Raw genomic sequence first — 114,859 nt, 5'->3', positions numbered from 1 at the left:
CAATAAATGTAATGATTCCACAGTAAATGGACTTTGCACAGTCGAAATGTAAAAATATGTTAACCCATTCATTAAGGGATTCCCATCTATCTAACAGCAAGTTATGAACATGCAGGTTGGTCAAGTCACCTTTAAATATTGAGAATTATCTTACATATTGTAAAAACAAAGCTCATAGGTCACATTTCTCAAAACTGCGTTTAAGTAATCACAAACTAAACGTTGAAACTGGTAGATATACAAAAACACGAACCCCATTGGAACAACGTCTCTGTGAAACATGTGCACAGCAAAAAAAATGCAGTTTCCGGTATCCGGATACCTGCCGGATACCACCGGACACTTACCCAAAACGCGTCCGGGTATCTGGTGGCAGAAACCTTGCCGGATACCCGATCCGTGGTATCCGGCATGGACACCTCACCTGAAAGTATGTCACCTGGAATCCGGGTATCCGGCACCGGATACCTCACCGGATACCTCAATCTGGGTGTCCAGGGATCCGGCACCGGATACCTCCTTCTGAGTTTCCAAAAACATGTCACAATTTGGGGGGTGCATTTTGTTCAATTAAGTGTGAAACACCTAAAAATATATTGGAAACTAACCATGAAAATTGAACATTGCTGAAGGTATCCGGCGGGTATCCGGTAGGTATCCGGATGCAATTTTTCGAGATGTCTTTCTCCTAGTAAATAATGTTATCCTGGGCATAGCAGATAGCTTTAGTAATATTCTGTGTTATTTATGTTGTAAATATCCCCTTAAAGTTGAGATCTATGGGCAGGTACTTCTTGTGAAAACATTTTTCAAATTCATATATATTTCATTTTAGATGTTCAGCATATTAAATGAAAAGCATTCAGTCCTGGTATGATGGTATCCTTACATTTCATCTTCATATTCCCAGTTTGTTCTAGCTTCTCGTGGTTGAAGCGCTATATACACCACATCGGTACATTGCTTGGTGTCACCCATCATGATATTGTTGGAATTTTGCTCATAAAGTGACATAACACCATATTCACTCTGACAAAACAAATGAAAGTCATTGGCTATGTGCTCACTTGGGCCTTTGTTCCTGGTGAGATCAAAAGATTATTTTGGAACTGTATCAGTACTTGTTACATCTTGACAGACGAGTTTCATTGAAGTTTGAAACAGAATATCATTAACCAAAATGGGTGCATCCACAGAAAACACCTAATAAAGTACCGGTACATAAAAATATCAATGTAATTTTTCTACTGACATGGAACTAAAAACTTCATTCAGTGAGCTGTATTAATTGTAGGAAAACATTCAGGGCATTAGTATATTTGATATATGTTAGCACCTATGTTATGAATGATCAATATCATATTTCTTTAAAGAAGCAAAACAAAAAAAAATTGTTAAGATAACAAATCATATTTATTGATTTTATGACATTTCATTGGTTCAGTAACCAAAGGTGTTTGCAAGAACATTCAAAAACAGAAACAGATGCTTCAATGCCATTTTCTAAATAAACAAATCGGTCAAATCTCAGAAGAATTTCAAGGGAGAAGAATATCTAAAGTCAATTATGTTTGTGCAGTAAACCACAAAAGTCATTCAGATTTGTATAGTCAGCGTCAGTGTACACCACATAAACATAGTCTCACTGCTGTAGTATTAATTCCTTTAGACTTGATTAATGTCGTAATAAAACAACCTACAGAATCTCACTGATGTGGCATTATTCATTCAGAATCATCACTTTCTGAGGTGAACCTGCTAGTTGTTCTGGGGAGGATTATTCATCACCCTGAGAGTCCTTTGTATGACTTGTCTGATCTGGTGTCATTGTGAAATCCAGGTGCCTGAAACAATTTATAACATCTTTAAAATCTTGTTATTAAAAATATAAGAAACACACATATATTGACAAAGGGAAAAAAGTTGGTTGCTCTCTCAATGAATAAGGTAATGACAGTTTATCAAGCAAGTGTTAACCAAACCATGTTAACCAATGTAAAAAAGCCATAGCAAACAGTAAATTTTACAGAAAATACAAAATTGTAATTGATCTTCTGAAAACAATTCCTGTAGTGCCATAAGGCAGGCTCACCTGAATTTTTCTCAAATGTTTGCATTACATCAAAACATAAGGAAGGGTAAACAAGGCAATGCAAATTGCATAAAATAGGTTCTTATACATAAAAACAGAACTACCGTATTTGATGTAATAAGCGCCTCGCTCTAATAAGCGCCCACGGGAATATTTGCTAATATATTGGCTAGTTAACAATCCCAATTTGCACCCTTTCCAATTGATCAATGTATACAAGACTTATTTATTTGCATATAATACACATTCGTGTGTGATATGCACCCTTAATTATGGGGAATTTCATTCTGGAAAAATATATTTGTCGTACATTAACATTTCAGGCTGCCAGCATAAAGCACGAAATTCTGAGAGCGCCCTGGGCGCTTATTCTGTCGAATACGGTATTCATAATTATCAAAACTTTCAATCACACAAGTCATGTAAGTGATCTCAAAATATTATATAATGAGTGTGCAAGTTAGTATAGTTCCACACAGCTTTTAGCAATATTCCAGCAATATATATGCGGGGACACCAGAAATGGGCTTTTCACACAGTACCCATGTGGGGAACAGAACCCAGTGCTTCGGAGAACGCATTACCCACTAGGCTACAAAATACAAATATCATCTCAAATACAAAAGTAAGTAACATTAGGATTTCATACAACAGATATTTTCACCAAATATCAAGTCACTATACAACTGATTGAATTACTGATTAGAGAAGCAAGTACATATAAATGTAGCAACAGAATCAGGCTTAATTTGAATCGTTCCTTGCTTCAGTTGCAATGGGAGCCACATTGAAAATAATTATCTCACTTATTATTGATAATTAATATCTACCATTAATTGGTAGGCCAAAATAGACACTGATACAAAAAATCAACTGAAAAGAACCACCTGAACAATCGACTAAAAACTATGTATATTACATTAAGGGGACCTTATTTCGGCTGCTGGCAATAGCATGAGTGGAGAGGGGGGGTGCTGTAGTGCGCACCCCCCTTTTTATTTCGAAAATAAATCTTTATTTCTATATAAATTACTACCAAGACAATAAATAGCTGTAAAAAAAGCTGTATCCGCCCATGATTAGTCATGAGTAAAATCATTATCATATTTTTATCATTTATCCTATCTTTAATTAAAATTAACAATAACGGGAAAAACTACCAAATATATTGGTCAAGTGTAATCATAATTTAAGTAGTTCTATTTGGTTTTGGAACTTTTCAAGGGTCATTGTAAATATATGTGTATTCCTATTTGAATACTCGTTTGATTGTTATAAAGTTACACAGTATTGCATCTATCGTCTGTTTCTAAATACAGTGGAACCCATCTTTGACTTGTGTGACATAATTGAATCATACCCCAATTGAATCATACCCCAAGTGCATTGTTATGCATCTGCACAGAGTGGTCAAAGTCCTTGTTACTTACTTTCTTACTTTGTAGATTTAACGTGCGCTTTCCGACTGATGCGTATTTCGCACACGGACATAGTTTGCTACAAGGCAGGATCCAATAAGTACAGTTGAGACATCAGGTTGTATCCAGACAAACTGTCTGATAATCTCAAGTATGGTCTTGGTAGGATCAAGGGATGTAGCTAATCCTAAATAAACATTAAACAAATGACATAATCTCTTCTACAGAACACTTGATCAAAGCCTGCCCCACCTTTGATGTTTATCATCTTGTTACGCTCACAACAGCTCATTAGCAAGATGAACTCCATGTCAACTCATGGTGGATTAGGGATTAACAGGGCAATTAGTGTCAGGTGGGTATTATCACTTGCAATTATCTGTTAATTACTTAATTGAGTAGTGACGGCTTAGTTAGTTTCCAACCACACTGACAAGTCAGTTTACAGTTTACTAGTAACATGTTTCTGTGGACCAAGGAAATGTATCTTGCCAGATACTTAAAAAGTTCTACTCATAAGTAATAAAATAATGACAGTTTTGATATGCAATTCTCCCTACAAAGACATTTAACATTTGATATACATAAACTGTCTGTTGAAACCATGATGATGCTAATATACAAGTCGCATAAAACAACTAATTCATATACTGGTACCTAGCCAAACATACATAATTTTTATACGCGTATGCACATGCTTGTACATATATACCTCTACTGCCACATCACACATACAAACAATCATTAGATGGATGTAATCGTTCAAAAATATTTTACATACACAAACAAGTGAACAGATTCTGTAATAGCATGGTTAATATTGGGAGATGTTTAAGCATTTCCATTTTCACAGAATCGAAGGTATATCCTTTCAGGACTCAGATCAGCTTGTAGTGATTTAAATTCACCTAAAAATGATTCATGTGAAATGACCTATCCCGCATGTGTGGCACCTGTTATTAAAATACCATTCATTACTTATTTGTGTGTCCAAATTATGCTATTATTAGAAATAATAGGTATTATTATTCTGCATGGATATAAGAAAGCTTTATATGGAATTGTTGAAAATTATGTACAGGAAAACATTGAAATAAATCAATCAATACGTGCATTTATCTCAGAATCTGGTAGATTTAATCAATATGGACTTCTGCTTCATTATCTAATTATAATCAGATGATTACATTATTGCTCAACTGATAGTTTGCAATAGTATAGAATTAGTATTTTATTAATAATTATTTTGTATTTGAGCATCATTTAGATAAGCCAATGAAAAAAATATATGTTTAAAACACATGTAGTAGAACATATTGCAATAGTTAAGACCCGAAAAGAAGTTATGTGTAGGATCCTCAAAATGGTATCCACAAGAGCAGGTTGTAGAATCATGTTGGTATTTGTTGTTTAACTCTGCACTCAGCCATATTCCAGCTAAATGACGGCGGTCTGTAAATAATCAAGTCTGGACCAGACTATCCAGTGATTGACATCATGAGTATCCATCCACACAATTGGGATACAATGACATGGATCAACCAAGTCAGCGAGCCTGATCAGCCGATCCATTAAGTTATCTCTTACAACTAGCATAGGTTGATCATGTTGATGGGGACTAACTTCAACCTGGAATCCCCATGTGAGTATGTATGCGGCTGTTAGCTTTGTTTGATGTTTAACGCCACACTCAGCAATATCGCAGCTATGTGGCAGGAATCAAACCTGCATGGGTCTTCAGCACGAAGAGTGAACGCTTCAACCACTAGGCTACCCCACCACCCAAAATTCCCCCATGATAAAGTTGTCATCATGGTTATTGTTCAGCTACTTCAAGTGAAAATGTTCATACCCTTAAAATGTCTTATCTTCCACTTCACGATGATCTCTGATGCAAAACTTCCCTGTCATTAAAGCTGTTCTTGATTCTTCACATCTGGAAAAATATGTTGAGGCTATTAATCATCTCACAGAGTAAAGGGAGTATATGAAATAAGACAGTGAGTCACATTAGCATACAAATTATCCAGTTAAAGTTAACATATTTCTTCATTATATACTAACATATGATAGACAGGCTACTTGTTATATAAAAATATAATTATATCCTGATACATTTACTTACATGTTGGCTATGAAAGTTAATGTGTCACATGTGACAGGCTTACATGTGGTAAATTACTTTAATACGTGATCATTGTAATATTCACATATTCCTTACCTTAATGTGTCACTTCAGCTGCCAGGATTACCTCAGCTGCAATTTCAATATTTGGCCAATTTTGACGAAATGACCGATCGTGTTCAGTGTATAAGCTGGGCCTCGTCTCTAATATAACTTGGCGCAAGTTGACGACGCGCATAGAGAGCCGGGAACCAGCTTATGTCATGTTAAACTGGTTCCCGGCTCCCTATGCGCGTCGTCAACTTGCACCAAACAATATTGTGATATTAGAGACGGGGGCCCAGCTTTGTGTTAACCCGGAACAAGCCAATTTACCCATATTCCCCTGCGGTCCAGGGCGCCATTTTAGAACATGGATGTAAACAAATCTCGTGTATCGATATACACTGTGATGCTTGATTACGATAAGCTTACCTCGTGTATCGATACATTGTTCTCATTCACCTCCACCACGGAAATACCGGCCGAAGTTCCTCTGAGCCATCCACAACGCGGAAGTCAACAGTTTTTGGAAAGGCGATTGGCAGCAAATGCGGATGCCAGGTACGTAGCAGGGCTTCGTGACCTTATGATTTCCGTGCAGAGATCTTATGGAACGGATTGATTTAGATATTTACCTGCTCTACATACTTTACCGTAAACGCCAAGGGTCCTTTTTTTTTTAGTATTATGGTCAACTGTTTGTTATGACGACAAGGATTTGCATAAGGGGCGTAATAGATTTGTGGTCAAAACAAGATGATCCAAATTAGATCCGCTTTTTATAGATAATGAAGAAATGTACAAAGATCTAGGAACGATTATTAACTCTAAACTTTTGTGGGATGCTAATACAGACTATAATTTACAATAATGGCCACCAAAGACTTTACTTTTTTGACGCTTAACATATTTTTATAATTACACTGTTATGTCCTTGTTTTGTATAAGCTTCATAACTAAATAATTCAATATTTCATGGAATGACTCTGACCTTGGCGAGGATCGTTTTTGCAACAAGTGATTCCCTATGTAAAGTGTATGTTGAATGACCCTGGCTTTATTGTCAAATAATTGTTTGACAGTTGTTAAATATGGGATTATGTTTTATCTCTGAATGTTTGGGATGAAATATTTTATTAAGGACAGTTCTAAGTTGGAAACTCAACTGGGGCCTTTTCAATTGAATTCAATGTACAGCATGTACAGTTTGGATATTTCTGTAATGTGAATGCTACTTATTTTTGCAGAATGTCTGGATGAATGAATGAGTCAGTCATCTGCACAGCATCATTGGAAAAAGGGAAGCAATGAGGAACAAGAGAAGAGTAGCAGTGAGTGGTAAATATTTGAAATTATTCTGTTTGGTTCATCATGTTCATGTAGCTATTCTGCAAATATTTCTTCAGTTTGCTTGTTCTTTATCACCCGTTGGCATGGATGGCCTAATTATCAAAAGCACCACAACTTGCTGTGCATAGTTGCATCTCTTGGGCTTGACAGAAACCGATGGTCGTGGGTTTGAATCGAGGGTAGCATCATACACTTGCTTGTGGGTTTCATCAAAGTGGTAAACATGTAAGACCTGCATCACTTCGGGCTTTCTTCCCATTTCACTCATTTAACACCACATCCAACAATAGTTCAGCTAAATGACAAGGATTATAAATAATCAAATCTCAAATCTCAACTAGGCAAACCAGTGATTAATGTTATGAGCTCGATCCAGACGCATCGATGATGACTGTTATGGACAACACCCCACGTTATTGGGTACGATTACGAGCGATCAATGAGCCCACTTGCTACCTCATCTATTACTTTGGCTTGTATGGCAAGCATTTTTAAGAGATGTCAGTTAATGATTGTTTCAACTCATCAGCATGGAACAATATATATCTCAAATGTTTGGTATATAACAAAACTCAAAGATGATAAATTAAGTGAATTTGCTGCCTTTTATCTGTAAGTACATGTTGCAACAATTCTTTTCTATTGCTACAATCTTTATACATAATTTTGCAGAAACTGAAGTCCAGCTTGAGATACCCGGATGACTGGTTGACAGTCTGGAAGGACCCTTCCAGATATCAGAAGTGATAGGCAGACAGTGATGAGGAGAATCCTGTTATTTCAATGGGGGCCTACCAAGAAGTTATATCCCAATTGACACTGGGACACACTCACAAAGGCTGGTCTGGCTAATGTGAGAAGACCAACCAATGCCAAGTCGGAGTGGGACCCTTCAAGGACGTTGAAGAAATTATTGTCTTTGGCCATGTGGTAATCACTTGAAAGGAATGATGTTTGCGACTACTTGTCTATAAATGTGGACCCAAACACCAAATAGAATGTTCACAATTCTACTAACACAATGCAACAGGGATAGAGCCGATCTGGCCTCCCCTCATCCTGGTTCCTGTTTTTCCATGGCAATATAGAAGGGAAAGGATATTTGAGGGCAAATAACTCTGAACTGGTGAGCATGGTCTGCTTATGCTTTCAAGCGAACAGTTATCCCACTCTGTTATGAGTATTGAAGAATAGGAGGAAATTGCATACTGCATCAGGAACCATCATGTGAACAATGTCCAGTGTGTGATATAGGCATATAAATAAAAGAAATTGATAATTTGTTTGTTGTTTATGTTTCTTTAGCCAGGTGTGTAAATGGGGATTTTCCAATATTTTGCCTCAGTTTGATAGCCACAGTTATCGGATGAAACCATGCATTGCTTGGACATCTTTGGAATAACACATTGATCTGCTATGTCAAAGGTCAATGTCATAGCCAGACAAAAAAATTGTTAATGGCCAAACTCTTCCTCAGGGCAGGGATAGAAGTTGGCAACAGGTCATACACTTACTTTTTATCTCCCCCCCCCCCCCCCCCCCCCCCCCCCCCCCCGGCATATAATACGGGGTGATATAGCGATCAGCCAGTCTGTCTGTCCGTCCGTCCATCCGTAATCATTTCCTTTTCCAGGGGAAGGATTCCCAAACCATTCAGTGTATTTGATCGAAACTTGGCAAAGCTATTAGGCACATACTGAAGTGGTGCCTTTTGATATTTTGGGATTTTTCTAAAAAAAAATTAATTTTTTTTTTATGGAATGACGTTGGACATAGACTCAATTGGGGATGGGGTTCGTTTCCGGGGCAGAATTCAAAAAACATTCAGTGTATTTGATGGAAACTTGGCAAAGCTATCAGGCACTTACTGAAGTGTTGCCTTTTGATATTTGGGGATTTTTCTAATTTTTATTTTTTTTAATTTTTATGGAATGAAGTTGGACATAGACTCAATTGGGGATGAGGTTCGTTTCTGGGGCAGAATTCGAAAAACATTCAATGTATTTGATCGAAACTTGGCATTCATATGGATGCGACCATGGTGGATCTTTTGTGGATAAACAATGTATGCTTCTTAAAGAACTTTTAACTGTTGACTCATTACATACAGAATTGCACATTTACTAGTGGTTACTTTACAGACAGCTGCCGGGGGGTTATGTCATCTTTCTGATGACTCTTGTTCTCTAATGTGCCTATTCCTGCAGAAGTCTAAATAACTCTTATACATATAGTTGTATATCATTGTCATATGTTTGTCAATGTTATACTGAATGAAGCAATTTACAATTGTTTTTGAAATAGTCGCAACTGATATTGAAGGTCAAATTAGCTTTCAATGTCTTTCAGTAAAAATGTTCACAGTAACTGAGGAACAGCTCTCTGTAGTGTGATGAAATCTGGTACATGTCACCCTCAGAGTGAGGCACATTGTGTTTCAAACTTAAATGAAGCTGGTATGCTCGTAACAAGTACTTGTACCTTTACAAATAATCATATTATCATCTCACTAGGACCAAAGGCCCAAGTGAGCACACAGTCGATGAGTTTATACTTTCACTCAGAACAATCTGGAAGTCTGAACATGAAATTTAAGGATATCATCATACATGTATTAGAACTGATGTTTGTTCATTAAACAGCTTAACATCTAAAAAGATTGAAACAATTGTCTTCTCCAAAATACATGCCCATAGATCTCAACTTTAAGGGGATATTTACAACTAAAATGACACAGAATGTTACTACAGCTATCTGATATGCCCAGGCTAACATCATTTACCAGGATTAAGACATCTCGAAAAATTGCATCCGGATACCTGTCGGATACCTGCCAGATTCCTTCAGCAATGTTCAATTTTCATGGTTAGTTTCCAATATATATTTAGGTGTTTCACACTTAATTGAACAAAATGCACCCCCAAATTGTGACATGTTTTTGGAAACTCAGAATGAGGTATCCGGTGCTGGATCCTTGGTATCCGGTGCCGGATCCTTGGACACCCAGATTGAGGTATCCTGTGCCGGATACCCAGATTCCAGGTGGCATACTTTCAAGTGAGGTGTCCATGCCAGATACCACGGATCTGGTATCTGGCCTGGTATCTGCCACCGGATAGCCGGACGCGTTTTGGGTAAGTGTCAGGTGGTATCCGGCAGGTATCCGGATACCGGAAACTGCATTTTTTTTGCTGTGGTGATGTCTCAGAAGATGAGCAACAATGTGCACCGTCTTTTATAATATACAACCAAGAAAGAGAATCACAAATAATCCTCAATCTTGATAAAGAATTTGGTACACCCTGTTAAAAGGAACAGTTCTAAATAATTTTACCAACAGTTATTCAGAAACAACTTCCAAGATCTGTTATCATATCAACAATTACAAACAAATTCCTTGTACGTACAACATTACTATAGTTTTATAGTTACTATAGTGTAATATTGCCACTGGGTCTTCATGGAATGTTCCGCAATACATATCTCATCTAAAGCATCTTTGTTGTATGATAGTTCCTTACAGTAGTGTACGGGGGCACGATTGGCCCAATCGCCTCAGGCGCTGCAATTCGCTATGGAGAGTTGTGTCCCCTTGGTACGCCGATTTTGTTGTCAGCACAAACCCGTGCTCGTGGGTTTCACCAAAGTGATGAAAGTCTAAGAGCTGCATCACTTCGGGCTTTTCGCCATCAAGCTGACACGCCGCAATATAAGAATACTATTCAAAACCTCACTCTTGTGTACGGTTCCGTTTGGTTAACTGGGTTTGTGTTGTGATTACTTCCGGTTTAGATTTGAAATATGTTTAGAAGAATGTTACTATGTTCAATCCAAACACCGTGCATACATCATGCAACCGTATTATCTTTTAGGAAAATAATTGCTATACTACAGACAAGGCTGTTGATTTGCTATTTATCCAGAAGCAAAGAACATAGAAGGGTGTATAATCCCTGCCAGAAGTTAAAAAAGGCAATAAACTATACAGAACCGTAAACCCACGCATGAAACGGTAAAGCATCATACATTACATACAGTGAACTACTTGAAACAATACTGTGCTCACCTCTGCACAGGAAGCGCCATACATGTGATTATGAAGACAACTAATTACAACATTCTCATATCAAACCCGTTGTTTTACATGTGTTGTTTATTTAACAAAGTCATACTTTATAGAACCTGGTATTTAAATCAATAAGTTGTGAAGTGAGAAAGAGTGCGCGTTTAAGGCTTGACCTAAATTCCTCCCTGGAACCTTTCTCGATTGCTTCCTGGACAACATATGATACATTGCAAAGGTAGTGCGCAATAGAGCTGTTCTGGTAAGGGGGATAATCAATGCGCAATAGATTATTCTTTCAAAATATAGACCGGTTAACTTTAGTGAAGTGAGATATATAATTCCTCTAAACCTGTTTAGCTCTTTTAAAAACAAACTGAACAAATTGCATGAGTTACCTGCATTACGAAATTTGACTAAGTCTAAGAATGTGACAGGCGATTTATTAAAACATGTCCAGATTTAGCCACTCTCATTTCATTTTAAAAGCTCAAAATTTTTCAGAGAAACAAAATGTTGCTCTCCTTCAGTCAAAATATGCTTATCGTAATACTTTCCCGCCTTCATATACACAGGAATTACGCCCTGGTGTTTTCAGTAGTTTTAAAGGATGAAAATGCAAATGCTGAATAAAAACGAAAGTAATGCATTACTGCCATGGTTTCCTGACGAACTCAAGTTGATTTTGATGAAACGATTCCATTCCTAAGACGATGGTGAAGCAAACCGTATGAAGTTGCAACAACGTTTCAGAAACGTCGTAACAAAAAAGTTGAGTGATGTGTGAAACGTTGTTATTACGCTGTGAAATAACATTCCACAGCGACGTTATAATAACGTTATGGAAACGTTATATATCACAACGCTACCAGTCCAAAACTTTACCACAACATCGTGAAAACGCAGTATGTTAGCTGGTATGCTACGTGCTAAAAACAAACTACAATTTCCGTATTGATTAGATAGTGGTTTCCAGATGTGTGGTGGTTATCAAGCATGGCTGCAAACCATTTGACATTGTACCATAAATTAGGCGGTTACCTCAGATTTACTATTTATTCGCAGTGTCTGAAGTGACTATGGTGAATAGCAATATTACTTTAGCTTCTTTGAGGAGCATTGAGACTTAAGCTTGATTAGTTTGAGAATGTGTATCGTTAATAGCGTATATTGGAATTTAAGAAAAGGTATGTGACAACCAAAGGTTCCATAATACAACTAATATTCCGACTATATGATATTGACGCTCGAGGTAAAATGTTCTATGTCCAATTACAACCGCTCCTCGTGCCAAAAGAATTAAAAACACATGATGCAGCTAACATCAAATGTTCATAATCAACATGGTCTTCGCGAAAGGGAGAATGTCGTGTTTCCATGCACCTGTACCTGACTTCAGTACCTCACATAACTTTGCAGAAGTTTCGTTTATCAGGTCCGTCATAACATCCTATCTTTAGCTATCTTTATCTTGTTCAGTTCACGACACGCAATGTATCTGAGACAATATCCTGTCAAAAGTAACTCAAGAAACAAAGACATTAAACATTAGCAATATAGAAATATATAATAATTTCCTTTACTGTTATAAATTTGTAAATTACTGAAGATCGTTTTGTTTGGTTGTTTATTTGATGTTAAACACCGCACTCAGCAATATTCCAGCTATACGACGGCTGTCTGTAATCGAGTCTGGACCAGACCATCCAGTGATTGACATCATGAGCATCGATCCACGCAATTGGGATACGATGACATGCATCAAATAAGTCAGACAGCCAGACCACCCGACCCCTCTAGTCGCCTCTTACGACAAACATAATTTTGAAAAGATTAAATAACGCCTCCATCCACAGTTCACTGGCCAAACAAGGCCTAGCGATTGGACTTGACTTCTGTTGCAACTTTATTAGCACCCAGTGCTAAATCGGAAAAGTTGCACTGTCTGTTCCAGTGTTATCTTCAAGGAGAATTGTTCACGAGTATGCGAGACATTTGGCATACTTTGGACGCAGGGGAGCTACGACAATGAATAAAAACGACAAAACCCTTTCCATATTCAAAAGAAATATCTTCTAAAAGCGGAGTCGATTGTATCATGAGCATGTGTTTCTGAGTCTCTGAGCAAATGCAAGTCAATTGTTCACCTGAAAGTAAACCATGGGAACATATCGTACAAGTCAAATAAGAAGTCATTTGGAAATATCCTCCACATGTCTACCATAAAAATTAAAGTGTGACACTCTTTGAAATCTGCTTAGAAGGAGCATGCTCCAATGTATCTCGAAAGTTGTGAATTATTTCAGCTATATGACGGCGGTCTGTAAATAACAGATCTGGTGGGGAGGTTAGCTGTCTTGGTTGATGCATATCATCGTATCCCAAATGCGTGGATCGATGCATATGATGTCAATCACTGGATGGTAGTACGACAAGCATGGGTTGCTGGGTTGCTTGAATACCGTATGTATGTTATAGTGGGGAAAGCCTGCATAACGTACGTGGAAGAGGCTTGAATACCGTATGTGTGTTATAGTGGGAGAGGCTTGCATGACGTATGTATGTTATAGTGGGGAAAGAATGCATAACGTACGTGTGTTATAGTGGGAGAGGCTTGAATACCGTATGTTTGTTATAGTGGGAGATGCTTGCATAACGTATGTGTGTTATGGTTGGAGAGGCTTGAATACCGTACACATGTTACAGTTGGGAAAGCCTGCATAACGTACGTGTGTTATAGTGGAAGAGGCTTGAATACCGTATGTGTCTTATAGTGGGGGAGGCTTGCATAACGTACGTGTGTTATGGTGAGAGAGGCTTGAATAACGTATGTGTGTTATGGTGAGAGAGGCTTGAATACCGTATATGTCTTATAGTGGGGGAGGCTTGCATAACGTATTTGTGTGATGGTGAGAGAGGCTTGCATAACGTACGTGTGTTATAGTGGGAGAGGCTTGAATACCGTATGTATGTTATAGTGGGAGAGGCTTGCATAACGTACGTGTGTTATACTGGGGGAGGCTTGCATAACGCATGTGTGTGATGGTGAGAGAGGCTTGAATAACGTATGTGTGTTATAGTGGGAGAGGCTTGCATAAGGTACATGCATGTGTGTTATAGTGGGAAAGGCTTGCATATCGTGTGTGTTATAGTGGGGAAGGTCTGCACAATGTACGTGTGTTATGTGGGAGAGGCTTAAATACCGTATGTGCGTTTTAGTGGGAGAGGCTTGCATAACGTATGTGTGTTATAGTAGGAGAAGCTTGCATAACATATGTGTGTTAAAATGGGATAAACTTGAATACCGTATGTGGGTTATAGTGGAGGAGACGTGCAAAACGTACCTGTGTTATAGTGGTGAAGGCTTGACGTGGGTGTGGTGCAAGACAGTATACACCTTCGACGTTTCAACGACATGCCTTTAACTTGGTGTGTTGTGTAATATCCAGTAGCATAATAAGATGAGGGAACTTTGGTAGGGTGTTGATGATTGTTAGAAGATTAGCATCAACTGTTAAAAACATTCTGTACCAGATCTTGTAAGAGCGACCTGCAGTGTACAGAATTTTACCGATACTGATGAATCAATGTTCTTGTAATGTTTAGATAGATAAACCATTTTAAAATTGTATGTTACATATTGTATATGACATGGTTCTGAGATGACATAGCTTGAAACAACTCGATACAAGTGTTTGGGACCGCTGCTAGGGCTACCACTTAGATGTGGGATTTCACTAATAATTGTAAACATATTCATTCACTTTGTTGAGACTGAACGTTCAATGTCGGGGTAGTCTGTGACGAGATAAGAGGCTAGTGTTGAGTCAGTACTGAATACACCTAGCGAAGGGATTGCTTTAAAGCTCGACCGGGTCAGGCCAAGACGGAAAAATGCTATTATTGGCTAAATTACTCCATTATTGACGATCATACCTCCATATCATTGATGCAAGATGCACACATGGCATTAATGAACAATCACAAACCACAAACGTGCAACATAACTTTAACAACTGAACAACAATTGTATTATAAAATTAACTAGGTTTACAAATTAATACAAATTACTTCAAAACAATTACAATGGCAGTACACAATAGAATGGCAGCACAAAACTCAAAAGCAGTACAAAATCAAATGGCAGTATAAATACAATAGCAATAAAGATAACAATATTCACCTACCAGCAACAGTGTTCAAGCTATAGGCTTAGGCTTGATATCCAGGGTGAAAACCGCTGGTCTTGATATAATGTGAAATGTAATGTGAGATGCGAGATTCACGCTCTTGTCCCCTTTAATAGCCTAAATCCCTTCTTGAAAACTCTACACAGTGATGGATTGGCCTAGCTGCTGACCTAGAACATTCTAGATAACTCTTGATCACATATTCATCTAAATACTGTATCTTCCACAACACTGCTGACATTAGATGGTACGGCATTCCTGACAACTAACCATTGTCAATATACAATGCTTTGAGTTTCTACTGAAACTCTACAGAAATAATGCACTACAATTACAACATTGTTTAAAATGAAGCCATCACGCTTGTCGCTATGCGGCAGGACCATGACCATTGGAGAGTGTTTAGAGAGATTACTGACACTCCTACAAGTCCCGTCAGTAAAGGGCCTATTTACCTAAGGAATTTTTGTGTAGTTGAAGATGACGTCAGGAGAAGATTAGTTGGATACAGGTGATGTCCGTAGGAGTGTAGTCAACACAAAGGATGTGTTTAGTAGTGTATTAACTTGAGCAGGAATGCACTCTTTATAGAGCACAAAAAGACCGACTGTGATCGACAAACTATGATGGGCCTATACCTTGTTGTGCTACACATTAAACCTGGTCAGATGTTTGTTTCACTCTTACGTTGCTTAGAAACATCTACATGTTGATGCAGAATGATGCACTTCCAGGTGTGGTTGCTGCTGACCATAATCTGTAGTGCACGGGGTCAGGACCATGGCCGTCTACACTACGAGACCCTATTCTCAGAAAGAGGGAAGCTCACGGCATTCGATGAATCCTGGACCCACACGTTTGCCTCAGAATTACCAGAACCCTACCTCTCCAACAGATCATAGGAAATGCCATTATTCCTTCATAAGGAAAACACAACATGCAAAAACACACTCTTCTATGTAAGCTTCATCCTAACTTTTGTGCATAAATTACATTCACAATCAAACACAGACCACATTCACATTCACAACTAACCAACACACTCATTCCTGGCAAACCAGAAATTAAAACTAAAACCCGCCAAACACGCAGTTTGCTTCCTCGATGTGGTCAGTTAGCCAGGGCAACATTCAGTCTCGCCACAGAATAGGACCTCAAATTCATTAAACAGACAGACCACATTTAACTCCTCGCATCCTAAGTTCACATACGCAACGTCTGCTTCAACACATCACAACACCAAATGGCATCTTACATGACACAACAAATATCCCCTTTGACAATATAGTCAAAGCCATCAAACATAACCACAACCACATCATTCAGACAGGCGAATTAACCTTTAAAGAGGTTAAATAGAATGAGAAATTATTTTCCACTACTCCTTATGATAGGCAGAGAAAATCAATTAGCCACCCTAGTGCACGCACATATACCAAACACTGATAGCAGGCATATTCCAGTTATTACGAGGTCGACCGTCCCCAAATATTGTCCATTACTGACCCTAGTATCAATAATTACATCTACGACAGCTCAGTTACATGCCAATCACCCTAACTTCCAACTGTGATATACAGAGGCTACAATGTTCTACCTCGATGTATTACACCATTGTCGATGTACATCTACCTTGTGACATTACCAGAACCTGAAGTATCGGTCTGCAAGCTGGCACAGTCGTACTGGAAAATGTTTAAAAATATCCCCTTCAACAGGTGTGTACATCGCCTATGTATTGCACCTACTCAATTCACGCAAACAATAAAACTTTCCCTACCCACTTGAACAATTGCCAAATCTGTTGCCGTTCACATACCTTAATATCGCAGTGTTGGGTATATTGATTTTGATTTGGCTGCCTGCCATTCGCCATGAATCGCACAATCGTTATGCTACGAGCACAGCTACTAGCCCGGGGTAAACTAGAGTCACCCCATCAGTCATATTATGCCTTTCGTCAGGGAACGACTCAATTTGTTTAAAAATAGCCAACACTAACGTCCCATCCCTTGTTCTGTCTCTCTCCAATTCTCACTATTCCCCGACGTCAGTAGCCATCCACCGTGCACCCACGTTGGTCTCCGGGCACCAGGCCGGACAACAACGTGTCAATAGTGAATATAACCTCTAGAACTCGCCTTCCCCTACCCTCAGATGTGGCTCATCATATGATATGTCACCGATATGTTCTCAAGTTACATATGCTACATGCTGCATGCCAAAGTCCGTTACCCACTCAGGCAGTTGATGGGACCGACCCGGCAAGACATCCCCCCCCCCCTTACCTCTCTCATATCCCTCACCTGCTCACCCCACCTCACACAAACATACACACACACACGCACACACACACGGATACACGCACACACGCACACACACGTTACCTGCTCAACCCACTACACACAAATATTGTACCCGTCCATTGGCAACAGGTTTAAAGGTCAACCAACCCCGAACCATCCCACACCACGCCTCACCCAACGCCCCGCCCCTGGCCCCATCCCTTTTAACCACAATGGCCGTCTCGATCTCGCACACAACATACACACAAATATGGTGTAATTGTATCAACATTATCAAGCACACCATTCGTATCAATGATTGCACTCCATACACATTTTACACACTACCTTTAGATGTACCATTATGTCTTAGAAAGAATGTCTGCGAAGTTATTTGTAAATATGTTATAAGGTTATGATTTGATAATTACGGGTCCACATAATCTTGATCACATAAAGAAAATTTAAATAACCAACTATATAATGTACATTCAACCACTGATATGCTGTGCAATGTATACAATGTATGATATTCACAGAACTCAGGGTTGTTATGGTCACAGGTTCTCGAATAGAAGTATCTGTGTATGCACCAGACGAAGACATAGGACCTTGGGTTGTAGACGAAATTCTAGAGTTGGTATCCCCCAAAGAAGAACCACTATTTCTCGAACAACCACCAGAAAACCAATGTAGAAACTTAGCAAAAAAATTGGTTAGATGTTGTATAGTCGCCTCTAGACTTCTCGGGAAGATATTTGCAGCATGGTGTGCACACACAAAAACAAGGAGAATAGCAGGGATACATATACATCCGAAAAAAGAGACAGTAGAAGATCCGAAGAAATGGGAAAGAGCAGTAGAATTTGCAATTGGAGACTTTGGGTTTCGCACTTGTCCAATATTTCGCATAGACATCGGATCTTCCACAAACGAAGGTGTAGAGTTTGGACCACTTTGATGCTATACAAAAGCAAAGGATTCGAAAACTATTCTTGCGCCATCCAAACAACCAACAAAAATATCCGAGGCAGATACAAACCCTTCCATGCTTCTCCCAAGCACAGAACACATAGAATGGATATTCCGGAAAAACAAATCCCAGAGAATAGGAAAAGAAGTTTCCCAATTTCAAGCAATAGAAATGGAACCCAAAAGACAAATATCAACTCTTTCCAGATCCAATAGAGAACAAAGATTGCAAGACATAGAAGACTGGTTGGATAACAATCTATGGAAACAAAATATTGCAAAAATACAAGAACAAAGTATACAAAAAGAAAAGGAGGAAATGAAAAAGAGAGAACAAGAAATAGAAGAAATACAAAAAACATACAAGAATATAGAAGAATATAGAATTGCATCTACAGATACCAAAAATATTGTAGAACAAAATTTCGGAAGCTGGTGTAGAAAGATGTCCGAATTTTCTGGAAAAACTATTTCTATACTCGGATGGAAAGGAGAACATTTTGTAGCTATATGTATCGAAAATATCGAAAATGTAGATGTGTATTGTTTTCCCGCTATTTGGCAAACAAAAAGACTGCGAGAGATGCTCGAATTGCTAGAAACAGCTGCACAACACATAAAACTGGATAGATATGGAAAGTCTATGTATTGGATCCCAATGGTAGAAGGAGACGAATTGTCTTTGAGCGTGGAAGAAACAAAAACATTCTACAACAACGAGAACAAAAAAATAGAATACAATCCACTAGTTGTAGAAAAAAACACCAAACCAAGAACTACTAGCAGCAAATACAAAGGTAGACAAATTCGAAGAAGAAGTGGAAGATTCTTCCATGCAATATATAGAAAAAGCGCCAACATGGAAAGAATGCACAAAAGCATTGGATATGGAAGGAGAACATGTAGAAAATTTGCCAAAAATATATTTCGAGGATTGGAAAGGACTATTCTGTTTCTACAAACAACAGATGGATCGAAAATTCTAGCATAGGGAACATTTTTGCAAGAAGAAGTTGCAAAATTGGATCCCTTGGATACATATGCAGCACCAATACTATGCAAAATAGGAAGAGAAAAGAGAACAATACATAGGAAGAAAGATAGATTGGTATCTATATCTGCAAAACACTAGTACGCAAACATACCACAAGGCAAAACAAGTCTAGAGTGCCCTCTTCTATTTGTAGCAATATACAACTTTCTTCCATATTTTCCCTACCCCAAACTTTCTCTTCCTCTCCTTCTCCAAGGTATCCATCTATTTCCCATCCCCCTTCTCCACAAGGATGCTTTCTGTTTTTCTCTATGTATTCTTTTGCAGTATATACACGTTTGGCATTTCCAAAATCGTATTTCTTCAAATCTTCTACACGAAATCTTCTCGGCATACCATTTTTTTGGACATATTCCATCGTTGTTTCTATTCTATACTATATATAGCAAATATCCAAATGGAAAATCTATAGCATTCGAAAAGCATCTGGTTTTGTGGGAGGGTCCCGCGGTGGAACAATGGGAGCTTCCTTTTTCCTCCGTAGTTTCCATAGTACAACAATTGGAAGGAGAATATATCCCGCTATATTTGTGTATTTGGCAAACCATCGCGCTTTCTCTACATTCTTTTCCAAGGACTCTTCTTCTTCTTCTGTATCCTCCATATCCTTCCCCAAGGACTCTAATTCTTCTTCTACATCTTCTTTCTCCCTCGCAATATTGTTTCGTATATCCAACAATACACTGTATATATCTCCCAATATATCTACGCGAGACACAGGCTCTATAGGGTTGTATGGTTCCACCTGTGTCGTGCTTTCTACTGGGTTCACCGAGTTTTTCCATATTCTATACAACCTCCCAGCCCCAATACCATATTTTCTTTTTGCATCCTCCACGGATATGTTTCCACGAAGGGCACGAATTTCTTCCAACTCTTCTTCAGATAGATTTTTCTTTCGCGGCATCGTATACATATTCTACAATATCTTGTCTCCAATAGGAATCCTATACACAGAAATTCCACACACCAAGAATCTTGTTTCCTAGGAAAAGCAAGCAAATGCTTGTAGCAAAATATAGCAAAATATAGGATTTTGCTATATATACACAGATACTTCTATTCGAGAACAACCTCTTTTCAGTACGTCTGGATGCAAAAATGATTTTCGTAGGCGTCTATTTGGGCAATCTACGTATTTGCAAGGATGTGCTCCTATTGGATTCCGAACGTCCCCCGCTTCGAAATTGGAAACAACTTTGTTGTATATCTTCGAGGAAAATGTTCTATTGTTCCTACTGTATACCCAAGTACCTACATGTTCTCCTACAGACGCTGTATTGTCTAGAATTGTTCCTTCTCTTTCTCCACAATCGTATTGTATACCTTGTAGAAAGTATCCCTTGCTTTGTAGGTATACCACTAGTTTTTTCCTATCTAGTACACCAGAAAAGTCTCTAGTATAGTCTATGGAATATATCTCGTATCCGAAGGAATATAGTTGCGTGTGTAGTGTATCCAACCCCTTTTGTGTTTCCTCTAGGGGCAACTCGGAGACATCTATTTTGCAAGCAAATATACCTTTGGGTTCTTTGTTGGAAAATCTTTCCATCAGTTTTTTCTTTGCTTTGCATTCTGTTTGTTTTTGTATTCGTTGTATTGTGTCTCGTATTTTGCTCCCAGGGCCTCCTATATAGGAAATTGTATTTGCCATAGTAGCATGCACGCGACATCCGTATACTTTCTGCATTGCTATTTGTATTTCTTGTAGTATACGTTTTGCAGATCCTTTTTCTCCAGTTGTGCAAGACACAGATCCTCGTAGAGATACTATATCGTTTTCTTCTAGATAGCCAAATACATACATATCGTCTACAAATGTTTGCAGGCCCTCCAAAGGTTCTAGATGTGTTCTACCCAGATTTCCATCCAAATAGTCTACCTTGGATATATCTGGTAGCAAGTTGTCTTCGTATGCATTCCCCACTAGTATATGTTGGAACAAAGACATTTCTGCACGTATGCCCATGCTCTCCATAGTTGTATATTTCACTTCTTCCATTTTTGTTCTAAACTGTAGTTGGGCACAAATGTTCAATTGGAAATTCTTTGGACACAGTTGTATGCTTTGGACACATATGACTATCGTTGAATCGCATCATAATTTTTGCATTAGAAATTCCATCTGTAGTAGCAGTATAGGTTTATAAATCTGGTTCCAGTTGAAGTGAGCCAGAACCCCCATTACCTATACTACTCAGGTCAACACTCATATGAACTCTCCAGGTCTGTTGCCTGGTCACTCATATAACCAGAGTCGTCAGCTGATTGTCTTTGTTTCCAAACATCATATCTGGAAAGTGGTCTCTCAAAATATCATGATGCTCAACTAATTTCACTAATTGCATATTGCCAATTTGGACATCCTCCGTCTAATGTCGATCTTAGCTGAAGGTATAACTGGTCAATCCCTCTTGGAAAAAGCTCCTAATAATCCCGTAACTAGGTTCTATTGACGAGGATATAAACGAGTTCATATCCCTGAATCGACAATGTCCCCTAGGTTCACAGGTTATTGTTAAAACCCCTCTTTGTACCCTTATTTCAACTATTGTCTTGGCGTGGCGAGTGTCCACCACCCGACTACGCAGGTGACTCAGCTGCAGGTATGAGTAGGGGACAAAGGTTTTCCATTGACCAGTGCATCATTAAAAGGGGGAGCAATCAGCGCAATTAGTGGGTCGATATGGTATCCCTTACCTCTGATACATTGCCCCACTTTGACGTGAGGATGTAATCATACACGCTAAGAGGGGGTTGTGACCACCTGATCATAACGACCCTGAGTTCTGTGAATATCATACATTGTATACATTGCACAGCATATCAGTGGTTGAATGTACATGATATAGTTGGTTATTTAAATTTTCTTTATGTGATCAAGATCATGTGGACCCGTAATTGTCAAATCATAACCTTATAACATATTTACAAATAACTTCGCAGACATTCTTTCTAAGACATAATGGTACATCTAAAGGTAGTGTGTAAAATGTGTATGGAGTCTAAAGATATATATGTGCAATCATTGATACGAATGGTGTGCTTGATAATGTTGATACAATTATACCATATGTGTGTGTATGTTGTGTGCGGGATCGAGACGGCCATTGTGGTTAATAGGGATGGGGCGTTGGGTGAGGTGTGATGTGGGATGGCTCGGGGTTGGTTGATCTTTAAACCGTGTTGCCAATGGACGGGTACAATCTTTGTGTGTAGTGGGTTGAGCGGTTAACGTGTGTGTGTGTGTGTGTGTGTGTGTGTGTGTGTGTGTGTGTGTGTGTGTGTGTGTGTGTGTGTGTGTGTGTGTGTGTGTGTGTGTGTGTGTGTGTGTGTGTGTGCGCGCGTGTGTGCGTGTATCCGTGTGTGTGTGCGTGTGTGTGTATGTATGTGTGAGGTGGGGTGAGCAGGTGAGGGAGGTGAGAGAGGTAAGAGGGGGGATGTCTTGCCGGGTCGGTCCCATCAACTGCCTGAGTGGGCAACAGATCCCCAAAGGTGTACTCTTCTAGACGAATTGTGCATTTCTTCCTGGTGTAAATAAAAAAAACGATAAGTGTATGAGATATGTACAGTAAATTTGAATGGTTTGACAGATATTCATCACGGTTACACCGGAGATCTTATCATTTCCTTGTGGTAACTTGTTTTAGATTAACGCAGGTTTTCAACATGCCACTTGGACAATTATAAATGTCAATTTGACACAGCAAAGAGCGTTGTCATAATAAATAACCCTATGCCTATTTACGCCCTATATCGACTGTGCTTTGTAAACAGTAGACAATCAGGTTTGTTAGACAGAGACTGCGACGCAGTATTTACGTAAGTATTAATAACGTCTTCGTTCCTATCACATGTTTGGAAACAAACTGAAATAATAATAAAATCCTTCATGATATTCAATAAGTTTTGTACCAGATGTACTTCTGTGAGCATTTAGTGCGTCATTAGATCTAGTGATACTTGCCAGCATTATTTTCAAGGTGACAGACAGATGTAGAAAAGGATTGCATGGACTGGTCACAGGGGTCTACACACAGTAACTGTTGTACAGTAAGATAACAAGGACTGGTCACAGGGGTCCACACACAGTAACTGTTGTAAAGTAAGTTAACAAGGACTGGTCAGAGGGGTCTACACACAGTAACTGCTGTAGAGTAAGATAACAAGGACTGGTCACAGGGGTCTACACACAGTAACTGTTGTAAAGTAAGTTAATAAGGACTGGTCAGAGGGGTCTACACACAGTAACTGTTGTAGAGTAAGATAACAAGGACTGGTCACAGGGGTCTACACACAGTAACTGTTGTACAGTAAGATAACAAGGACTGGTCACAGGGGTCCACACACAGTAACTGTTGTAAAGTAAGTTAACAAGGACTGGTCAGAGGGGTCTACACACAGTAACTGTTGTAGAGTAAGATAACAAGGACTGGTCACAGGGGTCCACACACAGTAACTGTTGTAAAGTAAGTTAACAAGGACTGGTCAGAGGGGTCTACACACAGTAACTGTTGTAGAGTAAGATAACAAGGACTGGTCACAGGGGTCTACACAAAGTAACTGTTGTAGAGTAAGATAACAAGGACTGGTCAGAGGGGTCTACACACAGTAACTGTTGTAGAGTAAGATAACAAGGACTGGTCACAGGGGTCTACACACAGTAACTGTTGTAGAGTAAGATAACAAGGACTGGTCACAGGGGTCTACACACAGTAACTGTTGTAGAGTAAGATAACAAGGACTGGTCACAGGGGTCCACACACAGTAACTGTTGTAAAGTAAGATAACAAGGACTGGTCAGAGGGGTCTACACACAGTAACTGTTGTAGAGTAAGATAACAAGGACTGGTCACAGGGGTCTACACAAAGTAACTGTTGTAGAGTAAGATAACAAGGACTGGTCACAGGGGTCTACACACAGTAACTGTTGTAGAGTAAGATAACAAGGACTGGTCACAGGGGTCTACACACAGTAACTGTTGTAGAGTAAGATAACAAGGACTGGTCACAGGGGTCTACACACAGTAACTGTTGTAGAGTAAGATAACAAGGACTGGTCACAGGGGTCTACACACAGTAACTGTGGTAGAGTAAGATAACAAGGACTGGTCACAGGGGTCTACACACAGTAACTGTTGTAGAGTAAGATAACAAGGACTGGTCAGAGGGGTCTACACACAGTAACTGTTGTAGAGTAAGATAACAAGGATTGGTCACAGGTTTCTACACACAGTAACTGTTGTAGAGTAAGTTAATGAGGACTGGTCACAGGGGTCTACACACATTATCTGTTGTAGCGTAAGATAACAAGGATTGGTCAGAGGGGTCTACACACAGTAACTGTTGTAGAGTAAGATAACAAGGACTGGTCACAGGGGTCTACACACAGTAACTGTTGTAGAGTAAGATAACAAGGACTGGTCACAGGGGTCTACACACAGTAACTGTTGTAGAGTAAGATAACAAGGACTGGTCACAGGGGTCCACACACAGTAACTGTTGTAAAGTAAGTTAACAAGGACTGGTCAGAGGGGTCTACACACAGTAACTGTTGTAGAGTAAGATAACAAGGACTGGTCACAGGGGTCTACACAAAGTAACTGTTGTAGAGTAAGATAACAAGGACTGGTCAGAGGGGTCTACACACAGTAACTGTTGTAGAGTAAGATAACAAGGACTGGTCACAGGGGTCTACACACAGTAACTGTTGTAGAGTAAGATAACAAGGACTGGTCAGAGGGGTCTACACACAGTAACTGTTGTAGAGTAAGATAACAAGGACTGGTCAGAGGGGTCTACACACAGTAACTGTTGTAGAGTAAGATAACAAGGACTGGTCACAGGGGTCTACACACAGTAACTGTTGTAGAGTAAGATAACAAGGACTGGTCACATGGGTCTACACACAGTAACTGTTGTAGAGTAAGATAACAAGGATTGGTCACAGGTTTCTACACACAGTAACTGTTGTAGAGTAAGTTAATGAGGACTGGTCACAGGGGTCTACACACATTATCTGTTGTAGCGTAAGATAACAAGGATTGGTCACAGGGGTCTACACACAGTAACTGTTGTAGAGTAAGATAACAAGGATTGGTCACAGGGGTCTACACACAGTAACTGTTGTAGAGTAAGATAACAAGGACTGGTCACAGGGGTCTACACACAGTAACTGTTGTAGAGTAAGATAACAAGGACTGGTCACAGGGGTCTACACATAGTAACTCGTGTAGAGTAAGATAACAAGGACTGGTCACAGGGGTCCACACACAGTAACTGTTGTAGAGTAAGATAACAAGGACTGGTCACAGGGTTCTACACACAGTAACTGTTGTAGAGTAAGATAACAAGGACTGGTCACAGGGGTCTACACACAGTAACTGTTGTAGAGTAAGATAACAAGGACTGGACACATGGGTCTACACACAGTAACTGTTGTAGAGTAAGATAACAAGGACTGGTCACAGGGGTCTACACACAGTAACTGTTGTAGAGTAAGATAACAAGGACTGGTCACATGGGTCTACACACAGTAACTGTTGTAGAGTAAGATAACAAGGACTGGTCACAGGGGTCTGCACATGGATGTAAGAAATACAGTGATTAGATATTTAATAATTGAGTTTGAAGAGAAAAGGTTGCTGCACGTGCAGAATGCCAGCACACAAAGATAAGGGTATGACAGGAATGATGTACTGTTGATTTATACCCAAACTTTTGGACAGTAATAAATGTCAATATTAATTCTACAACAGAGTGAACAAGGCGTTAGTATGATAGGTCAAAAAGCTTGTCCACATTGCAAGGAGTTATGGTTGCAGCAAAACGCTAGTCACCCATCTCATGGCCCATTAGAGCAGACTAGGCGGACGGGAGACAGACCTGGGAGTGGCAGACCGCCTGGTCACAATCACAAAGGAAGACCGATACTTGGGTATCCTCCTTCGGTGGAATCGGTTTCTCACGGTGATATCAGCAGCAGCTATTGACACTGGCCATTCTGTCAGTGACTGGACAGTGTCCACAAGAATGCAGTGGTACTTCACTGTTAAAATTATCGTGTGGATACATTATTCCGCCTTGGTTGTGCAAAGGTCAAACAATACTACTCCAAAAGAAAGGGGATTTGACTGACCTTAAAATCTTCCATCCTATTACTTGTCTGAATAGTACAAAATATTAACAGGGTGTCTTACAGATCTTGTTTCATCATACTGCACTTCCAATGACATTATTAACATGGGGCAGAAAGGAGCCAGAAAGGGGTGCTTGGGTTGTACGGATCAATTGCCATTTCAGAAAATGATCCTTGAGGAGGCTAAATCTTACCACCTTAACTCCGAATGTGTTGGATAGACTACAGAAAATCTTATGTTTTTGTGCCTCACGAATGAATTTTGAAGCCATTGGAATGTATTGACCTCCCAAGTTTTTAATGAACTGCTGGTCAACTCAACTTGAGATGTATTCGCAGGGGCAGGTGGTGACTTCGGAACCCATTTCTATCAGAAGAGGAATATTTCAGGGCGATTCTTTTGGCCCTCTGCTTTTCTGTTTGTCACTAAATCCATTTAACTTTTTGCTCAGCAAAGAGGAAGGTTATCATCCTTGACCACCTCAGCATGGATGGCCTCGAACGATTTGCCAAAGGAGAATCAACACCAAAAAAACAGATTCTCCTTGTCGAGTCCTTTTCTAATGATATTGCCATGTCCCTTGGGCTCGACATATGCAACATTCTCAATCCTTTTTTATCTATAATTTAATCAGAGGGAACGTGGAAAGTTTGAAGAGATTTGCTTCAAATTCGGAAATGTCCCCCACATGTGCACCATAAAACTGTTTGGAAGCCCAAAGACATTTGATAGTGACAAATTCTAGTCATTTGTGAGTGCACTGACATTTATTACATGGCCTGTTATTTATTGTTGCTGTTGATTATAGGACCAATCGTAATCCTCATTATGATTGTAAGCCTATAACTGTTTCATTATTTCTTTGATTCGCACATTCAGCCAAAGTCTTACCACCTGAACCCAGTTAGTTGTACCTTACAAAATGAGGTTCTAGGGCCCTGTTCTGACCAAGAATCCCCACTGGCTGTTTGGTTGGTTATTTACAGACTCCACTTTACAAAATGTCTCCGCCACGACAAGGACGCTTCTTTCTTATACATACACAATGTTTCATGGCTACTTCTTGACATTAATCATGTGTAGGTCCAGTTTTTTAAGACACTCATCCGTCGCTTAACATGTTTATGGTTGTGTTTACATCTAAAAGTGTGTTTAGCGCCTGAGCGTGTGAAACTTGCATTCCAGTATTGTCAGGGGTATGTATTTTATCAAATTTGTGGCAAAACAAGACTTTTCACCAGCTTTAGCTTTGTTTCTGACTGTGCTGAGACTATCCAACAGAACATTGGGAATACAATGACAATATTCTGGATTAGAAAGTTTGGTGGGAACAGCGAACACAACCAGCACAATGTCCTAAAATCTACATTGAAATTAAATAGGTGTACACACATTTTTTTTTACTATTGAGACTTCTCTAAAGTAACTGAATATTAAATAGTTGTAAAATAGACCCTGTACATATATTTATTTCTGATGTAATGTAACTATTTGTATGCATAAGAATAACTGCTTGCAATGTGGACAAGCATTGCTTCTTGACCTATCATACTAACGTCTTGTCCACTTATTATTTCTTATAATGCCCGTGTGGCTGCGAAAAACCTTCAGCTAAAGTCAAGCCATATAATACCTTCCGTATTCATAATCAAAACAGCCAATACAACACTAACCTCCCTTTATGTTTTTTAACAATAGCTTTGTCCAATAATTATGAATTTGATATTTTGATGTGATTTGTTGTAAAATTTAATTTCAGTATGTATTATACATCTTATCGATATTTGACATAATGCCTGAAGATACGCTTGTTGTCGTAAACATTTTTAATAGTGTAGATAATACCTATATCGCAGACGGAGTCTTGCGCAGTAGTAAAACGTGATCAAAAACACAGGACACTTACTCAATATAAAGACACCCGACAGCTCAGAATAGATATTTATGGCCTGAGATAAGCTGATCGCACGTACCCCGACTCAAGTGACTCCAGAGTATAACCTCAGGTTTCCCAGGAAAACGCACTTCAAGCGATCACACCACTGGGAACATACAGGCAGCCTAGGCGTGACATAGAGACGGAAATCGATAAGCACGTTACTGCAATTATTTAATCAGTCCTCGTCTTTGGGTATTTCAGTTGTCCTGTGATCTACCCTACACAGCCTGTTGAGTGGGTGTATTTGCACCTGTGCCACAGGAAGCAGTGTGTCACCATGTCTTCCCGCCATGTGCTGGAATTCACTACCATATGGTGCCTCTCACTTCACTTGATATCGCTTCCTGGTTTCGTGGCACCCTCGCAGACGTGTGTCTGTCTCAAGAATGAAACCTCGGGGTTATATAATCCGATCCATATTGAATTCCGGGGCGAGAGATACTATATCGCTGAACAACGCGGGATTGTGCGATATTTTGAAACACGTGACAAGAAAGGAGGTGTTTTGTTGAATATTTCGGACAGGGTTGTTTTAACAGACACTCTAGCTGATCAAAGAGGTTTACTTGGTTTTACCCTGCATCATAATTATAACGAAAATGGTAAACTGTACGTGTATTATATTGGAATCAGTTCGGGAGTTCAGTTCTCCCATGTCAGCGAGTTTACCGTCGTTAACGATATCGCAGAACCCGCCACAGAGCAGATTCTGCTGAGGATGGAACAATTAACAAATGCTGGGAATGGCGGACAGGTAAGTTTTCCAAAACTAAAACAACGATTCAATCTGGTACAGTGATATTTTGTATATCGGGATAATTTTTGACAGTGATCGACATTACCTTTATGATAAAGACTATGGAACGAAAAGCTGTAACCAATCTGGAATATTGTCACCTTTAATGCAACCTTATCGAAAAGTTCAAGGTTAAGGTCAAAAGTAAAGGACAAGGTCATGTTCTTTTTCTATTCCAGTTGCTGTTCGGCCATGATGGTTACCTGTACATCTCGGTGGGAGCCGGTATTAGTGATGATGGCGTGCCACGTGACCATGCACAAGACCCGTATGTTGACTATTGCATGTTTACATTTTTTAAAACACAGGTAATAACTTCCGTTTCAGTTAAACAGGAGAACTTGGCGTTTCTAAAATATCATATTGTCTTTCAAACTTCTACTACATCTATCTGCGTGAAGGACCTTGTCTGGACGTCAGTATTGACTGGTGCAAACTGAGACACTTTCTCTGTGTAATTAGAGGAAACCCTTACTGCAAATTTGATACATATGATAATAGAATAATACATATTTTGCGTGACTTTGCAAGTAATGACAAAAGCACGAGTTCCCATTAGGTTCTTTCTGGTTAGGGCCCCTGTTTACAAATCATTTCAATCTCTTGTACTTTGTAAGTCGATGGGAAAGTGCTTCTTTATAACTTGCTGAACAAGGGTCGAAAACCGCTTCCACAAAGATAATTGTATGCTCGTTTTGTTGAACATGGAGATACGACAGTCGTAGTGCTAAGACGGTAATAACTCGTATTCTTTTGCACAGACTTATGACAATCACAGCGATAAGATAATCTAAACTCGTATTTTTTGCAATCGTAGCGTGTAGTCTTTAACATAGACTTATAACAGTCTTAGTGCTGAGATGGGAACGAGGCCCTGAAAGTCGTTGTACAGAGTTGAGTTCCTTGGGCGTACAAGAAGCCTCTGCTCTCTAGTTCGAATCGCGGTTCGCCCTGTTTATGTTTCTATCTGTGTCAGCACCATACATGTGCATAGGTTTTACTAAACTGGTAATAACGTATACTTTTAACATAGACATACCACAGTTAAACCACTAAGCCAATCGGAACAAGTATTCTTTAACATAGACTCACAACAGCCGTACAAGACCTACAACTACATTCTGTGAGATGTAAGGGAAATGTTGTTGAAAGGCACTAAACCCAGCTCACTCTCCCACACAGAACCAGCCTTCTCGGGAAGATATTGAGAGTTGATGTGGATGAACCGGGTTTTGTGGGCGGCTCAGCGCTCCGGTAAGGCATTCCCGCAAGCAATCCGTTTTTGGACAAGAAACCATGGAGACAGGAGGTGTTTGCATACGGATGTCGTAATATGTGGCGATGTAGCCAAGACACAGTTGCTAACAGAAATGGTGAGTGTTGTGTGGGGTGAGTGAGTGAGTTGGGTTTAAAGCCGCTTTTAACAGTATTACAGTTATATCGCGCTGTGACAGCTTAATGTGGGAGGAAAGCATGAAGTGATGCAGGCCTCAGACGTTTACCACCTCGGTAAAACCCACGAGCATGGGTATGGTCCTGACAAACCTAGAAACATAATCGTGGCGAACCGGGACTCGAACTCACAATCATAGGTTTCTGGCGTGCCCAAGGGACGCAACTCTGCTCAGCGAATTGCGGCGCCTTAGACGACTTGGCCAACCGTGCCCCCTGTCGTGTGAAGGGTCACTTAGTAGGAACCCATGTGAATAAAATGAATCTGCATTATCAAGTTTTAGGAATGCCCTTTAAAAAATACCCTTTTTTTCTACAAAAGTGAGCAATACTTACACAATACACACTGAATATACCAGGCAGAATAGATGCCACAGGATTGAACCGCCTAAATACCCACGTGGAGCAAATGGTTGCAATGTGTCACCTGGATGCGAGGCTATCAATAATGAAAAGGCACAATTATGTACAGGCACCGTTATATAGCTGGAGACCGACTCCGTGGTCTAGTGGTAGAGCGTCCGCCCGGAGAGCGGAAGGTCCGGGGTTCGATCCCCGACCGCGTCATACCAAAATACGTTAAAAGATGATACTTGTTGTTACCCTGTCTGGCGCTCGGCTAAAACAAGGACTGGTCGGCTCGGAAGTCAGTATACTGTGTCTGAGTGGGGTATTCATGTTAAACTGCGGCATGGTATCTCAGTGAGCTAGCACTTTAAATTGGCATCAGTCCGGACTAGTACAAGCAGCGACACAAACACACACACGTACATGCACGTCGCTATATAAGTGCAATAATCTTGAACGCGACGTTAAACCCCATTTCACCTCACCTCACAGAGCTGGAATATTGCTGACCAAACACAACATTTGCTCACACAATGATACGTCATGGGTTGTTATCATCCTATTATGCCTCTGTTGTACAGAAAATGGGGATTCTGGAATAGAATGCAGAAAATAAGCAGCCTGCTCAACAATGTATGAAGTACCTATGATGAAGATATAATTAGCAGCATATCTGTCCAGAAACCCATTCCTCATACTCATTTATCGAGGTGCCTAAAGATCCACGCATGATCACATGGTTATAATGTGTCACCTAGTAAAAGCAGTCTAAAGCCCAAATCACTGACTGGTCGATGGCATAGAATGTTACTAATGCTCAGTCAATTACTGGATTGTCAGACCCAGACTTTATTGCTGGAATAGTACTATCACATCGCATACTTCCTTATTCACGTTATGGTGATGACTCAGAGAACACAATCATGACACTTTTCAACACAGTGACTGATGTTACATAGAAAATGCATGTACACGCAAATATGTGGATATCATCAACTGACAGGGTGTCATTGGCAACAACATGTTATCTGAGCACTGCCACTGCCGGAGAAGTAGCCATGGTGATAGTTGTCATAATAGAATCAAATTATCACTTCTATTCAGCGCTGAATACATGGATACGTGGATTAAGCATAAATACTATAACTTACGGCTGTTCCACATATGACCATATCCATTCAACAGAACTACAAAGCTCCATAGAGCCCCCTGGTACCCTGTCCTGCACCAACACATTGCTACAGCAGTGTTATGACATGTGTCACAATGTCATCTGCCAGATCTGTGGCATGTATCATGATATATAAGCTATGCCAGAGTCATCACATGTGCCATGATATCGCTGTACTCAAATAAATATAAGCGACAAAACCCTTTCCAAATTCAAAGCGTAAAGCAGAGTCGATTGTATGATTCTGACTATATCATGAGCATGTGTCTTTGAATCACTATCAAATAGTGATGATACACGATATTCGCGAAAAAGGTGAGCGTATCTTATCCCACCGGTGATATCCATAAGAACATATGCAAGGGCAAGTCAATTGTTCACCTGAAAATTATGTATGGTACAAGTCAAAATAGGGAGTGTCATCGGACATCACTTTTGTCACTGATGTGTCAAATTTGGAAATGTTCTCCACTTATCTACCATAAAACGTTTTGAAAGGGGCCTTGATTGTTGTAACACTGATCAAACAACTTTTGAGCAAGAGTCGTATGATGCTGTCGATTGTACTTCCAAAGATGTGAAATGTGTACATCAAAAGCTGGAGCTGCGAGAATATTGCTCGACATGAAGGAGAAGTTTACCATTGGAAAGTTGAAGTAATACCCTTGTCATAAAGGCTTTTGTCAATCTTTTGAATCTCTGAAGCACAAACAGGGAACGTGGACCTGTAACCGAGCTTTCCCCAGGGATGTCAGTGATAAGCAGGACGTTGATCTGCACCCTCGCTTTCCCTGATGTGTCAGTGTTATATGGTCATGTGGACCTGCACCTTCGCTTTCCCCGATGTGTCAGTGTTATACGGTCATGTGGATCTGCACCCTCGCTTTCCCCGATGTGTCAGTGTTATACGGTCATGTGGATCTGCACCCTCGCTTTCCCCGATGTGTCAGTGTTATACGGTCATGTGGACCTGTACCCTCGCTTTCCCCGATGTGTCAGTGTTATACGGTCATGTGGACCTATACCCTCGCTTTCCCCGATTTGACAGTGTTATACGGTCATGTGGACCTATACCCTCGCTTTCCCCGATGTGTCAGTGTTATACGGTCATGTGGACCTATACCCTCGCTTTCCCGGGTAGTGCCAGTGATGTAGAAGGGAGCGGACTTGTGCCCAATGTTTCCTCCGGTGTGTCAGTGATATCATTGATTATGGACCTGTACCCCAGCTTTTTTCTCGGGGATGCAGGTGATAAAGAGGATATGGACCCTAGCTTGCCCCATGTGTGTCAGTGTTGTAGGGGGGAGTGGACTTGTACCCTAGGTTTTAGCGTGTGTGTCAGTGATATATAGGGACGTGGACCTGTGCCCTAGCATTCCGTGGAGGTGTTAGTCTTTTGGGGGGAGTGGACTTGTGCCCTAGATTTCCCCGGGTGTGTCAGTTATACACAGGGGAGTGGCCCTACACCCAGTCTGCCCCGGGGGTGTCAGTGATGTACAGGTGATCTAGTGGTTCTCTTTCTTAATTAACTTTATGTCACTTCCTTTCTCGCAGGTGAGCGGCGTATATTCTGTGGCGATCCAGGAGAGCGAGCTTATGAAGAGATCAATCTTATTCGCAGCGGGAGGAACTACGGCTGGAACATCAAGGAGGGGAACGAGTGCTTGGACAGCTCAAAGTGCAGCAATGGAACAGTAGGTAGGTAGCCTTCGTCTCTCACCCTTCACGAGGCTGCCTCCTTGGTCTAGTGTACACAGTCTGCCTGGGGAGCAGAGGTTCGGTTGTCCCAGGCCACGTCATAGATAATATCTGAATAGTTTGAGACAAACTGTGTTTCAGTCAGCTGATGGCCCACATTGTTTGTACACTGCATACAACTGATTGCCATGCTTAACTATGGCATAGACTGAAAATATAGACATTCCTTGTTCAGGTGATGTATGAAATTATTGGCAATTTCATATATTAATACACCTTTATTCTTCTTGGCTATATACTATGCAAACAAGTAGGGGATGTTTTGTTTGAGGTGAAACTACAGGAAAATACATCAATGTCTGGCAATGCAAGCGACTGATTTATGTGGCAAGACCAAAGCTCCCAAACAACATTGTGACATGTCATGAAGCACGAGATCTCAGACAGCACATGCTAGGGGTGACATGCCAGATTTACCATTGTCACTCAGGCTTGGTTGTTAGCAGACCCATATTGTTTTCATGGAACCAAACGCTCAAAGATTCTTTATTAAGCACATTTAATCATTAAAGAAGCAACAGCATTGATCATGTGACGTTAGCAACGTGCTGAACGTCTCCGTGTCACATGGCATGTTGCAGGTGGTCATATGTCAGAATATTGTTGCCGAAACACTGCATATTTCTCAATCTGTAATCATAATACAACAAACACAGAACGTCAATGATAGACACCGCTCTTGATGCCCAAGGGCAACAACTCAAGCTCAGGACAGATTAGTGAGAACGATGTGATTACGAAACGAGTACATGCACAGACGGTGCAAAATCGCCTGCACAGATGACATTTCGTGCACGGCGTAAATGTGTCATCCCAATCAGAGGCGTCAGTGGTGTAGGGAACATCAGCAATGGGATAATCGATGTTGGGCTAATGTCATTTTTCCTAACGGGTTTTTTGGGGGGTGGGTATGGTATAGGGTGGTATCACAATGACTGTCCGAACTGCGCTCAATATTGCTAATGGCAGAGTCACAGGTCAATACTATCGGGACATCATTGCGCCACTCGTGTTGGGCAACGTTTCATCTTTTAAGATGACAGTGAACGTGTTCATCGTGCCAGGATTGTGACCCAATTCCTCCAACAGGAATCATTCCATGGCAAGCACTCTGTCAAAAAAAATGCCTCCAAGGAATCGTGCATGTCTGCCAAACAGAGGTGGTTTTACCCGATATTAGTGACGTTGGCTGCAAAATTTCGAATATGCCCCCTGACCTAATTAACGTCCTACTGCCACCATCACATCACACCAACCATGAAAACCCACTAGATCTGATCGTCTACTCCCAGCAGATATGATCATATCCCCCTTTCCGTGTTCCTCCGGCTTGGTACGTTCCACCACCACCTGCTAATACAATCACAATGTAACCCTGTAATATGTGCCATTGCCTTGCGGTCATCTACTCTAAGCATTGCTTCAAAATCAGGCAATATGTACAGGAGGGGATATGACAGGTTTGATCATTTACTAATTCCTTATTTAGCATGAAGAAAGGTAAAGGCATAAAGAAATAATTCATTCCATTGTGTTACTTCTGATGCGTTCGTAACGCCTCTTTATATCCGCACATGTGGTCACGGACTTGTGGTAAAATACAAAGCCACAGTCAAGTCCGGCAGGAAAAGATATATAAGAGGGAGGGTAGGGGTGTTTCCTCCAAATATGGCACCAACATGTCTCGAAAAATCTTTTGCATTTCATGAGAATCATTTGTCTGGACCATCCACAAGGGTGATAGGAATACCTACTATCAAAAACGTTCTTATATTTGTAATCAAAATTTTAATTTCCCTCACGTCAGTCAGATAGCCAGAAAGCGATGAGTTTTCATAGCAATTTTTCGAGAGGATGGAAGGGAGATTACTTCTTTGGAATTTTCTTTTAAATGATATGGATGACACAAATGTCATAACTCCTTTCTGTGTGATGTTGGGGTGAGGTGTCGGGTAGACTGGTGTGGGGTCGGGTAGGTTGGTTTCTATGTTTCCTTCGGGGTTGGTGAGTGATCCCACACCTGTTTGGAAACAAAGAGTGCCTTCTGTAAACTTCATCCTGAATGTGGTCACAGAGAACGAAGCGCTGCCGATCTACATGTACATGCACACCAACCTCTTCCATGCTGTCGTCGGGGGATATGTGTACAGAGGCAGGAATCTTCTTGACTTGTACGGGCGCTATCTGTACGGAGACGCCATGACCGGGTGAGTACATGCAGATGTGTACAGTGTGTAGTGATTGAGTTTGTGATTGAGTTATACAACTGTGTGTCAGCTTAATGTCGGAGTTATGCCGTAAGTGAATCTTGTCTTAGACATTTACCTCTTTGGCTACTCATGAGCACCGGTATGGTGCTGACATCCGAAGAAACATCAGATGTTTCAGCCAAAGTTGTCAAAGGAATGCACCTCTGCCCAGCGAATTACAGTGCCTTAGATAACTGGGTCATCCATGCCCCCACAGAGGCAGGAAGTTAATCTATTAATTTAAAAATTAACGTTAATGGGCAATAAAATCAAACTGCCGAAGATGTTGTTGGGTTTTCAGACTGATACCACAAGACTTGAGGTTAATGATTGGCTGAGTGAGTTAACGCCGTTCGGAACAATATTTAGTTATGTGAACTTATTCAAACAGGATAAAATGAATATTTACTCATGTCTTTGACATTTACCACTTCAGTGCCAAAAGACCAAATATTATAGTTTGGGCGACTCCTAGATCTAAACCCAAGACCAGAGGATACTAGAGACAGATAACAGATGAAAATCAGCACACATGAATTCCGATGCATTATGCCTCCAGACCACCCGTGCCACTTGAAAATCACATTAGTCACCTGAAAGGGTATATGCCAGTGACACTAGGATGAGATAATCTGTGACAATTGACAGAGGTCATAAAGAGGATGTTATAATGCATCGTGGAGTGTATCTACTTGATTACCAATGATTCCTCCAATTATATATGTATATGTGTCTATATGTGCCTGAATCTGCATCTGTGTTTGTACCTGTAGCTCTCTCTGTGCCCACACCTGACTGAGTCTACGTCTGCGTCTGCGTCTGCGTCTGCGCCTGCGACTGTGTTTGTATCTGAGTCTGTTTTTTCAGCCAAATGTCAGTGTTAACCGAGGACAGCTACGGTTGGACATCGTCCCCGCTTCCGGTTTGTGATGGAAATCAGTGTCCGTGTGACGCCAGGGAGCGACCCAGGGACTTCCTACTGACCTTTGGTCAAGATGAACAAGGTGACATTGCGAGGGTTAAGTCTATCCTTAAATCAAACGATCACGTATATTGCTATAACCGTGTTTATCTGTTTTCGTCCAGATTGATCATAGCATATGCATTCTGTGTTTCTTCAGGAGAGGTATACCTTCTGACGACGTCTTCAATAACGGCTTCCAAAGACGATGGCGTTGCTTTGAAAATAGTGTCATCACTTGGGTAGGTACTCTCTTATCTCACGCCAGGATATCAACATTTTGTGAGGCTGTGTCAGACGTTTCGGAGGTAAGCTAATGTATTAACCTTAGATTTAAGCAAAGGTATGCCTGCACCAGGACCGAACACACATTACAGGTAACAGTTGATCAAGGCATTGCCTACAATGGCTAAAGGTCCGATAATCTTGTTAGGAACCACAAAACATTTGTTTCAGGACATCCCTCGTGTCTGGTGAACAGTTATAATTTAAATGTAAACTCTGCGGTCAAAATAGTGCCTCCAGTATTTGTTAAACAATGAAACAAGCCTGTGTCCCCGACCCCTCTTCCTCCACCTCCAAAACATCAAAGGCCTTTCCCTTAAAAATACTTTAAATTCACATTGGTTCCAGCAGTAGATATTTTGTGATGTTCTGTTTCAGGGAGAAGGCGGTAACTTGTGGGTGTGGTGACAGGAGAGAGTTTACAGGAGTCGTGGTGGTCTCTCTGATGATGTTGGTGCTGAAGTGGTTCCGTTCATAGGGTGTTGAGGACGTTGACTGAAGACGTTATATATTTGCTAGATATGAATATAAACTTATATTATGCTTATAAGTGGAGATTTTTGCTGATGGGAATAGTATGTCATAATCGGACTTTGAGGGTTCTCCATTTTAATCTTGGAATATGTTTGGTCAGGAATGCGGCACAAAGTGCAAAGTTCGAGTGTTGTTTTGGAGGATGGGTTTGTGAATACACCTATATGACTTGTGTAATGTCTACAACAGTTTTATGCAATTCCTTCTGTGTGAGGCTCAGAACATCAACCAACGCTCGTGCATGTTATGTTAACTTCAAGTAGACATACATGTGAATCATTTTCAGGGTGCTTAATAAGCACACATAAACTAAATGTAAGACTGTGTACGTTTGCAGTGTTTTTGTACCACTATTTTTATATCACTATTTTTTTACCTTGAAGGATGTAGATCTATGCAAACAATGATTTAGTATGGATCCATCAAACCCATCGCACTCCATGAATTATATTGTCCAGCGGCCGCAGTGCATAGTCGAACAAATTATTATTATGGTCAGCATTGGTCAGTACACAACACTGCTGATGGTGACCTGCTTGATTGATCGTTCCTCTTCTTATTAAGGCAAGAAACATTTTGTTATCTGATGCATTATGTCTTATGTATATATATTCTAGATGGTCTATGTTTTTACATGTGGTGTCGTACTATTCATGACAATGGTGCTTGTACATACAGCAATCCACAATGATCATATGTTTCTAAGGTATAGCTTCATATAGAATAAACGCCCAAAATTAGTTCATATTGGGAATTATACGCAATTCCTGTCATCGCATGCATTTCCTACTTATTTGAGCTTGTTTCAATTATGTCAAATCTGGCTTTTGGTCCTCTGATTGATTCGTTTGCGTGTTTATTACAAAAAAATCAAAACTGCTCTAGTCTGCACTTCATGAATTTCGTTTCATATATTGAAGCATTCGAAATAATTAGACTTATTTACCTGTTACACACACATGATATCACCAAAATTCAAATAAAATCGCTTTTTTATTTCCTTAAACATGTTAAACACGCTGGAGGTTGGAACTGCTCATGCTTTGGTCGAACAAACCCTGGAACTCGAATTATGTTTGGAGCCTGAAGGAATGAGAGATGTAATTACAATTTGCCGCAGTTTTTATTACAATTTACCACAGTATTACATTTTACCACAGTGTTATAACATTTTCCGCAGTTTATTACAATTTACGTTGTAGCAGACGGGTGCCACCTGTGGGGCAGGATACGTTCACCTTCTCGAGAACACCTGGTATAATTACTATTTGAAAGTGATTCATAAACACATACTCATGATATACACATTTCAAAAACAGAAACACACAGGTCGTATGTAGTTCATTGAACCTGACTTCACAGACATCCGGTATATAAATTGGATATATGTTATTGGAAAATGTTGGTGGCCTCATTTTCGACAAACGATTCGTCAAAACGCAGCCATTGTCGATTTGCAATGTCTTAAACGGCATTGTTTTCACACTTGTTCAAAAATGGCATGGATTAAAACAGTAAAGCAAAATCAACGTGCAGGTTATGGCTTTCGTAATTCGTGGTAGTAGCTATAAAAAGGCAAGCATTAGAGTTAATACAGGGTATTAGAGGTAATACAGGGCTTTAGAGGTAATACAGGGCATTAGATGTAATACAGGGCATGATAGGTAATACAGGGCATTGGAGATAATACAGGGCATGATAGGTAATACAGGGCATGATAGGAAATACAGGGCATCGGAGGAAATACAGGGCATTAGAGGTAATACAGGGCATGATAGGTAATACAGGGCATTAGAGATAATACAGGGCATGATAGGAAATACAGGGCATTGGAGGTAATACAGGGCATTAGAGGTAATACAGGGCATGATAGGTAATACGGGGCATAATAGGAAATACAGGACATTAGAGGTAATACAGGGCATTAGAGGTAATACAGGGCATGATAGGTAATACAGGGCATGATAGGTTACACAGGGCATTAGAGGTAATACAGGGCATTAGAGGTAATACAGGGCATGATAGGTAACACAGGGCATTAGAGGTAATACAGGGCATTAGAGGTAATACAGGGCAAGATAGGTAATACAGGGCATTAGAAATTATACAGGGCATGATAGGAAATGCAGGGCATTAGAGATAACACAGGGCATTAGAGGTAATACAGGGCATGATAGGTTACACAGAGGAATTAGAGGTAATACAGGGCATTAGAGGTAATACAGGTCAAGGTAGGTAATACAGGGCATTAGAGATAATACAGGGCATGATAGGAAATACAGGGCATTGGAGGTAATACAGGGCATGATAGGAAATACAGGGCATTGGAGGTAATACAGGGCATTAGAGGTAATACAGGGCATGATAGGTAATACGGGGCATAATAGGAAATACAGGACATTAGAGGTAATACAGGGCATTAGAGGTAATACAGGGCATGATAGGTAATACAGGGCATGATAGGTTACACAGGGCATTAGAGGTAATACAGGGCATTAGAGGTAATACAGGGCATGATAGGTTACACAGGGCATTAGAGGTAATACAGGGCAAGATAGGTAATACAGGGCATGGTAGGTTACACAGGGCATTAGAGGTAATACAGGGCATTAGAGGTAATACAGGGCATGATAGGTAATATAGGGCATGATAGGTTACACAGGGCATTAGAGGTAATACAGGGCAAGATAGGTAATACAGGGCATTAGAGATAATACAGGGCATGATAGGAAATACAGGGCATTGGAGGTAATACAGGGCATTAGAGGTAATACAGGGCATGATAGGTAATACAGGGCATGATAGGTAATACAGTGAGTGAGTGAGTTGGGTTTTGGGTGAGTATGTGAGTGAGTATTAGTGAGTGAGTTATATCAGGGCGTGTCAGCTTAATGTGGGAGGAAAGCCCGAAGTGATGCAGGTGTTAGACGTTAAACACCTCGGTGAAACTCACGAGCACGGGTATGGTGCTGACAAACCTGGAGAACCGTGATTCGACCCCATAATCATAGGTTTCTGGCGTGCCTAAGGGACGCAATCTGCACAGCGAATCGCGGCGCCTTAGACTGGGCTACCCGTACCTGCAGATGTAATACAGGGCAACTACTTTGTTGTACAGCTACTTACGATTATCTTTCTTACAAGGAGGAACAGCCAGACAGATATAAGATTCAACAAGGCGTTAGCCAAGGTAGTGAAATCTCTGCTTGTTTTTTCTTGTTTTATCAATGATCTAATTACAGCCCTCGGACAAACACAATGTGGCCTTCGTGTATAAGTATGGGTATTCCTACAGTCGTGCATGGTGACGTTTCTACTCTTGTGGGCGCATCACCGAGAGGCTTACAAAGGTCCCTTTGATATTGTACATACATATGCCTAAGGGTGGCACCTAACGTGTAATTCATCAACAAGCTCAATATCTGTGTTCACCAAAGCAAAACGCAAGGAGCATAGCTTCGTGATACAAATATTACTACCACTGATTCTACAGTATATGGTGGGATACTCATTAAATATAATCTTACCTGTAAAACCAGAATTTAGACGTGCCGTCAGAACGCAAGACAAAATATTACATATCATTATAATCGCAACATGGCCGCAATATTGCAGATGCGATGTAAAATCTTTACTCACTCCCTCACATATCATTATACCATCAAATAATAAGAGGCTGGAATTCGGTGTTTTCAGACATCGGCACAAGTCGAAAATGCCACGAACCGCCCTTCTTTCGCTCTGTTTAGGTACACTCTGTCTTCCAGAAGCGTTCCCATCCAAGAACCTCTCGAACGATCAAGCATGTCCTGGCATTTTACTAGCCCTTCAATCATTTACTGCCACTGACAACACTCTCTACTGCCACATAACATGACAGACAGCTTTCCATGACCACACGATATATATATTAGTCGCGCAACGTATTACTTAGGCTACATTTGTAAGTATGGTCCCTATTCATGGTTCATTGCTGCATACAATGCCACGCAGGTCTCGACTGTACATCACCAGATCATGTGCCCCTCTTGTCTGTATATATATATCAGAACTCTTTAGAAACTTGGATGGAGAATAATTTATCTTGGCACCAATATCCAGCAGGATAACCTGAGTGTCCTCACCAGTACTGATGACGCGTGTTATCATCTGCGCCATGACAAGGACTGCGACCTTCTTGGCTTCAGGTCTTCCTCCGCGGGCAAACAAGGAGTCCACATCCTGCAGGACTGTTGCGAGATCAGCAGGCCCTCTCAGAGGCTGGAGACTGTGGATGGAACTGAACAGCTCCATCTTGTTGGTGTAGCTGTTGAACCGGACCTGGGACACCGTCTGCTGACCGAATGTGACCAAGCTGACGGGGAAAGTGTCGGAGGCGCCAATGAGGAAGTTGAGGACGTCGTTCCATAGAGAGGTCTGAGTGCTGGCCTCCACGAGTACACCAGGTCGATGGCGGGGTTGAAGCCACATGCTGGAACAGCATATAGCGGTACATAGTAACTCCCTCACCCCAGTGAGAGAGAGGGGGGGGGGAGGGATTGGAACAGTAGATAGCGTGGTTCAGAGAAACACCAAGGACACAAACTCGGATCTCTTTCAGTGTAGTAGCTTGTCTTAGTCATATCAGTCAGCTGAATTGGTTAACAACAGAACATAATTTTGGTTTTCGAATAATGAAATAGTTTGAGCTTAAAGGACAATCCATGATGAAAATGCAAAATATCCCAAATATCACCTGATCACTCATCAACAGGTAAGTATTCTTTGATATTTAGAAAATTATAATTCTTCCTTGTATAGTTTTCTACTCGACCATTTTAACATGGTACGAGCGTCAGCAGATAATGTGTTAAACAACTTAGGTAAAAGTTTGATAAATTTATGCAGTATATTAAATATACATATCATGAATGGAAGATGTGGGTCAGACTCAGAAGTTGGAGACTATACGTTTATTGACAATCAAGGTGCTAGCGTCATAGCGTCACAATCTGTTCATCTGGGTTGTTTGACGTATGCTGTAATTTCAACATTGTATCACGCACGGAATCCTGTTATCTTCCTGTCATGGCTAGCTTACATACTTCTGTGCAGACTGAACCCGTGCAAGCTCATGGTAATAAGAAGGCTTCCAAATTCGTTTGGGTCAATGATAAAGCTGACCAATATATGTTTAACTTGTTGAGCAGTGAATGCTACTCTTTATTAGAAAAGGCTGTTGACGAGGTGTTACACAATATAGACGAAAGTGTAAGATACATGTCACAGGCCTTCTGCACGGCAGCAAGCGACATGAAAAGAGTGTGTACTTCTAACACATCTAGTTAACAGTGGTTTCACCGTGAATGTGAGCTACTCAATAAAGAAAGATGTAAATATTTAAACAATTTTAGGAGAAAAAAGGATTATAACTCATTATATGAGTATGATTATATTAGAAATAAATATAATAGTGTATGCAGAGAAAAGAAAGCGAAAGTTTTCAAAGAGAAGCAGGAAACACTTGAACATTGCATACGCGATTCTAAACAATTTTGGGCCACTCTTAAAGGGCTTAATACTAATCGTTATACACAAAACAATATTCCAATTGATGATTGGTTTAACCAGTTCAGGGGTCTGTTTTCAACTTCTACAGAGAACGAGGAAAAATGATTTGATATCGATGAATCGAATGCATTTGATAACTCTTTTTGTCAGTTAGCCTCAGATTCACCTAAAACAAGAAATGAAATTTCAGAAAGCATCGCAAACTTAAAAAGCAATAAAGCAGCTGGTGAAGATAATTTGATTCCTGATTTTTTTAAATATTCGTCCGAAATTCTCCTCCCCTACCTGGAAATGCTTTTTAACGTTATGCTTGAAAAGACTTATTTTCCAGAACAGTGGACTTTCGGGATTGTAATTCCTCGGGCCTCGAGCCTTGATTGTGGGTCAGACAATCCAGTGATTAGCATCATGAACATCGATCCACGCAATTGGGATACGATGACATGCACCAACCAGTCACCGAACCTGACCACCCTATCCCGTTAGTCGCGCATGGTAGGAAGATCAACCTTTTCCATCATGTTTTAGGAATGCTCTTTGAAAATGTAGTGCCACAGAGTGGACCCACAATCAAGACACAATCATGACACAATCATGACACTATTCTGGATTACAACTTTGTAGCACAGTGAACTGTGGGGAACATCAGGTAGCGGTGAATACTGACTCACTATTATTTTATAGACAATGTATGTACGCTGTATATATATGCAGATAAATGCATATCATAAACTCATAAGGTGTCACCGGCATTATCTGATCTCCGTCTGTGAAGTTGCCATGGTGATAGTAATGTATGAATAAAAGGACATGTCTATTCAACAATGAATACAGGGAGATGTGAATATACCATACATATTATAACAGACTGTCTATATCTGTGTATATCCTCCACGATTATAACTTTCATCTGCTCCACATACACACGTCTCCATGCAACAAAGTAACATGATTACCTCTCTTGTCTACCGACCCGTGAAGATCAGCGTTAGAATAGGTCTTCGTAAGAGGCGACCAACGGGATTGGGTGGTCAGGCTCGCTGAATTGGTTGATGTATGTCATCGTATTCCAATTGCGTAGATAGATGCTTATGATATCAATCACTGAACGGTTAGGTTTGGACTCGATTATTTACAGACCGCCGTCATATAGCGAGAATATTGCTGAGCTCGGCGTTAAACTACAAACAAGCAAACAAACAGGTTATTTACTGATTCTGTGATTTAGTAGACGCCCATAGTGTCCGGTCCAGTTACAACACACCAGAGCCATGTCGTGTGTCTCTGTTTCCGCGATCACAAGTGTTCTCCACGACTCTCCATCACACGGTGTGAAGTCTCCGATGTGAGAACCGCAGCTGGCGAGGACCAGGAAGGTGATTATTGCTGTCGGGTCATTGAAGAATGGCTGCCACTTCGATAGTCATGTATCAAAGCCGTCGTAATCAGTGCTACCGGTCTGGTCTGTTTTCCTTAAGCGAGAAATTCTACTTATTGAACATCAATTAGACTGCAGTACGAGCGTGATAACATTTCAGGATATTCTAGCATGGATATTGTTTACAGCTTTTAGTAGGTCAATGTCAAGGTCACCTGTTTCCAAAACTTACCTTAAAGTTGCAGTGTTCGAAATATCTGCCTGCCCGACCGTCCGAGACGGGTTGATTTCAACTCGGGCTGACAGATTTTCAAATCCCCCTGCCCGACGGTCGGGTTATATTTCATATGTGAAAATATTCAAAATATTTCCCGATGATAAGCATTAATTCACATGTAAAGATGAATGATAAAATGTAACCAAAAAGAAACCCCGTTAGCTTATCCTGAGAAACATATGATTATAGTGGGCAGGCAGGTTTTGGTCAGGGCTGGCAAGTATTTCAGATAGCCAGTCCTGTGGTCTGGCTGAAATTTTTGGGAGTTTCATACCCTGAAAGTTGTTACGATTTTAGAGAACGATAAATTCTATTATTTTTGCGAAACATTTCCTGTACAGAGGCCATACTTTAAACCTATCGGTCTTGCACATAAAAGGTCAAGGTTACCTTTATCGTTATTGTCATGTGTTATCCCGATGTATGGCCTTGAACTCACGGATACGATTGAGGTCACTGTGAAGGTCGTTGGTTAAGTGGAGGTGTCTCTTTGATTGCTTCATCATGTTCTGGGTAGTGTGTAAAGACGTTTTCCTTAAATAGTTATATAATTATATTAACATCTGCAGAACATTCCCCAATTAAGACATCACGTTAAAAGAACGTACATAAAGGTTACTTCACCTTTGGATTAACGTTTACAGAAATGAAACTGTAGATGGCATATTCCAGCACCAGACCTAGAATAGAACCCTGTCCACGTATTACCGGATCTGATGATCCCGTTAGGAGGGGTGGTCAAGCTTGCTTTACGAGGGGGCACGGGGAAATAACTGGAATAATGTTAAAAGCGGCGTTAAACCCACTCACTCACTCACCCAAACACTCACTCACTCACTCACTCACCCACTCACTCACTCACTCACTTACTCACTCACTCACGAACCCCACTCACTCACGAACCCCACTCACTCACTCACTCACTCACTCACTCACTCACTCACTTACTCACTCACGAAACCCACTCACTCACGAAACCCACTCACTCACGAAACGCACTCACTCACGAAACCCACTCACTCACTCACTCACTCACTCAATCACTCACTCACTCACTCACTCACTCACTCACTCACTCAAGGAGTGTGTACAGGCTGCCTTCATATTGGTGAAACACCATTCACCCATTCACCGTGACTATCACAGTCCACACGTGCAGCACGAAACGTGACACCGCCACTCTGCCCCATAGCTTAGCCCGGGGGTCTAAGTGATGTACAGGGACGTAGACCTGTACCCTAGTTTCCCCGGGGGTGTCAGTGATGTACAGGGACGCACACCTGTGACCTAGTTAGCCCGGGGATCTCAGTGATGTACAGGGATGTAGACCTGTGCCCTAGTTTGCCCGGGGGTGTCATTGATGTACAGGTACGTAGACCTGTTCTCTACTTTGCCCGGGGGCGTTAGTGATGTACAGGGACGTAGACCTGTACCCTAGTTTGCCCGGGGGTCTCAGTGATGTACATGGACGCACACCTGGGCTCTAGTTAGCCCGGGGGTCTCAGTGATGTACAGGGACGTAGACCTGTGCCCTAGTTTGCACGGGGGTGTCAGTGATGTACTGGGACGTAGACCTGTGCCCTAGTTTGTCCGGGGGTGTCAGTGATGTACAGGGACGTACACCTGTGCCCTAGTTTGCCCGGGGTTGTCAGTGAGGCACAGGGACGTAGACCTGTACCCTAGTTTGCCCGAGGTGTCAGTGATCTACACGGACGTAGACCTGTACCCTAGTTTGTCCCGGGGTGTCAGTGATGTAAAGGGACGCAGACCTGTGCTCTAGTTTGTCCGAGGGTGGCAGTGATGTATAGGGACGCACACCTGTGACCTAGCTTGTCTGGGGGTGTCAGTGATGTACAGGGACGCAGACCTGTACCCTAGTTTGTCCGGGGGTGTCAGTGATGTACAGGGACGTAGACCTGTACCCTAGTTTGTCTGGGGGTGTCAGTGATGTACAGGGACGTAGACCTGTACCCTAGTTTGTCCGGGGGTGTCAGTGATGTACAGGGACGCAGACCTGTACCCTAGTTTGTCCGGGGGTGGCAGTGATATTGGGACGCAGACCAGTACCTTAGTTTGTCTGGGGGTGTCAGTGATGTATAGGGACGCACACCTGTGACCTAGCTTGTCCGGGGGTGTCGGTGAGGTACATTGACGTAGACCTGTGCCCTAGTTTGCCCGGGGGTGTCAGTGATGTAAAGGGACGCAGACCTGTGCTCTAGTTTGCCAGGGCGTGGCAGTGATGTAAAGGACACAGCCCTGTACCCTTGTTTGTCAGGGGTGTCAGTGATGTACTGGGACGTAGACCTATACCCTAGTTTGTCCGGGGGTGTCAGTGATGTACAGGGACGTAGACCTGTACCCTAGTTTGCCCGGGCGTGGCAGTGATGTACAAGGACACAGCCCTGTACCCTTGTTTGTCAGGGGTGTCAGTGATGTGCTGGGACGTAGAACTGTACCCTAGTTTGTCCGGGGGTGTTAGTGATGTGCTGGGACGTAGACCTGTACCCAAGTTTGCCCGGGGGTGTCAGTGATGTACATGGACGCAGACCTGTACCCTAGTTTGCCCGGGGTGTCGGTGAGGTACAGGGACGCACACTTGGGGTCTAGTTTGTCCGGGGCTAGCATTGATGTACAGGGACGCACACCTGTACCCTAGTTTGCCCGGGGGTGTCAGTGATGTACAGGGACGCAGACCTCTACCCTAGTTTGCCCGGGGGTGTCAGTGATGTACAGGGACGTAGACCTGTGCCCTAGTTTGTCCGGGGGTGGCAGTGATATTGGGACGCAGACCAGTAACTTAGTTTGTCCGGGGGTATCAGTGATGTACAGGGACGCACACCTGTGACCTAGCTTGTCCGGGGGTGTCGGTGAGGTACATTGACGTAGACCTGTACCTTAGTTTGCCGGGGGTGTCAGTGATGTACAGGGACGAAGACCTGTACCCTAGTTTGCCCGGGGGTGTCAGTGATGTACAGGGACGAAGACCTGTACCCTAGTTTGTCCGGGGGTCTCAGTGATGTACAGGGACGCAGACCTGTACCCTAGTTTGCCCGGGGGTGGCAGTGATGTACAGGGACGCAGCCCTGTACCCTAGTTTGTCCGGGGTGTCAGTGATGTGCTGGGACGTAGACCTGTGCCCAAGTTTGCTCGGGGGTGTCAGTGATGTACAGGGACGCAGACCTGTACCCTAGTTTGTCCGGGGGTGTCAGTGATGTACAGGGACGTAGACCTGTACCCTAGTTTGTCCGGGGGTGTCAATGATGTACAGGGACGCAGACCTGTACCCTAGTTTGTCCGGGGGTGTCAGTGATGTACAGGGACGTAGACCTGTACCCTAGTTTGCCCGGGGGTGTCGATGAGGTACAGGGACGCACACCTGGGGTCTAGTTTGTCCGGGGCTGGCATTGATGTACAGGGACGCACACCTGTACCCTAGTTTGCCCGTGGGTGTCAGTGATGTACAGGGACGTAGACTTGTACCCTAGTTTGCCCGTGGGTGTCAGTGATGTACAGGGACGCAGACCTGTACCCTAGTTTGCCCGGGGTGTCAGCGAGGTACAGGGACGCACACCTGTACCCTAGTTTGCCCGTGGGTGTCAGTGATGTACAGGGACGCACACCTGTGCTCTAGTATGTATGTTGTAGACATTCTCTCTCGTTGTCTGGTCCAGAGGCGACTACCGGAATCGGAGGCCGCGCTCTCTGATTTGGTTGATGCATGTAATCGTATTCCAATTGCGTTGATCGATGCGTATGATGTCAATCACTGGATTGTCTGATCCAGACTCGATTATTTACAGTCGGCGATCATAAAGGTGGAATATACAAACAAACAAACAAACAAATATAAATGCTGGATCCGCCCTTGATGATGTCGCGAGTCACTTCCTGAATCAACATGTCACGTCACTTTCCCTTCTCGCAGGTGAGCGGCGAATATTCTGTGGCGATCCAGGGGCACGAGCTTATGAAGAGATCGACGTCATCTGCAGCGGCAGGAACTACGGCTGGAACATCAAGGAGGGGAACGAGTGCTTCGACAGCTCCAAGTGCAGCAAAGGAACAATAGGTAGGTAGCCTTCGTCTCTCTCACCGTCAACATTTCACGAGGCTGCCTCCTTGGTCTGACTAGAGTCTGCCCGGAGAGCGGAAGGTCGGTGGTTCGCTTCCCTCCGCGTCATACCGAAAGACGTTTAAGATGATACTTGATGTTTTCCTGCCTGGCATTAGGGATATAACACAATTACTGTTCGACTCGGTGTATACGTACCTTCCCGAGTCAAGAGCGTCTACCAGCTTTTTTATCAATGTCTTATTTCCACTCTTGCCACATCAAGCCCACTTCCTGTGCTAAATATTATAGGATCATCGCACAAATCGACAGTCCAATCAGAGAACGTTTTACAAAATCAACTTCCACGACTGGTACACATTCGTATGTAGTGATTTGCCGCTGCCTGTCTTTGTTGACACGTCTTTATCATATGTTAAACCCCCCAGCGATTGCCTATGGGTTTTTTTGTGTCAGGGACGAAATCACGAATGTTTTCGTTATCTGATCGACTAGCCATCTTTGTGATGCTCTACTAGATAAGAACAGCGATCTGATTGGATATCGAGTTTTCATTACAAGGGGCACAGCTCGTGATCTTCGCGAGGTGGCGCCAGGGTGGAGCTAAGAAAAGTGGCGTTGATGTGGCAAGGGTAGAACCTAGGCTTTGCTGTTGCTAGTGGACACGCTTGCCTCGGGAAGATGGTGTATACGGTGTTGGAATGGGTATCCATGTAAAGCTGCGGTATGGTATATCAGTATGTCCGTAAAGGCCGACAGTATGGCACAAACTGCAACGGGGCTAAGAGCAGATCAACATTCAATTACAATTAGTAAAATATCTCGAAAACTTAACAGTAGTTCATGATACTAATTGTGCGGACCATGCACACAAGTGAAAGGTATACATACTGTGAATAACGATGGAACAGATACAAGAATAAGTCTCCATTTGGAAAACAATGCCAAAAATTTGAATTTCCTACCTGTCAGTCAGATATCCACAATTATGATCACAATATTTAGTCTTTGGAGAATATTTTGTATGTTTTGCTTGCCAGTTTTTAAGGTAAAGACTCGATCATGTTTTATTCAGGGTGAGGTGGGGTGGAGTGGGTGGTCTGTGTGCTTCGGGTAAAGACTCGATCATATTTTGTTCGGGTAGATTTGGGGTGGAGTGGAGTGGGTGGTTTGTGTGCTTCGGGTAAAGACTCGATCATATTTTGTTCGGGGTGAGGTGGGGTGGAGTGGGTGGTTTGTGTGTTTAGGGTAAAGACTCGATCATATTTTGTTTCGGGTGGGGTGGGGTGGGGTTGAGTGGGTGATTTGTTTGCTTCCGGTAAAGATGGGGGCCATTCCAATTCTGTTTGGAAAAAGACAACATTCTGTAAACTTGTGGTTACAGAGAACGAAGTGCTGCTGATCTACGTGTACAATCACACCAACCTCTTTAATGCCGTCGTCGGGGGATATGTGTACAGAGGCAAGAAGCTTCCTGATCTGTACGGGCGCTATCTGTACGGAGACGCCATGACAGGGTGAGTACATGCAGGTGTGTGGCCAGAAAGCTCATCTTACATAGAGGCACCACGGGAAACTTGGATCAGTCACTCGGATTATGTGAAGGAGGTCATCCGTATCACTTGTAGGAGGTCCCCCCTACCACTTGAAGGAGATCACCCGTACCACTTGAAGGAAGTCACCCGTACCACTTGAAGGAAGTCACCCGTACCACTTGAAGGAAGTCATACGTACCACTTGAAGGAGGTCACCCGTACCACTTGAAGGAGGTCACCTGTACCACTTGAAGGAGGTCACCCGTACCACTTGAAGGAAGTCACCCATACCACTTGAAGGAGGTCACCCGTATCACTTCAAGGAGGTCACCCGTATCACTTCAAGGAGGTCACCCGTATCACTTGAAGGAGATCACCCGTATCACTTGAATGAGGTCACCCGTATCACTTGAAGGAGGTCACCTGTATCACTTGAAGGAGATCACCCGCATCACTTGAAGGAGGTCACCCGTATCACTTGAAGGAAGTCACCCGTACCACTTGAAGGAGGTCACCGTATCGCTTGAAGGACGTCACCAGTATCACTTGAAGGAGGTCACTCGTATCACTTGAAGGAAGTCACCCGTATCACTTGAAGGAGGTCACCCGTATCACTTGAAGGAGGTCACCCGTACCACTCGATGGAGGTCACCCATACCACTTGAAGGAGGTCACCCATATCACTTGAAGGAGGTCACCGTATCGCTTGAAGGACGTCACCCGTATCACTTGCAGGAGGTCACCCGTATCACTTGTAGGAGGTCACCCGTATCACTTGAAGGAGGTCACCCGTATCACTTGAAGGAGGTCACCCGTACCACTTGAAGGAGGTCACCCGTACCACTTGAAGGAGGTCACCCTTACCACTTGAAGGAGGTCACCCGTACCACTTGAAAGAGGTCACCCGTACCACTTGAAGGAGGTCACCCGTACCACTTGTAGGAAGTCACCCGTACCACTTGAAGGAGGTCACCCGTACCACTTGTAGGAGGTCACCCGTACCACTTGAAGGTGGCTGTGATATTTGCATTGTGATCACCCATCAGTCTGTACTTCCTTGTAATCCATGATTCCAACCATTTAGGAAGAGATATATACCCTTATGCGTGTCTGTGTCTGTGTCCGTGTCTGAATCTATGTTCGCGTATTTTTGCATCTGTGTCTGAATCTATATCTGTATCTGCGACCTTTCCTGCATCTCTGTCTGTTTTCAGCGTCATGTCGGCATTGACCGAGGACAGTGACGGCTTGACATCGTCCCCGCTTCCGGTGTGTGACCGAAAAAATTGTCCGTGCGGTGCCAGGGCGCGACCTAGAAACTTCATACTGACCTTTGGTCAAGATGAACAAGGTGAGATCCCGAGGGTTAAGTCTTTATTCATCACCAAATGCCGAGTATACTGAAATAAACGTGTTTGTCTGTTTCCAGACTGACAGATTGACATTCTGTGTTTCTTCAGGGGAGATGTACCTTTTGACGACGTCTTCAATAACGGCGTTCAAAGACGACGGCGTTGCTTTGAAAATAGTGTCATCACTTGGGTGGGTCCTTCTTATATCTCGCCAGGACAACATTCTGTGCGGCTTAGTCTGTGTGGTGCGGCAATGTTTTAATCTACCCGTGTCACCCTCGACTTATATATATATGAGTATCTGATCTCCATAATGACGTATAGTACTTGGATGATGACGTATCGGACGTCGTTCAGCAAGTACAGGCGATATAAGATATCTCTTATATTAAATACAGATGCGCGTAATCATAACACTCCGACCACTTCATGAACATAGGCCGTCGGATGACTGTCATGGCTACAGGTAACAGTTGATCAAGCATTGCTTACAATCGCTGAAGGTCCGATAACTCTTTTAGGAACCACACCATGTTTGTTTCAGGATCCAGTGAACAGTTTGTCTGTCTTTTGTGTAACCCTGAGGTCAAAGTATTGTTTCAAGTATTTGCAGAACAATATAACAAGCCTCTCCCCCTCCCCGTCCCCATCCCTCCGCACCCAACCCTCCCCGTCCCCCTCTACATCCATCGCTCCACCACTCCCATCCCCCACCCCCACCCACCCTCCATTCTCTCCATCCCTTCAACTCCATCCACGGAGCATCAATGGCCTGTCCCTATATGTAGTATTATATCACATAGTTACCAGCAGTAGATATTTTCTGATGTTCTGTTTCAGGGAGAAGGCGGTAACTTGTGGGTGTGGTGGCAGGGGAGAGTCTACAGTCATGGTGGTCATGCTGATGATGTCGGTGCTGACGTGGTTCGGTTCTTGGAGTGTTGAAGACGTCGACTGAAGACTTTATGTATTTGCTAGATCGTAATCCGAACCTATGTAATTCTTATAAACGAAGATGTTTGGTAACGGGAACTGTACGTCATATGCAGACCTCCACACACAAGGGTTCTGCATTCTTATATTGGAATATGTTTGGTCAGGAATGTGTCACAAAGTGCAATGTTCGAGGGTTGTTCTGGGTAACCATGAGGAACTGGTATATTCACAGAACGTAGACACGGATGTTTACAAGTGGTTGATATTGGCATGTATCAGGTAGTGTGGCTCAAGACGCGGGCAGACTTTGAGATGCATGACTCGGTGGAGACATTTCTGAATGTTGTAATACACTTCATGATACGTGAACGGAAAAGTGAGGTGAAGCACCGTGACAAAAAACTTTAAGTTTTTATTTAGATAGTTCGAAGCCTTGTATGTGTTTGTTACGAGAGGTGAAAGAAATGACCCAAGGACAATGAAATTATGTTTTCCTTAAAATGACCCCCCTTCAATATTGGCACAGTTTTGCCAGTGATGTTGGCGCTGTGTTATCACATTTGCGTCCGACTCCTCATTCGCCGGTGGTATCACCTCAACGTGGATCAACCTTTTGGATATCCACTCCTGGTGTGTTGCATTAGCGTCGTTTCGGTGTCGATGCTCACACCGTTATCAAGCTGATGCTTAACACACATGCAGCGACGAGGCACAACACATTCTTCGCATTTTTTAATATTATGAAGAATCATTCATTTATTATTTAATGAGGAACAGTTTCAAGTCAAAAGCACTATGCGTTATTATCTGACAACTCTATTTTACAATTACCTGCTTTGTTCTTCATTAAGATTATAACTTCTTACATTTTTGTAATACATTTCTTGATGACACTTGATATCAGCAATTGCATACCCATGATATGTCAGGCATTGTATGTGTTGTGAGTAGGGCAGTAATGTATCTAGTAGGCTATTGGATGTGTTGTGAGCAGGGCTGTAATGTATCTATATTGGATGTGTTGTGAGCAGGGCTGTAATGTACCTAGTAGGCTATTGGATGTGTTGTGAGTAGGTCTGTAATGTATCTATATTGGATGTGTTGTGAGCAGGGCTGTCATGTATCTAGTAGGCTATTGGATGTGTTGTGAGCAGGGCTGTAATGTATCTTGTAGGCTATTGGATATGTTGTGAGTAGGTCAGTAATGTATCTATATTGGATGTGATGTGAGCAGGGCAGTAATGTGCCTAGTAGGCTATTGGATGTGTTGTGAGTAGGTCAGTAATGTATCTAGTAGGCTATTGGATGTGTTGTGAGTAGGTCAGTAATGTATCTAGTAGGCTATTGGATGTGTTGTGAGCAGGGCTGTAATGTGTCTAGTAGGTTATTGGATGTGTTGTGAGCAGGGCTGTTATGTATCTAGTAGGCTATTGGATGTGCTCTGAGAAGGGCGGTAATGCGTCTAGTAGGCTATTGGGTGTGTTGTGAGCATCACAATAATGGGTCTAGTAGGCTATTGGATGTGATGTAAGTAGGTCAGTAATGTATCTAGTAGGCTATTGGATGTGTTGTGAGAAGGGCAGTAATGTATCTATATTGGATGTGTTGTGAGCAGGACAGTAATATATCTAGTTGGCTATTGGATGTGTTGTGAGCAGGGCAGTAATGTATCTAGCGGCCATTGATATGTCTGTTTTACCACAAACAACAATACTTAACACCATATCATTGTCCGTACCTGTAGTGTATGGTCATCAAACGGGGACTACAGAGAAGCATGCGGGAACATGGAGATACATGGGCGTCCCCCAGTCAGCAACATTTCAGTGATATCAGCCTGTATACAAACAGTCGAATACGGGACATGCAGACCACAGGCTGACAGCAATTACACGGGTCCACATGTGTCATGGGCTCTATTAACAGCAATCCTTGCACTCGACTTTCGATGACGGCAACAATGACACACAATCAGTGTCACACGTTGTAACACTCAGTCACCATTATAACCAAGCATGACTGACACCCTCCCTCACCACAAACTAGAGTTTTGTTTGTTGTTTAACGCCCAACTCAGCAATATTCCAGCTGTATGACAGCAGTCTGTAAATAATAGGGTCTGGAACAGACAATCCAGGGATGGACATCATGAGCATCGATCCACACCATTGGGATACGATGACATGCATCAACCAAGTCAGTGAGCCTGACCACCCGATCCCGTTAGTCGCCTCCCAGGACAAGCATAGATGCCTTTTGTTTTGTCAAAACTGTCACGATTGAATGTCATTAAGAATTGAAGCATCGGGTTCACAGGATCAATATCAGGTAGCCTGTTAACTAATGTATAACATAATTCTGCAATTAGAGTGCCTTTCTTTTGTTGTCAAACGAAGTCGTAAATGGTACTTGTGGACAGTTCAAATACGTTTCGTTGAAAGATGATAACATACATATATATAATCAAGATCCTTTCTTTTTTATATCCTGGAAACATATATGAAATGTGTTGCTTCAAAGAACATTTATGCGTGAAACCCATTTCTGGCGTCCCCTGCCGTGATATTGCTCGAATATTGCTAAAAGCGGCGTAAAATCAAACTCATTCACTCATTCAAAGAACATTGGGCACCAACTACTTCGTGGTCAAAGGGAGATAATTCATGTGTCTTTACTTTCTCAGATGGAATTTCAATTACGAAGCGCGCTCTTGGAAGAGAAGATATATGCGGCTAAACACACAACAATGGAAGAAACATTGTACAAAGTTAAAAGTGAAACTTGACTTCATCAAGGGCTCATCAACCCCGTGAAGATCCCTGGTTAGAATTGGTCTTCAGCTTGCCTGTCATGAGAGGCGAGTAACGGAATCGGGTGGTCAGGCTCGCTGACTCCAGACTCGAGTATTTACAGACCACCGTCACATAGCTGCGATGTTTCTGAGTGCGGCGTGAAACAACAAACAAACTCACCAATGGGATATTAAAATGCATATGTCACTGAAAAGTTTATTCAATATACATGAAATATGACTTTCATATTAATTATAGTGGTTATCCTATCAGTCTACAAATTGCTGAAGTGAGTAGGCATCAGTAAATGTAAGAAAAGATAAGATAAGATATAGTATATGATAGTGTCACATATTGTACATAATATAAATATAACATGTTATTTAAACAATAAAACTGTACAAAATCCAGTCTGGTAAAGCTTAGGAGATATTTCTTATAGCCACTACAACTAATCCAATAATTCATTATGTGCTTGTCATGTGCATGCGCTCGTCCTGCCAATGTCCCAGGTTCGGTTGGTCAGTGTGCCCCCGTTGTGGTAAGGGTATTGCTCGAATACGGCTAAAAGCAGCATATTATCATATTCACTCATTCAATGTAATCTATGTTCAAATGTGGTTGGCGTCTTGGGTATTTTTCACAAAACAAACTGTTCATTTGGGGCATATTTCTGAATATTCATCATAAAAAATTCCCCGCGACGTGATCCGAGTATGTTTTGCTTCCTGGGGTCTCACTTGGGAACACTGCAGTTGAATACCTTCACAGCACCTCCATTATATTCCACCACATACAGTTTACAGTCACAGAACATCAAGCCGCATGGATACTGTAGTCCATCCTGTGACGTCAGTAGGTCTCTGACAAACTCCCCTGCTGGTGTCAGTAGTATCACCCTGTGTGCCGGGGTGTCCGCTACCAGGATGTGTCCTGTGCTGGTAGTTGTGATACCTCGTGGTCCACTCAGTCTCCTCTCTCCTGTAGGGGTGTATGTGAACACAACATCGTCCTCTGGTGTGATACAGTACACTGAGTCTGAGTCAATATCTGACACCAGGATGTTGCCCTTGTCTGTAGCACAGAGGAAGCTGGGCTTACATATCAGGTTCTCCCCAGAGTTGAATGTACTGACTGACCTCATCACTCTCCCCGATACATCCAGGATATCAACACAGGGAGGATTCCAACAACCTGCTGCTAATGTTGAAGGACTCAAGGCTGTTAGACAAGTGTACTTCTTCTTTTTTGTGACACGTGACTGTAGCACCAGGTCAGGGGTCACCCGTACTATTACAATCTCATTGTGTGACCAGAATGATACAGCCACCTGGTTGTCCCTCAGCCTCGTCACAGAGCTTGGGTTACTTGCAAGATCCAGTTTACTGTGTCCTGATTTGTAATTCTTTGTGTAGAAGGATTTCAGACATGTATTGTTGTAGTCAGTGACCAGCAGTGTCTCCTCACCATCCACAACCAGGACTGTGACGTCAGATGGACACGCCTGCTTCCTGTCGCCATCGACCTTGATGCCGACTGTCTTGTGTAACACTGGCCTACACATGACGTCAAATGTGCCACACTGTGTTTTACCAAGTTCCGTATCCATGACGTTACAAACATTTTGTTGAATTCTACCAAGTTGTACATCCTTATGTAATTTCCTCTCATCTATTTCACTTACAAATATAAGTTTTGAATCAGGGACACTGTCTGTGAAAGTGACATCCCTGTCTGTTGCCTTCTTGATTGCCCCAGAATGACACATCTGGTAAACGTCAAACATGTCCGTCTCACTCCCAGACTTCAACACCTGGGTGATGTACTCTATGTATTGTTGATACATCTGCATGTCTATTTCCCCTGACTTTATCCGCCCCCTCAGTTGTCCAGACTGCTTCTCTGTCATCTCATTCAGCTCCTCCAGCAGCTGTTTCTCCTTCTCTTTAATCACGTCCATGGATTTCTGTGAGGCCTGTCGGATCTGTGACTTTATTTCGTCTTTGTTGTGGCTGATCGCATCAATTTGTGATTTGTGTCGTTGAAGTGATCTGTCCATGTCGTGAAAGCTCTTTGTAATCAATCCCTTATTGCGTGTAAGAACACTTCTCATCTCAGACATTATGGACTGAATAGTGACCACAGAGTCGCATTTCCTGTGGTATATGACACAGCACTTGTGGCAAATTGCTTTATTACAGTCTCTGCAGCAGAAATCCATGACTTCGTTGTGTTCCGTGCACATCTGTCGTCTAGTGACCTTCACTGCTCGTCCAAGGTCACCAATTACGTGGTTTGACGTACCAGGAAGAGATGCATGCATCTTCACACATCTCTCACAGAGCGGCACATCACAGTCTTGACAGTAGGACTTGGCCGGATGACTTTCTCCAAGGTCCTGGCAGGGATGACAGCGGTTTTCTGTATCTGAACAAGTCATGGATAAACATGTCACATCAAACGTGCAATGTTTAACACAATACCGAGATAACGTTTGTAGGAAGATGTCAACGTACACAGAGTGAATCAGTGTAAAAATGTTAATTCTGCCCATTGTGCGGTTCAACGTATACAGTGTCCGGAAAGTACTTTGCGATAATCTACATGTATAGATTTAAAAACGGAAATGACAAAGATTTATTCTAGATAATCCTGATAAATATAGGTGATCCTTCAGTTTCGTCTTGATTACATTCATCTACAATAAACAGTTTTCCATCACCATTTTGATGACGCTTGAACGTGCATAGACTGAACCTGGTTTGGTATTACATCGGTCATTCAGGATAGAGAACCTGCTGGATGATAGCGTCACAGTCTATCTCCTATAAGATATTCTACTTGGGGTTCTTGGTTTTAGTGGAAACTGAATCGGCGACAGTGTAATTCAAAATAGACGTTTAACATCGCTTTAAAGAAAATTGCACTGATATAGCGACGTGCGTGCGGGCCAGTTTTATAGTACCAGTTCCCTGAGATAGTGGAGTTTAACATAGATACCCCACGCACGCACAGTTTACTGACTTTAAAACTACCAGTCCCTCTTTTATCCTTTTAATGTCGAGCGCCTGGCAGACTGACAACTAATACCGTCTTTTGGTGAGATGCGGCCAGGGATCTTACACCCCTGGGTAAATATTGTTATCTTTCGGTTTCTACTAGATCACATTTACTTACCATGATCAGTATTTCCCCTACAGGCTAGAGTGTCCAGAAGTCCCTGTATGAGGAAACTGGGCTTGATCTGTTTCACCCACTCCTCCACTGGTCTGTCAGGCTGGGGAGCTTGGGTCACCTGACGACAATAGGGACACGGGATGGACTTGGCTCTGATGGTGTCTTGTCTGGTCTTCAGGAATTCCCCCAGGCAGTCCTTACACAAGGTGTGTCCACAGGTCAGAGTACAGGGGTCTTTGTATCCCTCTGTACATATGGAACAGGTCAAGAAGTTCTCATTCAGACTCTCCAGCTTTCTGGCGGCTGCCATCTGAAACAAAGGAATAACTGTTAAATATCATTCATGTATTTTAGGGACTGGTGATTGAATGTTAACACATTTTTATTGTGTGATGTGGAGGTTTGGAAATATTGAATATCTGATAGTTATGACGATATAAGTTATCATTGACAGTAGTGACCAATCATAATGCATGTAAAATGCATCTGAATATTTAACACTGAACAAGTGACTTGAACATGTTGAAAGCAAGGCGGGTTCCTCTGTACTGTCCGTCCTACGTAAATGAGTTGGTGCATTGTGCTCTACGCTACTTTGTACAGTCTTTCAGTTAACTGTTTGTTTGGGGTTCTAGATCTGTGTGATGGAGTGAGTATGTTTTTACGCTGCTTTTAGCAATATTCCAGCAATATCACGGCGGGGGACACCAGTAACTGTACCCATGTCGGGAATGGAATCCGGGTCTTCGGCGTGACGAGCTAACGCTTTAACCACTAGGGTACCCTGCGACCGCCTGCAGCAGTTGGTGAGTAAAGAAGAAAACATACAACTTTATTTATAACAACTTCTGCGTTTAACGACGTTCAATGCAGATCCTTACACCATTATCAAGATAGAGTGTACAGTATTCCATTTCCATCTGGGCGTGTCAGCTTAATGTGGGAGGAAAGCCCGAAGGGGCGCATGTCCAGGACGTTCACCACTTTGGTGAAATCCACGAGAGCTCTCATCACTGTCACTTCTTATTTCAGCAACAACTATCGATCCACTGATTTCGCTGATATTATTTCTAACCTTTCAATATCAGTTTCTAAAACGTATCAGCTCTACCCTTTTCATTTCACTTTTTAATTAGTGATTTTGTATTCTTTCATCAGACAAAAACAAATATCAATATCATCGAATTGAGCTAATTAACAGATTAATTGGACTGTATTAATATATATTAATATTTATAATCGTTCACTTATGTTGCACATAACTCCACACGCAATATATGATTGAAGCACACAAGAAAGGTTCCAGTGTTGTGAGTGAGTAAGTGAATGTTGTTTTACGCAATTGTTGAATATTCTAGAAATATGAGGGCGGGGGAAACCAGAAATGGGCTTCACAAACTGTACCCATATCGGGAATCGAAACCAGGTCTTCGGCATGACGAGCGAACGCTTTAACCACTAGGCTACCCGACCACCCCAGGTTTCAGTGTAGTCAATATATGCGAGCTTGTACAGGTGAGTCTGTAAATGGCGCTTAAAGATCTGGAAAGTTGGGAAAACCTTCTGTCCAAGTGGGAGACTGTTCCACTCACTTGGAGTGGAAAGATAACAGCACGGAGGCTAGTTTGGGTCTGATAGATACTGTAAGTTTTAAGTGACTGGTTTAATATTAGGTATTAATGTGAGGCAGACATTTTAAAAGCACCCCACACTACATCCAATGTTGCTTCAGTGTAAATGTCTATCAAATACAGAGAAAGTTTGACAGGAACTATTTTGAAAATTTGAAGTGCAATATATGATACTATAAATATACATCAAAAAATATTTTCCTCTGGCTGTAGAAACACTGGTCACTGGGTTTGTATGATTGCATCATGTTACAGAATTCACTCAAACAGTTCTCCAGCATGCTGGCCTCATGACATCAGTCTAGCGGCATAAATACGTCAAATATTATTTAAACAGCAAGAATTGTTGACAGAATCAATAGTAAAAGCTGTTTATTTCAACATCAGCACAGACTTACACATATGCTAAAAACTCTTCAAAGTTTCACAACGGACAAGGCTCTAAAAGTACATGCTGTTTACTTTCTGTTTAAGTCAAGGGAGATAATCTGAAAAAAAAACTCTTTCAAAACTGTTGTTTCGACACTGGAGTGGTTCAAGTCCATACATGTACCGCTTATAACATGTAAACTTATATTTTTAATATAAACATTCCACTTTCGCTGTGTCATACTTTCTTAAACATCATTCAACGACCCACCCACCTTAAAATAAATGACCAGTCCATTCATCCTTCCGGTTCCATCAGGGTGGCCGGAACATTGTCCACGGAATAAACAAACAAGTGGTGATCGTAAACAACTGAGTCACTCTCAATGTTTGATTATCCATCCGGGTACTATCCAAGTATTGCTGTGGGTGTCGAGCAACAAACATCTTTTCATGAAAATGGTGTGATTGGCGATTGTTTCTGGTGGGGCAAGACATGCTTACCCGATTCGCGAACACCTGGTGTCATCACTAATTTTCAGTGATGCTTTCACATGATTTTCACTTCTATTTACATTTTACGCCCAATGAAATCTGTTTAGTCGGGTAATCGAGACGGGTGACGTGTATAGCCTTGCAATCTAAACCGAAAGTAACTCCATTTCGACCTGGATTAGAGTAGATTCCTAGCACCCGATGTGACTAAACTGACCAGTTTCACACAGTGGGAGATATTTCTGTAAAACAATGGACCCCTACAGTTAATGGAACGATTGTATGTTCCAGCAGAATGCTACATATCTCTGTCTCACTGTAGTGTAACACTCCAACTTACCCTGTGTCTCTATAGCCGTCTCTCCACCCGCGACAGTGTGACGTAGTGATGCAATGCGTGTTGGGACAGGTTTGCTGATACGCTCGGGAACAAGTCAAAACAGCCATACGTGAAACCGGCCAAGTCAAATGTAATTCTTATCATGCACATACAAATAATACCTATATTAATACTAATATTACATAAAACTGAGAAATACGCTGGTATACTCTGACCCGAACAAAAACACATTTTATAACCTGTGCTGATATGTATTACACTTACTCACTCATTGAAATAATCCACTCACTCTCACATTACACTCACTCACTCGACTCCCACTCACTCACTCACTGAAATAATCCACTTACTCTCATATTACTCTCACTCACTCTCACACTACTCTCACTCACTCACTCCACTCTCACTCACTCACTCATTGAAATAATCCCCTTACTCTCACACTACTCTCACTCACTCTCACACTACTCTCACACATTGTAATAATCCATTCACGCCCACTCTCCACTCTACTCTCAATCAGTCACTCCACTCTAATTCACTCGCTCATTCACTCCACTCATTTATTCCGCTAACTGACTCTGGCGGTCATGGAGTAGCGATATTACATGCACTCACTATAAACTGTAGAACACACTTAAGACCCCGCCCCATATAGTTCCTACAAAACGTTTTTTAGTGACATGTTATTTTGTTGACAGAATGAGGCACACACTTTGATTAGGAGACAAAAGGCAATTGGAAGGAATATTGTCATAACGACCGTTTTGGGACAGCCTTTGTCTGAATAATCAAAGGCTAATTACCCTGTAGCCATGACATGTATAGAATCACTTGATTGCCATAACTTTAAGATGTCGATCCCGATTATGTTTCATATTGACTGTCCGGCTGTCATGGGCTTTTTTTACTTAAGTAATGACTTCCCACGTTCATACAGTTTGGCCCTCACTCTATGAAGGTTCACACTCCAATGAACTCACCCAAAGTGAAAGTCAATTCTTATTATTTTTTTATATCACAATGTCATACCCCGAGGGATGTTGCGCCAGATCTATAGTGTGACTTAATAGTTTACACTGACAGCCATACAACAACCAGCTGTATTGTGCAATATAATAGTTCCCCACAAAAGAGAGCAGACTCTAACAGAAGAACATATGTTGTAGTTTGTTTACAACAAATGTATTTAAATACTATCATCATTGGGTGAGAAAGGCCTGTTAAGAACTACCTCAGTTTTAGATCTACATCAAGTAAAAGAAGTCAAAATGGCACACACGATAAATGTGACGGGAGATATTTTCGAAGTTGCTCATGAACCTGTGGCGGTTACATGTGTTAACCATCATTGGTCAGTTGGCCGATCATGGAAATGTGATTATAGAGACGTGTCAGATAGATACAAGGGTAAATTCATAGATTGCTGTCGACTGTAACTGTTAGTCTCGACACGATACTTCGATGCTAATGTGTTCTACGTTTTGTTCACAAGGATTGGTCATAGCGAGGATAGTCATTAACAATCATGCAGACAAAGTGTCTAACGTTACTCAATGTATACCAACACGCTGAGTGCAGGATTAAAGGGTCTTAATGTTCAGAAAGAACGCTTTTTTGTATTCATGCAAAAGAAGATTCAGAGTTTTCCCCACGAATGTGGAAGTAGTCCGTTAGGGTTTATGTCACTTCAAGAATATAGCCTCGTGAAAAACGTCATGTGACCGGCCTCTCCTCCTAGAAATGCTGTATATCAATATTACATATTACACAAACGCTTCTGTTATAATGTCATTCTCAAACTAATCGAAGCTAAAGTCTCAGTGCCTCTCGTAGAAGAAGCTATTGTCCTATTGCTATTCTCTAAAGTCTCAGTGCCTCTCATAGAAGAAGCCATTGTCATATTGCTATTCTCTAAAGTCTCAGTGCCTCTCATAGAAGCAGCTATTGTCATATTGCTATTCTCTAAAGTCACTGAGATTGACACAAGAAAAAATACCCATATATACAAAATATACAATTTTGTATATTTGGTATTTCCAAAATATACAATTTTGTATAGTTGGTATTTCCAAAACTATACAATTTTGTATATATGGTTAGATTTTACCTCTGCTTCATTGAATTTCTTCACCTCTTATAGAAGGTTTCACATAATATGTGGTTGCAAAGTTTACTAATGATACCGAACAGTATTATTAATGCATGTGACAACAATGCTTGAATACTATTTTCATTATGACAACTATATGATGTTATGAAATAATTTGTATTTCGTTATGTTTTACATAAGAAATAGAAAATCTGTACAGATCTTAATAACAGTTTGATCAATATAAAATGCGTACGACACCTTTAGTCAGAATTAGTCAAGGATGGTTAGTTAAGAAATAGTTACCTGTTTACCTTTCATTAAAGTGGAACAGACCAAGTGGCCAGAAAGCAGACATTTTGAGAACTTACAGGATAAGTTATGCACTTTTAATCAAATCATACACCAGAAGTAAAATATTTTTACGGGATATCTTTATTTCTTATTAACTTTAATGTGGAACATACCACTCATACAGTGGGCGGAAAAGTTATCATAAGAAATTATATTTTTTTCATTATCAGAAAGACACTATATATACAACATAAACTGAAACGTGTGATATCACACATTTTGATGTATTTCATTAGATCATTGCAAAGGACACTATTCCTCAAAGTTGTTGTTCTTGCTTTGCTTTAAGTGTTTAAGTGTGATCGTCTTCTGTCTGGGCCACTTTGGCTGACCTGTCTCCTGTGGGACTCGTGTGTGAGTAGGGTACACATCTATTGCGAGTTTTAGCATTCATAAAATTTATATTATATTATTATTATATATATATATTCGCATTTTTTTTTATCTTTAGCTGCTCTGGGTACATATGTTAGAGTAGCTATCTCTCAGAAATGTAGGGAATTTTTTTTTTTTTGGCCTTCGCTATTACTTATCTACGACAAAGCGGATCTAACTGCAATTCTTGTTTAAACCGAGCAAAGTATGGTCTTGACGCTCCAGGGAATTGATTCAGGTTGCAAAATATAGGCGTACCTTGTCATTGCGATCTTAGAGAATTCCTCAATGTAATATAATACTGTACTTATAGTGGGTGAGATTGTACTCAGGTTATGGAGCAGTTTAATCTGTGTAACAATATATTTAATGAAAATGATGCAAAACAACCTCAACGATTTGTTTTTATTAATCTTCTTAATTTCCTATGTTCTATATCACTGAACAAACTACTCTGTGCTAACAACACACCCACAACCCGACACAGATCAAACGCCACTTACACAATCATAATCTGGTTAATCTGTATCACTTAAAGAGTTTGAATAGCTTACTCTGCCCACAGTCGAGAGCAGCACGGTAATTAGTAGTTTAGACCAGGCGAATACACTGGTCACACTTGACTGGTCTGTCTGATGATTCGGGCATCTGCCAAATGGGATGTCTGACAATTGGATGTGAACCTTACAGAGGAAGTTATTTTATGAACGCGTCACTTGTTACAAAAGAGATGACCATTATCTAAGTAAAATACTTCTAAGATCATAAAGGACATAACATTGAATAAAGTGAAATTCATTTTCGACAAACTTTTATGAACAAATTTAAAACAGTGTGGGCAGATTCTATTTTCTAAAAGGGTTGGGGGGTTGTAAATCGTCCTGTTTCGATCCAGATCTAAAACTAGCTAAAATGCGACGGTGATCCCTGTATTTAAAACATAAGGAGCAACAACGTTACGATCATGAAAGTTCTTAATGTATTGCCCTTAACATTATGTTTATCGTTCCAAAGCTCTGTTCTCCAACTCAGTTCATCTTTGTTTATGAGAACGTTCTTAATATGGGCAATTTTCTTCTTTCGGGACATTGGAGCAGTTAAAACATCATAAATATTAAGATTACAGGCAATTTTAACAACTATAGAACTCCATGAACTTTTACATAGTAACCATTTTCTTCACCAAAGCGTTACAAGTGCTGTTATTAAATCTTGGGGTAGTCTAAAAACATTAGCATGTAATGTAACAAACGGGGAGGAGAGACCCATGTCTCCATTAGTGGCTATACTGGAGGTACCGTTACTAACACCAAGAAATAATTTACAGGCTCTATTTTGGATTAGATTAACGTTTTATCCTCATATACCAGAGCCATAGAACATTACCGGCTCCACAAGACTTTCATACAGTTTTATAAAAACATCATAAGACATACACCCAACAGAATAAGACAAAGCATGGCTGGCAGAATTGTACAACTCTTTCACAGTTTCACATATCTAGATGCTCGTCAACCCGTAGTCCCAGATAACGATATGATTCTACATAGACCAGTGTTTGCCCAGCGTAGAGGAATCTGGTTAATCTGTATCACTTAACGAGTTTGAATAGCTTATTCTGCCCACAGTCGAGAGCAGCACAGTAATTATTAGTTTAGACCAGGCGAATACACTGGTCACACTTGATTGGTCTGTCTGATGATTCGGTCACCTGCCAAATGAGACCAACGTAGCCATTACAACTTTTTACAAGATGGAAAACATCTTTGCTGTTAGTGATTACATATAAAGAAATCTAACCAATTCACAGGCTATACGTTGTAGAACAGAATGCTATGCCAAGTCATTCCTACCTGATACCATTAATAATTGGAATAGTCACCGGAAAAAGAGGATTATTAAACTTGGAGAATGTTATATTCAGTTAAACCATGATACCAGATTTTGTCACTTTAAACTTCCATCGGCTTAAGAAACACATCTCAGATAACACATCATGCCTGCTCTTGTGGCTGTCACAGTGGTACACTGCATTAAGTTTTTTCACATGCCCCAACTAGAATATATTAAGAAACGATTCTATTCTAAAGGTTAAGTGAATTTCTAATCAGTGGTTTATTGGAAACAATTTGAACAGTGCCTAATTTAGCTATTTTGAACTCGGCCATGTACATCCGACGTTCGGGTGGATTTGCACATATATAATAACTAGTAGTAAGAATTAATACATACTTTGAGACACGTATTAAGTATTAAACAGTTAAATAGCTTTTCTTAGGAAACCCCTTTCCATCAACCGCACTGTTGACCTATCTTTTTTGTTCTGTTTTGATGTATTGATGTATTATTTAATACAATATGTATATCTCCCCTCATCCCAATGTTAATAAAAGGAAGCTTGGTGGGTACTTTTGGGATATAAGAAATGAATACAGACTGCCATACTGTCTGAATGTCTTAACAATCACCGGGTGTGACCACGTAGACAGGATATCATTCGGGTTTCTCATAATTACTCAGAGGAGATTGATAGTGAACTTTTAGTACCAGTTAGATATCTATATGACTTCTTTCTGTTTGACAAAAGATTAAGGGTATATGTGTGGGTAATCCTTTCACGCTGATGAAAGAAAGTCACTCTTCTAGTTCATGTAATCTACGTCAAATAAGATCAGAACACATTATTACAACATACTCAGGATACCAATAACAACGAAATGTACAAATTAACAAACATGATCAATATTATTATTACATGTTAATGCCATGTATGTAAATATAGCTATATAAACATATGTTTAATTTTTCAGCTTGTGTGAAGTCGTCCATAAATACAAGAAAACGTATATTTTCCCAAAATTATATTACCCTCAAAAGGGCAATTATATTCATGTTACATTTTTTCAGTCTTTTTTTTAATTCGAATTACGTAACATTTATGTTACTTTGATTTTATTAGACCCATGTTGTTGTTACAGACCCAGGGATTGACTAGGTTCATTACATGTCATAAAAGTGCCGGGACATGTGGTGGCAATACATTCTCTAATTAGCACCTGTCACAAAGGGACGGGCAATTTGGGTTTGTCCTCAGGGAATGTGTTATGCAATTTGTGTATTCACGAAATAACATTCAACAAATTATGTACATGGTCCTGTGATGTAGGATTGATGCATTCGTACTTCTTATACATAGATGAATTGCATTTTTTTTCTTAACCGTGTGCGAAATACGCATAATGTCGGAAAGCGCAAGTTAAATACTGACTTCATCCCAAAATAAATCACAAACCCTCTCTTATAATTTGTATATTATTCTATATTTTAATTATGTAAATCACGTTCCTGTCACCTTTAATCATTTTCCCAAAGATCAAAGATTAAAGCAGTTATCAAGATTTATTTTCCATATCTTTAGAAATACTTAATCTTTACATTGAAACTGCCATCATGATGTATTATTATTATTATTATTATTATTATTATTATTATTATTATTATTATTATAATTATTATTATTATTATTATTATTATTATTATTATTATTATTATTATTATTGATGTACATATGGTTTGCACCCACCATGCGCGTGCCAAATTATACAGCGTCAAGCTTTTAGAGCGCCAACTAAGTTTTCCAAAGTAGAAATTAAGCCAAATGAATATATATCAAGTTTCCTTTTGCTAGAACATATGCATGCTGTTGTGTTTTTTCAAGGTAATCTTCGTTCTCTCATTGATAACAATATTAAAAGAACAAGTATTATAAAATATAATACGGGAATATATTACACACGTTATTTACGCATCCGGTTGCTCATAATACAATGCTAGTAAATATTTTTGTTCCAGGGAGTGAATACCAATTAGACCAAGCCAGCTCAACATCTCATTCACTTATAAAAGACAACTTCATCATAAACATAGTCATCATCGGAGTATTAACAGTTTTTATGTGTGACGCTACATTCCCCGTTATAGTGCAAGTATCCATGATAGAAAACGTATGATGTCTGGAAACGTAAGATCCGACGATTGTGTTATGAATAATAATAACGGCATGTTTGATGCTGAACGCTCTAAACGAAAACAGGACAATCCGCCATTGTAGTCCGTCAACACAATATTTTCGTAGTATTTTAAAAACATAATCTTTGATAATATTTTGTAGATGATTTTTGCAAGGACTACCGTTTTACAAAACGCGATTTTCCGCGTTTCCGCCGAGATTTCACATTATAACAATGTATATCTACAATGAAACCGACAGCTCAGAACAAACCAAATTCAACACTTTTAAGTAGTGATAAAATAGTTTTCATCCTCTGTGCAATCCATTCTGTTGGCATATGTGCACGAGAGCATGTTACAAAACACATCGCGGCCTCCCCGTAAAACGAATCCAAGCTCAAACACTTTCAATACAGAAGTTACCGCCAATGCAATCGCCCCCGACAGCTAATCCTCTCTGTGCATTTGACCATAAAGTCTACTCACATACCAAGCACCGCGCCAGGAAAAGTACCAGACGCCTCAACCGCCCACCCGTCAATATCATTGCAAGGACAGTATGTACTCCCGCTAACAGTGTGGAGTACTAATTAAACATTCCAGTAATGTTACCCGCCACTATATCAGTTTTTTGTAACTTGATGATACTATTTTGCACATACAAAACAGATATAGAGCAATACATAGCAATTATCATCCTTTACCAACATATACAAAGAAACACAGTGCTCAACTTAAAACACTTCAATTTGCACATATATAATATTTATACATAAATGCATAATAATTATCTCCCTTTACCAATATATACAAAGAAAACAAATTTGGATACACCATATATACAAATTTGTATATTTTTGTATATGTCGTATATACAAACTTGTATATTTTTGTATATATCATCATTACAATCTTGTATATCCTTTGGAAATATCATCTTTCCAAAGGATATACAAGCTTGTATATATGGATTTTTTTTGCAGTGTGAATACAAAGTGCCAGTGAGTGAGTTGGATTTAACGCCACTTGTAACAGTATATCGCGGCGTGTCAGCTTAATGTGGGAGAAAAGCCCGAAGTGATGCAGGTCTCAGACATTTACCACTTCGGTGAAACCCACGAGCACGGGTATGATGCTGACGAACCTAGAAACATAATTGGGGTGAACCGGGATTCGAATCCACAATCATAGGTTCCTGGCGTACCCAAGGGAAGCAACTCTGCACAGCGAATCGCTGCGTGATTTTTTTAACTTAAAAAAAACACACACATGGAAACCGCTGTCTAATCATCAATGGAATTTATGGAATTTATGAGCAGGTAGACAAGGCATTGAGGTGACTAAAAGTACTTCCTGCTTGGTGACCACATTTGCATATTCATCGGATCGTGATACCACGTTTATCGTATTGGCTGATCACATCAACGTCACTGTCTGGCATCTGACAACCGTGGTCTGTAATGTCCCCATGGTGTAATCAATAGCCCGTGTGCCACAGAGTCATGTAATGTATATTATGTACTTCAGATTGGACATTCTTTCTACTAGCTCATGCCTTCAGTGGCTTCACACAGCGTGGGTATAACAATTACACTATCTCAAGTAACAAAGTCCTGTATACTTGGAACGCACACTCAAGTGTCACTCACATTCACTCACGTAATGTGTCATTTTAATGTGTAAGGTGAAACAAGAGAAACACCCGCAACGCCTAAAGTACATTCAGAGATAAACCTTGGACACGACAATAGACGCCCAATCACCAGCCCCGCCTGAAAGTAGCACCAATAACCATGTATAGAAACCGGCACGTATTGAAAACGTATTGAAAGGTATTTAACACACGAGTCCTTATGTATAATGTTAATGATCGGAGTCTATGGATACGTCGGGGCAACCACTGACGGTGACAGTCTCCGAACTGACGACAAGCTGAGTGTAACGGATGTGGTATCTATATCCAACAACCAGCAGTGATACAACCATTGTTCACATCACCTTGATCTATTGTCGTCTTTGAGGCTGAACGTCACAGTCGTACGACCTTTGGATGATATGGTAATTAACTGACCAATACCGATAGTCTTATAATTTTGTTCACATTTTGAATTCAAAACCATCCAGACACAAAATCAATTCGGTCGGTTCCATAAAGGAGTGCTTGGTGAGAGTCCATTGGTAATTTATTCGGCTCACTCCCATTATGACTACTGAAAGAAAGAAAGCCTACCTACAGAATAATGGACTACTCCAGTCGTCATCTGTACTTATATGTACATTGACGACCTCTAATGGGAGATGCTGTTATTTTCAATGCATTATCTGTTCTTATATTCTTTATATCCACAGTGAATACGTTTCCGGAAAACATGTGAGGTTATTTAAAACAATTAAATAAAGTAAAAAATATCAACTTGCCTCTTGACTGTTATCAGCATTTGACATAGGGATTTCCTGTATGGAAGTGTATGGTTTGGACATTTTGGGATTTAAAACGAAACAAATCTCATTTGAGTTTCTGGACAATACCAATAGTATTCGAATAAATTTTGTTAACTTTTTGAAGTATAGACGAGTTAAAAACCAACCAGACACAATATCAATTCGGTTTGTTCCATAAAGAAGTGATTGGTGAGAATCCATTGGTATTCGATTTGGCTCACTCCCATAATGACTACTGAAAGAGAGAAAGCCTACCTATAGGATAATGGACTACTTAAGTCGTCATGTGTACTCAGCCAATATGTACATTGACGATGTCTAATGAGAGATGCTGTTATTTTCGATGTAGTATTTAATCTGTATTTCCACAGAGCATACCTTAACGGAAACAGGGTATTCACAACTACATGTACATTATTAAAGAAAGTACACAAATCAACTTGCCTCTTGACTGAATGTTATCAGCACTGGACACAGCGATTGCCCCGACTTTGAAGTACGGTTCGGAAATTTGGGGATTTTAAAAAACAAATCTTGTTGAAAGAATACATTCTAAATATCTTCAATTGGCAGTCGGTCTAACACTCAGCACCCAAGTTCATGGTAATTTGGCTGCCAAGGCGGTCATGTTTCTGATCGGAATTCTGTGAGCAAATCTTTCCAACACCATTTAAGACTGTTTCATATTTACCTGACCCAACTCATCACATTTTGCATTATATTTGTTTACCCAACACGTATCATTGTAAGTGTACTGAATAATCAATACACGGACACACCACTGAAACATACACAGGGTAGTACTGGTTTTCCATTTTCGATCATTTACAAAATGTGTCCAAAATGTACAAAAATCGATTGCCCCCATATCCAGGAAATACGCGACAAAGCATATACCGTGATGACAAGTACTAGTGTTGATGCTTTTTACACAAAGACAGACACAAACTATTGTGATATACTTTCTTAAGGCTTGTTGTTGGACCTTGTGGGAGTCCAAGTTGGAGTAACTTATTGATCCCACGACCAGAAACACTCAATCAGTAAATCCTTATCAGTCCACGGTGTAATCCTTAAAAACAAAGGTCGACGCATACAATTGTTATATACATTTGATGAGGTTTATTTTCAATTGTGTGAGCTTCTATCTTTGAACACTTGCTTGCCTGATATCCACAAAAACGTCTTACTTCTACGATGTAATGTAGTATGTAATGATGCGAACATCCCACACTGTAACATAGCAACGCTATGTAATGACACATATATCATTGCAACATGAAGTTTTGTTTGTTTCTGGTACTTATTGACGGCTGTACGAAAAAAACCGACTCTGGACCAGACAATCCAGTAAATTAACCCATGAGTGAGTGAGTGAGTTTGGTTTAACGCCATTTTTAACAGTATTCCAGTTATATCACCGCCACTCCATACCTGTAAGTCATTTGAAATCGAACACTTTGAAATTGACAAAAAATGTAGGTTTGGAACTGCGACTTTTAATTGACAAAATGAAAGAAAAACTCGACCTCAACCGTAACCGTGGCAACAGTGGGTTTATAATTAAAATTGTTAAAATGTTGAAGGTTGAATTTGGAATTCAGAGCTCCATGGCCGTCAGGTGTATTCTGTGTACGTTTGTCTTCATACACTCAAACGTCAACACTCACCTTAATGCATTGCTGTTTTCCACTTTTCAAAACTCATTTTTCAGAACTACCAATATTTCCATTGAATGGACTTTCTTTCTTTTCACGAGTGTTCTACTGGAATTACGTATTCTTTTCCAAATATTCCTAGAAAATCCCGTCTGTCCGAAAACCTGATCAGTGGGGATACCCCGTCTGTCAGAAAACGCCGTCATTTGGGACACCCCGTCTTTCCGAACACCCCGCCAGTGGGGACACCCCGTCTGTCCTAACAACCCCTCAGAGAAGGACACCAAAGTCAGTGGCGACTCCCCATCTTCAGAAAACCCGTTATTTGGGACACCCCGTCTGTCAGAAAACCCTGTCAGTGGGTACACCCTGTCTGTTCGAAAACCCCGCCATTAGGGACACCCCGTCTGTCAGAAAACCCCCTCAGTGGGGGAAACCTCTTCTGTCCGAAACCGCCGCCATTGGGTTGTCCGTCTATCCGAAAATCCCGTCAGTTTGGACACCTCGTAAGTAAGTGAGTAAGTGTGGTTTAACTCCGCTTTTAGCAATATTCCAGCAATATCACGGCGGGGGACACTACAAATGGGCTTCACACATTGTACCCATGTCGGGAATCGAATCTGGGTCTTCGGCGTGACGAGCCAATGCTTTTACCACTAGGCTACCCGACCACCCCTGGGACACCTCGACTGTCTGACTACTCCGTCAGTTGGGACACCCCATCTGTCCCAAAACCCTGTCAGTGGTGACATCCCATCTGTCCGAAAACCTTATCAGTGCAGGCACAGCATCTGTCCGAAAACCTTGTCAGTCGGGACACCTCGTTTGTCCGAAAACCTCGTCAGTGTTAAAATCTTGTCTTCCCGACGTGTACGGTTGTGGTTGAGTATTTACATGTACACAAAGGTACAGTCTCCTACATCCACGATTTATATTTTCTGACGTCATACGAGGACTGCTTGTAACAGCAACGTGGAAGGTCACTCTGACCCAGGAAAGCATTGTCATCTGTGGCTTGTATACTTTTTGTGATGATACCCATGACCCTAATGCTACCCATGACCCTATTCAATACCTTCAGTAAGATAACCTATAATGACTATAAGCGTTGTCTCCGATTGGTACACAGTCAGTCACTCGCCCAGCCGCTCGACCACCCAGCCACCCATTTTGTATTTTCAAAATTGTCATGAATGAATGCCATCAAGAATTCAAGCATCGGGGTTATAGGATCGATATATACATTGCTAAAAGCTTAAAGTACAAGTTTCCATCCCTGGTGCATGTATCGATTTGTACAATCGACAACAATCACGGCAATTGATTTTCCAAGCACCAGGGCAGGGCGTTCTTGTCTGTTTCTATTTGTCGGCCTGCAGAACGATTGACGCAGTTTTAAAGTACATTTCGTTTGTTTTCACGCTTTCTCGACTAAAGATTAAAATCGATTAAACGCTATGTACGACTCCAGAAACAGTGTTAAACATTCAGATAGCCAGTTAGCTACTGCATCACATACATCGGATTGGAGGTTTTCATTCCGCATTTAGAGTGTCTTCCTTTTGTTGTCACACCTAGTCGTGAATGGCACTTGTGGACATTTCAAACACGTTTGTTGAAGGATGACAACACACACATATATAATCAAGATCCTTTTCTTTATATCTCCTGAAAATATATCATATGAATTGGTTGCTTCAACAACATTTGGCACCAACTTCGTCGTGGTCAAAGGGACATAATTCCTGTGATTAGTTACTCAAATGGAATTTCTGTTACAGAGAACGCTCTTCGATAAAAAGAGTTAAACACACAGCAATTGAAGAAACATAATACAAAGTTCTATGTGAAACTTGACTTCATTAAGGGCTAATCAACCGCGTGAAGATTCCTGGTTAGAATTGGTCTTCAGCATGCTGGCCGTAAGAGGCGAACTACGGAATCGGGTGGTCAAGCTCGCTGACTTGGTTGATGCATGTCATCGTATCCCAATTGCGTAGATCGATGCTCATGATGTCAATCACTGGATTGTACGGTCCTGACTCGAGTATTTACAGACCGCCGTCCATATAGCTGATGGGATGTTTCTGAGTGCGGCGTTAAACAACAAACAAACTAACCGATGGAGCATTAAAATGCGTTTATCGCTGAAAAGATTATTCAGTATACTAATATGACTAAGATAAGATAAGATAAGGTGTAGCTTTATAAAGTAAAAAATACATACATTTTCTACAGTCATTAAATACAAACTAAATGTGTACAGAGTACTCAGGTGGATGTCTCAATCACAAGTAACAATATTGTCAGCGAGAGTAACTGATAGAAACGCTAGTAAACGTCCTTGCGGCATAATATAAGTGAACGTGTAGCTGTATGACTAAGTACAAAATCAAGGGTTAAAGTCCTTTGTCTTACAAACGTATGTGGTACTCTGTGGCGCCGAGATTTGATGTACGTAGTTAGGTCCCTTAGACGTGACAGGAACCTACAGTTGTGGGTTTGAATCCCAGAATCGCCCTGATTAATTCTCTAGGTTTGTCAGTAACCATAACCGTGCTCGTGGGTTTCTCCGAAGGTGCAAACGTCCAAGACCTGCATAATGTCGGTCTTGTCCCCACATTTAAACTTGCCACTACAACTGATCTAATAATCCATTATGTATGTGCTTGTCATTTGTATGTGGAAACAAACGTTTGCTCGTCCTGCCGATGTCCCAGGTTCGGTTGGTCACATGGCTTCAGTGTGCCCCCGTCGTGGTACGGGTACTGCTCGAATACTGCTAGAAGTAGTGTAAAATCATATGCACTCATTCACTGTAATCCAATGGTTTTTGTTGTTGTTATTTTAAACCAAACTAACTGTTCATTTGGGGCATATTTCTGAATTTCATTATAAAAATCTGCACACGGCGTTCTTCCTGGCGTCTCACTGGGGAATACTGCAGTTGAATACCTTCACAGCACCTCCATTATATTCCACCACATACAGTTTACAGTCACAGAACATCAAGCCGTGTGGATGCTGTAGTCCATCCTGTGACGTCAGTAGGTCCCTGACAAACTCCCCTGCTGGTGTCAGTAGTATCACCTTGTGTGCCCAGCAGTCCGTCACCAGGATGTGTCCTGTGCTGGTAGTTGTGATACCTTGTGGTTCTCTCAGTCTCCTCTCTCCTGTAGGGGTGTAGGTGAACGCAACATCGTCCTCTGGTGTGATACAGTAGACAGAGTGTGAGCCATCATCTGACACCAGGATGTCGCCTGTGTATGTAGCACAGAGGAAGTTGGGCTTAAATATCAGGTTCTTCCCAGAGTTGAAACTACTGACTGACCTCATCACTCTCCCCGATACATCCAGGATATCAACACCGGGTGGAACCCAACAACCTGCTGCTAATGTTGAAGGACTCAAGGCTGTCAGACTTATGTACTTCTTCTTTGTTGTGACACGTGACTGTAGTACAAGGTCAGGGGTCACCTGTACTATTACAATCTCACCGTGTGACCATAATGATACAGCCACCTGGTTGTCCCTCAGCCTCGTCACAGAGCTTGGCTTACATGCAAGATTCAGTTTACTGCGTCGTGACATGTTATTCTTTGTGTAGAAGGATTTCAGACATCCATTGTTGTAGTCGGTGACCACCAGTGTCTCCTCACCCTCCACAACCAGGACTGTGACGTGCAGTAAGTGTATTACCCGAATACCGCTAAAAGCGGTGTTTTCATACACATTCATTCACTGTAATCTATGTTCAAATGTGGTTGGCGTTTGGGGTATCTTATACAAAACAATCTATTCATTTTGGACATATTTCTGAATTTTCACCATAAAAAGTTCCCAGCGACGTGATCCTAGTATGTTTTGCTTCCTGGCGTCTCACTGGGGAATACTGCAGTTGAATACCTTCACAGCATCTCCATAAGATTCCGCCACATACAGTTTACAATCACAGAACATCAAGCTGTATGGATCCTGTAGTCCATCCTGTGACGTCAGCAAGTCCCTGACAAACTCCCCTGCTGCTGTCAGTAGTACCACCTTGTGTGCTCCCAGGTCCGCCACCAGGATGTGTCCTGTGCTGGTAGTTGTGATACCTTGTGGTTCTCTCAGTCTCCTCTCTCTTGTAGGGGTGTAGTTGAACACAACATCTCCCGCTGGTGTGATACAGTAGACAGAGTGTGAGCCAGCAGCTGACACCAGGATGTTGCCCCTGTCTGTAGCACAGAGGAGGCAGGGCTTACATATCAGGTTCTTCCTAGTGTTGAATGTACTGACTGACCTCATCACTCTCCCCGATACATCCATGATGTCAACACAGGGAGGACGCCAACAACCTGCTGCTAATTTTGAAGGACTCAAGTCTGTTAGGCATCTGTACTTCTTCTTTGTTGTGACGCGGGACTGTAGCACCAGGTCAGGGGTCACCCGTACTATTACAATCTCATTGTGTGACCAGAATGATACAGCCACCTGGTTGTCCCTCAGCCTCGTCACAGACCTTGGGTTACTTGCAAGATCCAGTTTACTGTGTCGTGATTTGTTATCCTTTGTGTAGAAGGATTTCAGACATGTATTGTTGCGGTCAGTGACCACCAGTGTCTCCTCACCATCCACAACCAGGACTGTGACGTCATATGGATCCGGCTGCTCCCTGTCGCCATCGACCTTGATGCCGACTGTCTTGTGTAACACTGGCCTGCACATGTCGTCAAATGTGCCACTATGTATTTTACCAAGTTCCGTATCCATTACTTCACAAACGTTCCTTTGAAGTCTACCAAGTTTTACATCCTTGTGTAATTTCCTCTCATCTATTTCACTCACAAATATAAGTTTTGAATCACGAACACTGTCTGTGAAAGTGACATCCCTGTCTGTTGCCTCCTTGATTGCCCCAGACTGACACATCTGGTAAATGTCAAACATGTCAGTCTCACTCCCAGACTTCAACACGTGGGTGATGTACTCTATGTGTTGTTGATACATCTGCATGTCTATTTCCCCTGACTTTATCCGCCCCCTCAGTTGTCCAGACTGCTTCTCTGTCATCTCATTCAGCTCCTCCAGCAGCTCTTTCTCCTTCTGTTTAATCACGTCCATGGCTTTCTGTGAGGCCTGTCGGATCTGTGACTTTATTTTGTCTTTGTTGTGGCTGATCTCATCAATCTGTGATCTGTGTTGTTGAAGTGATCTGTCCATGTCGTGAAAGCTCTGTGTTATTAATCCCCTATTGCATGTAAGAACACTTCTCATCTCAGACATTATGGACTGAATAGTGACCACAGAGTCGCATCTCCGGTGGTATATAATACAACACTTGGGACATATTGCTCTATTACAGTCTCTGCAGCAGAAATCCATGACTTCGTTGTGTTCTGAGCACCTTTGTCGTCTAGTGACCTTCACTGTTCCACCAAGGTCAGCAATCACGTGGTTTGACGTACCAGGAAGAGATGCATGCATCTTCACACATCTCTCACAGAGCGGCACATCACAGTCTTGACAGTAGGACTTGGCCGATTGTATGTCTCCAAGATCCTGGCAGGGATGGCAGCGGTTTTCTGTATCTGAACAAGTCATGGATAAACCTGTAACATCAAACGTGTTTAACACAATACCGAGATAACGTTTGTAGGAAGATGTCAACGTACACAGTGAGTGAATCAGTGTAAAAATGTTAATTCTGCCCATTGTGCGGTTCAACGTATACAGTGTCCGGGAAGTACCCTGGGATAATCTACATGTATAGATTTCAAAACTGAAATGACAAAGATTTATTCTAGATAATCCTGATAAATATAGGTGATCCTTCAGTTTCGTCTTGATTACATTCATCTACAATAAACAGTTTTCCATCACCATTTTGATGACGCATGAACGTGCATAGATTGAACCTGGTTTGGTATTACATCGGTAATTCAGGATAGAGAACCTGCTGTATGACAGCGTCACAGTTTATATCTTTTAAGATATTCTATTTTGGTTTCTTGGTTTCAGTGGAAACTGACTTGGCGACGGTGTAATTCAAAATAGAGGTTTTACATCGCTTTGAAGATTATTGCACTTATGTAGTGACGTGCGTGCGGGCCAGTTTTATAGTACCAGCTCACTTAGATAGTGGAGTTTAACATGGATACCCCATGCACGCACAGTTTACTGACTTTAAAACTACCAGTCCCTCTTTTATCCTTTTAATGTCGAGCGCCTGGCAGACTGACAACTAATACCGTCTTTTGGTGAGATGCGGCCAGGGATCTTACACCCCTTGGAAGAATATTGTCATATTTCGGTTTCTTCTAGATCACATTTACTTACCATGATCAGTATTACCCCTACAGGCTAGAGTGTCCAGAAGTCCCTGTATGAGGAAACTGGGCTTGATCTGTTTCACCCACTCCTCCACTGGTCTGTCAGGCCTGGGAACTCCAGTCTTCTGACGACAGTAGGGACACGGGATGGACTTGGCTCTGATGGCGTCTTGTCTGGTCTTCAGGAATTTCCCCAGACAGCCCTTACAGAAGGTGTGTCCACAGGTCAGAGTACAGGGGTCTTTGTATCCCTCTGTACATATGGAACAGGTCAAGAAGTTCTCATTCAGACTCTCCACCTGTCTGGCGGCTGCCATCTGAAACAAAGGAATAACTGTTTAATATCATTCATGTATTTTAGGGACTGGTGATTGAATGTTAATATATTTTTATTGTGTGATGTAGAGGTTTGGAAATATTGAATATCTGATAGTTATGACAATATAAGTTATCATTGACAGTAGTGACAGTATGTAAAATGCATCTGAATATTTAACACTGAACAAGTGACTTGAACATGTTGAAAGCAAGGCGAGTTCCTCTGTACTGTCCGTCCTACATAAATGAGTTGGTGCATTTTGCTTGACGCTCCTCTGTACGGTCTTTCAGTTGACTGTTTGTTTGGGGTTCTAGATATGTGTGATGGAGTGAGTATGTTTTTACGCTGCTTTTAGCAATATTCCAGCAATATCACGGCGGGGGACACCAGTAATGGGCTTCACACATTGTACCCATGTCGGGAATGGAATCCGGGTCTTCGGCGTGACGAGCTAACGCTTTAACCACTAGGGTACCCTGCGACCGCCTGCAGCAGTTGGTGAGTAAAGAAGAAAACATACAACTTTATTTATAACAACTTCTGCGTTTAACGACGTTCAATGCAGATCCTTACACCGTTATCAAGATGGAGTGTACAGTATTCCAGTTACATCTGGGCGTGTCAGCTTAATGTTGGAGGAAAACCCGAAGTGATGCATGTCCAGGACGTTCACCACTTTGGTGAAACCCACGAGAGCTCTCATCACTGTCACTTCATATTTCAGCAACAACTATAGATCCACTGATTTTGCTGATATTTATTCTAACCTTTCAATATCAGTTTCTAAACCGTATCAGCTCTACCCTTTTCATTTCACTTTTTAATTAGTGATTTTGTATTCTTTCATCAGACAAAAACAAATATCAACATGATCGAATTAAGCTAATTAACAGATTAATAGTCGATTTCAAAATTGGTTGAAATTGAAGAGAAAATTTTGATGGACTCTATTAATATATATTTAATCTTAATAATCGTTCACATATGTTTCACATAACTCAACAGGCATTATATGAATATTGTTTTATGTTGTTGAATATTCCAGAAATATGACGGCGGTGGAAGCCAGAAATGGGCTTCACACATTGTACCGATATCGGGAATCGAAACCAGGCTGCCCCAGGTTTCAGTGTAGTCAATATATGCGAGCTTGTATAGGTGAGTCTGTAAATGGCGCTTAAAGATCTGGAAAGTTGGGAAAACCTTCTGTCCAAGTGGGAGACTGTTCCACTCACTTGGAGTGGAAAGATAACAGCACGGAGGCATAAATGTGAGGCAGACATTTTGGAAGCACCCCACACTACATCCCATGTTGCTTCAGTGTAAATGTCTATCAAATCCAGAGAAAGTCTGACAGGAACTAATTTGAAAATGTGAAGTGCAATATATGATATTGACTTCATAAAACGATAAATATACATCAGAAAATATTTTCCCCTGGCTGTAGAAACACTGGTCACTGGGTTTGTATGATTGTATCATGTTACAGAATTCACTCAAACAGTTCTCCAGCATGTTGGTCTCATGACATCAGTCTAGCGGCGTATTACGTCAAATATTATGACAAACAGCATGAATTGTTGACAGAATCAATAGTAAAAGCTATTTATTTCAAAGTCAGCACAGAACTGCACATATGCAAAATACTCTTCAAACTTTCACAACGGACAATGCTCTAAAAGTACATGGCGCTCTTCTTTCTGTTTTTAAGTCAAGGGAGATATATATGAAAGAAAACCTCTTTCAAAACTGTTGTTGCCACACTAGAATGGTTTAAGTCCATACATGTACCGGTTTTACAAGTAAAACTTATATTTTCAATAACTTTCCATGTTTGCTATTTTTTACTTTTTTGCGCCAATAAGAACTGAAAATAAAATTACATTAAATAATGGTCAAGTTTTTTTATTTATTTTTTAAACAAAATAGAACTGAAGATTTTGCATAAACCATACAACTCTATATAACTGTGATATAATTGCGTCCCACGTCTTTTGATGTGTCATACTTTCTTAACCATCACTCAACAACCCACCCACCTTATAATAAATGACCAGTCCATTCATCGTTCCGGTTCACAGGGTGTCCAGAGCATCGTCCACGGAATAAACAAACAAGTGGGGATCGTAAACAACTGAGTCACTGTCAATGTTTGATTATCCATCCGGGTACTATCCAAGTATTGCTGTGGGTGTCGGGCAACAAACATCTTTTCATGAAAATTGTGTGATTGGCGGTTGTTTCTGGTGGGGTAAGACATGCTGACCCGATTCGCGAACACCTGGTGTCATCACTAATTTTCACTGATTCTTGCACATGATTTTCACTTCTATTTACATTTTGTGCGGAATGAAATCTGTTTAGTCGGGTAATCGAGACGGGTGACGTGTAAAGTATTCTTACAATCTAAACCGAAAGTAACTCCATTTCGACCTGGGTTAGAGTAGATTCCTAGCACTCGATATGACTAAACTGACCAGTTTCACACAGTGGGAGATTATTTCGGAAAAACAATGGACTTCTACAGTTTGAGTAACGATTGTATGTTCCAGCAGAATGCTACATATCTCTGTCTCGCTGTAATGTAACACTACAACTTACCCTGTGTCCCGACACGGCCTCTCCACCTGGGACAGTGTGACGTAGTGACGCAATGCGGGCTCGGACAGGTTTGTTGATAAGCAAGTCGAAATAAATTATATCAGGTTCACGACATACTCATTGGTCATGTGACAGTCATGTGGTGGTCGAGGTCATATCGTCCTGAGACCACCCTAGTGTTGGAGTGAGTGAGTGAGTGAGTATGGTTTTACGCCGCTTTTAGCAATATTCCAGCAATATCACGGCGGGGGACACCAGAAATGGGCTTCACACATTGTAACCATGTCGGGAATCGAACCCGGGTCTTCGGCATGATGAGCTAACGCTTTAACCACTAGGCTGCCCGACCGCCCCCCTAGTGTTGGAATGAGTGTTCCGTGGACCTAACCAGCTAATCAGATGCCCTGTCCCCATTTTATGCTTCCCATAGGAACGTCTAGGAAATGTCATCTATAGATCTTAAACAAAATATTTGGAGAAAACCGCATTATGTGAGTCGGCGCTAGTCTAACCTACAGATGTACCCACACATGGGCTATTGATTACGCCATGGAAACATTAGAGACCCTGGTTGTCAGATGCCAGACACGGACGTTGATGTGATCAACCAGTACGATAAACGTGGTATCACGATCCGATAAATATGCAAAAGAAGTCACCTAGCAGGAAGTACTTTTAGTCAGCTCAATGACATCCAGCAAACAATTCTCCTTTGTTATAACATTGTGAGGTTACGTTGTCACAATGTATATCTGTAGACTCCATGGTCAGATTGGTTGCTACAACGTTGTGAGGCTACGTTGTCACAAAGTATATCTGCAGACTGCCAGATTGGTTGCTACAACGTTGTGAGGTTACTTGTCACAACGTATATCTACAGACTCCCAGATTGGTTGCTACAACGTTGTAAGGTTACGTTGTCACAACGTATATCTGCAGACTGCCAGATTGGTTGCTACAACGTTGTGAGGTTACTTGTCACAACGTATATCTGCAGACTGCCAGATTGTTTGCTACAACGTTCAGAGGCTACGTTGTCACAACGTATATCTACAGACTGCCAGATTGGTTGCTACAACGTTGTGAGGTTACTTTGTCACAACGTATATCTGCAGACTGCCAGATTGGTTGCTACAACGTTCAGAGGCTACGTTGTCACAACGTATATCTGCAGACTGCCAGATTGGTTGCTACAACATTATGAGGTTACGTTGTCACAACGTATATCTACAGACTGCCAGATTGGTTGCTACAACGTTGTGAGGTTACGTTGTCACAACGTATATCTACAGACTCCCAGATTGGTTGCTACAACGTTGTGAGGTTACGTTGTCACAACGTATACATGTAGACTCAATAGTCAGATTGGTTGCTACATTATAGTGAGGTAATGTTGTCACAACGTATATCTGTAGACTCCAAAAGCCAGATTGGTTGCTTCAACATTGTGAGGTTACGTTGTCACAACGTATATCTGTAGACTCCATGGTCAGATTGGTTGCTACAACATTGTGAGGTTATGTTGTCACAACGTATATCTGTAGACTCCATGTCCAGATTGGTTGCTACAACGTTGTGAGGTTATGTTGTCACAAAGTATATCTGTAGACTCCATGGCCAGATTGGTTGCTACAACGTTGTGAGGTGACGTTGTCACAACGTGTATCTGCAGACTCCATGGTCAGATTGGTTGCTACAACGTTGTGAGGCTACGTTGTCACAACGTATATCTGCAGACTCCATGGCCAGATTGGTTGCTACAACGTTGTGAGGCTACGTTGTCACAAAGTATATCTGCAGACTGGCAGATTGGTTGCTACAACGTTGTAAGGTTACGTTGTCACAACGTATATCTGCAGACTGCCAGATTGTTTGCTACAACGTTGTGAGGTTACTTGTCACAACGTATATCTGCAGACTGCCAGATTGTTTGCTACAACGTTCAGAGGCTACGTTGTCACAACGTATATCTGCAGACTGCCAGATTGGTTGCTACAACATTATGAGGTTACGTTGTCACAACGTATATCTACAGACTGCCAGATTGGTTGCTACAACGTTGTGAGGTTACGTTGTCACAACGTATATCAGCAGACTCCCAGTTTGGTTGCTACAACGTTGTGAGGTTACGTTGTCACAACGTATATATGTAGACTCAATAGCCAGATTGGTTGCTACATTATAGTGAGGTAATGTTGTCACAACGTATATCTGTAGACTCCAAAGCCAGATTGGTTGCTACAACATTGTGAGGTTATGTTGTCACAATGTATATCTGTAGACTCCATGGTCAGATTGGTTGCTACAACATTGTGAGGTTATGTTGTCACAAAGTATATCTGTAGACTGCCAGATTGGTTGCTACAACATTGTGAGGTTATGTTGTCACAACGTATATCTGTAGACTCCATGGCCAGATTGGTTGCTACAACATTGTGAGGTTATGTTGTCACAACGTATATCTGTAGACTCCATGGCCAGATTGGTTGCTACAACATTGTGAGGTTATGTTGTCACAACGTATATCTGTAGACTCCATGGCCAGATTGGTTGCTACAACGTTGTGAGGTTACGTTGTCACAACGTGTATCTGTAGACTCCATGGCCAGATTGGTTGCTTCAACGTTGTGAGGTTACGTTGTCACAACATATACCTGTAGACTCCATGGCCAGATTGGTTGCTACAACGTTGAGAGGTTACAGTGCCACAACGTTTATCTGTAGACTCCATGGTCAGATTGGTTGCTACAACGTTGTGAGGTTACGTTGTCACAAAGTATATATGTAGACTCCATGGCAAGATTGGTTGTTACAACGTTGTGAGGTTACGTTGTCACAAAGTATATCTGTTGACTCCATGGCCAGATTGGTTGCTTTAACATTGTGAGGTTATGTTGTCACAACGTATATATGTAGACTCCATGTACAGATTGTTTGCTACAACGTTGTGAGGTTACGTTGTCACAAAGTATATCTGTAGACTGGCAGATTGGTTGCTACAACATTGTGAGGTTACGTTGTCACAACGTATATATGTAGACTCCATGGCAAGATTGGTTGTTACAACGTTGTGAGGTTACGTTGTCACAAAGTATATCTGTAGACTCCATGGCCAGATTGGTTGCTTTAACATTGTGAGGTTATGTTGTCACAACGTATATATGTAGACTCCATGTACAGATTGTTTGCTACAACGTTGTGAGGTTACGTTGTCACAAAGTATATCTGTAGACTGGCAGATTGGTTGCTACAACATTGTGAGGTTATGTTGTCACAACGTATATATGTAGACTCCATGGCCAGATTGGTTGATACAACGTTGTGAGGTTATGTTGTCAGAACGTATATCTGTAGACTCCATGGCCAGATTGGTTGTTACAACGTTGTGAGGTTACGTTGTCACAAAGTATATCTGTAGACTGCCAGATTGGTTGCTACAATGTTGTGAGGTTACGTTGTCACAACGTATATCTATAGACTGCCAGATTGGTTGCTACAACATTGTGAGGTTGCGTTGTCACAACGTATATCTGTAGACTCCATGGTCAGATTGGTTGTTACAACATTGTGAGGTTACGTTGTCACACTGTATATCTGTAGACTGCCAGATTGGTTGCTACAACGTTGTGAGGTTATGTTGTCACAACGTATATCTGCAGACTGCCAGATTGGTTGCTACAACATTGTGAGGTTATGTTGTCACAACGTATATCTGTAGACTCCATGGCAAGATTGGTTGCTATAACGTTGTGAGGCAACGTTGTCACAACGTATATATGTAGACTGACAGACTGATTGCTAAAGCGTAGTGTGAACCAAAGTATAACCAATGCTGAACATCCTTTTCTTACGTTGTTTAGACGTTTAATCAAAATGTTGTGACGACGTATGTTTCTTCGCATACAATACAACCAAGGTAGGAAGACAATGTCATGTCAAATCACTATGACAACATATATATCTGGTGTTGTGGCTGTGGCTGGAGAAAACAAACTAATCATGATACAAAATCCCAGCCCCTCCTATTCCCCAGAATATCAAATGGTCGGTCTCTGAAACTACCCTGGCACGTCCACACATATTCGTCACTAAGTCCAGATTTTCCTGGTGTGACATCAACGACATTTGAAACCAAAGTGGTTTGTACCCATTGGAGGTGTTTCGGTAATACACAAGTGGTCGAATATATGTGTGCAGTTTGCCTTAAGAATGTCTAGATCATGTGTAGGTTACTTTTACACCACACTAATTCCAAAAATTGTAATAAATTAACAGCGTGATATTTGCCTGCATCATCCTCCATAAGTAAAATGTTTCGAAATAGGGTTTTTCTACATGCATGTAAAATGAAAACAATAAGGAATGTAAATTCATATTCAATTCATTGTATTTTATGTTGAGTCCTAAATTTAGTCTTCATTTGTTCCTGTAGAGGATATCTCACAAAAGATTCGGCGCAATATTCCCACTATGTAAGAGGCAGTCGTTTTGCGATGTTTGAAAGGTGGAAACAGTTCCAAAGGCAGGAATGATATAAATATTTAACATGTCAATGCAAGGTCGTGGTGGCGGTTTCAAATTATTTTAACTGTTCCTACATCTTGTTACTTGTGAGTCATTTTTATAGCAGCTATAGTAGTCCGTGGGGCAGGGAGCAGGGTCAACAGATTTAAATTCAGAAATTCTAGGGTTTACAGCCCAGTGGGGAAATGGGTCACGCCATGCCTTCACACACATGGAAGACCCAAGCCGGAAGCGATTAATATGAGATAGTTTTATACACATGTGATTATCGTGTCCATGCAAGTGTTGGAAGTTATTTTATTACCTTATTAATTGCAAACGGATTTTAAACCACACCGTTTTAATTAAAATATGCAATTATATTGTCCAATAATGTAATTATGTTACTGAGAACAACAAGATAGTGCTGATACAACACTTTGCCATTTAACACGACATTTTGTTGCATGACATGAGAATGAAAACAATTTATCCATCAAAAACAATAACATAAAGTAAGCAAAATCAAGAGATCTACAGCAGCTTTCAAGCAAAATTGTAAAGTAGTTTTTATTCACCACAAAATCGCTGCTGTGTCGATCGCGAGTACTCTCCTGAGATTATTCCCTTTCGACTTACAACGGTTTCTCTCACGCCCGCGCCAAAGATGCGCGAACAAATGTTTGACTGTAGCTGCGTATGACACTATCTATAAAGCTTAATTTGTAAACTAATGAAGATCGCTTAGTTTGGTTGTTTATTTGATGTTTAACACAACACTCATCAATATTACAGCTGTATGTCGGTAGTCTGTAATCGAGTCTGGAACAGACCATCCAGTCATTGACATCCTGAGCATCGATCCTCGCATTTGGGATACGATGACATACATCAAAAAGGTTAGAGAGCCTGACCACCCGATCCCGTTAGTCGTCTCCTACGACAAACATAGTCGCCTTTAACTATTGAAGGTGTTTTGAAAAGATAATAACGCCTCAATTCACAGTTCACTGGCAAAGCAGAGCAAAGCGATCGGACTTCACTTACGTTGCATTTGTGAAATGTGGGGTGGTGAACCAGATGAGTATACCCAAACGAAGTAAGAAAATACATTAAACGTTTAACAAATGCCTACATCCTTGAAAATCAAGTATGTTATCTTTCAATCTTCCATAATGCGTCTTTCTCCCAATATTTATCAGATTTATAGATGGCAACTTCCGATTAAAACTAATAATTTTATTATGTCTACTTACATACATCACACAAACATCAGTATGTTTATAGGTACTTCAACCAAGTAAACAATGTGGAAGAATTCGCATGAAAAGTTTATATCATGTATATTGTAGGAAGGCCACCGGCCTCAACACAATGCATATAAACAGATAATACTTTAGTTCCGACACATTTCGTTGCGCTCCCTGACTCTCTCTGTCTCTCTCTGTCTCTGTCTGTCTCTCTCTCTCTCTCTCTCTCTCTCTCTCTCTCTCTCTCTCTCTCTCTCTCTCTCTCTCTCTCTCAAAGAGCCATACAAAGTAGACATGCATTACTGTAAGTTAATATAATAAAAAGTAAAAGTAAATTTTAAAAATATTGGCCAGTGCTAAATCGGAATGGTTGCATTGAAAAGTTAAGTCGGTCCGTCTGTCTGTCTGTTTGTCTAAATTGATCTCCTACATGTTTCAGTGTTATCGTCAAGGAGAAGTGTTCACGAGTATGCAAGACATTTGGCATACTTTGGACGCAGGGGAGGTTAGGCCAATGAATAAAACCGACAAAACCCTTTCCTTATTCATAAGAAATATCTTCTAAAAGCAGAGTCGATTGTATCATGAGCATGTGTTTCTGGATCTCTGTCAAATAGTGATGATACCAGGTGTTCGCGTAAAGGTGAGCGTATACTTCCCCACCGGTGGCACCCGTCACAAACACATGCAAATGCAAGTCAATTCTTCACCTGAAAAAAACATGGGAATATATGGTACATGTCAAAATAACAAGTCATTTGGATATGTCCTCCACATGTCTTCCAAAAAACTCAAAGTGTGACGCTCTTTGAAATTTTCTTAGAAACAGCATGCTCCATTGTATCTCGAACTTTATGAAATATTTCAGCTATATGCAATGCTTAACACAATAATGAGATAACGTTTGTAGTAAGAAATACGCTTACAAAGGGTGAATCAAGTATAAATGTTAATTCTGACCATTGTGCGATGCAACGTATGAATTGTCCGCAAAGTTTCTTTACTCTGGGATAATCTACATGTTTCACATTTAATTGAACAAACTTTGACAATTTGGGGGGAACGGTTTCCCGGAGGTTTCTGTGAGGTATACGGAAAGTTCTTGGTTTCAATTGAAACTAAATCGCGAAGTTGAACTTTAAAACAGAGGTTTAACATCTCTATCAAGACAATATATAGCGACGTGCGCGCATACGTTCGTACGTGCAGTCTTGTGTGTGCCGCTCCGTGTACCAGTCCGGATTAATGCCGGTTTTATAGTTCCAGTTCACTGAGATAGTGGAGTTCAACATGGACACCGAATCCTAGTTTCGTTGATCACTTTGAGACTTTGTATATAAAATGCAAGGTTGCAATAATTTGCAGAAACACAGAGCTGCAAATTGTAGACATATTAAGCGAGTAGACAAATAATCAACATAAGACAATGAATAAACGAGTATTAGTTTACACAGCAACATTCTTGTATTTTCACGGCGAGCTTTTGTCTTGTTTAACACTACGTAAAGCAATATTCTTTCTAGTTCTTTGGCGGCGGATTCGGCGGACTGTAAATAATCAGAGGGCCAGGCAATACAGTGATTGATATTATGAGCAACTATCCACGTCGTTGAGTTTCGATTATACACAATCAATCAAGTAACCGGGTCTTACCACCCGATTCATGACGTTGGTGACCCGTGAAGATCCGGGGTAGAATAGGTCTTCAGCAACCCATGCTTGCCGTCAAAGCGAACTATGCTTGTCGTAAGAGGCGAATAACGGGATCTGGTGATGAGGCTAGCTGACTTGGTTGATGCATATCATCGTATCCCAATTGCGTGGATCACTGCTCATGATGTCAATCACTGAATTATTGCCAAATCAAAACACACAAATCACATTTTGTTTTTGCACATTAAACAAACAGTCAGTGAGATCAGTGTGGTGATATACGTTAATTCATATAGCAATAACGTATTCGTTTACGGAACAACTTGTACAATATGATCAATCTCACTGTCAACTGACCGAAATATACAAAAGACTTACATATGCTCTTCAAAATATGAAACGACACCGTCTTTCAAAAATTAAGATAAAAACAATGGAAAAAACTAGGACACAGAAACCATAATTGAAACACCGTTTGAGGATCAATGTACACAATGTTCAAAATATTAATAGTGTCGCACAGACAGACACACATACACAGAAGAGGTAATGTCACAGGGGTACAGGAAATGTCAGTATCGGTTGTGACCAACACGTGCATCAATTACAGCTTGACACCGACGACCCATAGATGCAATCAAGTTGTGAATAACACGCTGTGGAATGTGCTGCCATTCACGCTGAAGTGTCACAAGAAGCGTCGGAAGTGTTTGGGGTGGTGGAGTCGTTCTGCGCACGCGTCGATCCAACTCGTCCCACATATGCTCAATCGGGGACAAATCTGGTGACCGCGTTGGCCAAGGTAATGTCTGGATGTTGTTGCGCTGTAGAAAGTCCTGACAAACACGTGAAATATGCGGTCGAGCGTTGTGTTGCTTGAATTGCCCACCGTGAACGTTGAAGTGAGGCAGTACGTAAGGCTGTAGGATCTAGTCTCTGTAACCCAGGCCTGTCAATGTACCTGCCACATGCACGAGAGGCGTCCTACCACCGTGATGAATTCCGGCCCATACCATGACACTCCCGCCGCCACACAGTTGGGGCGTAACGTTCACTCCGACGTCTATGGACATGTGTGCGCCCATCAGCACGAGTGAGTAGAAAGCGGGACTCATCAGTGAACAGTTCATTTCTCCACTTTGCACGTGTCCATCTAACCCTCTGTTGACATCAATGCAGACGTCTGCCAGATGACGTGGGGTCAATACATGACCTCGAACAGGTCTTCGTGCAAAAAGTCCGGCCTCCCTCAATATGTTGCGTACTGTTTGATCTGAAATTCTGCGAAGCACATGGATCTGTATGGTTGTAGACGTTACTTTGGTAGTGCGTTCTCATAGGTGTCGCAGCCGGATTTATCGATCATGTGCTGGCGTTGTCCCCCTTGGTCTCCCTCGCCTTAGTCTGTCGTCCACTCTGTTGGTGTTGTTGTACCGGGTCCATAATACGGAGATTGTCTGTCGGGAAACGCCAAGGTACCTGGTCACATCTTGCTGAGTTGCTCCAGCTTGTAATCTGCCAATGGCGTTGTGACGTTGTGCTGTATTTGAAACATCATCCTTCTGTTTGACTAATTCTAATCACATTTCATTTAATGAATTTGGATAATTTGAGAAAAGTGGTTTTACATCTATGTCAAGTTTCTTTTTTTTAAGAGTATATATGTTCAGTGACCTTAGAAAACCAAACTCCTTAAGCGTTATCATACCCACTGATGTGGAACAATTCCCGCACTATATAATTAAACATGACTTGTATATTCATTTCTTACTAAAACCAATTGTGGTAGCCAAGTGGTAAACGACATGCTAAAGAGTCGGGTTCGATTCCTCCACATGTACACAGTGTCTCAACCACATTCTTTGTTTCTTTCACACCCGATGGGTTTGAATACTTTCACAACAGCCAATATGCCTTTCACCCGAGGCGACGTAATGTTTGTTTGTTTAACGCCTAACTCAGCAATTGTCAAGCTCTATGATGGCGGTCTGTAAATAATCGAGGTGAGGAGTTTGCGACTTGGTTATGGCAAGAATGTCAGATATCTGGTGACACAGATAGCCAACCTTACCCTGGTGCGAGTTGCTGAAGACCTTTCTCGATATTAGTGATGAAGTTATCATGGTTCCCTAGTGGTATGGTGGGGATGTACTTCAGGCCCTTGGAGCGGACGTCGGTCTGGTCTGTGGTGAGTTCCTTGTTGCTGATCATGAGATTGACAACAGTGTTTCGGTGGTGCTGTTTGTTGTTAAGTCGACTTGTGCAGGTCGGGGCTTGTCGGCGAGGAGGTGTTGGAACTTCTTGATGTGGTTTGCCTTATATATAGTCACCGAGGCTGATCACCCGATCTATTTAGTCACTGAGCCTGACCACCCGATCCATTTACTCGCTGAGGCTGATCACCCGATCTTTTTAGTCACCGAACCTGACCACCCGATCTATTTAGTCACTGAGCCTGACCACCCGATCAATTTACTCGCTGAGGCTGATCACCCGATCTTTTTAGTCACCGAGGCTGACCAGCCGATCTATTTAGTCACCGAGCCTGACCACCCGATCTTTTTAGTCACCGAGTCTGACCACCTGATCTTTTTACTCCCTGAGGCTGACCACCCGATCTATTTAGTCACCGAACCTGACCACCCGATCTATTTAGTCACCGAACCTGACCACCCGATCTATTTAGTCACCGAACCTGACCACCTGATCTATTTAGTCACCGAACCTGACCACCCGATCTATTTTGTCACCGAGCCTGACCACCCGATCTATTTAGTCACTGAGCCTGACCACCCGATCCATTTACTCGCTGAGGCTGATCACCCGATCTTTTTAGTCACTGAGGCTGACCAGCCGATCTATTTAGTCACCGAGCCTGACCACCCGATCTTTTTAGTCACCGAGTCTGACCACCTGATCTATTTAGTCACCGAGCCTGACCACCCGATCCATGAAGTCGCCGTCGTACGACAAGCATGGGCTGCTTGGGACAAGTTCGAACCCGGAATGCCCACTTGGGTCACCTTCATGGGACGGAGACTACGATGACAGCATACATCAACGTAGCGGCTTTCCATGACACATCTAGTTTCGCCTATATTGGGAGATACTTGCATAATGTATGTATGTTACAGTGGGAGAGGCTTGAGTACCGTATGTGTGTTACAGTGGGGAGGCATGCAAAACCAAACTCCTTAAGCGTTATCATACCCACTGATGTGGAACAATTCCCGCACTATATAATTAAACATGACTTGTATATTCATTTCTTACTAAAACCAATTGTGGTAGCCAAGTGGTAAACGACATGCTAAAGAGTCGGGTTCGATTCCTCCACATGTACACAGTGTCTCAACCACATTCTTTGTTTCTTTCACACCCGATGGGTTTGAATACTTTCACAACAGCCAATATGCCTTTCACCCGAGGCGACGTAATGTTTGTTTGTTTAACGCCTAACTCAGCAATTGTCAAGCTCTATGATGGCGGTCTGTAAATAATCGAGGTGAGGAGTTTGCGACTTGGTTATGGCAAGAATGTCAGATATCTGGTGACACAGATAGCCAACCTTACCCTGGTGCGAGTTGCTGAAGACCTTTCTCGATATTAGTGATGAAGTTATCATGGTTCCCTAGTGGTATGGTGGGGATGTACTTCAGGCCCTTGGAGCGGACGTCGGTCTGGTCTGTGGTGAGTTCCTTGTTGCTGATCATGAGATTGACAACAGTGTTTCGGTGGTGCTGTTTGTTGTTAAGTCGACTTGTGCAGGTCGGGGCTTGTCGGCGAGGAGGTGTTGGAACTTCTTGATGTGGTTTGCCTTATATATAGTCACCGAGGCTGATCACCCGATCTATTTAGTCACTGAGCCTGACCACCCGATCCATTTACTCGCTGAGGCTGATCACCCGATCTTTTTAGTCACCGAGCCTGACCACCCGATCTATTTAGTCACTGAGCCTGACCACCCGATCAATTTACTCGCTGAGGCTGATCACCCGATCTTTTTAGTCACCGAGGCTGACCAGCCGATCTATTTAGTCACCGAGCCTGACCACCCGATCTTTTTAGTCACCGAGTCTGACCACCTGATCTTTTTACTCCCTGAGGCTGACCACCCGATCTATTTAGTCACCGAACCTGACCACCCGATCTATTTAGTCACCGAACCTGACCACCCGATCTATTTAGTCACCGAACCTGACCACCTGATCTATTTAGTCACCGAACCTGACCACCCGATCTATTTTGTCACCGAGCCTGACCACCCGATCTATTTAGTCACTGAGCCTGACCACCCGATCCATTTACTCGCTGAGGCTGATCACCCGATCTTTTTAGTCACTGAGGCTGACCAGCCGATCTATTTAGTCACCGAGCCTGACCACCCGATCTTTTTAGTCACCGAGTCTGACCACCTGATCTATTTAGTCACCGAGCCTGACCACCCGATCCATGAAGTCGCCGTCGTACGACAAGCATGGGCTGCTTGGGACAAGTTCGAACCCGGAATGCCCACTTGGGTCACCTTCATGGGACGGAGACTACGATGACAGCATACATCAACGTAGCGGCTTTCCATGACACATCTAGTTTCGCCTATATTGGGAGATACTTGCATAATGTATGTATGTTACAGTGGGAGAGGCTTGAGTACCGTATGTGTGTTACAGTGGGGAGGCATGCATAATGTATGTATGTTACAGTGGGAGAGGCTTGAGTACCGTATGTGTAATACAGTGGGGAGGCATGCATAATGTATGTATGTTACAGTGGGAGAGGCTTACGTACCGTATGTGTGTTACAGTGGGGAGGCATGCATAATGTATGTATGTTACAGTGGGAGAGTCTTGAGTACCGTATGTGTGCTACAGTGGGGAGGCATGCATAATGTATGTATGTTACAGTGGGAGAGGCTTACGTACCGTATGTGTGTTACAGTGGGGAGGCTTGCATAATGTATGTATGTTACAGTGAGAGACGCTTACGTAACGTATGCGTGTTACAGTGAGAGAGGTTTACATAACGTACGTGTGTTACAGTGGAGAGGCTTACGTAACGTATGTATGTTACAGTGGAAGAGGCTTACATACCGTATGTATATTGCAGTGGGGAGACTTGCATAATGTATGTATGTTACAGTAGGAGAGGCTTTCCTAACGTATGTGTGTTACAGTGGGAGAGGCTTACACAACGCATGTGTGTTACAGTGGGAGAGGCTTGCGTGCACCTTTGATCCTTCAACGACATGACTCTACTTGGTGTGTTGAGTAATATCCAGTAGCATGCAAACTTGACACAAAGGATTTGTTTGGTATTGCAGTATGAGTGCAGTCTTTATAGAACACAAAGAAGACCGCCTGTGATCGACAAATTATGATGGACCTATACCTTGATGTGCTACACATCAAACCTGGTCAGTTGTTTGTTTTACTCTTACATTGCTCAGAAATATCTACAGTTTATGCAGGATGATGCACTTGCAAGTGTGGTTGCTGCTGACCATAATCTGTAGTACACAGGGTCAGGACCATGGCCGTCTACACTACGAGACCCTATTCTCAGAAAGAGAGAAGCTCACGGCATTCGACGAATCCTGGACCCACACGTTTGCCTCAGAATTACCATAACCCTACCTCTCCAACAGATCATAGGAAATGCCATCGTTCCTTCATAAGGAAAACACAACATGCAAAAACACACACTTCTATGTAAGCTCCATCCTAACTTTTGTGCATAAATTACATTCACAATCAAACACAGAACACATTCAAACTACAAACACTCATTCCTGACAAACCAGAAATTCAAACTAAAACATGCCAAACGCGCAGTTTGCTTCCTCGATATGGTCAGTTAGCCAAGGCAGCATTCAGTCTCGCCACAGAATGTGACCTCAAATTTATTAAACAGACAGACCACATTAAACTCCTCGCATCCTAAGTACACATACGCAACGTCTGCTTCAACACATCACAACACCAAATGGCATCTTACATGACACAACAAATATCCACTTTGACAATATAGTCAAAGCCATCAAACATAACCACAACCAAATCATTCAGACAGACGCATTAACCTTTAAAGAGGTTAAATAGAATGAGAAATTATTTTCCACTGCTCCTTATGGTAGGCAGAGAAAATCAATTAGCCACCCTAGCGCACGCACAAATACCAGACACTGATAGCAGGCTTATTCCAGTTATTACGAGGTCGACTGTCCCCAAATATTGTTCATTACTGACCCTAGTATCAATAATTAAATCTACGACCGCTCAGTTACATGCCAATCACCCTAACTTCCAACTGTGATATACAGATGCCACAATGTTATACCTCGATGTACTACACCATTGTCGATGTACATCTAGCTTGTGACACTACCTGAACCTGAAGTATCGGTCTGCAATCGGGCACAGTCGTACTGCAAAATGTTAAAAAATATCCCCTTCAAGTGTCCAACAGGCGTGTACATCGCCTATGTATTGCACCTGCTCAATTCCAACAAACAATAAAACTTTCCCTACCCACTTGAACAATTGCCAGATCCGTTGCCGTTCACATACCTGAATATCGCGGTGTCGGGAATATTGATTTTGATTTGGCTGCCTGCCATTCGCCATGAATCGCACAATCGTTATGCTACGAGCACAGCTACTAGCCTGGGGTAAACTAAAGTCACCTCATCAGTCATATTATGCCTTTCGTGAGGTAACGACTCAATTTGTTTAAAAATAGCCAACACTAACGTCCCACCCCTGGTTCTGTCTCTCTCCAATTCTCACTATTCCCCGACGTCAGTAGCCACCCACGTTGGTCTCCGACCATGAACCGAGCACCTGGCCGGACAACAACGTGACAATAGTGAATATAACCTCTGGAACTCGCCTTCATGAAGAAGAACCGATATGTTCTCAATTTATATATGTTACATGCCAAACAAACACACACACACACGGACACACACACACACTCACACACACACACGCACGCACACGCACGCGCACGCGCGCACACACACACACACGCACACACACGCACACACACGCACACACACTCACACACACTCACACACACGCACACATGCACACACGCGCGCGCACACACACACACACACACTCTCTCTCTCTCTCTCTCTCTCTCTCTCACACACACACACTCTCTCACACACACTCTCACACATACACACACACACACACGGTTAAGTAGAGTTCACAGGTAAACCAACCCCAAGCCATCCCACCTCACCCCACACGTTGACTCGATCCTGCTTCAAGCATACCAATGGCTAGCAGACGCTCATTTTCGGAGAGGCGTGGCATTTCGTAATGTTGAATAATTGCGTAATTTTGTTGTTTTTCTGAATGGTTGTTGTCAGCATGATGCTAAACAATGCATAAGGAATTCCGTTAGCGCACATGTTTTTATACCCACCCTTGGGTAGTGAAATGCATGGGGCTTGCATAAAAGTCAACTTTTGCATGGAATGCTTCCTTTTATCTAGCAGTTGCGTTTTTGTGATTCTCTTTTCTTGATTCAATACATGTACTACAAAATTGAAAACCAAATTTGACTTGTTTGAAAAATACACTAAAATATTGGTGTCACAGGAACTTTTGTTGTTAAGAATACATATTTGGACTCAATACACATTTTACACACTACCTATAGATATACCTTTATGTCTTAGTAAGAATGTCTGTGTAGTTATTTGTAAATATGTTATAAGGTTATGATTTGATAAATACGGGTCCACATCATGACACAATCCCCTCTCAAGGGTGTATGGAAACATCCTCACGTCACAGTGGGGCAATGTATCAGGGGTAAGGGGGATGCCATCTTGTCCCACTAATTACGCAGTTTGCTCCCCCCATTAGTGATGCACTGGTCAGTGGAAAACCTTTGTCCCCCTAATCATACCTGCAGCTGAGTCACCTGCGTAGTCGGGTGGTGGACATTCGCCATGCCATGACAATAATTGAAATAAGGGTACAAATAGGGGTGTTGGGTTCTCAGGGAGACCGGCCGTTTATTCAAGACTGTCGCATGTTACATAGCAGCACGTGATTGCGCTTACCTGCAACTAATCACATTACAAGAGCGGACATCTGTTGGCCTATTTTAATATTATACACTAGCTAGTTCAAAACTACTGTGTTTCAATTACAGATTTTACAAGTCCATTCAGGGACAGCACTCGTGTATATCCTGGTCAACACAACCTAGATTATAACAACGGGATTATTAGGAGCTTTTTCTAAGAGGCATTGACCAGTTGGGCGTATAGCCATCCCAAGTGATCATGTAGTGTGATAGAAAACGATTCACATGTACGAAACGGACACCCAATGGAACGTCAATATCAATGTGCCCGCCAGATCGATGAAGGGTATGCTTATGTTGCTCGATGGCTCTCCAAATATACTAGATAATAAAACATACCTAACTTGATGTCGGTTGACGAAGGATCCCGAGGTATACAAAGTTGTATGGATATCCTTTCTAATTTAAGGTCTTCGGTTCCTGGTGTTTCTAACATAAGCTCTTGGTAGCAGACACGTTGGATTGCAATATTTTACAATAAAGACCATGGTTCGCTAAAGTAATATCTCAGTGAAAATGACATTGTTCCTACTATTACTGAACGAGATTCAGTTCGAAAAGGCTGTCAGAAACTAAACAAACCAAGCTATTATTGAAAACCCTCCACGTATAACTCAATGAAATCAGAGGTTAATACGACAAAGTAAATATTATGGCCTGAGTCTGTCATGTCATCATACCTAATTTCACAGATACTGGTTTTGTCTTATGACGTGACAGGTCATCATTTGATAACTCCATGCTACCTGAAAGTGGGTAAGACTTGGGGTCAGCCAGAACATGTGTGAACTGAGTTGCTCCACCCCCCCCCCCCCCCCCCCCCCGCCCCACACACACACCCAATGTACAAACTCACACCGTTTGAATGTTCTGATAGATATTCATGACGGTTACACCAGAGATCTTATCATTTCCTTGTAGTTACTTGTTTTAGATTTACGCAGGTTTTCAACATGCCATTTAGACAAGTTTAAACGTCAATTTGACACAACGCAGAGCGTTGTCATAATAAATAACCCTATGCCTATTTACGCCCTATAGCAACTGTGCTTTGTAAGCAGTAGGCAATCAGGTTTGTTAGACAGACACTGCGACGCAGTATTTACGTAAGTATTAATAACGGCTTCGTTCCTATTACATGTTTGAAAACAAACTGAAATATTAAAAACATCCTTCATGATATTAAATCAGATGTACTTCTGAGAGCATTTAGTGCGTCATTAGATCTAGCGATTATTGCCGGCATTATTTTCAAGGTGACAGACAGATGTAGAGTAGGATTGCATGGACTGGTCACTGGATCTACACACATTATTTGTTGTAGAGTAAGATAACAAGGACTGGTCACAGGGGTCTACACACAGTAACTGTTGTAGAGTAAGATAACAAGGACTGGTCACAGGAGTCTACACAAACTAACATTTGTAGAGTAAGATAACGAGGACTTGTCACAGGGGTCTACACACAGTAACTGTTGTAGAGTAAGATAACAAGGACTGGTCACAGGAGTCTACACACAGTAACTGTTGTAGAGTAAGATAACAAGGACTGGTCACAGGGGTCTACACAATTAACTGTTGTAGAGTAAGATAACAAGGACTGGTCACAGGGGTCTGCACACAGTAACTGTTGAAGAGTAAGATAACAAGGACTGGTCACAGGGGTCTACACAATTAACTGTTGTAGAGTAAGATAACAAGGACTGGTCACAGGGGTCTACACAGAGTAACTGTTGTAGAGTAAGATAACAAGAACTTGTCACAGGGGTCTACACAATTAATTGTTGTAGAGTAAGATAACAAGGACTGGTCACAGGGGTCTACACACAGTAACTGTTGTAGAGTAAGATAACAAGGACTGGTCACAGGGGTCTACACACATTATCTGTTGTAGAGTAAGATAACAAGGACTGGTCACAGGGGTCTACACACAGTAACTGTTGTAGAGTAAGATAACAAGAACTTGTCACAGGGGTCTACACAATTAACTGTTGTAGAGTAAGATAACAAGGACTGGTCACAGGGGTCTACACACAGTAACTGTTGTAGAGTAAGTAAACGAGGACTCGTCTAAGGGCTCTACACACATTATTTGTTGTAGAGTAAGATAACAAGGACTGGTCACAGGGGTCTACACAGAGTAACTGTTGTAGAGTAAGATAACAAGAACTTGTCACAGGGGTCTACACAATTAACTGTTGTAGAGTAAGATAACAAGGACTGGTCACAGGGGTCTACACACAGTAACTGTTGTAGAGTAAGATAACAAGGGCTGGTCACAGGGGTCTACACACAGTAACTGTTGTAGAGTAAGATAACAAGAACTTGTCACAGGGGTCTACACAATTAACTGTTGTAGAGTAAGATAACAAGGACTGGTCACAGGGGTCTACACACAGTAACTGTTGTTGAGTAAGATAACAAGGACTGGTCACAGGGGTCTGCACACAGTAACTGTTGTAGAGTAAGATACCAAGGACTGGTCACAGGGGTATACACACAGTAACTGTTGTAGAGTAAGATAACAAGGACTGGTCACAGGGGTCTGCACACAGTAACTGTTGTTGAGTAAGATAACAAGGACTGGTCACAGGGGTATACACACAGTAACTGTTGTAGAGTAAGATAACAAGGACTGGTCACAGGGGTCTGCACACAGTAACTGTTGTAGAGTAAGATAACAAGGACTGGTCACAGGGGTCTGCACACAGTAACTGTTGTTGAGTAAGATAACAAGGACTGGTCACAGGGGTATACACACAGTAACTGTTGTAGAGTAAGATAACAAGGACTGGTCACATGGTTCTGCACACAGTAACTGTTGTAGAGTAAGATAACAAGGACTGGTCACAGGGGTCTGCACACAGTAACTGTTGTAGAGTAAGATAACAAGGACTGGTCACTGGGTCCACACACATTATCTGTTGTAGAGTAAGATACCAAGGACTGGTCACAGGGGTCTGCACATGGATGTAGGAATACAGTGATTAGATATTTGATAATTGAGTTTGAAGAGAAAAGGTTGCTGCACGTGCAGAATGCCAGCACACAAAGATAAGGGTATGACAGGAATGATGTACTGTTGATTCATACCCAAACTTTTGGACAGTAATAAATGTCAATATTAATTCTACAACAGAGTGAACAAGGCGTTAGTATGATAGGTCAAAAAGCATGTCCACATTGCAAGGAGTTATGGCTGCTGCAAAACGCTAGTCACCCATCTCATGGCCCATTAGAGCAGACTAGGCGGACGGGAGACAGACCTGGGAGTGGCAAACCGCCTGGTCACAATCACAAAGGAAGACCGATACTTTGGTATCCTCCTTCGGTGGAATCGGTTTCTCACGGTGATATCAGCAGCAGCTACTGACACTGGCCATTCTGTCAGTCACTGGACAGTGTCCAGAAGAACACAGTGGTACTTCACTGTTAATATTATCGTGTGGATACATTATTCCACCTTGGTTGTGCAAAGGTCAAACAATACTTCTCCAAAAGAAAGGGGATTTGACTGACCCTAAAATCTTCCACCCTATTACTTGTCTGAATAGTACAAAATATTAACAGGGTGTTTTACAAATCGTGTTTCATCATACTGCACTTCCAATGACATTATTAACATGGGGCAGAAAGGAGCAAAAAGGGGTGCTTGGGTTGTACGGATCAATTGCCATTTCAGAAAATGATCCTTCAGGAGGCTAAATCTTACCACCTTAACTCCGAATGTGTTGGATAGACTACAGAAAAGCTTATGGTTTTGTGCCTCACGAATGAATTTTGAAGCCATTGGAATGTATTGACCTCCCAAGTTTTTAATGAACTGGTGGTCAGCTCAACTTGAGATGTATTCGCAGGGGCATGTTGTGGTGACTTTGGAATCCATTTCTATTAGAGGAGGAATATTTCAGGGCGATTCTTTTGGCCCTCTGCTTTTCTGTTTGTCACTAAATCCATTAAGCTTTTTGCTCAGCAAAGAGGAAGGTTATCATCCTTGACCAACTCAGCATGGATGGTCTTGAACGATTTGCCAAAGGAGAATCAACACCAAAAAAACAGATTCTCCTTGGCGAGTCCTTTTTTAATGATACTGCCATGTCCCTTGGGCTCGACATATGCAACATTCTCAATCCTTTTTTATGTATAATTTAATCAGAGGGAACGTGGAAAGTTTGAAGAGATTTGCTTCAAATTCGGAAATGTCCCCCACATGTGCACCATAAAACTGTTTGGAAGCCCTAAGACATTTGACAGTGACAAATTCTAGTCATTCGTGAGTGCACTGACATTTATTACAGGGCCTGTTATTTATTGTTGCTGTTGATAATAGGACCAATCGTAATCCTCATTATGATTGTAAGCCTATAACCGTTTCATTATTTCTTTGATTCGCACATTCAGCCAAAGTCTTACCACCTGAACCCAGTTAGTTGTCCCTTACAAAATGAGGTTCTAGGGCCCTGTTCTGACCCAGAATCCCCACTGGCTGTTTGGTTCGTTATTTACAGACTCCACTTTACAAAATGTCTCCGCCACGACAAGGACGCTTCTTTCTCATACAAACACAATGTTTCACGGCTACTTCTTGACCTTAATCATGTGTAGGTCCAGTTTTTTAAGACACTCATCCGTCGCTTAACATGTTTATGGTTATATCTAAAAGTGTGTTTAGCGCCTGAGCGTCTGAAACTTGCATTCCAGTATTTTCAGGGGTATGTATTTTATCAAATTTGTGGCAAAGCAAGACTTTTCACCGGTTTAAGCTTTGTTTCTGACTGTGCTGACACTATCCAACAGAATATTGGGTATACAATGACAATATTCTGGATCAGAAAGTTTGGTGGGAGCAGTGAACACAACCAGCACAATTTCCTAAAATCTACATTGAAATTAAATAGGTGTACAAACATTTTTTTTTAATATTGAGACTTCTCTAAAGTAACTGAATATTAAATAGTTGTGAAATAGACCCTGTCCAATAATTATGAATTTGATATTTTGATGTGATTTGTTGTAAAATTTAATTTCATTATGTATTATAAATCTTATCGATATTTGACATAATGCCCAAAGATACGCTTGTTGTCGTAAACATTTTTAATAGTGTAGATAATACCTATATCGCAGTCGGAGTCTTGCGCAGTAGTAAAACGTGATCAAAAACACAGGACACTTACTCAATATAAAGACATCCGACAGCTCAGAATAGATATTTATGGCCTGAGATAAGCTGATCGCACGTACCCCGACTCCAGTGACTCAAGAGTATAACCTCAGGTTTTCCAGGAAAACGCACTTCAAGCAATCACACCACTGGTAACATACAGGCAGCCTAGGCGTGACATAAAGACGGAAATCGATAAGCACGTTACTGCAATTATTTAATCAGTCCTCGTCTTTGGGTATTTCAGTTGTCCTGTGATCTACCCTACACAGCCTGTTGAGTGGGTGTATTTGCACCTGCGCCACAGGAAGCAGTGTGTCGCCATGTCTTCCCGCCATGTGCTGGAGTTCACTACCATATGGTGCCTCTCACTTCACTTGATATCGCTTCCTGGTTTCGTGGCACCCTCGCAGACGTGTGTCTGTCTTAAGAATGAAACCTCGGGGTTATATAATCCGATCCATATTGAATTCCGGGGCGAGAGATACTATATTGCAGAACAACGCGGGATTGTGCGATATTTTGAAACACGTGACAAGAAAGGAGGTGTTTTGTTGAATATTTCGGACAGGGTTATTTTAACAGACACTCTAGCTGATCAAAGAGGTTTACTTGGTTTTACCCTGCATCCTCATTATAACGAAAATGGTAAACTGTATGTGTATTATATTGGCATCAGTTCGGGAGATCAGTTCTCCCATGTCAGCGAGTTTACCGTCGTTAATGATATCGCAGAACCCGCCACAGAGCAGATTCTGCTGAGGATGGAACAATTAACAAATGCTGGGAATGGCGGACAGGTAAGTTTTCCAAAACTAAAACAACGATTCAATCTGTTCAAGTGATATTTTGTATATCGGGATAATTTATTGACAGTGATCGACATTACCTTTATGATAAAGACTATGGAACGAAAAGCTGTAATCAATCTAGAATATTGTCAACTTTAATGCAACCTTATCGAAAAGTTCAAGGTTAAGGTCAAAAGTAAAGGACAAGGTCATGTTCTTTTTCTATTCCAGTTGCTGTTCGGCCATGATGGTTACCTGTACATCTCGGTGGGAGCCGGTATTAGTGATGATGGCGTGCCACGTGACCATGCACAAGACCCGTATGTTGACTATTGCATGTTTACATTTTTAAAACACAGGTAATAACTTCCGTTTCAGTTAAACAGGAGAACTTGGCGTTTCTAAAATATCATATTGTCTTTCAAACTTCTACTACATCTATCTGCGTGAAGGACCTTGTCTGGACGTCAGTATTGACTGGTGCAAACTGAGACACTTTCTCTGTGTAATTAGAGGAAACACTTACTGCAAATTTGATACATATGATAATAGAATAATACATATTTTGCGTGTCTTTGCAAGTAATGACAAAAGCACGAGTTCCCTTTAGGTTCTTTCTGGTTAGGGCCCCTATTCACAAATCATTTCTATCTCTTGTACTTTATAAGTCGATGGGAAAGTGCTACTTTATAACTTGCTGAACAAGGGTCGAAAACCGCTTCCACAAAGATAATTGTATGCTCGTATTGTTGAACATGGAGTTACGACAATCGACAATCGTAGTGCTAAGACGGTAATAACTCATATTCTTTCGCACAGACTTATGACAATCACAGCGATAAGACAATCTAAACTCGTATTTTTTGCAATCGTAGCGTGTAGTCTTTAACATAGACTTATAACAGTCTTAGTGCTGAGATGGGAACGAGGCCCTGAAAGTCGCTGTACAGAGTTGAGTTCCTTGGGCGTACAAGAAGCCTCTGCTCGCTAGTTCGAATCCCGGTTCGCCCTGTTTATGTTTATATCTGTGTCAGCACCATACTCATGCATAGGTTTTACTAAACTGGTAATAACGTATACTTTTAACATAGACATACCACAGTTAAAACACTAAGCTGATCGGAACAAGTATTCTTTAACATAGCCGTACAAGACCTACAACTACATTCTGTGAGATGTAAGTGAAATGTTGTTGAAAGGCACTAATCCCAGCTCACTCTCCCACACAGAACCAGCCTTCTGGGGAAGATATTGAGAGTTGATGTGGATGAACCGGGTTTTGTGGGCGGCTCAGCGCTCCGGTACGGCATTCCCGCAAGCAATCCGTTTTTGGACAAGAAACCATGGAGACAGGAGGTGTTTGCATACGGTTGTCGTAATATGTGGCGATGTAGCCAAGACACAGTTGCTAACAGAAATGGTGAGTGTTGTGTGAGGTGAGTGAGTGAGTTGGGTTTAACGCCGCTTTTAACAGTATTACAGTTATATCTCGCGGTGACAGCTTAATGTGGGAGGAAAGCATGAAGTGATGCAGGCCTAAGACGTTTACCACCTCGGTGAAACCCACGAGCAAGGGTATGGTCCTGACAAACCTAGAAACATAATCGTGGCGAACCGGGATTCGAACTCACAATCATAGGTTTCTGGCGTGCCCAAGGGACGCAACTCTGCTCAGCGAATTGCGGCGCCTTAGACGACTTGGCCATCCGTGCCCCCTGTCGTGTGAAGGGTCACTTAGTAGGAACCCATGTGAATAAGATGAATCTGCATTATCAAGTTTTAGGAATGCCCTTTAAAAAATACCCTTTTTTCTACAAAAGTGAGCAATACTTACACAATACACACTGAGTATACCAGACAGAATAGATGCCACAGGATTGAACCGCCTAAATAACCACGTGGAGCAAATGGTTGCAATGTGTCACCTGGATGCGATGCTATCAATTACTTGATTGACACAATTATGTACAGGCACCGTTACATAGCTCCGTGGTCTAGTGGTAGAGCGTCCGCCCGGAGAGCGGAAGGTCCGGGGTTCGATCCCCGACAGCGTGATACCAAAAGACGTTAAAAGATGATACTTGTTGTTACCCTGTCTGGCGCTTGGCTAAAACATGTACTGGTCGGCTCGGAGTCAGTATACTGTGTCTGAGTGGGGTATTCATTTTTACCTGCGGCATGGTATCTCAGTGAGCTAGCACTATAAATTGGCATCAGTCCGGACTAGTACAAGCAGCGACACAAACACACACACGTACATGCACGTCGCTATATAAGTGCAATAATCTTGAACGTGACGTTAAACCCCATTTCACCTCACCTCACATAGCTGGAATATTGCTGACCAAACACATTTGCTCACACAATGATACGTCATGGTTATCATCCTATTATTCATTTGTAGTACACAAAATGGGGATTCTGGAATAGAATGCAGAAAATAAGCAGCCTGCTCAACAATGTATGAAGTACCTATGATGAAGATATAATTAGCAGCCTATCTGTCCAAAAACCCATTCCTCATACTCATTTATCGAGGTGCCTAAAGATCCACGCATGATCACATGGTTATAATGTGTCACCTGGTAAAAGCAGAATAAAAACCCAACTCACTGACTGGTCGATGGCATAGAATGTTACTAATGCACAGTCAATCACGGGATTGTCAGACCCAGACTTTATTGCTGGAAAAATACTATGACATCGCATACTTCCTTAATCACGTTATGGTGATGACTCAGAGAACACAATCATGACACTTTTCAACACAGTGACTGATGTTACATAGAAAATGCATGTACACGCAAATATGTGGATATCATCAACTGACAGGGTGTCATTGGCAACAACATGTTATCTGAGCACTGCCACTGCCGGTGAAGTAGCCATGGTGGTAGATTGGTGATTATCACTTCTATTCAGCGCTGAATACATGGATACGTGGATGAAGCATAAATACTATAACTTACGGCTGTTCCACATATGACCATATCCATTCAACAGAACTACAAAGCTCCATAGAGCCCCCTGGTATCCTGTCCTGCACCAACACATTGCTACAGCAGTGTTATGACATTTGTCACAATGTCATCTGCCAGATCTGTGGCATGTATCATGATATATAAGGTATGCCAGAGTCATCACATGTGCCATGATATGGCTGTACTCAAATAAATATAAGCGACAAAACCCTTTCCAAATTCAAAGCGTAAAGCAGAGTCGATTGTATGATTCTGACTATATCATGAGCATGTGTCTTTGAATCACTATCAAATAGTGATGATACACGATATTCGCGAAAAAGGTGAGCATATCTTATCCCACCGGTGATATCCATAAGAACATATGCAAGGGCAAGTCAATTGTTAACCTGAAAATTATGTATGGTACAAGTCAAAATAGGGAGTTGCATCGGACATCACTGTTCTCCACTTATCTACCATAAAACGTTTTGAAAGGGGCCTTGTTTGTTGTAACATTGATCAAACAACTTTGGAGCAAGAGTCGTATGATGCTGTCGATTGTACTTCCAAAGATGTGAAATGTGTACATCAAAAGCTGGAGCTGCTGGAATATTGCTCGACATGAAGGAAAAGTTTACCATTGGAAAGTTGAAGTAATACCCTTGTCATAAAGGCTTTTGTCAATCTTTTGAATCTCTGAAGCACGAACAGGGAACGTGGACCTGTAACCGAGCTTTCCCCAGGGATGTCAGTGATAAGCAGGACGTTGATCTGCACCCTCGCTTCCCCCGATGTGTCAGTGTTATATGGTCATGTGGACCTGCACCTTAGCTTTCCCTGATGTGTCAGTGTTATACGGTCATGTGGATCTGCACCCTCGCTTTCCCTGATGTGTCAGTGTTATACAGTCATGTGGATCTGCACCCTCGCTTTCCCTGATTTGTCAGTGTTATACGGTCATGTGGACCTATACCCTCTCTTTCCCCGATGTGTCAGTGTTATACGGTCATGTGGACCTATACCCAAGCATTCCCGGGTAGTGCCAGTGATGTAGAAGGGAGCTGGATTGTGCCCAATGTTTCCTCCGGTGTGTCAGTGATATCATTCATTATGGATCTGTACCCCAGCTTTTTTCTCGGGGATGCAAGTGATAAAGAGGATATGGACCCTAGCTTGCCTCATGTGTGTCAGTGTTGTAGGGGGGAGTGGACTTGTACCCTAGGTTTTATCGTGTGTGTCAGTGATATACAGGGACGTGGAACTGTGCCCTAGCATTCCGTGGAGGTGTTAGTCTTTTGGGGGAGTGGACTTGTGCCCTAGATTTCCCCGGGTGTGTCAGTTATACACAGGGGAGTGGCCCTGCACGCAGTCCGCCCCGGGGGTGTCAGTGATGTACAGGTGATCTAGTGGTTCTCTTTCTTGATTTACTTTATATCACTTCCTTTCTCACAGGTGAGCGTCGTATATTCTGTGGCGATCCAGGAGAGCGAGCTTATGAAGAGATCAATCTTATCCGCAGCGGGAGGAACTACGGCTGGAACATCAAGGAGGGGAACGAGTGCTTGGACAGCTCAAAGTGTAGCAATGGAACAGTAGGTAGGTAGCCTTCGTCTCTCTCACCCTTCACGAGGCTGCCTCCTTGGTCTAGTGTATACAGTCTGCCTGGGGAGCAGAGGATCGGTTGTCCCAGGCCACGTCATAGATAATATCTGAATAGTTTGAGACAAACTCCTCATGTTTCAGTCAGATGATGGCCCACATTGTTTGTACACTGCATACAGCTGATTGCCATGCTTAACTATGGCATAGACCGAAAATATAGACATTCCTAGTTCAGGTGATGTATGAAATTATTGGCAATTTCATATATAAATACACCTTTATTCTTCTTGGCTATATACTATGCAAACAAGTAGGGGATGTTTTGTTTGAGGTGAAACTACAGGAAAATACATCAATGTCTGGCAATGCAAGCGACTGATTTATGTGGCAAGAACAAAGCTCCCAAACAACATTGTGACATGTCATGAAGCACGAGATCTCAGACAGCACGTGCTAGGGGTGACATGCCAGATTTACCATTGTCACTCAGGCCTGGTTGTTAGCAGACCCATATTGTTTTCATGGAACCAAACGCTCAAAGACACTTTATTAAGCACATTTAATCATTAAGGAAGCAACAGCATTGATCATGCAACGTTAGCAACGTGCTGAACGTCTCCGTGTCACGGGCATGTTGCAGGTGGGCGCACGTCAGAATATTGTTGCCCAAACACTGCATATTTCTCAATCTGTAATCATAATACAACAAACACAGAACGTCAATGATCGACGGCGCTCTGGACGCCCAAGGGCAACAACTCAAGCCCAGGACAGATTAGTGAGAACGATGTGATTACTAAACGAGTACATGCACAGACGGTGCAAAATCGCCTGCGCAGATGACATTTCGTGCACGACGTCAATGTGTCATCCCAATCAGAGGCGTCAGTGGTGTAGGGAACATCAGCAATGGGATAATCGATGTTGGGCTAATGTCATTTTTCCTAACGGGTTTTTTGGGGGGGTGGGTATGGTATAGGGTGGTATCACAATGACTGTCCGAACTGCGCTCAATAATTGCAGAGTCACAGGTCAATACTATCGGGACATCATTGCGCCAATCGTGTTGGGCAACGTTTCATCTTTTAAGGTGACAGTGAACGTGTTCATCGTGCCAGGATTGTGACCCAATTCCTCCAACAGGAATCATTCCATGGCAAGCACTTGTCAGAAGCATGCCTCCAAGGAATCGTGCATGTCTGGCAAACAGAGGTGGTTTTACCCGATATTAGTGACGTTGGCTGCAACATTTCGAATATGCTCCCTGACCTAATTAACGTCCTAGTGCCACCATCACATCACACCAACCATGAAAACCCACTAGATCTGATCGTCTACTCCCAACAGATATGATCATATCCCCCTTTCCATGTTCCTCCGGCTTGGTACGTTCCACCACCACCTGCTAATACATTCACAATGTAACCCTGTACGATGTGCCATTGCCTGGCTGTCATCTACTCTAAGCATTGCTTCAAAATCAGGCAATATGTACAGGTGGGGATATTTCAGGTTTGATCATTTACTAATTCCTTATTTAGCATGAAGAGAGGTAAAGGCATAAAGAAATAATTCATTCCATTGTGTTACTTCTGATGCGCTCGTAGCGCCTCTTAATATCCGGTCACGGACTTGTGATAAAATACAAAGCCACAGAAAAGTCCAGCATGAGAAGATATAAGAGGGAGGGTAGGGGTGTTTCCTCCCAATATGGCACCAAAATGTCTCGAAAATTCATTCGCATTTCATGAGAATAATTTGTCTGGACCATCCTCAAAGGTGATAGGAATACCTACTATCAAAAACGTTCTTATATTTCTGATCAAAATTTTAATTTCCCTTACGTCAGTCAGAAAGCCAGAAAGCGATGAGTTTCCATAGCAAATTTTGAGAGGATGGAAGGGAGATTACTTCTTTGGAATTTTCTTTTAAATGATATGGACGACACAAATATCATTACTCCTTTCTGTGTGATGTTGGGGTGAGGTGTGGGGTAGAGTGGTGTGGGGTGGGGTCGGGTAGGCTGGTTTCTATGTTTCCTTCGGGGTTGATGAGTGATCCCACACCTTTTTGGAAACAAAGAGTGCCTTCTGTAAACTTCATCCTGAATGTGGTTACAGAGAACGAAGCGCTGCCGATCTACATGTACATGCACACCAACCTCTTTCATGCTGTCGTCGGGGGATATGTGTACAGAGGCAGGAATCTTCTTGACTTGTACGGGCGCTATCTGTACGGAGACGCCATGACCGGGTGAGTACATGCAGATGTGTACAGAGTGTAGTGTAGTGTAGTGATTGAGTTTGTGATTGAGTTATACAACTGTGTGTCAGCTTAATGTCGGAGGAATGCCCTAAGTGATTCTTGTCTTAGACATTTACCTCTTTGGCTAAACTCATGAGCACCGGTATGGTGCTGACATCCCAAGAAACATCAGATGTTTCAGCCGAAGTTGTCCAAGGAATGCACCTCTGCACAGCGAATTACAGTGCCTTAGATAACTGGGTCATTCATGCCCCCACAGAGGCAGGAAGTTAATCCATTAATTTAAAAATTAACGTTAATGGGCAATAAAATCAAACTGCACAAAGATGTTGTTGGGTTTGCAGACTGATACCACAAGACTTGAGTAAAATGATTGGCTGAGTGAGTTAACGCCGTTCGGAACAATATTTAGTTATGTGAACTTATTCAAACAGGATAAAATGAATATTTACTCATGTCTTCGACATTTACCACTTCAGTGACAAAAGACCAAATATCATAGTTTGGGCGACGCTTAGATCTAAACCCAAGACCAGAGGATACTAGAGACAGATAACAGATGAAAATCAGCACACATGAATTCTGATGCATTATGCCTCCAGACCACCCGTGCCACTTGAAAATCACATTAGTCACCTGAAAGGGTATATGCCAGTGACACTAGGATGAGATAATCTGTGACAATTGACAGAGGTCATAAAGAGGATGTTATAATGCATTGTGGAGTGTATCTACTTGATAACCAATGATTCCTCCAATTATATATGTATATGTGTCTATATGTGCCTGAATCTGCATCTGTGTTTGTACCTGTAGCTCTCTCTGTGCCCACACCTTACTGAGTCTACGTCTGCGTCTGCGTTTGCGTCTGCGCCTGCGACTGTGTTTGTATCTGAGTTTGTTTTTTCAGACAAATGTCAGTGTTAACCGAGGACAGCTACGGTTGGACATCGTCCCCGCTTCCGGTTTGTGATGGAAATCAGTGTCCGTGTGACGCCAGGGAGCGACCCAGGGACTTCCTACTGACCTTTGGTCAAAATGAACAAGGTGACATTGCGAGGGTTAAGTCTATCCTTAAATCAAAACGATCGCGTATATTGCTATAACCGTGTTTATCTGTTTTCGTCCAGATTGATCCGAGCATATGCATTCTGTGTTTCTTCAGGAGAGGTATACCTTCTGACGACGTCTTCAATAACGGCTTCCAAAGACGATGGCGTTGCTTTGAAAATAGTGTCATCACTTGGGTAGGTACTTTCTTATCTCACGCCAGGATATCAACATTTTATGTGGCTGTGTCGGACGTCTCGGAGGTACTCCAATGTATTAACCTTAGGTTTAAGCAAAGGTATGCCTGCACCAGGACGGAACTCACATTACAGATAACAGTTGATCAAGGCATTGCCTACAATGGCTAAAGGTCCGATAATCTTGTTAGGAACCACAAAACATTTGTTTCAGGACATCCCACGTGTCTGGTGAACAGTTATAATTTAAATGTAAACTCTGCGGTCAAAATAGTGCCTCCAGTGTTTGTTAAACAATGAAACAAGCCTCTGTCCCCGACCCCTCCTCCTCCACCTCCAAAACATCAAAGGCCTTTCCCTTAAAAACACTTTAAATTCACATTGGTTCCAGCAGTAGATATTTTGTGATGTTCTGTTTCAGGGAGAAGGCGGTAACTTGTGGGTGCGGTGACAGGGGAGAGTCTACAGGAGTCGTGGTGGTCTCTCTGATGATGTCGGTGCTGAAGTGGTTCCGTTCATAGGGTGTTGAGGACGTTGACTGAAGACGTTGTATATTTGCTAGATATGAATAAACTTATGTAATGCTTATAAGTGGAGATTATGGCTGATGGGAATAGTATGTCATAATCGGACTTCGAGGGTTCTCCATTTTAATATTGGAATATGTTTGGTCAGGAATGCGGCACAAAGTGCAAGGTTCGAATGTTGTTTTGGAGCATGGTTTTGTGAATACACCTTTATGACTTGTGTAATGTCCGCAACAGTTTTATGCAATTCCTTCTGCGTGAGGCTCAGAACATCAACCAACGCCCGTGCATGTTATGTTAATTTCAAGTAGACATACATGTGAATCATTTTCAGGGTGCTTAATAAGCACACATAAACTAAATGTGAGACTCTGTACGTTTGCAGTGTTTTTGCGTCACTATTTTTATATCACTATTTTTTTACCTTGAAGGATGTAGATCTATGCAAAAAATGATTTAGTATGTATCCATCAAACCCATCACACTCCATGAATTCTATTGCCCAGCGGCCGCAGTGCATAGTCGAACAAATTAGTATTATAGTCAGCATTGGTCAGTACACAACACTGCTGATGGTGGCCTGCTTGATTGATCGTTCCCCTCCTTATTAAGGCAAGAAACATTTTGTTATCTGATACATTTTGTCTTATGTATATATATTCTAGATGGTATATGTTTTTACATGTGGTGTCGTACTATTCATGACAATAGTGCTTGTACATACAGCAATCCACGATGATCATATGTTTCTAAGGTATAGCTTCAAATAAAATAAACACCCAAAATTAGTTCATATTGGGAATCATATGCTATTCGTGTCATCGCATGCATTTCCTACTTATTTGAGCTTGTTCCAATTATGTCAAATCTGGCTTTTGGTCCTGTGATTGATTTGTTTGCGTGTTTATTACAATAAAATCAAAACTGCTCTTGTCTAAGCTTAGTGAATTTCGTTTCATATATTTCAGCATTCGAAATATTTAGACTTATTTTACAGGCACAGACACACACACATGATATCACCAAAATTTAAACAAAATCGCTTTTTAATTTCCTTAAACACGTTAAACACGCTGGAGGTTGGAACTGCTCATGCTTTGGTCAAACAAACCCTGGAACTCGAATTATGTTTGGAGCCTGAACGAAGGAGAGATGTAATTACAAAAATTGCCGCAGTTTTTATTACAATTTACCTCAGTGCAGTCTTAACAATTTACAGCAGTTTTTATTACAGTCTACCACAGTATTACATTTTACCACAGTGTTATAACATTTTCCACAGTTTATTACAATTTACCACGTTATTACAATTTACGTTGTAACAGACGGGTGCTACCTGTGGGGCAGGATACGTTCACCTTCTCGCGAACACCTGGTATAATTAATATTTGAAAGTGATTCATAAATACATGCTAATGATATACACTCTTCAAAAACAGAAACACACAGGTCGTATGTAGTTCACTGAACCTGACTACACAGAAATCCGGTATATGAATTGGATATATGTTATTGGAAAATGTTGGTGGCCTCATTTTCGACAAGCGATGCGTCAAAACGCAGCCATTGTCGATTTGCAATGTCTTAAAGGGCATTGTTTTCACACGTGTTCAAAAATGTCATGGATGAAAACAGTAAAGCAAAATGCACGTGCAGGTTATGGCATTCGTAATTCGTGGTAGTAGCTATAAAAAGGCAAGCATTAGAGGTAATACAGGGCATGATAGGTAATACAGGGCACTAGAGGTAATACAGGGCATTAGAAGTAATACAGGGAATGATAGGTAAACCAGGGCATTAGAAGTAATACAGGGCATTAGAGGTAATACAGGGCATGATAGGAAATACAGGACATTAGAGGTAATACAGGGCATTAGAGGTAATACAGATCATGATAGGTAATACAGGGCATTAGAGGTAATACAGGGCATAAGAGGTAATACAGGGCATGATAGGTAATACAGGGCATAGAGGTAATACAGAGGATGAAAGGTAATACAGGGCATGAAAGGTAATACAGTGAGTGAGTGAGTTGGGTTTTGGGTGAGTTGGTGAGTATTTCAGTTTTATCATGGCGTGTCAGCTTAATGTGGGAGGAAAGCCCGAAGTGATGCAGGTGTTAGACGTTTACAACCTCGGTGAAACCCACGAGCACGGGTATGGTGCTGACAAACCTGGCGAACCGTGATTCGAACAAACAATCATAGGTTTCTGGCGTGCCCAAGGGACGCAACTCTGCACAGCGAATCGCGGCGCCTTAGACTGGGCCACCCGAACCTCCAGAGGTAAAACAGGACAACTACTTTGTTGTACAGATACTTACGATTATATTTCTTACAAGGGGGAACAGACAGACAGATATAAGATACATCAAGGCGTTAGCCAATGTAGTGAAATCTCTGCTTGTTTTTTCTTCTTTTATCAATGATCTAATTACAGCCCTCGGACAAACACAATGTGGCCTTCGTGTATAAGTATGGATATTCCTACAGTCGTGCA

General features: G+C 41.6%; 4 protein-coding genes, 1 long non-coding RNA gene and 1 pseudogene across 5 annotated transcripts; 3 read left to right on the top strand and 3 right to left on the bottom strand.

The window, feature by feature from the left end:
* Positions 1-1,431: 1,431 nt before the first annotated feature.
* Positions 1,432-5,752, bottom strand: LOC139441701 (uncharacterized). Its single transcript, XR_011651638.1, has 3 exons — positions 5,732-5,752; positions 5,363-5,446; positions 1,432-1,844 (listed from the first exon to the last, which is right to left on the bottom strand). It is a non-coding gene; the product is annotated as an uncharacterized lncRNA (long non-coding RNA).
* Positions 5,753-29,403: 23,651 nt separating this feature from the next.
* LOC139441703 (HHIP-like protein 1) lies at positions 29,404-38,167 on the top strand (annotated as a pseudogene).
* A 9,645-nt stretch (positions 38,168-47,812) lies between these two features.
* Positions 47,813-53,345, top strand: LOC139441647 (HHIP-like protein 2). The gene is made up of 6 exons (XM_071222453.1): positions 47,813-47,951; positions 49,354-49,497; positions 50,885-51,017; positions 52,250-52,386; positions 52,496-52,577; positions 53,228-53,345. The coding sequence occupies exons 1-6, from the start codon at positions 47,813-47,815 to the stop codon at positions 53,343-53,345; spliced, it is 753 nt and encodes a 250-aa protein (XP_071078554.1).
* A 3,211-nt stretch (positions 53,346-56,556) lies between these two features.
* On the bottom strand, positions 56,557-61,594 carry LOC139441691 (E3 ubiquitin-protein ligase TRIM56-like). Its single transcript, XM_071222493.1, has 3 exons — positions 61,568-61,594; positions 59,293-59,602; positions 56,557-58,542 (listed from the first exon to the last, which is right to left on the bottom strand). The coding sequence occupies exons 1-3, from the start codon at positions 61,592-61,594 to the stop codon at positions 56,852-56,854; spliced, it is 2,028 nt and encodes a 675-aa protein (XP_071078594.1). The 3' UTR covers positions 56,557-56,851.
* Positions 61,595-75,827: 14,233 nt separating this feature from the next.
* Positions 75,828-81,755, bottom strand: LOC139441687 (E3 ubiquitin-protein ligase TRIM56-like). Its single transcript, XM_071222491.1, has 4 exons — positions 81,729-81,755; positions 79,378-79,687; positions 77,271-78,629; positions 75,828-76,319 (listed from the first exon to the last, which is right to left on the bottom strand). The coding sequence occupies exons 1-4, from the start codon at positions 81,753-81,755 to the stop codon at positions 75,988-75,990; spliced, it is 2,028 nt and encodes a 675-aa protein (XP_071078592.1). The 3' UTR covers positions 75,828-75,987.
* Positions 81,756-103,745: 21,990 nt separating this feature from the next.
* On the top strand, positions 103,746-112,354 carry LOC139441695 (HHIP-like protein 1). The gene is made up of 7 exons (XM_071222497.1): positions 103,746-103,765; positions 104,986-105,176; positions 108,172-108,315; positions 110,442-110,574; positions 111,497-111,633; positions 111,752-111,833; positions 112,255-112,354. The coding sequence occupies exons 1-7, from the start codon at positions 103,746-103,748 to the stop codon at positions 112,352-112,354; spliced, it is 807 nt and encodes a 268-aa protein (XP_071078598.1).
* The last annotated feature ends 2,505 nt before the right edge of the window (positions 112,355-114,859 follow it).

The sequence above is a fragment of the Haliotis cracherodii genome, unplaced genomic scaffold (assembly GCF_022045235.1).
Source record: "Haliotis cracherodii isolate W230 unplaced genomic scaffold, xgHalCrac1.p SCAF_42, whole genome shotgun sequence".
NCBI classification, from domain to species: domain Eukaryota; kingdom Metazoa; phylum Mollusca; class Gastropoda; order Lepetellida; family Haliotidae; genus Haliotis; species Haliotis cracherodii.
Note: the sequence above shows the minus strand (reverse complement) of the source record. Positions and strands in the feature narration are given on the sequence as shown.

Excerpts from the sequence above, each read along its gene's own strand:
- LOC139441647 (XM_071222453.1), top strand. The coding sequence starts at position 47,813 with ATGTACAAGGACACAGCCCTGTACCCTTGTTTGTCAGGGGTGTCAGTG. Across the intron at positions 47,952-49,353 it reads ACCCAAGTTTGCCCGGGGGT|GTGAGCGGCGAATATTCTGT; the intron begins GTCAGTGATGTA and ends CCCTTCTCGCAG. Across the intron at positions 51,018-52,249 it reads TACGGAGACGCCATGACAGG|CGTCATGTCGGCATTGACCG; the intron begins GTGAGTACATGC and ends GTCTGTTTTCAG.
- LOC139441691 (XM_071222493.1), bottom strand. The coding sequence starts at position 61,594 with ATGAATGGACTGGTCATTTATTTTAAG. Across the intron at positions 59,603-61,567 it reads GACTGGTCATTTATTTTAAG|ATGGCAGCCGCCAGAAAGCT; the intron begins GTGGGTGGGTCG and ends CCTTTGTTTCAG. Across the intron at positions 58,543-59,292 it reads TAGGGGAAATACTGATCATG|ATACAGAAAACCGCTGTCAT; the intron begins GTAAGTAAATGT and ends TGACTTGTTCAG.
- LOC139441687 (XM_071222491.1), bottom strand. The coding sequence starts at position 81,755 with ATGAATGGACTGGTCATTTATTATAAG. Across the intron at positions 79,688-81,728 it reads GACTGGTCATTTATTATAAG|ATGGCAGCCGCCAGACAGGT; the intron begins GTGGGTGGGTTG and ends CCTTTGTTTCAG. Across the intron at positions 76,320-77,270 it reads CCTCTGTGCTACAGACAGGG|GCGACATCCTGGTGTCAGAT; the intron begins GCAACATCCTGG and ends CTACATACACAG.
- LOC139441695 (XM_071222497.1), top strand. The coding sequence starts at position 103,746 with ATGCTGGGAATGGCGGACAG. Across the intron at positions 105,177-108,171 it reads CACAGTTGCTAACAGAAATG|GTGAGCGTCGTATATTCTGT; the intron begins GTGAGTGTTGTG and ends CCTTTCTCACAG. Across the intron at positions 111,834-112,254 it reads AAAATAGTGTCATCACTTGG|GGAGAAGGCGGTAACTTGTG; the intron begins GTAGGTACTTTC and ends GTTCTGTTTCAG.